Here is a 144,179-nt window from a genome sequence, read left to right on the forward strand (position 1 = left end):
GCTTTTTCAGGAAAGGAGGGTTGTACCAGAAAACAAGTTAGCGGTGGTTCAAACCATATGTGAGGGAGAAAGAAATTCCAGGGGTGGGGGTGGGGGCTGGGAGGAGAGAAAGATGGAGGGAGGGAGGGGAGGAGAGGGAAGCATGAGGGAGAGAGAATGAGAATGTGTATGTCTTAAGCTGGACTAGAACTAAAACCAACTTGAGACCATGCATGGATTCTTCCCACATCCTGTTTCTGCCCCCGCATGGAGCACTGCCCCCGACAGGGCGCCGAGATGAGGAGAGAGCAAGAGCGACCACCGAGGGCCCATTCAGAACAATCTACCTTGTTGTCCCTCCTGCAAAGTTTAAAAAGGCAGAAAACTAGTTTTATCTGTAAGAAAATGTTTATTCTTTTGAACCCCACAGGGGGAAAAAAAAAAAAAAGAATGCAGCCAAGACCACATGTTTAACGAAATAGTGTCCCAAAAGGCAGCAAAACGGGGGGAACCTCAACACAAAGTCAGGGACAATTTTCCATGTTTTTGCACAAAGATGAAAAAAAAAAAACCTATGACAATTCTGAGTAACACTTCCATGGCGACAATTACACAAGATGATTCAAAAATGCAAAATGGCAGCAACATGCACACCTGGCTAAAGCTAGAAGTTTTTTTAACCCCAAAATAAGATCTGTGATTAAAAGGATGATTCTTTTTAATACTTCTATTCTGCTGACTCGCTTGTCCTACCTTAATCTGCTTTAAATATGACACATGCCAATTAACAGGAAATTTGAGAAGAACTATGTCCTTCCAGAATCCATGGCAAGGAAGCAAAACCCATCTATTTGGTTTCTTAAATTTTCCTCAGTTTCCCAATACAATTTTGCTTTGCCCCTCCCTCTCCCAGCCCCTCCCCCCACCCCACCCTGGTTCTTAAACACTTCCAAAAGTTGCCAAAACACTTTTCTACAAGTGTCTAATATACACTTGAAACTGAGATCTTTGTGCAGTTTTGAGTTTAAAACTCTTAAAAAAAAAAACACAACAAAAAAGAACTCCTTGGCACAAGAGCTGAGAAATAGTCAAGTTTCTTTTAAATCATCAAACACAAGATGATGAAGAGAGGAAAGCACAGTTAAATGAAATGAAATTAAAAAAAAAAAACAAAAAAAACAAAAAAAACAACCCAAACCTAGAACGGCAGCTTTTTGTTCGCTGTCCTTGTAGTCTCTGGCACACAAACACCGCCTGGCTCCCTGTCCCAAGGTGTTGGCCTCGAGACGAGTCCAGAACACCGTGGTGCTTTCTCTGAAAGGACATGGGCTGGAGCGGCAGTGGTCATGAGCCCCCGCTACCTGCCAGTTTCCAGCAGGATCCGCAGTGAGCTCGACACAGAAGACAGATGATGGTAAAGGGGGCAAATAGTTTAAAATCATCAAGTTTCCTCTTGAAATGTCTTTTCCCAAGGCACTGCTAGCAGTTTTCTAGGACTGAACACCCGAGGGGAATAGGAACGTTTCAGACACAACCCCGGGGACACGCTCATAGCTAGTCTCATCGCCTCACTCCCCTCGGCTTAAACGACACTCCCGGAATTTGTTTGGTCCTTGGAGGGGTAATCAGCTTTTGTTTTCTGTAATATCAAGAATCATCTTCTGGAATGCAGCTATAAAATCAAAGCCGTGTGAGGTTATTAACCCTTCCACTCTAGAAAGGAAACGTTTTCATTAGCATCCCATGTGAATCCAAAATGCAGGTTTTGCTTGCTTATTTAAGAACAAAACCAAAAGAAAGGATGGAGAAGCAAAAACCTTGCTTTTTTTTTTTTCCTTCTTCAAGAGGAAACTGTAAGAATACATAAAAGGCAAAATTGGCTATTTGAAATCCAAGAGTGGTTTTAATGTATTGGCCGAGAAAAATAAACTGCAAAGTTCTGTGAGGTCTTCTAAAAATTTACAAGAAAAACTGATGGGCAGTTCTAATCAGACTCGGATGTTATCTTCCCCCCCCTTTTTAAAAACGACAACATATACAGTCCCACAAAATACAATATAAACTTTTTTTTTTTTTTTTTTTTTATCTTGACTGCCAGAGATGCTCCTTTGTGACGCCTTCTGGTAACCAAATGGTTGGGCAAAACCCACAGCTGGTCTTCATTTCTTCAGGGGCTGGTAAACAGAGGCATTGGGATCGAGTCCAGAGGGGCTGGTCTCCACAAATTTGGAAGAGTAGTGGGGGGAAACGGGGCTCAGGGGGCTGGTGGCAGCACTGTACGTTATGCTGGGCATGACGGCCATGACTTCGGCTATCTTCTGTTTAAGGTCCTTGATTTCCTGGTCTTTCTGAAGAATTTGTCCTGGAAGATCAAAGACCCACCATTAGTGAGAAAGGAGGGTGCCTAACACAGTGCCCTTGTCTCGGGCCCATCCCAAGTGCATTTTGCTCCAACTCTGACTGGCTTTGACGGTCTGTAAGGGTAGGAACTTTTCTCTTAAGGACCAAATAGTAAATATTTAAGGCAATGTGAGCCACAGACCGTCTTTGTCATTTTCTTTTCTTTCTTCTTTCTTTTTTTTAGCCTGGAGAAATATAAAGAACATTCTTAGCCCACACATGGTGCAAGGACGGGCAGCAGGCCACATCTGGCCTGTGGGCCATGGTTTTGCAGGTTCCTGGAAGGGGGACTCTGTCGGTGCAACAAGCAAAGAGATCACTTTAGGAGCCACGTTCTGAACATGGCGGTGGCCATGGCAGCCAGAGGCGCTGCGGGTTTTACACTAAGGCTGCACCTCTCGAGCTGGACTGTTTTCCTGGGAGGCAGGTATCTGGGTGTCAGCCCCAGGCACACAGGACAACTGAGGCCGCAGTGTCAGTCCCCGCACCTCCACCCGCAAGGGCTCTGCCGGCCGATACAGGCAGACACACCGAGCTCTGCAGCAGCTGCCCCCGGGGGGCTCCTATGTGGCTGCCCCTAGGGGACTCCTATGTGACTCAGCGTGCTGGCCCCTCCCTCTTGGCCTCGTGCCCATCAGCCTGCTGGCCCGCTCTGCCCCTGGCCAGATGCTCTCACAACACGGCAGCACATCCCACCCTCGCTCACCTGGCTTAGCTTCTAGATCCCACCAACCCTTGCGGGCCTTGGACCGCTTCCCTTTCCATGCTTTCCCTGCACTGTGTTCACTCTGAGGTTTCCACTTCCTCACAAGGCTTTCCCTGACCCTCCCTTCTAAATCAGACCCGACCCTACCCCCCAATTCCTAGATTCTCAACACACCCTACACTTGCCTTTTTGTCACTTTCTTCTAATAAGATAATAAGTACAGTGGCTAACGCACATGTGCCAGGCACCATTCTAAGTACTTAGACTCATTTATTTAGCACAATGACCCTACGACATGGAAATTATCATCTTCATCTGTTTTACGGATGAGGAAACTGAGGCAGAGAGAGGCTGAATGACAGAGCCAGGACCCAAGTCTACGCAGTCTTGCTCCAGAATCTTTACTCCTATGGCCTTCTTCCGTGTCTTGTAACTATTCATATGGGGATGACTGGAGTCCGTCATCTCTCTGGTGGCCTATGAGCTCCATGAGGGCGGGAACTGTGTTTACATCTTTACTCACTGCTAGATCCCTAGTGCCCAGCCCAGTAGAAAGCTGAGGCTCTGCAAGTTCCATATCTTGCCAAGAGCCAGTTATTAAGAGGCAGAGCAAGATTTAAACCCCACACCCATATTCCAAAGCCCATGTAATTTCCATCACGCTTTGAAGTTCCCTGGTCTACTCAGGGAAGGACACTTAGGAGTAGCCCCTTGGAAATTTAAATGCTTAAAAAAAAAAAAAAGAGAGGTTGCATTTGAGTTGCACTCATTTTGAGTCCTACGGAAGATGACAACGGATCTGAAATGGTAAGAGAGCACGGTGGCATGTTTTTAAAAAGGATGTAGGGGAGATGAAAGTCATTTTGGAACTGGGGTGAAGCAAATGATATTGAAGGAAGGAAGCAGAAAAGCAACAAGGGGTTTGATTTGAATTACAAAGTTGGGTCCTTATTAGAATACTCTGAGCTTGACAGTGGAGGGAAGTAGTAGGGGAAGCAGCAGAGCCCTAGAAAGGAGCTGCTCCCTCTGAGGCCCTTCATGTCCCCTCGGCTTCAAGTTCGCATCAGACAGCCTCCCTCCCTTTGAACAAAGTAAGCCTCAGATGAATAAAATACCTAATAGCATCTGATACGTGATTACGTGAGCCACTCTTTTTTTTTTTTCCAGGCAGATTTAAGTTTGATTTTTTAAAATCAGCAACATGCAAACATTCCCAGAGCTTTTGGAAAAGGCAATTCTCTTTGCTTTTTTGTCGCTTTAGAGAATTCCTGGGCTGACAAGGAAGCGCGGGCTGTGCTGGTGAGCCGGACTCCCGGCGGCTAGAAAGGAGACCAGGTGCTCCTTCCCTCCAGGGGCCAGGACAAAGCCAAGTTAGAGAGGGGTGGCTACTTCACAGCAAGCCGAGCCAGGAGGGCAAAAAAGCCAGTGTATGGTCAGAAGTTCAGCTTGAAAGCAGAATTCCCAGACACCTTCTTTTTAAATGCTTCTTTTAGAATACTTTCTCCGCCAGCCCCTCAGCCTGCTTTCTTCTTGCTCTGCCCCCTGCACTGTCCCAAGCCACTCCTATGGCTCCGTTTGCTTCTCACAACTTCTATATTCCTCCCCCCTTCCTGGGGTTTGGACCTCTCTCTGGGGTTTAGATGGCAAATTCCCACTTCCACCAGGCAGTCAGGAAGCCACTGCCAATCAGAACATCTCCAACCAAACTCATTCTCTCTTCTCATCCTTCAAATCTGTCCTGCTCTTTTTCCTTCGCTCCGGGGAACTTTATCCTCCCCTACCCCTTGGGCACCTCCACTTTCCTTCGCTCCCTGCCTGAACCATCCTCCCCGCCCCCTCCCACATCCCTCACCTCTTAGACAAAAGTGCCCGCTTCCTCACAGAACCCTCTGCGTCCACGCAATCTCACCTTCCAATCTACCTTTCGCGTTGCCATGCCAAAATGATGGCAGAACACACCACTCCCTTCCTCCTGAGGATCTCGGGAATATAATCTCCAGGACGGCTTCATTTATGGTTCTCCCACTCTCCCATGTCCTCCAGCTGGGGCCACTGGACTGCTCACCTGGACATTCTCAGCTTTTCTTGCCTTGGCTTACATGATTCCCTCGGTAGCAACGTTCTTCCCTGCTACTCTCTGTTCTCAGAACTCATCCTTCAAGGCCCATTCCATGTCCCCTCCCTTATGAAGCCACCCCTGATCTCTGCTCTGGCCTTTCAAGCCCTCTACCTCTACCTAAAGGCAGCAGGCCTTTCTGCTTGGCTTGCCCAAGTGCAGTAATTCTCCCAGGGTTCGCAGGGTCCAAACCATCTTTGTGAAAATACTAACACATCATTTGACTTCTTCACACACATTCCCTCCTGGGGGTAAGTGGAGTCTTCCAAAATAACATGCAAGTAAAATTACAACAGACTGAACACAGAAACAGAGATGAGAACTGAAGTATCTTCTATTGAGCCAGAAATTAAAGAGGTCTGCTCAATGTAAAACAATGCCATTTTTCTCAAATTTTTTTTTGGTTTTAGAAAATAGTTATTTTTTATAAAAATATGTTAACAAGTTATATGTTTATTATGTTATTTTAAAGATTAATACTCGTTTTAAAGTTTCAATTTCTAATAGGTAAATACCGATAGATATAACCCACTTGAAAAAAAATCTCCTTAGGGCATTCGATAACTTTAAGAGTAAAGGGGTCCCTAAGACCAAAAAGTTTGAGCACCACTGCCCTATTAGATCCTTCCACTAGACCGCGTCTTGTTCATCTCTGTCTCCCCTTTAGCTTCTAGTACAATGCTTCAAATGCTCTTTTTTTAAAAATTTTTTAGATTTTATTTATTCACTTGACAGACAGAGATCACAAGTAGGCAGAGAGGCAGGCAGAGAGAAAGGAAGGGAAGCAGGCTCCCCACTGACCAGAGAGCCTGATGCAGGGCTCGATCCTAGGACCCTGGGATCATGACCTGAGCCGAAGGCAGAGGCTTAACCCACTGAGCCACCCAGGCGCCCCTGAAATACTCTTTAAGTACCTGCTGAAATATTCTTTTCCTAAGTCCAATTGTTCAAAAATCTGTTTCAGTAATTTATTACTGGCTAATCAATTTCTTGGACAAAATTGAAATTGCTTTTCACCAGACTCTGTCATGCCTCTGTTCAGAAACTTTCCAAAGCTTTCTGTGCCACTCAGAGTAAAGTCCAAAGTTCCTCCCATGGGTTACAAAGTCTGGCAGAACGTGGTTCTTGCCAGTCTTGGCTTGTTGACTCCAACAACTCCGCCCATCCCTCCGGCGGCAGCCAGTCCATGCTCCTTCCCCCTGCAGACTGACCGGGCTCACTCACTCTTGCTTTGGGCTCACTCACTCTTGCTTTGAGCCTCTGCTCAGATGCTCCCTATTCAAAGGATCTTCCACGACCACCACGTGGAACCCACGTCCCCACGGGGACACACCCGCGCATCCTGCCTGACACCGCTTCGGTCCTTCCCTGCCCGCACCAGCATCTGCTCAGCTCTGTGCTTGCTTGTGGCTGCCTGCCCCTCGGGGAGCCTCGGGGCACCTGGCATACAGGAGGCCTCAGGAAATACCTGCTGAGTGAACAGCCAGCTCCCCAGAAGCTGCTGCCACAGCTCCCTGCTTTGTAACCACGTAGAACCCGCTGCGACTCGAACACATCAGGCCCTCCTGGCTTCCCTGGCCTGGTCCAAGCTGTTTCTTCTGTCTCCATGGTTCTCTGCCCCTCACTCCTCTACACTGCATCTTCACTGGGCTGACCCCTGCTCATCAGTCAAAACCTGGCTCAGACATCGGTTCCGCTGAGAAGCAGCCCTCTCGAACATCCACCCAGGCTCGGTCCCTGCCTCCCTGTTCCCACAGCCTTATACCTATCACTGCATCAACACCTTTCGATGGCTCTGCAGCTCTCTGTCTCTTCAACAGCACCGTGAGCTTCTTGAGCTCATACTGCTCTCTGAATGCCCCACACTTGACATATTCTCACCTCAAAATATGTCTGCAGAATGAATTAATGTGATGATTCCTAGATGTCAATATTGGGCACCTCTCAAACCGCTCAAGAAGAAAACTGAATGCCCCCAAGCTCTAAGGGACCTCTGCTCTCTGCGTCCCTGTGTGTGCGTAGCCGTCTCACTTCACCGGGGCCAGGGGCTCTCCTACCTTGCGCGATCTCGAGCTGTCGCTTCGCGTCCCCCAGTGCAGAGAACAGGTCCAGCTTGATTCTCGTCTCTGCACTCAGACTGTTCTCCAGGTGTTGTGTTTTATCTTGCATGGCCGAGAGGGCTGACATTAACACCTCAGTATCCTTCTCGTTTTCCTTATACTTCCGAAGCTCCTATCAACATCATCAAAGCAGCAAGATGTTACAAGATAGTTTTGGCATCGATGTCTACAAATTAGCCTGAAATCACAAATAAAATCCCGCTATTACTGACCTGGCCCCTAGAATACAGAATCCTGATGTTTCATGGGTTAAGACCTCACCACTCGGAGTGCAAGATGTATTTATATGATGATATGACATACGAAAATATTTTAGTAGATGAATTTGACTATATTGGGCTGTTTCTAATAACAATAGACTGTCTCCAAACGAAATACCTTCTTATAAGCCTAATTCAGAAGAACCACAAAGAACTTTTTCCTTGCTGCCAGTTGCAAATGTTGCTGTAGTGCTGCAATCCAATTTGCCAAAACTCTACTCTCAACCTGCACTAAAAATTATAAAAGTGTTCATTATTTTGGCAGGACATACTGCAGAATAAGCCCACTTAAAACATCTGGTAATGAAGCCCATACACACACACACACACACACACGTGTGTGTGTGTGTGTGTGTGTGTGTGTGTGATATAATATATATTATATATTAATGTATATTTAATATACATTTTATATATTTATTTCATATATATTATATATAACAGCTAACATATATTTACTAAGTAATGTATTTAATAATATTTAATATAGAATATGTATTTTAATATATAACATACTTAATATATATTAAAATACATGTGTATCTATATAGGTATTTTAATTTTTTCATTTTAAGACAGAAATCCAAACATACTCCAGAGAATTTAGAAATATACTAAAGTTCAAGGAAGAAAATGAAAATGACTTAATGTTCAGACACTGTGAAAAACTTGGTATTTATTTCCCTTTAGTATTTTATAAGCATATGTGTATCTATTAGCATAAATGAAATCATACTATATGTAGTTTTGTATACAGTTTTTAAAAAACTTATATAATCTCAACTCTTCTTTGGAAATGTAATTTTTAATTACTGTATAATATTCCTACTTATATGTATCATAATTTCTGAAACAAATCTCCCTTTGTTAAGGTTGGGTTTTTTTCACTTACATACCACTATGATGAACATCTTTGTGTATCAATCATTGATGAGATTTTTAAATATTTATCTTAAGCAGGAGTTGTAAAGCAGGAAACACTTAAAAAGTTTATGAACTTTTCCGGAAAGTTATACCTCCTCCAGCGATTATGAGGCCTGTTTCATTCATCCTCACTCAGGCTGATGTTATTATTTAAAAAGTCTTTGCTAATTTCACAAAAGATAAGGGAAACAAAAGCAAAAGAAACTACTGGGACAACACCAAAATAAAAAAGCTTTTGCAAAACAGAAAGGTAACCTACTAAATGGAAGAAGATATTTGCAAATGATATATTCTGCAAGGGGTTAATATCCAAAATATATAAAGAACTTCTACAACCCAACACCAAAAAAATCAAATAATCTTATTAAAAATGGGCAGAGGATCTGAACAGACATTTTCCCAAAGAAGACATAAACTGGCCAACACATGAAAAGATATTCAATAACAATAATCCAGAAAAATGCAAATCAAAACCACAAAATCATCTCACTCCTGTTAGGATAGCAATTATCAAAAAGACAAGAAAAAAAAAAAGACAAGAAATAACAAGTGTTGGCGAGGATGTGGAGGAAAGGGAAGCCTTGTGTACTACTGGTGGGAACGCAAACTCGGTGCAGCCATGGAGGCTCCTCAAAAAATTAAAAGTAGAAATACTGTATGATCCGGTAATTCCACTACTGGGTATTTACCCAAAGAAAACAAAAACACTAATTCCAAAAGAGATATGCTCCCCTATGTTTACTGCAACATTATTTACCATAACTGAGATATGGAAGCAACCTAACTGCCCACTGAGAGATGAATGGATAAACAAGATGCGCACATGCACACACACAAAGAATATTACTCAGCCATAAAAAAGAGTAAGATCTTGCCATTTGTGACAACATGGAAGGACCTGGAAGATACTATGCTAACTGAAATAAGCCAGACAGAGAAAAACAAATACCTGATTTCACTGATACGAGGAATCTACAAAACAAAACAAAGGAACAAACAAAAGCAGAAACAGACCCATAGATAAGAGAACTGGTGGGGTGGGCGAGGTGGGTGAGGGGGTGTGGGAGGTACAGGCTTCCAGTTACGGAATAAGTAAGTCAAGGGAATACAAGGTACAGGATAGGGCACAGAGTCAATGGTGCTGTAACATCATAGTGGTGACAGATGGCAGCTAGTAGCTACATTTGCATGGGGCACGGCATGACATACAGAGTTGTGGAATTACTATGTCTTACACTTGCAACTAATGTAACATTGTGTGCCAAATATATTGCGATTAAAAAAGAGGAAACAAATTTCACAGGAGATAAATGATACCTACTGTTAATCTACAGGTCTTTGGCAATTGAGGAGAATATATTCTTATATTCTTCTCAGCCATTTATTTTTCCTCTGTGAATTATTCATTCATATCCTTTACCCATTTTTCCAAATATCAGAGTTTTACTCGACAAATTTTGTGAGTTACCTACATATCAAGAGTACTAATTCCTTATATTTGTTGTAATATCTATACTCTCCGCAACGGATTTTCTCTCTCTCTCTTTTTTTTTTGGCTTTATGATTTTTTCCATTTTTTTGTTTAGAAAATCTTTCCCGGTTTCAAGATCAAATTCTAGTTTAAAACAAAATGCTTCTCTTTTCTGCCTGTATTCAACTCCATCTGAAATTTCTTTTTGTATAGTATGAGATGAGCTTTTTTTTTTTTTTTAAGATTTACTTATTTATTTTGAGAGAGAGAGAGAGAAGGATAGCGAGAGAGCATGAGCAGGAAGGAGAGGGAGAAGCAGACACCCTGCTGAGCAAGGAGCCCGACATGGGGCTCAATCCCAGGACCCCAGGATCATGACCTGAGCTGAAGGCAGACACTTAACTGACTGAGCCACCCAGGTGCCCCAAGAGACGAGCTTCTAATTTTATTTTTTTTTTCTAGTTATCTAACTGTTCCGAAGCCTTTTTCTGACTAGTCCACACTGTTTCCAACCATTTGTGCTGTTTTTACTGGAGACTTTATGCTCTGTCTCTAGGGTATCTATTCTATGCCACCAACTTGCCCACAATTTCGTACCAGTTCCACGTGATTCAAATTACTGTAACTTCACGGTATATGATATTACTTTCCAGGGTCCCTTTGGAAAACCAAGTCCAAATACCTGGCTAAGGTACACGCTGCCCAGAAAACTGGTTGTGTCCACAGCACTGGCAGCTTTCCCCATCATGCACTGCTCAGAACTGCAATCTACAAGGCTGAGAGCCATTCAGAATGGTCAATTCCCTGGCAATGCACAGAGGGTTAGGGCTAAGAAGCGGTGCAAAAGCTCCAAAGTACACTAATCTAGCCTATAACCTGAAAAAGGGAAACGAATCTACAGTAGGTCAAATTCTGGTATAAACTGTGCCAAAAGACAGTCAATATTTCTAGTTGTATTAGAATCTGGCTAATTAAATATGACTTGAATGAGCTGGACAAGGCTAGAGCTTCTTTCTGTCATAGAGATTTTGAGATGCAGTGGGATTTGGCCAATTATCAAAAGGCACCATGTTGAGGTGCCTGGGTGGCTCAGTGGGCTAAGCATCTGCCTTTAGCTCAGGTCATGATCCTGGGGTCCTGGGATCGAGCCCCATGTCTGGCTCCCTGCTCAGCAGGGAGTCTGCTTCTCCCTCTCCCTCTGACACTCATGCTCACTCTCTCAAATAAATAAAATAAAATCTTCAAAAAACAAAAAGGCACCATCTCCACATTGCAACACTGGGTACACAAATAACATAGAAGAACCCAAGTAGGAGAAAGTCTTTCATGCTCCCCATACCTGAACTTTCAGTTCTAGTTCTCTGATCTGGTCTTCTTTCACTTTCATGTCCATCGTGAGCTTCTTGCCCTCTGCTTCTAATTCTCTGATCCGATTCCGTAAGGTTTCGGTGCACTCCCCCCTTTTAGAAAAGAAGAGAAGGAAAGAAAGGGATTTAAAAGACTAGCGGTTTACTTATGCTGCAAGAGTGATATTTCTCTTATACTCCAGAGTCTGTCAGGTTTTAGGTTTTGGCTCAGTCTGCTCATTCTCTGTTCCTTGAGAATTTCAATAATGATCTAAAATAATTAAATGGTATCTACTACGAACCAGGCACCAAATGAAGCACTTTACCATTTCTGCCTTCTTTGCAAGCGTAGGGTGTATTGTCCCATTTTCCAGATAAGAAAACTAAGACCACGCATTTATAACACCAGTCCAACCTCACCTAGCTGCTAGGTCACAGCACTCCAGGGATAAGAACTGAGCCTTTCCAGCTTCGCAATGCCAGAAGCTTTCCCCCAGGCTACATGACCTGAGACAGTGCCCCCTGAGGTGAACAAGCAAGAACTGGATGTGGACTATCTCCAGCAGGGGGCAGTGAGCTAAAAGAATTCCCCTTTCAAGGGTCTACGCCTTGAAAAGTTTACCCTTCTTGAGTCATGAAGTTGCCAGAGCATTGGGTTGCTTCTCAGGCCTGTAGGAAGAACACACTGAAAAACGTGACGGCAACAGCCAGTCCAGAGCTGACTAACCACTTAGGTTTCAGCAACAGCCAGAGGGAGAAAGGAGGTGTCCTCCGCCTACCAAAAAGGAAGGTCCAGTGAGAGACCTACACCTTGAGATTTGCTTGAGAATAAAAACAGCCTCTACCTAAGTGAAGGTAAACCAAGACCATCGACAGATAAGACCAAAGCAAGTAAGCCTGACTGGAAGCGAAAGGGAGTCAGGGAAGAGACTGAAACCCATGTACTGATGATCAGGCGTAAAATACTGAACAATACGGCTAAGGAGCTGTCATAACCTCCTCAGTGGACTTTTTGTCAGGGTAGGAGGTGCTGGATGAATGAAAGACAGTACAGGCTGCATCAGGTGACTGTTCAGAAAAAACTCCCACAAGTGTAAGTGCTTCAGAAACATCTGCTTTGTACAGAGGCCTGCTTACGAACAAACCAAACCCCCACATCCTAGGCAGGCTAGTGGCGTGTCCTGTGAGTACGTCTGGATGCTGATTGGCCAAGTGAGCTCAGCCATGTGCACTACAGTTGGCGGGGGTAGCAGGAGCACAGGGAAGGAAAGGGTTCTTTCAGGCTGTTCTCTCCTTAAACGTGGAATGACGATGCAACGGTTCTTCTACAAATGCCAGAACCCAAAAGAAGGCTTCTGACATGCCACATACAAAAAAGGAAAACTTAAGGAAGAATTACAGTATAATTCTATTGATACAAATTATGATAAAAATTTAAAATGAGGGGCGCTTGGGTGGCTCAGTGGGTTAAGCCTCTGCCTTTGGTCATGATCTTAGGGTCTGGGATCGAGGCCCACATCCGACTCTCTGCTCAGCAGGGAGCCTGCTTCCCCCCTACCTCTGCCTGCCTCTCTGCTGCTTCGTGATCTCGGTCTGTCAAATAAATTAAAAAAAAATTTTTTAAATGAAATCAACAGGGCGCCTGGGTGGCTCAGTGGGTTAAGCCTTTGCCTTCAGCTCAGGTCATGATCTCAGGGTCCTGGGATCAAGCCCCGCATCGGGCTCTCTGCTCAGCCAGAAACCTGCTTCCCCCTCTTTCTCTGCCTGCCTCTCTGCCTACTTGTGATCTCTCTCTCTGTCAAATAAATGAATAAAATCTTTTTTACAAAATGAGATCAATAATAATGTACCCTCACTCGCCAACTGTAAGCCCATAACTGACCCCCCACCACACGGATGGACTTCACTAGTCAAAAAAAAAGAAAAAAATCCCTAAAGTGAAATAGAAGCGCCCCTACCCCCACAATGCCAAAAGGCTCTTAAGGATCTTCCCTCCTTGCTGGAATTCAGTTTCTGGAAATACTTGCATACTTTTCAATAGTACAGAAGTAATGCCCAGTTCCCAACACTCCACAAATTCAATGGCATCTAACAGTGACTTATGTTTTGGGGTTTTTTCCCATCTTTTCCAGCTCATGTGAGTTTGCTGATACCCAACCAAGATGGGAGCAGTCAGTCAGTAAAAAGGACTTAGGCAACCAAGATTTTCCTTTCTTCTATTTTAAGATTAAAAACTTCAGAAACACATACACCTGAGAGTAGAGAGTAATGACACAGAAAGGGAATGACATTCCAGACTGGTCTCTCCAGTGTTTAGAAGTTGTTGGCCACACAGAAAGTGACCAGAAACCCTTTGATGAGCAGCACTTTGCCTCCTGGGTGTGAGAGGCATGGTGTCGCCCTCATCCCACTTCCTAGATGAGGTCGCTGAGAGATGAAGCTGTTATAAGACCACGCAAGTTGCACAGATGGGGCTTAGCTAGTCAGGAAATAACACTTGGTGGCAACCTCTCATTGCCTGATGGTTCTATTTCAACCCTGCCTGAGGCCTCATACTCTCATGCCGGTCTTGGTGCAAGGCAGATGCAGAGCACCTCATCCACCTTGGATGCAGAGCAGGGAGGTGTGGGGTGGGAGGGGGGGTGGGGGGGTAGGGGTGTTGGTTGTGGAGGGAGCGGGACGAAGGGTGGGGGTGGGGAGGGGGGCATCATGGACATACCTAGACGCGGCAGCAAATGCAACGGCCCGGGCAGCAGTAGCTTCTTCCAACTTCTTCCTTTTTTTCTCCTCCATTAATTGTTTTTCTACAAAACTTCGGGCTTCCTGCTCAGCTTTTAGCTTTTTCTCCAACTGGCTGATATTTTGTTTGTCTTTTTGCTTCATTTGCACAGCGTTATGTAATCTATATGGAAACGATTATCATACAGAGTTTCATCATTAGAAATGCCCACTAGAAACTCTGGGGAAACGTGGCTCCTCTTTTGAACAGCAAATCATAAAAGTCAGCTTCCAGAGTGCCCGGGGAAAAACATTGTCGTTATTCTTTAACAAGAGCAGCCTAACAAGATACAGAATAAGACCCAGCCTTTGCCCTGCTATGGGAAGAGATCTACAGAAGGCAATCCAGAAAAAGGGATAAAACAAGTTTCTATCAGAGGGAAAGACAGCTGTACCACTAATTCTAGTTGTGCCCCAAAGCACCTTGAGAGAACTTTCATTGATCAAAGAACTACCAACGGAACCAGCCCCATGAAAGCCGAGGTAAAGGGTGGAAGAGGGAAGGTTTTTTGGTTTTTTTTGCCCGAATCTAGTTATGCTGCGGCCCTGCTGCAGCCTTTCCTTTTCCAGCTGTGAGCTGTTTTCTCCAAGTATCCCAAAACAGACCCTGGAGTTAGTCAGAGGGTGCTTAATTTCACAAAGAGATTTCAGCCGTATTCCCTTCCCTGCCTACTCCCACCCCCAGCATTCCGCATCAGTACAGGGTGAGTTCATCTCAGTGTATCAGCGTCAGGCGAGAGCCTTCGTATATGGGTCAGAAGCAATGGAGAAGTTACGTGCTTATAAGCCTCTGGCTTTGAGTTATGTTCCTCCAGAATGTCGAAGGACTCCTCTTTCAATGGGGGAAGCCCAGAGCCTATGATAGTAATCATTACCCCTGGCACACACTGCCGAGAGATTTAAAAAAAAAAAGGGGGGGGGGACAGATCAATACTGAGTCAAGAAGTAATTCCAGGATGAATCAATGGGAAGTATAAACAAATTCACATAGAAGAGCTGGTTTTTTGCTTGCCTCTTCAAATAAAATCAAAATTCAGGGTCATTTTTTTTTGGTTCCAGATATCAAAGTAAATAAGAGTCTGTTCCTCTGGAAACTTTGATTCAAAGGAGCAGGATTTTCAAATCGTGGCAGAACAACTTCTGTCAATTTTACTTATAGTATCACAGAAGCTCAATTACTATTTTAAACTAAGAGAAGAACTTATTAAATGAAAGGAAAGAATAACATTAGTAAACTGTGCTGTTGGGATGAAACAAGTTTTCATAGGTTTTGTAACATGCTGAGTATCTGGTACTACATTAAATATTTTAAACATTTCATTTAACATCCCTGCTGCCAGGTCCCCTTGTCATCACACCTCTTTTACTCCAACCCCTGGAACCACAGGGACAGTGAGGCCGCCTGGCTGGCGACCGAGGCCCCTGGGTGCACGTACTTGTTCTGCAGCAGCTCGTTCTCCTGCCGGAGCTGGCCCATTTCGGAGCGGATCCCCCGCTCGGTGCTGGACAGGGAGCTGATCTGACTGCGGAGCTCCTGTTCCACTTGTCTGCTGGCCTGCAGGTCAGCCTTTAACTTTTTAATGTCTTGTTCCAGCCTAGGAGAAGGAGAAATGGGGCATTTTCATCAGGGAAAGGGCACCCACAGGGCTCTGTGGGAGACCCTGGCTGACGTCCCAGACTTCCTGGGATTGGGTTGGGGGGTGGTGGGCAGCGGCAGAAGACCCCCTGGGCAGCTCCTGCCAACAGCCAGACTCCTGTCTGCGACTGGCTTTTCACTGTGTGCTTCCTTCTGCCTGGGCCCCCACCCCTTCCCACAGCCAGAGAGTAACCTGTTTCCTCCGCATGCTGTGAGCATGGACACCCAGGTGCTTGTGGATTCCTGAGCTGCCAATAAAGGAGGAAGGGAAGGCAGAGAGAGGGTGGCCAAAGGCTTGGGTCCCCCAACACACACACACACACACACACACACACACACTCTCTCTCTCTCTCTCTCTCTCTGAATTTCCTATGCCACCCTGCTCCCTCCAACCCCCGGAAGAGAGATGTATCAGTAATGGTCAGCTCATGCCCCACCGGCTCTGAGATGATTCTGATACACCAGAATTTACCCTCTCAAGATTCCCTTCCACCTTGGGCCCAGAGAAGAAGAGTGTCTCAGGCAACCTCTGAAATTGCTAGCATCCTTGCTACGTGATGTTCACACCTCCAGTGACTGTGACGGAGGAGCTCATTTGGCTCAACAACAGTGCGAACAGGAACAAATGACGTGCTCTGAGAATTGTAAGACAATTCCACCTGTGAGCTGAAGCCCATCTTTTCTCTCTAGTTCCTTAACCTCTGTTCCATCTGTTTTCTCTTAGTATAGTAACAGCTTTATTTTAAGTGACACGTTTTGGGGAGCTATCACATGCGCAGGTGGGCCTGAAGAGAGTCAACAGAAAGTATAAAACCCAGACTCTCTTCATCAGAAGGCTTTGTAATGTCACTAGAGGCCAACAAGTGACGATTTTTAGTGGTGAGACAGCAGCACAAGGAAGGCTGGATTAAATACACATGAGAAAGAGTAACAACTGGTACTTAATGAGAACTTAGGTGCTACACACTGTTTGTTCCACAGGCTTTACTGGTATGAACTCATTTAGTCAGCACAACCATAGGCTAAAAAGTTTGTTATTCCCACTCTTACAGATGAAGAGGTCTAGACTGGGGAAAGGCTCCAGCCCCAGGTGACACGGGCCCCAGAGCCCACCCTCTTCTCCAGCAGGCTGAGCCGTGGCCATGTCATCCATAGCCGGGGATGGACGAGAAGTGCCACAGGAGTTCTGACAAGAGAAGGTGGGAATTAGGTTGGGCCTGGAAGGCTGGGCAGGATTTGAAGAAGAAGGGGAGGAGGGGCCATTCTAAACAAGGGGAAAACATGCTCAAAAGCTCAAAAGCCATAGATATTTGGAGACGGAACAATCAGTCTGGCCTCTGAGGAAACCGTGTACTCTGGGAACAGAGTGAGAAAGGGTAGAATGGGTCTGGAGGATGGGACTGTGGAGAACACTGAAGGTCAGGCCAAGGATGGCGGCTGGTGGGCCTGAGGAGTTATGCTTTCTGACAAACGAAAACGCAGGCAAAAGTCAGTCTGCTCTGAAGAGACCCTTATGCATGTCGCGAATCCAATATACCAACAGAACCGAGACTTCTGGCGGGCAGTGGTGACCTCTCCTTGGAACTGCCAGCGCCACAGACTTAAGCCCTTACAGACATGTTTTATTAAGCACCAAGTCCCCAGGGCCCACCACAGTGAACAACACTTACTAAATATATGTTGCCTGGCCTCCCTTGGAAAACCAAAGAGTGGATTTATTTACCCATCTACCTTTAGTCAACTGAAACAAGATCTCAAAAACAGAAAGTCATAACACATTGATGGTCCTTTCCCAGGCATCGTAGCCTGTCCCCCTGTCCAATGTCCAGGAACAGATGAGAGACCTGGTTTTCCAGAAGCATGGCCTCGTCTCCTGACATAGCTCACTCCCCAGGGAAGGGTCATAAGTCAACATCACGCCACACTTTCCCTTTAGCCAGGGTTATCCCAGTTGAATGTGCTCCCAGCAGTGCTCTGAACAATTACGGACTGGCATTTATATCATCCCCACACCATCCCTCATTCACCTGAAGTAACCCAAGGGCTATCTTCCAAAACAGGTCGATGCTGTCAGGTTATCCCCATTAAGCAGATGGGTTGAAAAACGTGTTAGGCTATTCATCTTTCTGGAGAAGTCGGTTTCAGTCTGAGGATTGCATTTCTAGTAGAAAGGGTGAGTTTCAAGAAGAGAATAGGGGCTTAGCATGGGGTTTAGGACCAGGATTCTAGATTCAGTCCTGATGCCAAGTCCGTGACCCTGGGCAAGGCATGTAACCTTCCAGGACTCAGTTTCCCCACTGTAGGCTAATGACCTCTAGAGTTCCTCCCGGCTCAGTCTAGGGTTTCTAGGCCTGACACACTTACGGCCGGCTGCTGATCTGCTTCTTCAGATTAGCAACCTAAGCTGTATCATACGCAGAGGCCCAGGAATCAAGTTCCACACAACCAGCCGACTGGGGCAAAGCGCTGTCGCAGATGGGAATGAGATCTGCAGAGCCTGGATGGCAATAATTTTGCAGTTATTATTTTGTACCTTTAATCTCTAAAGGCCCATTTTCCTACCCTGAACTAAGGATAATGACAATATTCTGCAGTCAAATGCTCTACCACTGAGCTATACCCCCAATGACAATATTCTGAATGAAAATTTAGAGCTCCTTGAAAAAGGTAAAAACTCAAAGACTTAATGCACTTACGAGAACAAAAAAATACAAAATACTTTGAGTGTAACTTCTGGAGACCACAGAACCCTAAACAAGAATATATTTTCTGGGGTACCTGGGTGGCTCAGTGGGTTAAAGCCTCTGCCTTCAGCTCAGGTCATGATCCCAGAGTCCTGGGATCAAGCCCCACATCTGGCTCACTGCTCCACGGGGAGCCTGCTTCCTCCTCTCTCTCTCTGCCTGCCTCTCTGCCTACTTGTAATCTCTGTCAAATAAATAAATAAAAATCTAAAATATATATATACATATATTTTCTTACATAGAATTGTGAGATTTTGTCAAAGACAATACAGCAAAAATGGAACGATGTGGTTACCAGGGTTACGAAAATTCCTAAGGTGTGTGCCCTTTGGTGAATGTGTGTTATACTTCAACAAAAAGTTTATTTTTAAAATAAAATAACTTAATTTCACAAAACAGAGAAGTAAAATCAAAACGCTTCAGGATTTTCAAAACTGCCACCAATTTTGTAAGACTCGGAATTATTGTTCTCCAAACAGCTGCGGCAGACCTGTGAGCGAACACCAGCATTCCCAGTTGAAGAGACTGGGGGAAACACTGCATGGTGACACACAAGATAACTTCGAGTGCTAAATGGAAAACTCTCAAGAATTTTTAAAACGTAAAAGGGGCCATTATGTATTGTCTCTCAGAAAAAGCATTAATTTAACCTTGCATGTTAATTTAACCCATTTTAAATCTTAACTGAGGTAGGTGGTAAAATGATTTATAATCCCTTATTAGATCTATTTTTTTATTGCAAAAGTGACACGGAGTCCAGGTTAAACACTGCATACAACAACAGAAAAGTAAAAATACAGAATAAAAATGTCAGTAATTCTTAATCCTCTCAACCAGACAGAAGCACTTTGGTATGCTTCTGTCCTGCACGTGTCTTCTTTCTCTTTCTTCATACATGTCAATATTTTTTTATATTGATGAGACAGTACCATATATGCAGTCTGCATCTCGCCTGCACCTTTCCACATCATCAGAAATTGATCTGTTCTGTTTTTTGTTTTGTTTTGTTTTCTTAAGTAGGTTCCATGCCCAATGTGGGGCTTGAACTCAGGACTCAGATCAAGAGCCGCTTGCTCTACTACTGACTGAGCCAACAAGGCGTCCCCCAGAAAATTTTCATAAGCGATTTAATTGCTGCATAATATTCCACTGTATGGATGCACTATACAATCCTATTTTCTAAGATATATTCAATTTTTGCATATGCTCAACAGAAAAATGTACGCAAGTTTTTTTTTTTTTTTTTTTAAGATTTTATGTATTTGAGAGAGAGAGGGAGAGAGAGAGCACAAAAGGGGCGAGGGGCAGAGGGAGAAGCCAGCTCCCTGATGAGCAGAGGGCCTGATGTGGGACTTGATCCTGGGACTCCAGGATCATGACCTGAGCCGAAGGCAGTTGCTTAACCAACTGAGCCACCCAGGTGCCCAAATGTATGCAAGTTTTAAAAGAGAATTATGTGAATTAGGAACTTGAACTGAACCAAGCCAAAGTGCCAGGGACATTTATTAGACCAATAACTACTACTTGTCTTAATGGTATACTTAACCCTTTGGTGCTGAAGGTCAATACTTCCTAGATAAAATGTGGCTATATAATTTATTGGTGTGAAGCACCAAGAAGTACTGATTAAATGGTGTTAGAGGTTAATGCAAAATCTTCAAATGTATTCATGTGATTTTATTAAAGTGTCAATAGCTGTAATCTGAATGAGAAGCGAGTGGTCAGGAAGAAAATGAGGCAGACGTGTAACAGTTTATAACCCTTAGAACCTATTTCTGTAAATAAAAAAGGAAGGAGGAAAGCAAATGCATCCACAAGCTGAGACCATTTTTATCAGACCTGAATCCTACTCTCTTCCCTACACAAAAGATTAAGATATAAAAGGGAACTTTACTCCAAAAGAAGTGTAATCTCATCCCCCAAAAAAGAAAAGGAAAGAAAAGAAATTGGGCCAGAGAGATCTTAACAAACTTTGGTAAGGCCCAGGCAGGAAGTCAATGCACTTCCTGCTTGCCCAACTCCCGTGGCCCCAGTTTGCACCTTCGCCAAATTTGCCCAATGCTGTTACCGCTTGGGATGCAGGCAGGCCCCTGGCAAAGCTGGAGTCCAAGTGCCTAACAAACATGCCCACTGGTGCCCAATTAGACAACCCAAGGTTCTAACCAACCCAAAATGTTACCTATTAGGTCCAGACACCTTTCCAAGCCACTTTTATTAATAATTTTAAAAGACAGCACCCAGGGGCACCTGGGTGGCTCAGTGGGTTAAAGCCTCTGCCTTTGGTTCGGGTCATGATCTCAGGGTCCTGGGATGGAGCCCCGCATCGGGCTCTCTGCTCAGCAGGGAGCCTGCTTCCTCCTCTCTCTCTGCCTGCCTCTCTGCCTACTTATGATCTCTGTCTGTCAAATAAATAAATAAAATCTAAAAAAAAAAAAAGACAGCACCCAACTTGTAACCTGTGAAGTGACCTCTGACCCCCAGACTGCCTCACTCACAGCAGGAGGTGGGCTAGCGGAGCAGCCCTTATTCAGGGTGGCGCTCCTATGGGCAGGCAGCCTTCAAAGCCCTCTTACCTGCTCCAAACCCGAACTCTAGTCCCTCAACCCACTCAAAGAGGGTAAGCTGTCATATGACTGCCTGATAATTATTTTACATTTACATTAAATTTACATCACTTTACATTTTAATAAGGGGTGATCTCCTAGCTGACCAGAAGAATGAGGCTCAAACAGTAGCCTTCCAGGCGGGCTAAGGAGGAAAAATATCCTTGAGTATCTTGAAGTACATACGCCTGTAGTAAAACAAAGTACAGTATTCAAGCGTCAGCTTTTAGTTGAAAGGGGTATTGTTTTAAGTATCTGAAAAGGTAGGGAGATATTTGTGTCTAAATGTCTGTAATCCTTATCTTCTGTGAATTACTGGAATTACAGCCCACGGTACTGTGACTTCACTGAAGGTGTAAAAGTCTCCAATGGGTATTGCCAATAACTTCAGGGTTTTAGAAATCCTGAGGCTTTATGAGCTCAGAGAACTATAAGGCTTTGGGGGCAGTAAATTTCCCTAGGAAGTAAGTCCTGCAGAAAAGGAGAGCTTTTTTTCAGCCAGGACTCCACCTAGGGATGACTAGGTTCCCCAGATCCGCAATGAGTCACACTCTATACCCACTCCAGAAAACCACCGAAGTGTATGTCTCTAGGGCTGCTGGTCTGACCCCATCAGAAAGGCAAGGAGGGGGGCGCCTGGGTGGCTCAGTGGGTTAAGCCGCTGCCTTCGGCTCAGGTCATGATCCCAGGTCCTGGGTTCAAGCCCCACATCGGGCTTTCTGCTCGGCGGGGAGCCTGTTTCCTCCTCTCTGCCTGCCTCTCTGCCTACTTGTGATTTCTCTCTGTCAAATAAATAAATAAAATCTTTAAAAAAAAAAAAAAAAAAAAAGAAAGGCAAGGAGGCTCGGCTCTGCTGGTTATCTCTGAACCCTAAAGAGCTAGTGACAGAGAGGCTAGGGCTCTGTAAGACAACACAGAACTGGAAGTAACAAGCGTCAGCAAGGATGTGGAGAACAGGGAACGCATAGGCACCATGGCTGGGAGCGTGAACTGGTGCAGCCGCTCTGGAAAACAGGATGGAGGCTCCTCAAAACACTAACCACAGAAGTACCATAGGATCCAGTAATTCCACTTCGAGTATTTATCCGAACAAAACGAAAACACTAATTTGAAAAGATATATGCACCCTATGTTTACTGCAGTGCTATTTACAATAGCCAAGATATGGAAGCAACCTAAACGTCTACCGAGAGATAAAACTTAAAGGTATAGGGTGTATATATACACAATGGAACACCGACTGGCCATTTAAAAAAAAAAAAGAATGAAATCTTGCCATTCGCAACAACATGGATAGACCCAGAAGGTATTACGCTAAGTGAAATAAGCCAGACAAAGACAAATACTATATTATTGCACTTATATGTGGAATCTAAAAAAAACAAATGAACAAACAAAACAGAGAGAAACAGACTCTTAATATAGAGAACAAACTGATGGTTGCCAAAGGGGAGAGGGAGGGTGAAACAGGTGAAGGGGATTAAGAGGTATACGCTTCCAGTCATAAAATAAGTAAGTCCCAGGGATAAAAAGTATAGCATAAGGGATAGAGTCAATAGTATCACAATACGATTACCACAGTGAGCATTTCATAATGTATGTAATTGTTGAATTACTATGTAGTACATAGTGATTCAGCTCTACTTCAATTAAAAAAAAAAATACAACCTGGGACACCTGGGTGGTTCAGTTGGTTAAGCGTCTGCCTTTGGCTCAGGTCAAGATGCCAGGGTCCTGGGATCGAGTCCTACATCGGGTTCTCTGCTCAGTGATGAGTCTGCTTCTCCCTCTTACTCTTCCTCTGTTCTCTCTCTCTCTCTCTCTCTCTCAAATAAGTAAATAAATAAAATCTTGAAAAAAAAATACAACTTACAACCCTGCTTGCTCTATAAGAAAAGGGGCTTCAGAGATCATCTCCAAATTATACAGCCAAATGACTGAAAGATGGATGCTTCTAACAAACCCGTCGCACCAGCCAAAATTACCTACTCCTTGTTTCCAGACATCTTCTGCCTTTAATTAGACCACCCTGTGGGGGAAGAATGGCCTCCAATTTTCGAATTGCACTCTTCAAGGCCCAGTTAAAACAGAAAAACAAAAACTAAACAAACTCTCCACCATCAGGTGCTGATCTCCAGGGCTCAAAGTTTTTTCTCCCTCTGAAATCTGAAAGCCCTTACTATTGGTGCTTCTTGTTTGGCACTAAACCACTGCCCTGGGCGGTTTTTAAATTTGTTTTGGTTTTTAATCTTTTCCTGAGTATGTATCTTATTTCTATAAACACTATACATTCTTTGAAGCCAGGGACTGACTGTGCTACAAAATTAGAAGCTGGGACTGTACTTCTGAAGTTTCTTCCAATCCTTATAGGCCTCTGTCTCTAACCCTCACTCTTTGTCCATCTCCCCAGTGCTAAGAACAGGGTCAGGTCTACCTAGAGCAGACCACCAGATTCTTAGTTTAATAGTGGCTACAGGAGACAGGGGCAAATGGATGTCTGCTTATCAAGAAGGCAGGTGAACATGAAAAGAATGAATGAAGAGCAACTGCTTCATCTTGGTAAGGCCCTAATTCCATTAGGAGATCCCCTGGTATACATTAATCATACAAGACAAGACTTGTTTAGGACCACACAGTTGTCTATGCAGAACACTGAGCTCATGCATTAAAGCTCTGTCCCCAGAAGAAATACTATTTACCCTCTCCACCAACTCCCTCCCCTCCCCTTTCCAGGGCATTCTCACTGGCAGGAAGGGCAGCATGGGACATGAACATAAAAACCCAAATGCATTTCATCTCCAATAAGGCATACACTAACCTAAAGCTATTCCAGCATGTCCTACAGACCACATCTTTGGAAACAGTGAAACGAAGCTGCCTCAGGTCTCACTGTGGTCACTACAATTGCTTACTAGGCACAAATATCAAAAAATAAGCAAAAGCTTGATGATTACTAAGTAAAACCATATGACAAAGTACTTTATGTCAGACACAAATGGTAAACACATTCATTTTCATCAAGAATGCAACAAGAGGAAAGGAATCCTAGAGGCATTCACATAACTGGTCATATAGGGAAATAGGGAAACTGACATCTTCAAATCCTTCAAAAATAAAGCTATGAGTGCTATGACTAGTATTTTTAATAAGGTCCTTAAAGGATGTGGTCAGATTTGATCATTTGTATCAAAAGTCTTTAAAATGTTTATATCTGTTGATGCAGTGTCCCACTCCCTGACACTCATTAGGGACCTGGAGACACACACAAAGACTTATGTAACAGTGTGCTTGTTGCTGCATTATTTCTAGTAAGAAAGAAATCAGGGACACTTAAATATTCAACAGAAGACTGGCTAATTGTATATTCGTGTGTCTGACTGACAGACAACCATTAAGAAACCAATAAGGAAGAATATTTGATGACATAGAATGCTCATGATATAGTCAGTGAAAAAGACAAGTTACAAAACATTATACATATGGATAAAAAAATGTGGTGTGCATATATATATATATATATATATATATATATAATGGAATACTACACAGCCATCAAAAAATGAAATCTTGCCATTTGCAACGACATGGAAGGAACTAGAGGGTATTACACTGAGCAAAATAAGTCAATCAGAGAAAGACAATTATCATATGATCTCTCTGATATGAGGAATTTGAGAGGCAGGGCAGGGGGTCGTGGGGGGAAGGGAAGGGAAAAAAATGAAACGAGATAGGACCAGGGAGGGAGACAAACTGTAAGAGACTCTTAATCTTAGGAAACGAACAGGGTTGCTGGGAGGTGGGGGAGGAAGGATAGGCTGGTTGGGTGATGTACATTGGGAAGGGTATGTACTATGGTGAGTGGTGTGAACTGTGTAAGACTAATGATTCACAGACCTGTACCTCTAAAGCAAATAATGTATGTTAATAAATTTAAAATAAATAAAATAAATAAAACATTATACATAGTATGAGCTCCATTTGTAAAAAGAATGTGCAAGAGAAAAAAGACTGGCAGGATATATAATAAGATAGTGACTATCTCTTCTTGATCTTCAAAATTGGATATAATCCTTCTCCTAATACCCTCCATGTTAGGAGAAGGAAAGGAAAAGTGAATGGGGGTAAATCAGAGGGGGAGACAAACCATGAGAGACTGTGGACTCTGAGAAACAAAGTGAGGGTTATGGAGGGGAGGAGGGGGCTGGGGGTTGGGTGAGCCTAGTGGTGGGTATTAAGGAGGGCACGTATTTCATGGAGCACTGGGTGTGGCGCATAAACAATGAATCTTGGAACAATGAAAAGAATAAAATTAAGATGTTAAAAAATTGGATATAATCAACATATAGAACTTTTTTAAACCTTTTATTATTTTATAATTGGGAGAAAAGTTATTTTAAAAGACGAGGCTATAATGACATATCACCTCCTACCTGTCAGAATGCTAAAATCAATAATACAAGAAACAACCGGGAGTTGGCAAGGAGGTAGAGAAAGGAGAACCCTTTTGCACTGTTGGTGGGAAGACAAACTGGTGTAGCCACTCTGGAGTACAGTATGGAGGTTCTCAAAAGTTAAATTTGGAACTACCCTATGACCCAGCAACTGCACTACTAGGTATTCACCCAAAGAACAAAAAAATACTAATTCAAAGGGATACACGCATCCTGATGTTTACAGCAGCATCATCTACAATAGCCAAATTATGGAAACACCCCATGTGTCCACTGATTGACGAATGGATTGATGAATGTGATTATAATATCCCCAATGGAATATTACTCAGCCACAAAAAGAATGAAATCTTGCGGGGCGCCTGGGTGGCTCAGTGGGTTAAGCCTCTGCCTTCAGCTCAGGTCATGATCTCAGGGTCCTGGGATCGAGCCCCGCATTGGGCTCTCTGTTCGGCGGTGAGCCTGCTTCCCCCTCTGTCTGCCTGCCTCTCTGCCTACTTGTGATCTCTCTCTCTGTCAAATGAATAAAAATAAAATCTTAAAAAAAAAAAAAAAAGAATGAAATCTTGCCATTTGCAACCACATGGATGGAGTCAGAAAATACTATGCTAAGCAAAATAAATCAGAGGACATATACCAAATGATTTCACTCATATGTGAAATTTAAGAAACAACACAAATGAGCAAAGTTGGGGGATGAGAAAGGGACAAACCAAGAATCAGACTCTTAACTAAAGAGAACTGCTGGTTACCAGGGGGAAGGGGGTTGGGGGGATGGGCTGAATAGGTGATGGGGACAAGGAGTGCACTAGTCATGATGAGTACCGGGTCCTGCATGGATGTGTTTAATCGCTTTGCCGTACACCTGAAACTAATACTACACTGTATGTTAACTAACTGGAATTTAAATAAAAACTTTCAAAAAAAAAAAAAAAAACCAAAAGAGAAGGCTGTTAATCTGCTTTCTATGGCTTTTCAATGTTCACTGTTACTCTTGGATTTGTTCATGTCATTGGTTAGTTTCAGAATAACCTGAAAGCTTTAGGGAAAGTCCAACTCTTTTACTTTATAAACTTTTTAGGTCACTCCAGAAAAGGGGGAATTTAACCTTCTGGAATAGAGAATGTCTCACTTCCTGAATCTATATCAACTACTTCCTATTCATCAGTTCCTATCAAAATAATAGTTTTTCGGGACCTGGGTGGCTCAGTGGGTTAAGCCTCTGCCTTCAGCTCGGGTCATGGTCCCAGGGTTCTGGGATCGAGCCCCACATCGGGCTCTCTGCTCAGCAGCGAGCCTGCTTCCCCCTCTTTCTCTGCCTGCCTCTCTGCCTACTTGTGATCGCTGTCAAATAAATAAACAAAATCTTTAAAAAAAAAAAAAAAAACAATAGTTTTTCTAAATCTAGACTCCAGAGCTACCATTTATTGCCCTGGTTCGGCTCCCTCTGCAAAGGGGAGAGCAGGCATCGTTCTGACATCAGGCTTCATGACATATACACATCATAAGGGATGGTGCTGGGAGGTCAGATTCTAACCAGCTGGCCTGTGAAGTCGGAATAACCAGCATCTAGGTCCCGAACTTTGGTGTATTTTATGCTCCAAGAACACAGCAGAGGAACATCTTGGTGTGGAAGAAGTCACCAGTCCTAGGCACAGGAGGGCTAAGCAGCTCTCCATACTGTATGGCTTGAGGAATACCAGACACCCAAACCACCCTTCTCATCACACGGCTTGCTGTCCTTTCTCCTTCTATGTGCTCTGAAAGCCTCACAGTCAGGTGTGAGCATTCAACTAGATAGGGAGTGGTTTCTGACCGGGGTAGGGGACATCATCCACAGGTGCATGTTTTCCAGGAATGCCACGAACTGAAGGAAAGGAGAAGGCAAAAAGGTCCCATTAATAATACACAGCAGATTAGTTCATGGGATTTACCAGATATTTCCTAATAGAAATAGTCCTATTAGAAATAGTCCTAATAGAAAAGTCCTTCCTCTAGGAGTCAAGTTTTGATTGGTGGGGCCGGGGGTAAGAGGGAACAAAATACAAGAATAACAGGAAGGGTCAGGTGCAGAGCTTCCAAAACTGGTCAGTCAGTCTGGCCCAGAAACATGTTTTGTTTGACCCTCCTCGACTTTATAACTGGGAGATATGACATAGATACCTATCTTTGGCATCTCTTCAAAATCTCAGAAGATTTAGCACCACTAGGCCAGCCATTCCCCATGGTGATGACTGGCTGTCCCACTGGAAGGGTATGTGCTCCCAGACTCCCAGGGGCCACGTGCAGAAGTGACTGGAAATGATGGCACCCCTGGCCTGCCCCCCCTCGTGCCTGTGCCCTGTCCTGCTCCTGCAGGAGTCAGTCTCTAACACCAGCTCTAGGGTGGGGGTTTGAGAGGAGGGAGTAATAAGGGCAACAGTCTTTTCCAGTTCATTATTCTGTGTTTCTTTGTCCAACCTGTTAACAATGCTCTACCCAGAGAGGCGATATGTACCTTAGGAGACAGAAGAGCTGTCATTCTTCCCATAAAAGAGAAACTAAAACTTGTTCTAGTCCTGAGAGTCCTGGTTGGCTAGGAAAAAGGTCTCAGAGATTTGCAAAGACTGAATGCCCACGCTAGCTGTCAAAGGATCAAAACGGCTAGTTTCTAAATGATAGCGTGAGTAACATTTAAAGAATATAGTTCCTTTTCCTCAGAGCACATCCCCTTCAGGGAATCCACCCCTAATCCCCTTAGCTGGAAATCTCAATTCATCATGTGCCAGCAGGGGCACTGACTCAGAATCTGACACAGAGTTTTACAGTAGTTCCTTCTGAATTCTAGGGAGGAAACTTTCCAACTGCCTAACTAGAAATCCCTGTTTTGTTAGAATAAACGCTCAGTACTCAACATAAAAGTGTTTCTAATGTGGACTCCCTGACCCAAATAATTTGTATACTTTATAATTTATTTATCCATACAATATAATTATCTTCTTTGATCACCTGGATATGAAGATATTAGGTAAACCACTGCCTTAAATTCATTGATACCTTGTTTCTCAAAAACTGGTTTTCAAGTCACAAACTTGACCCCAAGTCAACATGGTTTTCAAGTCACAACCTAGCCTGGTTTAAGTATAAAATTATCATGCTTCTATTACCACATTTATATCTCAGAATATTATAGTTTTAAATCACTGTAATGGTTAATATAAACTCAGACTATATTATGAATTAACATAAACAAAGCCAACCAAGTAAAACCTAGAGGTTCCGTAAATACTGGGAGCATGGCAGAAATGGTGATAAATCATGCCTGCTTGGAGGCAATGCTACACAAACATGAATCAAAAACATTTTTCCACAGAGACAGAAAACAAAGACGCTAAACTTACTAAATAGAACGATGGCTCTACCACTTCATTTTTCCACTTAATAACTTCCAGATAATTTGACAGCAGCTATTTCCAACATGTTTAATTTAGTTAGAACCTCTCACTGTCCGGTTTTCACAATCTGCACTCTAAAATTTCAGCTCAGAGTAAGACCACTCCATGTCAGTTTCTCCATGCACCTGCAGCAGTCCCCGAGGCAGCCCCGGCAGCCAGCACTCCCTGGGGAAGCGGCCAGGGTAAACCCCCAAAGCCCAATCCCTGGCCCCCAAGATCAGATTTTCTAGCGCAAACTATTCCTGACACAAGCAAAGTGTATTCAAAGGCAAAAGAGAACAACCAAATGCACCATTCTCCCTCTCGCACCAGAAATGATACATAAGCAGTCAACACCCTTTCTAACCTGGGGACTGCCTTGGAGCAGAACTGTGGGATCTGAGCTCCCTCTCCAACTACCAGGGGGACAAGGAGAATGGCCAGGGCTGTGGGGTGGGGAGAGAGGGGGCGAGACTCACCAGGAGAGATGAGTAAGACAAGCAAACTGAGATGTCCTCCAAATTCTTGGCCGAGGTGTGTGTTGTGCTAAGACTCCCTGGCCTCGAAGCACAACCAACCCAATGCCAGAGCAAATGGCTTTTTTCTGAGAGCAGTTCCTTGGAGGAGTTTTCTCTCTTTGTCCCTTGTAAGTTCCAGACATTCTTGGACCTTCTGCACAGCCTTAGAAAACGGTACTGGGTGCCTGGGTGGCTCAGTCGGGTAAGAGTCTGACTCTTGATTTTGGCTCAGATCATGATCTCAGAGCCTGTGTAGGGCTCTGTGGTCAGTGGGGAGCCTGCTTGAGATTCCCGCTCTCACTCTCCTTCTGCCCTCCCAACATCCCGCCATAATAAAACACTCAAAAATAATAAAAATAAGTTTTTAAAAAAGAGAAGAGTATTGATAGAGTACTAAATTTCAAAACTTCCTAGGAAATACCAGGGAAAGGGGCTTAGAGTAGAAAGCATTCTATTTTTTAGAAATAAGACTGTTTACAACCTAGTCCAGAGCAACAAATACTGGGACACTGGATGTTTGTGCTTGACCTGGTCTGATGGAACATTTAGCTTTTCTCACGTCAAAAGCCTCTCTGAGCTGCACGGCAACTCCACTTTGAACCACACTGCACCGTACTTACTGACGCTCATCGTTTTCTCCCCCTCTTTCTAATATCTTCCCTGAACAAAGCTAATACTCACTCAACAAGTATTTATTGACTATCTGCTCTGTCTACCATGGTAGATAAGAGAAAAGGAGGTCCCTGACCTCACTGAGCTTACACTCTATTATGGATATAACAAGTCTGTGTAAAAATTCACACTACATAGAAATGGACCATATAGGAAGTAAATATCCCCTATCATCAACTACAACTGACCATCTGGTACACACTATTTCAAATAATTTTCTGTGTACCTGAGAACTACGTCCACCCGTATTTTTTAATATATAATGTTTTGCTACTTCCTCCCCTTTAATAATCAATCTTGGAGTCTTTCCATTATCTTCTTTTAAGATGGGTTTCCGTCTTTCAAGAGAATCCCTTGTACACTTTCCCCTTCACACCACTGTGATTCCCCACTTAGGACTCTTCAGGGCTTGGGGGAGGGCTGGAATAGTCCATAAAAATGCCATCTCCCGGGGTGCCTGGGTGGCTCAGTGGGTTAAGCCTCTGCCTTCGGCTTGGGTCATGGTCCTGGGGTCCTGGGATGGAGCCCCGCACTGGGCTCTCTGCTCAGCAGGGAGCCTGCTTCCCTTCCTCTCTCTCTGCCTGCCTCTGCCTACTTGTGATCTCTCTCTGTCAAATAAATAAATAAAAATCTTTATAAAAAAAAAAAATGCCATCTCCCCTGGGGCACCTGTCTCATGGACTGCTCGTAGGCTCTACCTCCTGAACTGACTGCTCTGTCTGTTTCTTCCCCATAGTCAGGTCAGCCTGTATTCTCGCTTTGTGCCAACAATCTTGGGTTCCATGTACTGAATCTCTTCCGCCCCTTCTGCTTCAGCTTGGCACCAGCAAGTTCCTTGCCCTTCTTTGCCTCTGGAGCTAGGAGCCAGCCCTGCTTACTCCTAACCCTGAGATGGGCAAGTACCTGCATAGCTTCCTGCAAGGGACAGGAAAGATGGACAGTTGTAAGAACTGATGTCTTTTTGTTCTTCTGGTGTATAACATCTGCGCCTAATTTTCCTTATTGCTTTGAAAAGCTTTTCTAAGACGAAAAAAATAAGAGTTTCTTGGATTCTCTCTTTACATGGGTCTTTTTTAGTTATTTACACCAAGTCCTACTAAATACATGGACTTTATATTACATATCAGTATCCAAAAATATGGCCCTTTCTTTTCAAAGGATATATAATTTTTAGTTGTGATGGACATCTTGAAATGTGGGGAAATGAAAAATAAGAAGTACTGTACATTGTCTCTTATTGTCAGTGCACCTGGGTGGCTCAGTTGGTTAAGCCTCTGCCTTGGGCTCAGGTTGTGATACCAGAATCCTGGGATCGAGTCTCGAGTTGAGCTCCCTGCTTGCTGGGGAGTCTGCCTCTCACTCTGCCCCTCTCCGCCCGCTCCTGCTCTCTCTATCTCTCAAACAAATAAAATCTTAAAAAAAACCAAAAAACTGTTTTCTGTTGTTTTTCCCCAAAGAGCAAGACCACGCCCCAGAGATTTATATAAGTCAGAGGCTATACAACAATCTCAAATGATAGTATTTGGAAGAGAAGATTAAATTCAGAAATACAAAAGATTGTGAACTGCTAGTCAAACCACACTTGGGCAGTCTGTGCCACCAGCAAGTCCAGTCAAAGGGGAAAACTGGCTTTTTTAGCTTTGGCTATTTTCCTCTCCTTTTTTAAGCTAAACCTAAAAATCATAAATGCAAACAGAAGGTTTATTTGGGCTAGAAAGGGGAATGAAGAGCATTGACATTGTGCTCACCCACCAGCTTAAACTAGACAGGAGCCACAAACACATGACAGCCTGCTAAAACACAATACTAATCAATATACTCATTGATGGCCTAGAACATTATATAGCCCATTTAACAAAATATGTTGTCATCAATCTATATGCTCCAAAAAGATTTCTCTAAGATGCAGATATGATAATATAAGTTAGTCCCTGGGCATGAATGTTCAACGCTCCTCAGGGTAAGTGTTTCTGTATCCCTCTGAGGCAGGGCCACCACTGGCTAAAAGATTATCTAAAAAATCCTGATAAACATTTTCTCCTCTATCGCCCTATTTCAAGTCTCCAAATAAGCAGAATAAAACAACAAACTAAGGTATAAATGACTATGTTTTGGTGTGCTTAAAATAACCAAATACAGGGGCGCCTGGGTGGCTCAGTGGGTTGAAGCCTCTGCCTTTGGCTCGAGTCATGGTCCTGGGATCCTGAGATCGAGCCCCATATCGGGCTCTCTGCCCGGCAGGGAGCCTTGCTTCCCTTCCTCTCTCTCTGCCTGCCTCTCTGCCTACTTGTGATCTCTGTCAAATAAATAAATAAATAAATAATCTTAAAAAAAAAAAAAACCAAATACATTTAGAGGAAAGAAAGAGTGAGTACTCAATATAGTATAGCTTTCCCCAGATTTCCATGTTTCCCTGAAGAGAGGGCTCTCCCCAGCTCTCTTGCTTCAGACTTTCTCCAGAACTTACTGTCATGGCAATGTCCAAACCCCAGGATCCCAGGCCTTCCAAGCTGTCACTGGTGGCCTCTCCTCAGGGGAAGCTGATGGTTCCATCCCTGGTCTCAAATCTTCCAGTTCAGGGCTCTCAGGTCTGCAGGTGACAAGTTAGCCTACTCCAGAATTATCCCTCCCGAATGGGCAAATTCCATGCTGGGTGGGCCCCCGCTGTCTGAACCAGAGTAACTCCCAAGCTAGCCCTAATCAGAACTGAGTTCTCAGAGACTCTGTAAGCATTCAAGGGTATGAGTGGATGGCCCCTTTATGTTCTGAGATTAAGTACGCCCTTGTGTCTTTGGGTAAGAGCGAGAATTTTAAAAACACTTAGAACAGCATCTCTCTATAAAAAAGGAAATGAATGAATTCTGAATAATTCATGAATTAATAATATATGAATTCTGAAGTTCTAAGCATTTCTTCTATAGATCTTAGCCATGAGAGCTTAAAATCTAGGTCTGGTGCCAATCCTTGAGCCAGCTTTAGTTGTATGTACACTTAAAACAAACAAAAACACAAAAACAAAAATATAAAGCAGAAAAATAAAGCAGGTTGATAAACCTCTTTAAAGCAGCATGATTAGAACAAAGGAGGCAGAAGTCAAGAAGAAACTCCAGTCTGGTCCCAGCACTCCGACCACAGCTTGGTCCCCTGGACTAGCCATTTAAACTTCCAGGGCTCATTAACTTCATTGAAACAAAGACAGGACGCTGGTCTAGATGCCTCTGATAACTCTTCCAGCTCCAAAAAAAATAATCACCATTCTAAATTCCACTCAGTTTTGTTAAATGCATCTCCGCTAGGCAAACTGTGGATCACTTTTCCTTTGTGAATCTTCATACCAGATACTATTCAACTATATTAAAGTCAGAGGTGATCTCTTATTAAGAACAAGCACTAAGGGGCGCCTGAGTGGCTCAGTGGGTTAAAGCCTCTGCCTTCGGCTGAGGTCATGGTCCCAGTGTCCTGGGATCGAGCCCCACATCGGGCTCTCTGCCCAGCAGGGAACCTGCCTCCTCCTCTCTCTCTCTGCCTGCCTCTCTGCCTACTTGTGATCTCTGTCTGTCAAATAAATAAATAAAATATTAAAAAAAAAAAAAAAAAAGAAAAAAACAAGCACTAAAAATAAAAAAGATGAATCTTCTGTCTTGGGGACCAAAAAAAAAAAAGGGGGGGGAGACTAGAAAAGAACCAAAAAGAGACTTTTGTTTCAACATTTCTACAGAATATGGATCACTTTACAACTTGTAGTCAGTTTTAAATTCTCTTCCTTGACCAGGAAAGTAAAACAAGTAACAGTCAGCAAGAAGAATCCCTCCAAGGGGCACTGGGTGGCTCAGTGGGTTAAAGCCTCTGCCTTCGGCTCAGGTCATGATCTAGGGTCCTGGGATCGAGCCCTGTATCAGGCTCTCCATTCAGCAGGAAGCCTGCTTCCCCCTCTCTCTCTGCCTACTTGTGATGTCTGTCTGTCAAATAAATAAATAAAATCTTAAAAAAAAAAAAAAAAAAAAGAATCCCTCCAGTCTCGGGCTGTATTTGAGAGGGAGCTTAATGCCAAGTGCACACAAAACTGTCATCTCTTTTGCTTGCGGGCCCTGAAACTGCAGGAAAGTGGCTCAAGTGACACCCTGACCCAGCCCATCTTCAAGTGACTGCTAAAGGATCTCACAGACCTGCCATGGACTATTCCACATCAAGGGAAAAGAGGGTGATACTAAGCTGGCAAAATGAGCTTGATATAATTTTTTTTAAAGATTTTATTTATTTCTGGGATGCCTGGGTGGCTCAGTTGGTTAAGCGTCTGCCTTCGGCTCAGGTCATGGTCCTGGGGTCCTGGTATCGAGTCCTGCATCGGGCTCCTTGCTCCATGCGGAGCCTGTTTCTCCCTCTGCCTGCTGCTCTCCCTGCTACTTGTACTCTCTCTCTCTCTGACAAATGAATAAATTAAAATCTTTAAAAAGAAAAAAGATTTTATTTCTTTGAGAGAGAGCGTGCGAGCAGGGAGGGGCTGGGGAAGGGAGAAAAGAATTTGAAGCAGACGCCACCATGAGCACGGAGCCTTACTCGCTGCAAATTCGGACCTGATCCAAAACCAAGAGTCAGATGCTTAACCAACTGTGCCATCCAGGCACCCCTCAAATATAATTTCAGTGAAAAAAGTTGGATACAAAAACTATACAAATGCTATGGCCGCAGCTATATAAGTGTAGTTGATGAAAAGAACATACAGTGATTCGTGTCATGTGGTGGGACCATTCCCCCTTTTCCCTGCCTAAATTTTATTTTCTTTCTTTTTTTTTTTTTTTAAAGATTTTATTTGTTTACTCGACAGAGAGAGATCACAAGTAGGCAGAGAGGCAGGCAGAGAGAGAGAGAGAGGGAAGCAGGCTCCCTGATGAGCAGAGAGCCCGATGTAGGACTCGATCCCAGGACCCTGAGATCAAGACCTGAGCCGAAGGCAGAGGCTTAAACCACTGAGCCACCCAGGCGCCCATCTGCCTAAATTTTCTGTAATTTTTTTGATATTTACAATGTTTTAAAATTGACCACTGAAGAGAAAAATGTAAACAAATCTCATTCTAATTTACATTATTCCCAGCACTTAGTAAAATAAGTGAACTTCTTCATTGCTTTTTCTGTTTTTATCTAGAATTTTTCTCAGGTCAGAATTAAAAATATTTTGGCTACCTACATTACACATCTGTTTCTAAACATCTTGGGTAAAGAGCTCAAAAATCAAGCTGGCAGAAATCAGGTCATCTTGTAAGATGTATTTTTCAAACATAAAGGGGACTTTGGACTGGCTTTCACAGGTTCCCAATCTCTTCCTGGGTAGGATCCTAAAGGAAACACTTACTCCCAATGTCCCACCTTCCCCCACCATCCCTAAACTTAGCGGGCTATCAGCATCCTTTTTCCATGCAGGGCTAGACAGTGACTATCTTCACCTTTATAGCCCATACCGTCTCTGTGGCTGCTACTCAACAACCACCGTAACACAAAAGCAGCCACAGATGTGGTGCGCCTGGTGGGGGGGTAAGCCTCCACCTCTTGGTTTCAGCTCAGGTCATGCTCTCAGCATCAGGAGATCCAGCCCCACTTCGGGCTCGTAGCTCAGTGGGGAGTCGGCTTGACATTCTCTCTCTCCCTCTCCCATGGCACCTCCCCACCCTGCCCTGCACGCATGTGTTTTCTCTCTTTCAAATAAATAAATAGATCTTAAAAAAAAAAAAAAAAAGGCTGCCACAGACGCTACATAAATGAATGAGCGTGGTTGTATTCCAGTAAAACTATTTTTTACAAAAACAGGCAGTGAGCCAGATTTGGCCTGTGAGCAGTAGCTTGCCAGCCTGTGGTCTACACACCCTGGAGAGCATGGATGGGGCTCAGAGGGATGGAGAAAAGACCTGAATGTCTACTTGCTCCTCTTAAGGAATGGCTGTCAAACCTTTTTACAGCCACACTGATCTAAAAGAATTCTCTTTGAAAGTGTTACTGATGAATTTTTCCACCAAAAGTCACAGAATGGGTACCTTGAATGTAGCAGTTCCCAGCCACATTACCCGTAGAATGCTACCTACAGAATGTTTTGCAATTAATTTACTATTAATAATACAGGACTGGTTTTTCAAATGATTTTTTAAAAAAACATTTATAAAACAAGAAGCAGGAGATCAGTCTTCTCCCAATAGCCAGCCTGGCCAGCACACAATCCTGGGCGTGTCTGCGGTAGCGAAGGGCTCACGGCTCACGTACACACTGTATGTTTGCATCAGGAGCCTTCCGGGGTGCTGCATCCAGCCCCTCTCCATCTTAAAATAACAACCCCTTTCTCTAGCTAACAACTCAACCTGTCAGGTTTGGATCAGTTATAGTCTTACTAATATCCATCAAAGCACGCATGAAGTCAAACAGGAGGAAATGGGAGATAGCCAAGAAGGGCAAGAGGAACTGATAAGGCCTCCTACAACCACGCTGAATAATTTGCTCACATACTCTTCTTTTTATAAACATGCACTGTCGTTCATCTTAGAAAAACTGGAAAATGCATGAAAGTAAAAAGAAAAATTAAAGCCCCAATACTATCATGAGGCAATAACTATTGTTATCATTTTAGTTCCATTCCCTCCAAGTTATTTTTCTGTGTCTATGAGGGGAAAAAAAAGATGTTTTTGATAAAATTGCTTTCTACTTTCTTCATTATTACGTCATGAGCCCTTCCCTGTATTGTTCAATATGGCTCAAAAATGTGATTTGGTAATGTCTATATTAAAAGTCCATCAAATGGTTGGACCATATTTTATTTAAAATTTTCCCCTATTGTCAGATATTTATATCATCTCTTTATTTTTTTGAATATGTTAGAAATTGAATATAATCCTATGCAAGCCATAAAACTATTTAAATATAATACTTTCTATTTATGTATTTGACAGCAGGTATTCCCAAAACAGAGTAATTTCTGGGGTCCTCCAATCAAGGCACATCAGAGTGCACGTTAGTGACCACAAGAAGAGGCCTACAACCCAGAATGAGCATGGGGGCACTTGACCCGTGCATGGGAAAACTGGCCATCTGAGTCCTTGAACTTCTTTACTAAAGGCAGATCGGGCAGAGTCAACCAATGTTGCAACTGTGGCCCACGTGAGATGCTGTCACAAGACTGAGCCTTGTCTGCCCTCTCTGTAAAACCCAGCAGAGGAAAACTGTTTTGCCTTGACTGCTATTATTAAAACTGTGTAGGAGAAAGGATGTTAAAAAGTTTGGGGCACATGTTTTGTTTATAGTATATAGTAAATTTGTGGGATATTTCCTTTGAAATAGAAGGTCAACTAATTGGTCTTTTTCCCATGGATGCCTGGAGAGGGTCCGCTGCTGAGTGTTTTCTCTGCAGGCCATCATGCGCAGAATGTCGTAACGAACACATGTGGATGTTGGCCTGGCAGCGTCAACTGCATGGGACGCTTCTGCAAGTGGCCGGGGGCCCAGAAACCTCCAGAGCCTTTAGCGGTAGAACCCAAATATATTTCCCTTAATCTAGCCGCCAGTCAGAAAATTAAGACAAATTAATAATCTAGCTCATATAATTTATAATGCTGGAAACCTTGCCTCCTAGGATAAATTGTCTGCTCTTAATTAAGCCAAAGGAAAAGGGATAGAAGATAACTTAGCAGAGGGAGGGAGTTATAATTGTCCTCTTGAATTACACATAAAAAAAGCTCCAGTTCAGATCCCAGTCTCCAGATTGAAAGATACGAAGTAAAAGGAACATATGTGTATTTTAGAAAACATAAAAAACAGAGAAAAATTAAGGCTGGGCCAGTCAAGGTAATACAACAATGTTATTCTTTTACTTAAAGAGGGAAAGGAACACATCTGATTAAAATTTAAGTCTAATGTTGTATTTACCTACTGGATTTTTAGAAATTACTTTTCAAACCTAATTTTCCCAATTACCTGGAGGATAATCCACAGTTTAAGTGGAGTTAACAAAAAACAAGCACAAGGTGGTAAGGACAACTTTCTCGACACCCCCCCCACCCCACCTTCTGTACCTTTCTGACAAAGAGCCGTGCATGCACGGGACATGGACTCTTCACTGTGTGTCTGTGCCACAGGAACTTTGGATATGCAAACAGAAAAGGACCAGGACTACAGGTATGTCTCTCAACACCACAGGAGGAATCAAGTTACATGTAAATTGGTCCAACATGCAATGAAATCACTGTCACCTCTTACTTCCAACATTGGAAAGAGCTGGAGTCAATGCCTCAGGACAGTGGCACTAGGGGACCAACAAAGCCATGTGAAATGAACATGAAACGAACACTAAAAAGTCAAATCCCACAGAGTTAACAGTCACAGTATCTGATCACAAACAAGGCCTACAGGCCCATATGGAAGTATCTACTTTTCAAGACCTAAGTCAGCTTTACTGGAAAGTGGCAGTCAAGACACAGCACACACTTACCTTACCAGTGCATCTGGTTTGCTTAGCTGGTTATTAGGAATACAGTTTTCCATTAAGTCCTTGTGTGTACTTGGGCTCTTGCTCGTGCATTTTTGCTTCTTCTCGTTTTTACTAGATGAGGAAGGAATGCTCCCATTTGTGGCGCTATGACTGCGAGGTGATGAGTTCACAACTCCGCTGGCATTTTTGTAATTTTTTGAGGAAGCAGTGCATGAGTCCTCTTTCAAGAGATTTTCTGTACTTCCCACAAGATCATTATTCAATCTTTTACTATTGATATGGTTTTCCATATACTCAATTTCTTGTATTTTCGAGTCTACAGGTTGTAGAATATTGTTGTTATTTATTCCAAGGTTGTGTTTTTTGGCATCCTTGTCCTTTTCTTTCCCTTTTTCTCGGTATTCTATCTCTGGCAAAGTTGTGGAGAGTTTTTTGTTGGCTGGGATACCTCCGTTGTGGTGTATAAGGATCGAGGAATCCATATCAGGCAATCCTTTGGCTGCTACAATACCAAAAACAAACCAACAAACAAAAAACCCACACCGGAATATTTAGTTGTATAAAACCACAGCACAGACTGAGTCAAGAAACTGCATTATCTATGGTTAGAAACTCACTATATCAATTTGCAAACTCATTGAGAAGCAATAACCACACCACATCTCGCTAACTTCAAGAAGCAAATCCAGATAAATTTGAGAAGCTGCACATTCAGAAAATCACCATCGCTTATAAACACCAAGCTGTTACAGTTCTGGCCTTGAAAAGAAGATGAGGATTTTATAATTAAATCATACTTATCAGTCAGATCCAACTTGCTTATCACTGGAATGAAGAGGACACAAGCCGGTCACTCTTAAGAGGCCTTATTTTAAGAGATGCTAACCAAACTGTTAATAACTTTACTGAAAAGACAGCGATTACATAAAAGAAGAGGTGCGATGTTAGGATATAGGGCATTATCCTTTTCTTGATCGAGCATCAAGGTAATAAGAAGTCTGTGTCATTTATTAGACCACTCAACGAGAATTTTCTGTATGAGGTCTACACACTCCAGTTTGTCCAAGTCTACCTGAAGAGATATTTTTGCACCATACAGAGAATAAGAGTTTGGTATATATCAACTAAAAACATGACTCTAAACTTCCAACCCTCAAATCAAAGAAAACCAATCCTGCTGTCAATCCATCTGCTGAATTGGATCTATGCCCATTAGAGATCCTGTTAGAAAAAGCTCTCTTTAAGATCCACCTTGCATCATATGAACCACTTAGAATGGGACCTACCCACCTCTGCTCCATTCAGAAGAATTTTAACTTATAAAACAATTGTTTCTACCTCTCGATCTTGCTTCTACTTTGGTTCTTGGCCTGCCTCAATTACAAGCTCACAGAGTTATACATATACATTGCTACCGCGAATAAATGTTTTTAAATATTTATAACAGATAAAATATTAAAATATAAAATAAGCTTTAAAAATAAAATAAAATAAGCATAGTTAAAGCACATGGTCTTTGGGCACTAGGTAGTTAACCCCCACACCCTGTTACTTCATGATCAAACAAAGCAATGGCCCTGAAAGGGAACACTAGAAAACAGGAAAATCCTTGGTCATTTTCCAAAGTCCTACCCACTTTGCCAGGGGAAAAAAAATTCTACTGATAGACAAAATAATGACTCATCTACTGAGCCAACACAACTTCAGGGTAAAGACCTACCTTCCTCGGCCTCTTTTTCCTGCTTCTGTAGCATCTGTTGCTCTGGGGGGAGAGCTTGTTGAAGAAGCTGCATGTAAAATTCGTTCTCTTTTTGCACTTCCTTCTGCTTCCTTAATCGCATTTTGTAGCTTACATAACTTTTGAAGCCAAAGCCCAAAGTCACCACAGGGTACCCAATACTAGAAAGAAGAAAATCTAGCCAGTTATCGCCAGTAAAAAACAAACAACACATGCATCAAACACATGAGGACACCTAGGACTGAAATAAAGAAATAAATTCTAGATGACGAAGGTATTAGAGCACTTAGTAAACACAGACGTATATGGGATGTCTGCTGTGGAAATGAGAGGCAGCTGGCACACAGAACACACCCGTCGGGAGCAGAAGGACTGCTAGACCATTAGAGGCTGCTCACCAGACTCTGGCATTCTTCAAACCAGCTCAAGAACTTAACCCAGTGACTGCTGGATATAGTGGCTAATGCCTTTGATGAACAGCAAACTCCCTCGTGCACTATTAGAACTTGGGATCTGTATGCTTTTAAGAACAGGGCAGAGATTCTATGATTGGGCATAAGTGAACACTGTAAGTGTTAGAAAATCAAAAGGGACACGTGTTCATTTTTAATACCACAGCCAGGGTCAAATTCAGGTGACTACTTTATTCTTGCTGCCTGAGGAGTATTGTCAATGAGCTGTTCCTGAAAAATCAGTTCATAAATCCTGTCATACATAAATTCAAGAGTTGTTTAAATAAGTATTGATATTATCAGTGCCAATATTTGTTTTATACTCTCAAGTTAAACCAGCTGCACTTATAACTCTAACCTCTGGGATAAAAAGTTGAAATATTTTCATTCAACTCATCAGTCTGTCTAATACCATTTCAAAGCCTCTGCAACCCTGTCAAAACTCACAGTAAGCTTCAGTAACATTCAAACTTATAAATTATAATTAGCCCAAATGTGATCCCACTACAAATTTAATGTGACAAGTTTTATTGACCAAGTTATTGAATTCACTTGCCTGTGAAAAGACTTTAAAATAATAGAAACTGAAAAAAAAAAATAATAGAAACTGTATCTTTTTAGTTGATTCTGTTTATTTTGGTTTCTGCCATAAATATTAGCAAAAATTAAGTCAGTTCATTTAAGCGTCATGAAATAGCCATACATTTCATCGAGGCATTTTAGAATCGCTATCTGATTATAATAAAAATAGATAACATTATCAGACACCTTTGTGCTTGAAATTAAGTTACATATTTTACATATATCCCCTCATTTCCTCTTTCCCATGACCCCACAAGACAGGTTCCTAATACGTGGGTGAGAGGGCTAAGGCTTAGAGAGGATGACAGGTTTGAGGCAACAATTCTGTGAGGGGAAGGAGCCGGGGTTCTCATCTGCCTGAAAAGAGGGCTCACGGCTCTTTACCACTATGTTACGTTGTCTTCTTGTAAAAGCTCTAAGAAAAAACTTATAATTGAACTTACCATTCTACACTGAACGCACTGAACTGACTTACAGATTAAGAACACACATAATACTTACCAGTGAGCAGCAAATGGACGACAAAGGTCTACATGAAAATTTTTGAGATCTTTAAATCTAATTGCTGCTTCAATATAAACAAAGAGTATCCAGAGGGACACTGTGGGCAAACACACTCCCCTTTCTGTGGGAAAGCAGTAGAGAGACAAGCATCAGTGATACGTTAAACTAACATAACAGATGGGTTGTTTCGGAGACAAGTTCAACTACGGTAGCTTTCTTATTTTTTGAGTAGAGTTGACACACGATGTTACATCAGTTACATGTGTACAACATAGTGATTCAACTTCTCTATATGTTATGTTGTGCTCACCACAAGTGTACTTACCATCTGTCATCACATAAGCCTATTACAATATCATTGGCTATATTCCCTATGCTGTGCCTTCTACTCCTGCAACATTCATTCCATCACTGGAATCCTGTACCTCCCACTCCCCTTCACCCATGTGGCCCCTCCCCCTATACTCCTTCCCTCTGGCAACCATCACTTTGTTCTCTCAACTAGAGTAACTTTCATTAAGACTTTCAAACTAATTAAAAAACAGTATGATCCAGGGGCACCTGGGTGGCTCAGTCAGTTAAGTGTCCGATGCTGAGTTTGGCTCAGGTCATGATCTCAGGGCGAGAGATCAAACCCCATGTCAGGCTCTGCGCTCAGCACAGAGTCTGATTGAGATTGTCTCTCCCTCTCCCTCTATCCTGCTCCCCACACTCTAGCTCGTTCTCCAAAAATAAATAAACACATTTAAAAAAAAAAAAAAGGAACATGATCCAAACTGAAAACTTCTATCTGACAAAAGAAGTGATGGAGGGGCGCCTGGGTGGCTCAGTGGGTTAAGCCTCTGCCTTCTGCTCAGGTCATGATCCCAAGGTCCAGGGATTAAGCCCCGCATCGGGCTCTCTGCTCAGCAGGGAGCCTGCTTCCTCTTCTCTCTCTGCCTGCCTCTCTGCCTACTTGTGATCTCTGTCTATCAAATAAATAAATAAAATCTTAAAAAAATTAAAAAAAAAAAAAGAAGAAGCGATGGAATCACAGACAAAAATAAAAGACAAACATCTGGCAAAAAATATTTACAGTATGTAAAAGAAAGGAGTCATAGCCCAACCATACAAAGAGCTCCTACAAATCAATAAAAAGGCAACTGAAAAAAAGAATTTGAAAATTATAAAAGAAAAATATAGATGGCTAAAAACATATGAAAAGATGTCCAACTTCACTACTGATTAGGGAGATACAAATGTTTCAAAAAAGAGATTCCATTTTTTTAGCCTATCAGATAAAGCAAAAATTTAAAAGACAGGTAATATAGGGAGTAAGGCAAAGGGCTCATTCTCATACTTGGCAAAAATATAAAGTGGGGCAACATTTTTAAGAAGACAGTTTGTCAGTATAATTAAATTTAAAATCTTATACATCTGACCCAGAAATTCCAATTCTGGGAATCTACTCTACAGGAAAAAAAAAAAAAAAGCCCTGGAATAAATGTATAAGAGTACTCACTATATTATTATTTCTTTTTTTTTTTTAAAGATTTTATTTATTTATTTGACAGACAGAGATCACAGGTAGGCAGAGGCAGACAGAGAGAGAGAGAGGGAGAAGCAGACTCCCTGCTGAGCAGAGAGCCCGATGCGGGGCTCGATCCCAGGACCCTGAGATCATGACCTGAGCCGAAGGCAGAGGCTTAACCCACTGAGCCACCCAGGCACCCCACTATATTATTATTTCTAATAGCAAAAAAATGTAGAATCATTTTAAATGTGTATCAACAGAGAACTGTTTGATAAGTCTGTATACTGAAATATGATGCAGCTTTTCAAAGAATGATCTGCACTAACATGATATGTAAAAAAAATAAATTCTGGAGAATAAGTTATTGCACAAAGAAATGTTTCTGACATTTAATTTCTGTTCTACAACTTTTTTTTTTTAAAGATTTTATTTATTCATTTGAGTAAGAGAGAGAGAGCACAAGCAGAGGGAGAGGCATTGGGAGAAGGAGAAGCAGCCTCCCCACTGAGCTGGGAGCCAGACAGATGGACAGACAGGGGCTCAATGCCAGGACCTGGAGATCATGACCAGAGCCAAAGGCAGATGCTTAACCATCTGAGCTACCCAGGCACCCCGTTCTAGAAATTTTTTATTCTTAACTGTAAGCTTACATTTCTTTTATAATTAAAAACAATTTTTGTGAGTGCCTAGGTGGCTTAGTTGATTAAGTGTCTGCCTTCCGCTCAGGTCATGATCTCAGGGTCCTGGGATCCAGCCCTCCATCAGGCTCCGGGCTCATCAAGGAGCCTGCTTCTCTCTCTGCCTGCCACTCCCCCTGCTTGTGCATGTTCTCTGTCTCTTTCTCTCTGACAAATAAATAAAATCTTAAAAAAATAAAAATAAAAACAATTTTCAAGGGAGGAAAATGCAACTTGCAATATAGAATAAATAAGATAAAAATAATGAGGTAATTTCCATTAATTTTTAGAATCAAAATCTGTAGGCTAGGTCTATCTGTGTCAGGACATGATTAATAATGGGATTTTTTTTTTTTTAAATGAAGATGGACTACATAAGCATGAGGTCCAGTAACTGTGGAAAGAGATCCTCTGAGACTATTTAAGGCAAGCGAGTTATAAAGGAGAGAACAGGGAGTTAGGGGAGGGAAATCAGTAATCTGAAGAACTAAATGGCTTTTTACTAAGGATCTTTGGGATAAAACAAAAGAAAAACCATAGTATCTTGGAACTACAAAGAAGAACTACAAAGAAGAACTCCTTATCATAGTGAAGAGTAAAGTAAGGCCCAGAGTTTACGCAAATTGGGTCCAAGTTCACAGAGATAATACTGGGTCTGCTCCTAAGGAGAACTTAAGTCCCCTTAGGCCTAATCCCTGCAGTATAGAAAATGGTAAAAGCTCTGTGAAGGCAGCAAATGGCCTCAACCATTCTTACAGATTTAACATACAAAAAAAAAGGGGCATTTTCACAGTATACAAAGACAAACAGCAACCCCTAGGATAAGACATTTTCAAATTCATTTCAAAATGCATTTTCAAAAATTTATATTCTCTAACTCCCTATATTAATTTCTAAAGTTATCATATACATAATAAGCACATTACAGAAAAAAAATTTTTAGACAAAATACCTATTTCTACATTTATCAAATAATCAAATCATGTAGAAAATATTTTTGAGCAAGTGAATCATGTTGTACATCCGGTTTCATATTCTGTTTTTTTCCCTCTTCATAGCAAGGAAGTTTATGATATAATCATTCTTTTGTTGTAATAAATAATTTCATCAGCAATTCCTAATTAACTTATGAATTTTAAATTTTAACAAGTGGTAAGAGAAATTAATACCAAATTATATAAAATGTACTTATATTTGTCTGGCCCAATAAGAACACAAAGTTTGCTTTGTTTTGTTTGAGCGCTAATCGTTTATTTGAGCACTAATCATTCCAAATTAAAACATACTTCACAGGGGCACCTGGGTGGCTCAGTGGGTTAAAGCCTCTGCCTTCGGCTCAGGTCATGATCCCAGGGTCCTGGGATCGAGCCCCGCATCGGGCTCTCTGCTCAGCAGGGAGCCTGCTTCCTCCTCTCTCTCTCTCTCTCTCTCTCTCTCTCTCTCTGCCTGCCTCTCTGCCTACTTGTAATCTCTGCCTGTCAAATAAAACAAAACAAAACAAAACAAAAAAAACATACTTCACAACTTAGCTATTCCAACATTTCTGAGCCTAGGGCTAAAGAGAGGCCAGTATCACTCATGATATTAGCTTCACTGCTGCCCTGTGGGTCACCCACTGCACTCGTTCCCAATAGGTTCTGTTAATAGTTATAGGAGTTGTTTTTTCCAAACTACTAAGACATTATTAAAGTAATTTAGGAAATCATTATAGGTCATCAGAGTCATGGATTGTTGAGCTGGAAGGTTCCCCTAGACATTATCTAGATTATTCCACCTTCTTATGACAAAGAAGAAACTGATGGGGTGACTGCGTGGCTTAGAAGGTTAGGTGGTGACTCTCGATTTGGGCTCAGGTCATAATCTCAGGGTCGAGTCTCCTAGAGATTCTTTCTCTCCCTCTTGCCCCCCCTCCCAATAAATAAATAAATCTTAAAAAGAAGAAGAAGAAGAAGAAGAAGGAGAAGAAGAAACTAAGACCTACACAGAATGACAAGTGTAGATGGCAACTCACTTGAAACGAAGACCCAGGACAAGAAAATACAAGGAAAAACTAAAGTATAAAAAAAATCACTTTAATTAGAGGAAAGCAGACTTAGAAACTGTTGTGTTAGCTTATAAATCAAGTCAGATATGAGAGCATGCTAAGAGGGAGAAACCCATGCTCACAGTGGGTACTTCAAATAACAGAGCTGACCTGTGCCTTCTACATGGGCCAACATCAGCCTCTCAGCACCTTTGAGAAGAGAAGGAATGCTGCTCCAGAGAGCTTTTATGAGCTGGTACTCCCTCAGTGGTCAATCCTACAGGCTGCATCCGGGCCTAAGCATCAAGTTTCATGCAGCTTTGCAAAGAAGCATAACACTCTGAGAGCCAGTCCGCACGTCCCCATGCGTCCCACTCAGGCTTTCACAGTGGACTGGAGCTATGAAAACATCTCATCTCATCTTGGTTTGAGACAGTAGAAGTGCAGCTTTAGGAAGAATGGAGAGTACTGTGTGGCTCTACTCCAGTCAGAACATACCAGAAACAGTGCATTTGGTGAAGAGAACCATTAAGAACTAGAGAGATCAGGATGCTGAAAGTCTTTCAAATAACATACAAGTCAAAGCTGATGAAACCAGAGATGTTGTGCCTACAGACAAGAGGGCCTGAGAGGATAGGACAGTGCTTTAAATCCCTACAGAAATGTTAACCATGGTTTCCACACTCCTTTGGTGTGGCTCTAATGTAGGGATGCAGTGTTGGAGCTTGAGGGGATGATCTGGAGACCCCTTGAATCTGAAGGAAAAGCTCTGTATACTTCCCTATACTTGTGGGGGAAAGCCTCCTTACATCCTCTACGAGATAAACAAGCCCCCCCAAAACAGTCAAGAGGTACTGGGTCAAAAGTGTTAAGGAAGAAAATTCTGGCTCAGTATGAGGAAGAACTTTCTATTACAGTGGCCCCGAAAACTGAGTTCCCTGTCACTGTAGCCTTTCTTTTTTTTTTTTTTTTTTTTTGTCAGAGAGAGAGCAAGCACAGGCAGACAGAATGGCAGGCAGAGACAGAGGGAGAAGCAGGCTCCCCGCCAAGCAAGGAGCCCGATGTGGGACTCGATCCCAGGATGCTGGGATCATGACCTGAGCCGAAGGCAGCTGCTCAACCAACTGAGCCACCCAGGCGTCCCCACTGTAGCCTTTCAATCAGAGACTAAACCACTATGTGTCAGGGATGCTGTGGGGATTCTTATACCAAATAAGGGTTCAACTAAATGACCTCAAACATTCCTTTCAAAGCTGAAACTCCAGGAACATTTTTTTCTATGTGGAACATGGCTGTCTCGGAGTCTACCTAAATAGAAATCACTTCAACTTAAAAAAAAAAAAAAAGAGTATTTTCATAATGAGAATTGGTTATCGAAATGTCTACAATCGAGATGTCAAATCAAAAAGGCTTAAACTTTTCATTCAGTAATGAAAAAATATAAAATATATTTTAGAGGCATCATCTATTAGGAAAAGACCACTTAAAAATGTCCACATCGTCACCTGGGTGGCTCAGTCAGTTAAGCATCTGCCTTCAGCTCAGGTCATGATCCCAGGGTCCTGGGATCAAGTCCTGCATTGGGCTCCCTGCTCAGCAGGGAGCCTGCTTCTCCCTCAGTCCCTTCCCTGGTCAACTGCGCACGTGCGCTTTCTCTCTCTCTCTCTCTCTCTCTCTCGTGCACACACATACAAAAATAAATAAATAAATAAATAAATCTTAAAAAAAAAAGTCCATATTAAACTCAACTCTAAATAATGTATTCAATGAAATCACTACATTAAAAAAGTTTGAATCTAAGATTTCTATCCGTCTAAGAAGCCATTAAGACTTACCTGTGTGCCATACGTACTGAACCCATACATATGTGCTAGCAGCAAAAAAAAGCCATTGTATGGGGATGAACAGCAGACATATTATATTTGACGTGAATGCTACACAAACAAAAAATACTGAGAAGGCCTAAAGGAAAAAACAAAACAAAATTAAAAACACATCTTAGAACTTGTTATTTCAAACAGATTATTAAAAGCATGTTGGACAAAATCTCTGAAACTGCCATGCAAGAACTATAGAGCAAGTTTAAACATTTAAAAGCCGCCATGTAAAAAACAGAGGTTAATTCAATATTAAAAAGTAATCCTATTTATGTCCTCAGTCATGAAGAACTGGACCAGGACAGGCTGACGTTGGGTCGCAGTGAGTTCATTTGGACTCCCCAGGTGGGTTACCTAGAACAACTAGAACTTTAACACAGAAAAGCCTCCTCTCTCCTCCTAAAACATTCCTAAAGAGCCTCATTCTTAAAGAACAGGCTGTTGGAGCACAAGTGAATCATGATAGTAAGAATTAGGCTGATGTTAAGGATTTTAATAATGCAGCCTTTCTCTGGACACACCACTGGGTATTCCCCAAGAAGCCATGAGCCTGAAGCTATCTTTTTGAGGATCTGGATTTCTGAGTAGAAGAGTTCCAGGTTTAAGGTGTCGCCATGGAACATAAGAGAACTGCACGTCAACCAGGGGAACAAGCCTAGGCCTGTGCTCTTGCTCTAACCCAGTAGTTTTCAAAACATAGTCTGGGGATTCCCAGGGGCAGCAGGGGAGTCTCTGAGATCCTTTCAGTGAGTCTTCCAGGTCAACACCATTTTCATAACAACATTAAGATGTTATATGCCTTTTTCATGTTCATTCACTCAGGAGTAAGGTGGCTTTTTTGAGAAGCTACATGATATGTGATTTTGCAATCCACCAAGTTCAGAGGCAGATATGAAAATGCAGCTGCCTTCCATTAAACCAGACATTAAAGACATTTGCAAAAATGTGGTCAAATCTTCTAATTTTTTTGTTTTGAAAAACAGTTATTTTTCATAAAAATGTAATTTTCATTAACATGCAATAGGCTTATTATTTTTAAGTGAATTAACAAACATTTAAATTTGTTTTCAGTTTTGATTTCTAATACAGTTAATATGGAGAGATCAAACCCAGATAAATAAAAGCTCCTTGAAATCTTCAGTAGTTTTTAAGACTTTAACGGGGCTCTGAGACCACAAAGTTTGAGAACCACTGCTCTAACTCTAACCCAATCACTGACACAGTGATAAGGCTCCAGAAATACTTCAGAGTAGGACTGGGTAATTATTGCTTCCTTCACTACTCTGTTTCCCTCCTAAGGTCTTTGGCCCTCCCCTTCTTTTCACTGGAATGGTAGAGATGGGGAGGGGGTGTATAATGATTTGATCGCAGTTTGTTTTTTATTTTTAATCATCAGCTACTGAAGATTTTCTTAGAAAATTAAACCCCTTATACTTGAAAAATGTATTAATAAACATACCAGTCCCTGGTATCTGAAGGAATCATAGACGCTCCTGATGAAAAGCCAAAACGGCCACAGGTATTCAAATCTGAACTCCAGGACAAAATCTGCCAGGAGGACAAGCGCCCACACTACCAGGAATTTCAGGTATAAAAATGTACTGCAATGCATAAAAATAAAGAATTAATTCAAGGTCACTGGCGAAGGACTAGAAAAAGAAAACGCACTGTTTTCGTTAAGAGACCAAAAATATCTTCATATACCATGAAAACAGGTAGAGATGTTTCCGTAAGCCACCTAAATTTTAGAAGCTCTGGCTTTCACTCTGAGACCCACAACTATCAAAGTAAGATGATGACCACAAATGCTTAATTCTATTTAAGATGGAAAGAAATTTTACATTTCACCACTATTTTAAAATGTACTAAGTGTCTGATTTAAAATACTGCAACACTCTCAAAATTACAGCTTTCCAGCTCTTCTTCATTAGAAGAAAATGTCATGGTTGAAAAGCTTCGAATTTGCTGTTTCCCTCCCCCCTACATCTGTGTGAAGAGTCTTTGAAATTCTTGATGCACATCCCTACATGCTTGAAGGATTCTGTTTTTTTTCCTCTTTTCTCCCCTTGCCTTTCCATGTAGTATTCACCTGCATTAACCAAACAAAAACCAAATGACTTCCGCAAATAGAAACTAACTTAGGGAGCAGTTGCCAATTACTACCATGGGTTGTGTGCATTAAAGGAAACAATCCTAAGTACCCCAGCCTTGCTCTAGCTAAGATGTAAATGTGTGCTTCCAGCTCCCTCTGGATTTACGTTAAGTAGAAGCAGACTTTGATACGCCAAACAGGTAGCTCAAAACAAGGTAAGGACATGGATTAAAATCTCGAAGTCCATATTTCTAGTTCATGAGTTATACAATAGATAAATAGAAGACTTCAGATTAATAAGCCCCTTACTAATAAGCCCCTAATTCTATGTCCTTAACCCAGTCAATTCTGGAGCAGATTAAGTTTAGGCATTAAAAAATAAAAAAAGGTTTTCTTAGATATAGATTGGAAATACCTAAAATTCACTTTGATCTGGGCCAGAGCCTTGTATGCTGCTTTGTAATACAAACATTCCAATACTGATGTGTTTATATTAGCTGTCTGAATATACACCACCGACAACAAAATCAAGATTTTAATAAATCATGATTAAGTATATTAAAATAAGCTACAAAAAAAATTGATAAACTTGGTGGGCGGCAGACAACAAAAGCAAGACCCAGCACTGAGGATTCTTTCTTTGCCCTCTAAAGCCACAGGGTAAAAAGATGTCAAGAACAGACCGGTATGACCCTCAATGATACAGTAGCATAATGAGACATTATTTGCAATTAGGGGTAGTTTCTAATACTAACACTTTTTTTTTTTTTTTTAAAGATTCCATTCACTTATTCGACAGAGAGAAAGATCACAAGTAGGCAGAGAGGCAGGCAGAGAGACGGGGGGGGGGAAGCAGGCTCCCCGCTGAGTACAGAGCCCGATTCGGGGCCCGATCCCATGACTCTGAGACCATGACCTAAGCCAAAGGCAGAGGCCCAACCCACTGAGCCACCCAGGTGCCCCTCTAATATTAACTCTTGATAGAACTTCTTAGGGCTTGACAATAAGTTTCGATTAAGAGGTTTGCTATACAGTCAAGGCACCCAAGGCAAACCAGAAGAAAACAGGTTTGCATTCCAAGTCCCACCTCACTAGACTCATTAGTCAGACGAAGACGGAGCCCTCATTCTCCCCATTAAGAATCCATCACTGATCCAGTGGAGAGCAAGGCGTATCTTACTAGAAGGAAGAACTGAGTCACATAGGCATTCAGGAACACAAATCTAATTTCAAACTAGATTTCCAAGCTGCTTAGCTTTCAAACTGAGAGGTTTGTCCTTGTCTCTAGAACTGTTTCTAGGTTTTAAAGAAGTGATAATAGCCTCTAATCCCTGTTTCTGAGGCATTTAAGAAATGGCACACATGGAAATGTTTTTACTTCTCCAACTGAATACTTTTACCCACGGGGCTGCCCCTGAGGAGGTAACTGAGATACGCTGAGGACATCATCTTGTGTGGTCATCCCCACTCCCCAGGTGGACAAAGGAGAGTCCTACCAACTGTTCCCAGCGCTCCCAAGGCACGGCAGGATCCCAGGCTAGCAGGCAACATTCTGTTGCACTGTTTAGAGAGCATTATCCAAAGAATGCCAGCCTATTGAATACTTTTTAGTAACCTAGTCATTTAAACTGAAGGCAATACAGAAATGATCATCTTTGTAACAATGACTATTCTTTTTCAAGTATGTGACTTCAAGAGAGTTCCTTTTTCTGTATTTCATTTCTTAAAAAAAAAACAAAAAACAAAAAAACAAAACCCAAAACTGCTTTCATACTTTCATGTTCCTTGACACCCAGATCTTACTGAGTCACAGTTTAGAAGCACAGATATCTAAGGAAACTTGACCTTTCACAGCCATATGCCATAGCCTCAACTTTCCTCAGACTCCCCTTTTAGGTGGGCCTGCCTCTAAAAATCAAGAGGCAATCTAATGAACAAATTAGATTTTACAATTTTCCAAAAAGAGTTCTAGAGCTTAGCTGCACATTCATGTGAATATACGTATTATTACTGAGCTGTACACTTAAAAGTGGTTAAGACGCTGAATTTTTACATTATATGTTTCACCACACTTTTAAATATATATAAAACAAATAATCCTTTACTCACGTTTAAAAAAAGTTGATTTTACTTTAGGACTAGTACTGAATTCTACTGATTTCATTTCTGCCTTCAAGGTTTTAGAAAGTTTAAGACAGTTGCCTGGGGGCTCCTGGGTGGGTCAGTGGGTTAAAGCCTCTGCCTTAGGCTCAGGTCACGATCCCGGGGTCCTGGGATCAAGCCCTCCATTGGGCTCCCTGCTTAGCAGGGAGCCTGCTTCCTCCTCTCTCTCTCTGCCTGCCTCTCTGCCTACTTGTGATCTCTGTCTGTCAAATAAATAAAATCTTAAAAAAAAAAAAAAAAAGACAGTTGCCTAATTCTGTATTCACTTAGTCCCCTGCATCAGTAAGTTATGCTTATTATCCTTCTATAGGTACATGCAAAAAAAGTTAAAAGACAAGTAATCTAAAATGACTGCTTAACAGTGTAGAAACCTAATTCCTTTCCTTCCATGTTCTGACGGTCATAAGATTTAACCAAATCCAAAAAGATATTCTAGCGGAAAGAGAAAGTTAGGTTTTAAGCCATTATAGCATTCTAAAATACTTCTTTTAAACCATGAAGAGAATGTGATTAAATATAAAGTATTTTTAGACATACCATTCACAACATGGTTCATAACTTGATGTTACTTTCTTTGACCCAAATGCATTTATGAATAACTATAAAATATCTTGAACAAAAACTTAAAGCATAACTACAATGAAAAGATATTTTCCATAATAATATAATGAAACAAGGGCAGACCAATAAGGTCTCTTGATGGTCTTACAAGGTTCTGTTTTGGATGCCCATGAAATTAAGAAGAGACACATGCAATGATTAGTCTTAATGGTGGTGATTCCTTCAAAGTGGCTATTAACTATAAGATTCTTTCCCCTCCCTCATTCTATTCCTACCCTTGCCATTTACAACCACTTTTAACCTGAATCTATTTGGCAATATTCTTCAGCTATGGATTAGTCATCTACGATTAATGAGAAGAGGTACTGAACATTTTTCTTTCTCCGAGTAAAGTGCACCTTCTCTTTAGTACCACTAGCTGCTGTCATTTAGATCATTTTCTGGAGCCCACATAATTACCATGGTGTGGCCATCAATCCTCAGTACCTGACCTTTTCCCTAGGCAGACTAATGGCCATTTAGTTCACTTGGTCCTCACCACAGAAATGACTCTGTAGAAGATTTCACTGGCTGTGCTGGTGGCCATCTATCTCCATCCCCAGCTTTCCTGTCTTCTCTGTAAGAGCAGCTGTGAAGTGCTTTTGGCTTTCAGTATGTAGCATGATACTTCTCACACCAAACTGCTATCTTCTCTGTTATCAAATACCTCTCCCGACTCCACCCCACTTCTAGAATATTCATCCAGCCTCTTGTCCAGCCGATATTCCTACTGAAATCTGATTATGTGTAATCATCGTCCTGCTACTCCAAGTGTGGTCCATGGACCAGTATCATCCTTGTCACTGGGAGCTTTTCAGAACAGCAACAGCTATTTCAGGACCCATCCCAGACCTATTTCATCTAAGCCTCCATTTTCACCAGACCCTTAGCCCATTTGTGTGTACTTTAAAACTTGAGAAGTACTGGCTCGTGGTATAAGCTTCTCATTGTCATGGAACTTCCACTGAATTCCACAATGTCTCAGAAAGAAGATAATCAGTACTTATCTCCAAACCCTCAGCGCTCCTCCCCTCAACTGAGATCACTGTTCAGGGATGATTCTTCCATTTTCTTACTTTTCTTTCTGAGTCACAGACAAGATGACAAGATCCCCACCTAAGTACAATTTAACCAAACGAAGCACTTCTATTACTGCACTCATCCTTTAGCACAGAACACCCAAACATGACTTCATTTTAAAAAGCCTCCCTGAGTAAAGACTGATTAGTAAAGACTGTTACCCCACTATATGCTCATAACATCCTGTACCATAAGAACTTTTAATCACAGTTATAAATAAATAGTATTTTATTTAATTAACTGTTTAAATGTACAGTCCACAAGAACAAAAGAGCTACCTACTTTGTTCCCTACTTTATCCTCAGTGCCCAGCAGAACACCCTGCATACTACAAAAACTCAACAAATATTTGTTGAATGAATGACCTGCAATGCACAAGAGTGCTTAGGATCGACAGCAAGGCCTTTCCCAAACTACACACTTGAAATGAAGGTAGACGGAAAGATCATGCACAGATGACTGGGAAGGGTATCTGAACAATGCAACAATGACAAAGGAAACAAACACAGGTTCTGCTCCAAAGATCACCATGAACCTGCTCCCAGTCTGTTCGGGTCTTCCATAGGAAGAAATGAATATAATCAGCCCTGCTCTGCGTACCAAACTATCACTCCATTTGGCCTGCCTGCCACTGGCTCGGCCTACAGTGAGGGTTCTCGAAGTGTCTTCTAGTAAGCCTAACATTAAAGAAATGTGCAAAAATGTAAAGCCACACCACTCTTCTCATGAATTTATTATTTTTACATCAGCTTGTAATTATTTAAAATGTGTCCACCTTAATTTTGAATACAGCAAATGTTGATAGATATAACCCATATAAACCAAGAGCGGAAAGAGGTCGAGACAAAACTAACTTGAGAGATGGAGGACTAGAGAAGGCTGTGCACGGCAGCGGGGTAAAATGGCCTCATCCTGCTGCACCTGCCTCCCGGTGTGCAACCAGACAGGAGGATGCCTGAGAAGACCCAAGCTACACCTTATTTCTCTTTTCTGCTCTAGCCTCTTGCAGACTGCCAAGAGAATCTTTCGAGAGTCAATTACACACGCACACACCGCCACTGCAATGACAAATCTAGTGTAAAAAATGCCCAATTTAGAAAGAATAAAGAAAACCTAGAATAGAAATCTCTTTAAAAAGCTTTTAAGAAGGGGCGCCTGGGTGGTTCAGTGGGTTAAGCCGCTGCCTTCGGCTCAGGTCATGATCTCAGAGTCCTGGGATCAAGTCCCACATCGGGCTCTCTGCTCAGCCAAGAGCCTGCTTCTCTCTCTCTCTCTCTCTCTCTCTTTCTCTCTGTCTGCCTCTCTGCCTACTTGTGATCTCTGTCAAATAAATAAATAAAATATTAAAAAAAAAAAAAAGCTTTTAAGAATTGTGTGGTGGGGTGCCTGGGTGGCGCAGTCGGTGGAGCGACTGACCCGTGATTTCCGCAAGGGTTGTGAGCCGGTGGTTGTGAGATCAAGCCTCTTGTTGGTCACAGTGCGAAGACTGTTTGGGATTCTCTCTCCCTCTAACCTTCCCAACCACCCCCTCTCCCACGCGCATGCTCTCTCTCTAATATAAATAAATAGGGACGCCTGGGTGGCTCAATGGGTTAAGCCTCTGCCTTCGGCTCGAGTCATGATCTCAGGGTCCTGGGATCGAGCCCTGAATACGGCTCTCTGCTCTGCAGGGAACCTGCTTCCCCCTCCCTCTCTGCGTGCCTCTCTGCCCCGTGATCTCTCTCTGTCAAATAAATAAATAAAATCTTTTGAAAATAAGTAAAAATAAAACATAAATAAATAAATATTATAAAAAAGAATTATGTGCTTTAGTGTTTTTGCAAAGGACTAGACAGGCTGCACACAAACCAGGTACTGTAACTTAACACAATCGGAGAACTTAAGAGTTTTAGAAATTCTGCTTCAAAAACACTTCCATCTAAAAAAAAAAAAAAAAAAAAACCAGGGGCACCTGGGTGGCTCAGTAGGTTAAGCCTCTGCCTTCACCTCAGGTCATGATCTCAGGGTCCTGGGATCGAGCCCCGCATCGGGCTCCTCTGCTCATTCGGGAGCCTGCTTCCCCCTCTCTCTCTGCCTGCCTGCCTCTCTGCCTACTTGTGATCTCTGTCTCTGTCAAATAAATAAATAAAAATCTTGAAAATATTTTAAAAATATTAAAAAAAAATAAAAACCATACCACTTTTGACAGTATGGACTCTGTGAGGTTCAGAGGCTAGTGCTGGAAGCGCGTGAGGAGAGAGGGAACAACCCACAGGATTACACCTCTTACCTTCAGCAGTAATAATCATCTACCTAATCACACCTTACGCTTACATCACATGTGTAATTTTCCCAAATGCTTTCATATTAATTATCTCATTTTAGTCTTACAACTGTGAAATAGGCAGGGTAGTTATTACCCTTTCATAGGAAAGAAACCTGAGGAACCAGGAACTCAGAGGCTGCGGGGCACTGTTGAAAGAGCACAGGAACGGGAGTCTGGAGACCACAGAGAAGTGAATTCTACGTGGAATGCTGTGCTGCTGCTAACAAACATAAATGAATATATTTCCATGGGAAAAAAAGGAAAAGAGATTAAGTGAGGAGAAAAGCCAAGAAACTTGTATGTGAAATGGAACCCTATTTTTGTTAAGAAATACACATTTGCTTATATAGAAAAAAAAATGATACTTAAAAATTATATAACAGTCATCACCCCAGAGCAGGAGTACTAAGGTCTGTGTTGCATTATGCGCTAATATACTATTGTGTTAATTCGTTCATAACAAGTATGTGTTACTTTTATTTTTTTTAACTCTTCATTTTGAAATAACTTGGACTTAAAGTTGCAGGAATAGTACAAAGGGTTCCTTTATAGGTTTCAGAATACACAAATGATAAAACATTTTACCATGTTCTTATTATCATTATCCCCCTATATATGTTTTATTGGTTTTTTTTTAATCGAAGTCAGGAAATTAACATTGATATGTTACTACTATCTGATCTAGACACCTTATTCAAATTTCAGTAATTATTTCACTAACGTCCTTTATTTTTTTTTAAGATTTATTTATTTTAAGAAGGGGAAGGGCAGAGGGGGAGGGAGAGAGAGAGACTCTCAAGCAGACTCCTCACTGAGCGTGGAGACTGACACAGGGCTCGATCCCATTACTGCGAGATCATGACCTGAGCCAAAACCAAGAGTCAGATGTTCAAATGACTGAGCCACCCGGGCGCCCCTCACTAATGTCCCTTAAAGCAAGAGATAAACAGAGCTCGATCAATCAATAAATCCTGGTTCTATCACATTTTGCACTGTTGTCACAGCCATACTGTGTGTGTGTTTTTTTTTTAATTTATTTAATAGAGTTTCTCTTTTTGAGAAAGAAAAAAGGTTCCTGGTACCTGTCGCTCCGCCTGCAAAATGAAGATAATGATTCTTGCTCTCCATGTAGCAGAGTCTGAGAGTATCATATGAATTCTTACACATAAATTCTTACACCAGTCAGAAACAATTAAGTGACAGAATACTGTACAACAGAAACGGGACAGACTTTGAGGTTAGACAGATATGGGCCTCTATCAAGTAACTAAACCTGGGGCAATCATGGTTTCCTCACATATGAAACAAGCTAATACCCTTACTGGAACAAAATAAGACAACGAAGAAAAAACAACATTAGTAGTAACAGCAAATAACATTATGAGCAATTATCTGTGTGGGGCATGATGCTAAGTTTTTTACGTGACTTATCTCAATTATCCTTCTAGCAGTCCTCTAAAGTAGGTGGTATTATTTACCATCCTCATTTTACAGATGAGAAAACTGAGGGCTAAAGCAAGTAAGTGACTTGTTCAGGGTCACATAACTAGTGTCAGGGACATTCTTTGAAATCAAGTTCAGAAAAAAAAAAATTTAAAGCAAATATTCTTTTTTTTTTTAAGATTTTATTTACTTGAGAGAGAGAAAGAGACAGAGGAGCGGAGTATAGGGAAAGGTAGAAGGAGAAGCAGACTTGACACAGGACCCTGGGATCATGACCTGAGCTAAAGGCAGAAGCTTAACCAACTTGAGCCACCCAGATGTCCCCTAAAGTCAAATATTCTTTAAAGTAATAACTACTGCACAAAAGATGGGACAACTCGAGAGTGCTTTCTAGCAAAACTGTAATGATCATTGTACTAGACGATCACTGTAATAGAGAAACATGATCACTGTAATAGAGAATCATCATTGTAATAGAGAAACATGTAATTCAAAAATAAGAAGATAATTCATTTTTTTAGAAGTCATAATTACCATAAACCATGAGGTATAGCTTGTCAAGCCTAGAGCAAGACAAGAAAATAATGCTTATTACATCTGAGAAAGAAGACTCTAGCCTTAGTATTTCTCACCTCTGAGACAGGACTTTTTGTTTGACTATGAACATGGCACTCACTCTCTCTATAACTCAAGTGCCCTCACTACAAGATAGGCAAAATATTGACTTTAGTACTGAGCAATTATTTGGTTTTTAGAAGTGCTTTAAAGATGAACGAAGTAATAATGTAATTTAAAAACAGAGCTAGAGGGGCGCCTGGGTGGCTCAGTGGGTTAGGCCGCTGCCTTCGGCTCAGGTCATGATCTCAGGGTCCTGGGATCGAGCCCCGCATCGGGCTCTCTGCTCAGCGGGGAGCCTGCTTCCTCCTCTCTCTCTGCCTGCCTCTCTGCCTGCTTGTGATCTCTCTCTGTCAAATAAATAAATAAAATCTTTAAAAAAAAAAAAAAAAAAAAAACAGAGCTAGACTGTTTCTAGCCACCTCCCCTGTGCTAGGTAAGGAAAGAGATCTCAAACAGTATAAATGCATTAGTGAGTCTACAGATATCCCTCAAGTGGACTAGCTGCACTATCTCAATCCACTAAATGCAAAGCCTCTAAAAAAGAAAACGCAACAGAAGAGATGGATGAGGGAAAATTATTTCTGATGTCACAATCCCGTCACTCAATGTGAGTACACTGTCCTTAAAACCAGCAGAGGAAAACAAAGGAATGAAGGTTGGTGCTATGAACGGGCTTCAAAGTGTGGGGATGGTAGGCATTGTGGAAAGTTGATGAGCCAAGGCCAATTTGGTATCAGTTAAGTAAAATGTCGAAGTGAAGATATAAAGCCTCAAAGAATACATTCAAACAGTTGATTATGTTTTTTAAAGTTTCCATTACCAAGATCCATGTGCCTAAAGGTGAGAGACCTTGAGGAAATGGTCAGTCCTTGGGTATTTCAAGAAATTCATGATGGGGAAAAAAAAAATCTAGCAAAGGATATGTGTTTCTACTGTTGGTCTGTACCATTATACTTACATAGCTTGTTGAGCAAAAAACTTTATTCTTCTGGGCCTATTTCTTAAAAATGATCCAAGGAAAATAATTACATCCAAATCTAGTAAGCCTAGAGAATAAAAGTAATCAGTATCTTTTTGAAGAGCACACTAAATTTCATCAAGAAAAGTAACCCAGGACGGGCGCCTGGGTGGCTCAGTGGGTTAAAGCCTCTGCCTTCAGCTCAGGTCATGATCTCAGGGTCCTGGGATGGAGCCCCACATCAGGATCTCTGCTCAGCAGGGAGCCTGCTTCCCCCCCCTCTCTCTGTCTGCCTCTCTGCCTACTTGTGGCCTCTCTGCCTACTTGTGATCGCTCTGTCAAATAAATAAATAAAATCTTAAAAAAAAAAAAAAAGTAACCCAGGAGCATCTGGTGGGCTCAGTTGGTACAGCATGTGACTCTTGATCTCAGGGTTATGAGTTTGAGCCCCATGAAAGGAAGGAAAGGAAGGGAGGAAGGAAGGAATAAAGGAAAGTAACCTAATTACAGTATTTCACTTTGAGGTCTTAACCATATTGAAAATTTCTATCTGACCCTCCAGACTCCACAAGGTATATGTTATATTTTATTACATCCCCTTAAGTATCACCTGGATGGTAGCCTAGAACATGACAAAACAAAACACATTTATTTACACATACAAACCCCCAAAGGGTTAATATCGGCGGGAAGATCTGGGAGAAACGGCCAAAGAAAAAGACCCTGGAAACATAAGTGCCTAAAGAACAGGAACTGGCTCCAGAATGTTTGGCAAATAACTAAGAAGAAAGTGAAAATAGTTAAGTTACTAAGTCTACCATTAAAATCAATCTCCAGATCTAGTGACGTTCAAGAAAGGCCACGAGGAATCAAAGAAAAAGGAGAATGTCACTAATAAAACAGGAAGCTTTAAAGCAAATAAGCATGTTCCCTCCTTCCCCTGCCTCAACTGGTAGCAGAAATTGAAAGGGATTTTCAAAACATCTAATGAAACTAAACTGCCAAAAGTACTCAGATGAGAAGACTCAGATGAAAGCTGGAGGAAAGTACCTTTCTTTTAAGGTAATACACTACTGGCAAAAACTAAGTACAAAACTCCAGGGTGGCAGATTTCTTTAAATGCACTCCACGGAAACTGCAAATACAAGGATTAGGTAAACAGCTCCCTGGGAAGGTTAGTCAATACTTATGCCCTTCCCCAACACCCCACTAAAACAATACAGAATCTAGCACTTTCCTGTCGGGTCCAGTGTGGCTGAAGTCAAAGCCTCCCAAGATTACCAAAGTGCTTTTAGGCTGTGAGGTTGCAACACTGGCGTCTGGGGTTTCGGTGGCAAGAACACGAGTACAATCAAGGCTGCCAAGGGTCATGCCAGCCTCTAGTGGCTTTAAGAAGCATAGCCCAGAGGAGGCTAAAATGAGGCTTAGGAAACATCATTAATTAAAGAGGCAGGAAAAGCCGGCAAGTGAAATCTCTGGAGGTGAGATTAGCTAGACTAGGGTCTGAATAAGGAAATTAGGAAGCTGAGAGGGATGCAAACTTTGATCACTTCAGAAGTCAAAGGCCAGGAAACGCTCTCCTAAAACAAAGATGGGACAAGGTATTCCATCTATCAGGGATGTCCTGAGTCCTCAGCTCTAGCGGGAAGGCGTGAAGTTGTCAGAAGCTAAGAGTCAGGGCCAGCCCCACACCCCCTAAGCCACAGGTGGCAGGCAGAACACTCCCCCCCACACACATGGCGACAGGAAGTATTTGTAAATTCATGAGTGAAGGGGCGCTTCCTTCAACCACCTAAAACAAAGATATAAAATAGTTTCCTGAAGCTTAACACATGTGCCTTACTTAAAATGCTTACTGTGCCTACTTGGGCAAGAAACAATTTTAACTGCAGAGGCTTTCAACATAAACATCTCTGCCCCTGTCTGCTACTTACCACACCTCATCTCCTCATCTTCCCATTATAAAGTCAGTAATTCTCAGGGGGAAGGAAGTGGGGGAACACTTGTTCCAGTGTTCCAAAGTGACAGATGGGTAAACCACAGAGGATCCCCCTAAGGCTTTTAAAAAACTACAGAGCACTCCAACCCCACCTCACCTGGAGAATCACTGCTTGTAATTAGATGTTACTGTTGGGAGTGTCTGGTTCATGTGTGAAGGCAGAGACATGGACAGAGAATTACTGCCATAAAACCCGAGGACCTCAGAAATGTCACAGTTAAGTGCAGTTATTTATTTTACTTTCTCTTATTAATAACTGTTCCTTATCGGGGCGCCTGGGTTGCTCAGTGGGTTAAAACCTCTGCCTTCAGCTCAGGACATGATCCTAGGGTCCTGGGATCAAGCCCCAAATTGGGCTCTCTGCTCAGCAGGGAGCCTGCTTCCTCCTCTCTCTCTGCCTGCCTCTCTGCCTACTTGTGACCTCTGTCTGTCAAATAAATAAATAAAATCTTAAAAAGAAATTAAATAACTGTTCCTTATCATTTCCAAAGTACTTTCACATCTATCTCATTTGAGTTAGAAAACATTCCCTCACTTAGTGGCGACCGTCTACTTCATCGTAAAATAGCACAGGGCAAAATAAAGTTGTTAATGCATCAGGCGAATAACTAAAACAGCCAGCTAAAATGTAATTCGACAAACATACTTTTCCTTGAACAGAATGCAAAGTTTCCTGGAACCTCAAAAGCACTGTGTAAATTTAAGAGGGCATTATGATGATCGACTAGACTGTAAACTCCTTGAAGACAAGAAATCATATCCTATCCTGTATCCTTCACAATTCCCTGAACAATGGAGGTTCTTAACCAAGTAAGAGGAACTAATTTATATTCATTTATTTATTAACTCACACACACAGCATTTATTGAATACTGAATTCCCACTCTAGATCTGTGCTGGCACGAATGATTTTTAAATGTGTTTTGAATTTTAGTCCTTAATAACATAAAAGACAATCATCACCATTCCTGTTTCTCTTTTCTTATTCTTGATTATTAATTTGACTGGAATAAGATATCTGTACCTTTCAGTTTTCAAACAATGGGCACACATATAAACGTAGATAATGCTGATATGTCTAAAATCCGTTTTCCTTCTACCTTGCCCCAAAAACGATTCTATCACAGTCATTATACTGACAATAACCATATCATTTGACAATCACCTCAGTCACAGTTGCTGGATTGGAGCCCAAGATTTAAAACGTCTCAGCAATAGGATTTTTTCCAGCAAGACCAAGCAGCAACTGACCCTTTGTTTTGACTACTCAACTTCTGTTTATAGCTGTAGCAAATCTCATAGTCTCTCTTGCCTCCTTAAAGAATAAACCAAACATGTTAAACTGTGATAACAACAACATGGTAAATAATATTTGTATAGCCCTCTAGAATTTACAGAGTTTCGCAAACTGAACACCAGCTCCTTTAGACCTCAAGACTCATCTGACAGATGAGAGAATGGGGCTTAAAGTGGCAGAGCTGGGATTCTGAGTCCAAACCCAGGTCTCCTGATGCCCGAGGTCCAGTGCTCTTTTCACCACAGCTGCCTCCTTGCTATGCCCAGACTCAAAAAGTTGTGCAGACTGAGAACATGAAAATAACATTCATGAAACGTTATGCTGTGAAACAGTAGATAGTGGTTATCAAAACTGTCAACAGGGTCTCAGAAAAAAAGCCAAGCTCTCTGTTTAATGGGACCAAAATTGGCCAGATGTTGAAAAACAAAATGGGCAATAGATGGTATGAAGAACGATTTAATACAGAGTTAAATTCAATGATCACAGAAATTCAATATTCACAAATCCTCAAACACCATAATTTATAACTAGCCCACTCATTCTGTTTGCTTTAGAAATAAAGGAAAAATTTCTAAACATTTTTTCAAAACAGAATTTGAAAAAAACAAAACTATGATCTTATTCTTTAGTCCAATACTCCATATTATAAACTAAGAAACAGGTATGTGAATTAAAACATTCATTTGATATATGATGCTCCAAAAGGAAAGACAGCTAGAAATATATGTAGGTCTTTGATTAACATCTAACTTAAAGAATGCCAAACAGAGAAGGGTAAACAGATTTGAGAGCTGTTGGGTTTTAATATTTTACAGCAAGGGGCGCATGGGTGGCTCAGTTCTTAAGCGTCTGCCTTCAGCTCAGGTCACGATCCCAGGGTCCTGGGATTGAGCCCCAAATCAGGCTCCCTCCCCAGCAGGAAGCCTGCTTCTCCCACTCCCATTCCCCCTGCTTGTGTTTCCTCTCTCGCTGAGTCTCTCTCTGTCAAATAAATAAATAAGATCTTTAAAAAATAAAATAAAATATTACAGCAAAACTCTGAATAACTTGTATAGCATATTTACTTTAGAGTAAGAACATTTGAATTCCAAAAGTTCATCACTAAAATAACAGATCTTCACTAGACAATGAATTCACATTGTTCATGTTGATTGAGTGGTTACTATCAAGCAGGTATTAAATTGGGCATCATTTGTCCAAATATAAAGAGATGTCAAAATATAACACATGTAAACAATATGGGATCCCCAGTCTTCTTTGTATAAAAGTATATCATCATATGTTACTGTGACTAGCAGCCATTCAAAGTCCTTGGTCTACAATTCTGTTTAATATGCTTTTTCTATTCTTGTGTCACTATTAAGTTGTTCAAATTGTTTTCAATGGGCAGAAAAAAAATCCTTCCTACAGGACCATAGTGTCTTCAATTTGAAGAGACATTCCCCCCCCCATTAAATCTGTAGGAAAATGTTTTTGCTTTTTCACTTTTAGTTTAAATGATCAGGTTTGATTGATTCAGCATGGACTTTGGCCTGTTTTACTGACTGCTGTACCCTCAGAGCTAGAACAGAGCCTGGCACATAGCACATACATTTGTTGAATGAATGAATGAATGAATGATTCCTATGATCTATGGCTCATTACATAAGAATATACTTATACAGAAGGATAAATATACATAAGAACTTTATACTTTGACTTCTTAATGCTTTTGAACTTGAAATAAAGAAACCCCTGATGTTTACATCACTCAGCTGCTTTGTGAAAAGCAATCTTCCATATATGTAAACAAGAGCATGTGCAAGGTGTACAGTTATGCAAAGATTTGGTCATTAGCTTAGTGACAACTTGAGTGTTATCAACTACCTCACATATTTCTCTAAATCGTACAGCTCTAAGAGCTAAACTGTAAAATACCACGAAGGCTCAATTAAGCCAAAATGCACATGCTGAGAATTCTCCTTTGTAAATTAATTATTTCTCCACCGAAATCATTTATCAAGGCAAGTCCCATTCAGAATTAACATTCTAAGAAGAACCAGAAAATAACAGGTCGTACACAAGTTCTGCTTAGGAAGCTGTGATTGTCACTAAATTGCCCCATAGACCTGTTGTCCTTCTCCCCCTCAGAGCAGTGAATTCAGTTTCTATTTAAAGGGATGCTGTCTTTTTTTTTTTTTTTTTCCGTCAGAAAAAGAAAATTTTGAGTTTGGAAAAAAATCCCTTTTAAAAGGTTCGATGAAAACTATCTGCTTAGAATGGTCAAAATAATGTTTGCTGAGAAAATGATCATCCGCTCCTTCTGAGTCTGGAGCGGGGCCACAGGGCATGATTAGGGGGTATCGGCTTTAGCCCGCGGTGCCAAGCCTGAGATCCCGCAAGAGAAGTAGAGGTAGAAAGAAGGGGCAACGTGGCCACCTGCCCAGTCCGCTGGGGACCGTGGGGCCACTGTCTGCTCCCAACTTTGTCAGCCTTTCCTCCTAGTGCATATGGTCCACGCGCCTCCCGACTCAGGCCGGCGACTCTCAGGCCAGAGCGGAACTGGGGGGCCAGCGGAGGCCCGGCGTTCCCCGGAACGGCCCTCGGGGCCCCGCGGCGCGGACCAGGGTTGCGGGAGGGGAGGGGGCTCGTCGCCCCTCCCCCCCCGCCCCGGCGGGGCCAGGGAGCGCCCAACGGCGGCTCGGCTGCTTCCTCGGCCAGCGCCCGCCGCGCCCTCTCCACCCAGCCGGCGGCCCTCGCCACGCCCCGCGCCCCCGGAGCGCACCCCTGCGGGCCGGCCGGAGCCCCCCGGGCTGCGCTCCTCCGGAGAGCCCCCGGCGCGGGAGTGCGGCCTAGTCGGGGTTACATAACGGGGCCGGGCCCCTCCGGAGCCGACCGGGGGCCGCGGGGCCCGCGCGGGCGGAGGCGGGGGCGCCGCCGCTCACCTGCCGTAGATGCCCTCGGTGATCCGATTCCGCTTTAGGGGGCGGCGGAGCTTACTGCAGTCGGCGTTCCGCCGCTTCATCCTCCCGCTGGGGGGCCGGGTGCCCGCGCCGCCTCCGCTGCCGTCTCTCACCTCGGCCGCCGCCGCCGCCGCCGGCCCGCCCCGCGTCGGGCCTGGACTCTACCCCTGGGGCCGGTCACACAGACATGGAGCCAGCACCCGGGGGGAGGGGGTGGGACGGGGAGGGGGGGCTCAGAGCCTCCTCCGCCTTCGGAAACAAAGAAATGACAATTCCGGGGCCCGCCCGCCCCAGCACCAGCCAGCCGCCTGCCCGCCTCCTCGGCTCCGACGGACGGCCCCCGGGGCCAATGGAAGGCGCCGCTACGCCGCTGCTGGCCAATCCAAGGGCCAGCTGAGGCAAAACGGACTCGAGAACCCGCCTCTTTGAAGGACAGAAGAATGCGCCAATCATTATAGTGTCTGTGTGCGTGCCTGGGCCTATCAGAAAAGATTTAAATAGAGGCTTATAAATAGGCCCTATAAATATAACATTCTATATTATGCTTTATTGCGAAGGTACACTTCATGACTGTTGAATTGCGTTTCATTGTATGATAATCCATGCTAGAGCATACCGTGCTATATTCAGTGCCCGCTATCACTAGCACCGTATGAAATAGGGAGGCCTGGGTTTGCGGCATGTGCTGTTTCTGCGCTGACATGTGCTCCAGTCAGTCGCTTCATTATGTAAGGGGCTCGCAGCATCCTCCCCCTCCGGGAGCCTCCGGGGTCAGCGCCGGGGGCCCTTCCTGCGGATCCTGGAGCGTTTGACCAGGCCAGCCGCGTCAGCGCGCGACGGGGATACGAATGACAAAGCAAACCCCACACACACATAGACACACACACACCCTGCCAGCTCCCCGCGACGTGGTGACAGGGCGGCGGCCAATCGGAGGAGGTGCGGGGCGGGGCTGCTGCGGTCCCGCCCCCTGGAGTATGCGTCACAGGGGGCGGGGCCGTGGGTGCGCGCGACGTCGCGCTGGGCTGCCGGGTGTGTGTGGGGAGGTGCGACCCTCGCTCCACGTCCGCAGGGCGGGCTGCGTGGCTGGCTCCGCTGGCATAGCGCCTGCTGGACACGGCGAGCGTCAGCGTCGGGGACGTGTCGTGCTGCGCGAGGGGCCCATGCCGCGGGGACTAAGAGCGGCTGCTCCGCGGCGAGGGCCGGGCTTCTCAGATGTTGGGACACCGGCCAGCGACCCCTCACCCAACCTTCCTAGAGCTCCGATTTTGTGCCAGGCACCGTGCTAAGTGCTTTACATATACTTACTTATTTACTCCTCATTATTCCCTTGCAACGTAGGTATGAAAAAAATCACATTAGAAAAGACAGCAAAGATTCTTTTAAAAAGAATGTCATTAAAGAGAACTGGGCAGCTGTCAAAAAGTAGCTGAAGGGAGAAGAAACACTCATGAATCTCTTCACCTTATCACGACCACTATCAGCATTCTAAATTTTTTCTTTTTTTCCTATTTGCCCCCATAGGTGATATTCTTATTCCTATTGCTGCTATTATTACTGAACAGAGTAGTGATCATACTAGATATTCAACTTTGTGTTCTGTTCTGTGTGTATGTGTGTGTGTGTGTGTGTAGAACAAAAGAAGTTTATTAAGTGAACATACAGAAAAAGCTCTCAAAAGTGCGAGGGGTCCCAACAGGGTTGCCACTGAGGGCCTTTAAGGTCCGTCTTTTTGTATTCTGTACCTTAATGTAAACATAGGCCCATGTTACTATGCATTCTCCCTAAATATTTCTGATGGCTGCTGAATCTCCCATCAAGTGGCTGTACCAACTTAACCACACACCAGCAGTGGGACTGTGAGGTGGTCTTCCAGCACATTTTAAAAACTTCCAGGAAGTAGATGGTATCTGGTTTTGTCCTGAGGTGTGTGGACCTCTTCCTACCCTATAATTACCCCCAAGGAGGAACTTGTAATTTGTATCAAATTCATCATTCTCATCTGCTGTTCTTCTTTGTTTTACCCTGCTCACAAATCTCTAAAGATCCTCCAAACCTGAAAACCATTCTCTTTGTTATGGCATCCAGAGCTGTCGCAAGGGAGACCCAGTCTCCTTTTCCAGGCCTACCCAGGCCAGCAAGCCTTATCTACTCACTGTCCTCAAACCCATTGCAGCCTTATCTTCCCTTCTTCCTGCCTTTGCTCCCACACAGAGCATCTCCCCAGTGCTGCTCCTAAGTCAGTTTCCTGGGTAGGCTTGTTCATCCACCAAGGACAAAAGCTTCTTGGGAGATTGGATCCATATTCCGAAGAGATGCAATTTTGAAAAATCACAAGAGTACCTGCCTTTTCAGACCAGCTTAGCCACTTACTAGCTTGGGCACGTTACAGAATTTTAGAACCTCTGTTTCCACTTGGGCATGCAGTAGGTAACAGCAAACTATTACTATTAATAGTATACTTGTTTTTCATCCCTCACTTCTCTCCAGCATGTTGATAAAGTGGCCCTGCGTGGCCAAGGATAACAAACTCTGTGAGCTCAAACTTCCACCAAGGCTGCCCATCATTGTGTAAGGGTCTGAATGGAACACTCTGCTTGGAGCAGCAGGGAAAGGCTTCAGCTGCCAAGGTGAATTTGTTCATGGAGGAGGATACAGACAGGACCTAAAAATCAATATGCTGGTGGCTTGAATGCATTAGGAAGTTTTCATGGTAAGATCCTGGCTCCAGACTCCATGGGACCCTAGATCTGAATAGCCATCAGCTCCAGAACCTCAAAGTTCCAGATTACCCAGGCCAGAGACAAACAGCCAACTCAGTAAGGTTATAACAGGGCCATATCCATGGTCTTTTCCACTCCCCCTTATGTCCCTGTTATCTAGGACAGTGCCATGACACACTCTGAAATGAAGAGGTGAGTAATCCTGGAAAAGATGACAGAGGCGCTGAAGCTCACTGTCTAGCCTACCATCCTGATAAAGACATTCCATGCCATGGGAGAAGCATGGAGTTACTGGGAGTTACTCTCAAGCATAGGGCTACATGGGAGAAAGAGAGAACAGAGAAAATCTGGAGTTCTGGGTTCCAGTCTTAACTCCCTGGTGTTGAGTTACCTGCGTACAGCTGTGCCAAGATCCCCTCTGGAGACCCTTCAAGCCCTATGTTTAGAAGCAGGTCATATTAGCTCCATTTTACAGATGAGAAAACTGAGGCTCAGAGAAAATAAAATTATGCAGTTGGCTTGGCAGAGCAGTTTAGCTCAAGGAACAGCTGAGTGAGATCAAGCTGTGATGCTATAGGTTGTATCTGGTGTTAGTCGGGTGATTGGCTTGAGTGGGATGATGAGAACAGTCCTCTTGCCAAGAGCCCACAGGACAACTGCCCTTCTCCATTTCGTTCTTTCACTCCTTCTGCCCCAGCCAGACCATCTCTTTTTCTGGCCCACCCTAGCCCACACCCCCTTTGGCTCCAATCAAGTGCCAGCCTTTCCCCTCTGAGCCCTCAAATAGCTCTTTGGGATCCTAAGGGCACAGACCTGGGCAGAAATGAGGCAGACCTCCCGCCTGCCACAGAGCACCCCCAACTCCCCATACCTCCACTACCAGTCAGGAACCAGGGGAGATCAGTGGCCATTTTACAGATGAGTAAGACAGGGAAGGGAAATCATTTGTTCTCACTCAAAAGACCAAGACCCAGTCAAGAATTCAGGGCTGGGGTGCCTGGGTGGCTCAGTGGGTTAAGCCACTGCCTTCAGCTCAGGTCATGATCTCAGGGTCCTGGGATCGAGTGCCGCATCGGGCTCTCTGCTCAGCAGGGAGACTGTTTCTCTCTCTCTGCCTGCCTCTCTGCCTACTTATGATCTCTCTCTCTGTCAAATAAATAAATAAAATCTTAAAAAAAAAAAAAAGAATTCAGGGCTGTCCCTCCTCTTCTCCTGGGACATTTGATGAGCAAGGGATTGAGATTTGCACTTGAGCTTCACCTGAGCTCAGAATGGCTCAGAATAGCCTGGAGAGTGATCATCACACCCTGTTTCACAAATAAGAAAACTACATTCCGGGGCACCTGGGTGGCTCAGTGGGTTAAAGCCTCTGCCTTCGGCTCAGGTCGTGATCCCAGCATCCTGGGATCGAGCCCCGCAACGGGCTCTCTGCTCAGCAGGGAGCCTGCTCCTTAATAAAATCTTTAAAAAGAAAAGAAAAGAAAACTACATTCCCCCCCTCAAGCCCACCAGGCAGGGCTGGGCCAGCTGCCTTGAATTTGGTTCCCATGCCTCAGGAGTCACAGAAAAGTCCAGACATTGGGATGGCCACCTCTCATACATGTATCTGTGTCCCCTAGAGAACCCTGTTAATGGAGGATATTCATTGTAGTGTTTAGAACAGGAACAGTTTAGAAATAACCCAGATAATCCTACAAAGGGGGCTAGTCAAACAGGGTCACATATTCTTACCACAGAAGTCCTGTGGCATGGAGAATGGTGACGCACAGCACTTAACCACATACAGTCACTGCTCTAAGCACCATATCCACTTTGATCTCATCCTCACAACAACACCACGAGGTAGGGATGATTACTGATGCCATATTACAGAGGAGAAAACTGGCACAGAGCAATTCAGTTCTTTGCCTAAGGTCACACAATAAGTGACAGAACCCAGATTCAAACTCAGAAATTCTGGCATCAGAGCCTGGGTTCTTAACCACCTTGATAGAGTGTAGTAGAAAGATTGTCCTGGCTTGGAAATGATTTATGATATACTGTTCATGGAAAAAGCAATTACCCAACAGTATGTGCTGTATAATCCCATTTTTGTAGGGGAGAAAACAAGGCATAAATTCACATGAATAGAAAAAAAAATCTGAAAAATATACAAAAAGAAGTAGAACTGGTTTTTGGAGATGTTGAAATCATGGGTGCTTTATGTAAACTTTTTGCATGTCTGCATTTTCAGAGTTTTCTACAGTAAATATGCCAACCCTGTGCAATTATAATAATTACGAACATTTATGGAAGATTTTCTACACATCTGACACGAACACGCTCTTCCTCACATACTCTTCATGACTGGGGTTCCCTGGGTGGCTCAGCCGGTTAGGCGTCCGGCTCTTGGTTTCAACTCAGATCATGATCTTCTGGGTCATGGGATCAAGCCCCACATTAAGCTCCACACCTGTGAGGAGTCTACTTGAAGATTCTCCCTGTCTGCCCCTCCCCCCCGTCGCATGCGCGCACTCTCTCTCGAATAAACAAACCTTTAAAAAAAAATCTTCACAACCACCCTATGAGATTGACACTGATTTTCTCTACTTTAAAGATGAGGAAACAGGGCACCTGGGTGGCTCAGTGGGTTAAGCCTCTGCCTTTGGCTCAGGTCATGATCTCAGGGTCTTGGGATTGAGGCCCGCATCGGGCTCTCTGCTCAGCAGGGAGCCTGCTTCCTCCTCTCTCTGCTTGCCTCTCTGCCTACTTGTGATCTCTGTCAAATAAATAAATAAAACCTTTAAAAAAAATGAGGAAACAGAGATATTGATCATCCCGCCCAAGTTCACACAGCTAATAATTTGTGGAGTCAGGATTTAAATGCAAATTGCCTGACTCCGAAGCTCATATTGAGTGAATGAATGATTGAGCCACACTTTAACCAGGCAGGCCCAGAGCAGGATCACACACCCTTGGTAGAGGGAATGGAGGACCTCCCTACGTGCTTGCTCACTGCCCATAACCGAGCTTTACAATGTTTGACTCAGATGAGGATGACACGGTGAGTATGCTGATGGAGTCCTGTTTTTACAGAAAATGCATGATTACATGTGAATTCCGCAGTCTCTCAGACTTGATTCGTCATACCTGGAGGAAACTGGTCTCTTAGATCAGAATGCCACAGGCATGGTACCACTTGCCCACCTTCCTTTCTATAACCCAGCCACCACTCAGGCTTACTCTTCCCAGGTTTGTGAGAACTCTGTGAGGAAAGTAGAGCAGGTCACCTTATTTGACTCATAAGGAAATTGAGACTGTGAGTGGTTTACTAAATGAAAGGCAGAATTGCAAAGTAGTTGACAGCATAAGCGGTTGGTGTAGATGGAGGTGGGTTGGGTCCCACCCCTAGCATTTATGAGCTGTGTGACGTTGAGCACTCACATCACCTCTCTGAGCAGCAGCTTCCCCATCTGTAAGACGGGATGACTGTGCCTGTTCTCACAGGCTTGAGGGGAAAAGTAGATGGAATAATGTATGCAAAATGCTTGGTCCAGTGCTTGGCATTCCAAAAATGGCAGTTGTTATTTATTCAACAAATATTTAGGGGAGTCTGGGTGGCTCCATTGGTTAAGCATCTGCCTTAGGCTCAGGTCATGATCTCATGGGTCCTGGGTTCGAGCCCCGCCTCAGGCTCTGGCTCAAGCGGGGCATCTGCTTCTCCCTCTCCCTCTGTGTGCTTTCTCTCTCTCTCTCTCTCTCAAATAAATAAAGAAAATCTTTTTGAAAAACCAAATATTTATTGATCACCTATTAGGACAGAGCACTAGGTATTGAGATACAACAATAAAAATCCCTGTTCTGGGGCTGCTGGGTGGCTCAGTGGGTTAAGCCGCTGCCTTCGGCTCAGGTCATGATCTCAGGGTCCCAGGATCGAGTCCTGCATCGGGCTCTCTGCTCAGCAGGGAGCCTGCTGCCCTCTCTCTCTCTCTGCTTGCCTCTCTATCTACTTGTGATCTCTCTCTGTCAAATAAATAAATAAAATCTTTAAAAAAAAATCCCTGTTCTTTCAGTGCTTGGCTGGGAGATGGAGAGTGCGGGGGTGGTCGTCTGACAGGAGGAGGCTTTCGGGCAGAGGGAGCAGCAGGTGCACAAAGCGCTTTCCCCAATATTTTGTTATGAAAAGTTTCTAACAGAAGCCAAAGAAGTTGGAAGAATGATACAGTGAAAAGCCATTTACCTCCCACCTAGATTTGACAATGAACATTTAACTATATTTGTTTTGCGACATATCTGCCCTCCATCCCCTGTGCTTTCTTGTACCCGGTGAGCTGCCATGAGGATTTGGAGACAGAATGTCTGGAGCCGGAGTCTGAAAACAGGGACCTTTTGCAAGAGTCGGAGGGGAAGAGAGAACATTCCCCTTTGGACAAATCTGTTGGGAGAGGCCAACTGAGGGGGACACCTCCCTTTATTAAAGAAAGCCTGTTTGGCAAGGAGCTTGGCCCTCTTGTCAAGCCATCAGTCCCTGACTGGGGCAGGAGCAGTCTGCATAGGGGTTTCCAGGGGTGTGGAACCAGCTGCCACCCACACTCTGCTGGCCAGAGAATAAACACAACCATCAGGGGGGCTCCAGGCACAGGGGCCAGCAGTGACTGAAAATCTTCATGTTCATCTGGCTGACCTTTGGTGTCCCTGGGCAGGTGAGTCCAGCTGCCTGGTTTACAAGGTGCTGGTACAGGACCCACCAACTAAGGTCATGTTTGTTTATCCCCCACACAGGGGAGCCCCCTCCTTATGGAAACCCAGTTCACAGGAAGTGCTGAGGGCCAGAAATCAGAATCATGGGGTGACCATGAGGGAATGGAAACTTCTATCTCTAATCTCTAGGGGTCAGGCTACCTTCTGTCTATTGCTACTGTTGAGGGGGGCAGAGGACTGGGAATCCCATGTTCCTAGATTTTGAAGAGGACTTAGAAGTCGTCTGGGCCACAGTTACATGGCTAAACGTCCAGTTGCTCAATCTGGGCTTTGGGTCTGGGTTAAATCCCAGTTCTCCTACTTACTAGTCCTGTCACCTTGAACAAGTCACATGACCCTTCTGGACCTTTATAGTATAAGGCTAATAGGACCCCCCTCCCAGGGTTTAACTGGGTTCATACATGTGCCCAGAACAGTACCTACCAAGGGTAAGTACTTGGTGAGTGTTAGCTCCAGGAAACATCTAGAGCAAAAGGAACTGGTGTGGGTGGTTTGCAGCCATTTTTCCCCCATGCATGCACTAACATATGGTTTAATATTGTTATTTTTTACAAAAGTGGGAACATATTGTACACACTGTACCATAACTCGCTTTTCCACCCAATAGTATATTCTCTGTGTCACTTTTGATGAACGTGAAAAGCATTTTCCTCTGGATTTTCCACGTATGTTCAGGACCATGATGTGTGTCCTGTAGCTTATTTGCCAGTCCCCTACTACTGGACATTTAGGTTACTTTCAATTTTTTTTCCTTCTGCAAATAAAGCTGCACTAAGCAAGAAAAGAGTGATGTCAGCTGACTGTATTACCTTGGGTATGACCTTCTGGTGTGAGTTTCTTCATCTAAAAACAGAATGACAAGATTCTTCTGGGTGATTAAAATCTCTTGCACACTGCATATGAATCACTTCCAAGACTTCGCTGACATGTAACCATCAGCTTCTGTTTGCATTCCTCTAGGGACAGGGTGCTCACTACCGCAGGAATAGCCTGTTTCTCCGGACAGCCGTAATGGTCAATAAAGAATCCACCCATGGTGGGCCAAAATCTGCCTCCCTGCAATTCCTAGTCTGGTTTTATTACTTGAGGCTCCATAAATTCAGTCTACACTCAAAGGCCAGAAGCTGAGGCCAGTGTAGAAGGTAAGAAAATTTCAATCCTTCCCTTCCTTTCTCCCTCCCTCCCTTTCTTTCTTTATGCTTATTATAGATCAGACCATCTGCTAGGCACATGGATGGGGGCTACAAAAGTTAGCTGCAGGGTCAGAACTGGATCCCAGGCACCCTAAAGCGCATTTCAGGGGACTGCCTGCCCCCTGCTTTGGGACAGGGGTCCTGAAGCTGGTGACCCGCCTCAGATACTGTAAGTACATATGCCCCAGGCAGAGTCCTGGGCTGCTTTGTGAAGAGGTGACCAGAGTTGGAGACAACTACAGCCTAGGGCTTGGGCAGGTTTTTACTAGAGCTGGACCCAAGCCTCCTTTCTTCTCCCCCACCTACCCTTAAAAGATTTACAAACAAGTAGATTTAAATACAGATCCAAGTATAAATAATTCCAACCATGTAACTCTGCAGAGTTAGCTCCCCAGAGGTTCTGTCTGGATCTTCCTCAGGGCTTAGTGTTTTTCTTTGCTTTCACTTCATTCATTCTCATTCGATACATTCTTACTAAGAGCTCACTGGATAAGGTTTTAAAAGAGAAATTTTGTTCAATCCAAAGCTCCCCCTGAGGTTTCGTTTCCCCATTTGTAAATTAGGAGTGCTGATCCACTCTCCACCTTGTAAGGAGATGGGGAGGTTAAACTGAAGTCACAAGCAAAGGAGGGTTCTCTTGTGTGGGTGCCCAGTAAATGGACGCCCTCTTGGAAACCGCACACAGTGCCTGCCCTAGAGTAGGAATGTAGCAACTGCTTGTTGAATGAACAAATAAGTGAGTGATTCGATGAATGGGGTCGCGTTGGAATAAATGCATTTCTTCCCCTGCCCGTCATAGTCCCTCTGCTTCTGTCTTAACTCCCTCAACAGGCCAACAAAGCCAGCCTTGCGGCCGGAGATAAGGTTTTTGGCGGGTATCTCCGGTATCGCTCCCTGGAGTGGGGGTGGGGGCAGAGGGGTGATGCCTGGAGCGGGTGCAGGTGCCACACGGACACGGACACAGGATGGGCTCTAAGTACCCACCGTCTATGCGGCGCTGCCTGCCCCCATGGACCCTAATGCTCGAGGCGGCTCTCGTTGTCATCTTCTTCTTTTTCACCTCCTATGACACTTTGTCACAGGATCCGCCGAAGCAGCTCATGAGGACTTTTCGAGGTGAGTGTCCAGAGGGGAGGTGGTCACAGAGGCAAATAGCAGGAACAGGGGAAGTGAGAAGATCCGTGGTCCTCCAGGGGCCTACATGTTCCTCTCCACAAAGTCTCCGAATAAATGGGTTCCCACACCTTCTCCTATAGGTTGCGCGGAGACCAGCCAACAACTTAGGCTCCCCCTTTAAGGACCAGCGTGGACATCTTCTCTTCCATGAAGCCTTCCTTGATTTGTCAGGGCAGTGAGGGGTCTCCTATTCTGTTTTTCTAGAATTTCCTTTGCCAGTGGTCTTCGTAAGTCTCTGCTTTTCTGTCCCTTCCTCCCCTTTCTCCCGAGCAGCAAAAAATTTCACATTGTTCGGCTTTTAGTTTTTGTTTCCTTTTTTTTGGTGTCTCTTGCTCATTTCTGTACCACCCTCCTTTTGGTAGCATGACTCTGTTGCCCCTTCCCCATCCCCAGGCTTCTCCTTCTCACTCATTGGCTGGGAAGTCTACATTCTGTCTGCAAATCCAGGGCCATAAGGTATGGCTGAAGAGGAGTGTAGGATGGTTGTGATTTTATATGCAGCTAAAAATCTTCACAGACTGTGATGAGAACAACGGTAAACAAGACATATATTCCCAGTGGTGTGGCTTTTGCTTTAAAAAAAAAAAAAAACCGAGATGCGTTTCAAGCATCTCACTGAGCCAATCTCTTATCTATGATAATGGATGGGCCTTGTTGAGTGTCCTCCCTGAGACAAAGCTGAAGCCCTAGTCTGGTTGAGTGCCCACTTCTTCCTGAGTGACATTAACTGGCTAGTTAGCTGGAAGCAGAGGAAAAGCCTCGCTGGGCTCTCTGCAGCAGTAAGCAGGACAAAGAGGTGACCTGGGGAGAGAAGCCTCTGCACCAGCTCAGTAGCCGACCCAGAGAGGGGCCCTTAGCGCCTGACCAACAAGGCTGAGGCAAATTGAAGTTCATTTCACTTCACTTTCATTCTTTCCAGTCCAACACAATGTAATTCAATGCATGCCATTCATTCACGCATGTATTCATTCAACCCTGTATTACAACCAGTGGGGGATCTAGACATGGGCTAATCAGTTAATATTTATTGAACTCTTACTATGTACCAGGCACAGTTTCAATGCTTTAGATTGAACCCTGACAACAATCCCATGAGGCAGTACGATTATGATCTCTGTTTTTCATATAAGGAAATGAGGAACATGGACGTTGAATAATTTGCACAAAGTCACTCAACTAGGACAGCACAGCAAATTGAAATTTGCACAGCCTGGTTTTAGTTTCCATGCCTTTAACCATTATGCTTCACTGCCCCATTTTCCAGTGAGCTTGAGTCACTTTTCACATAACCAGTGGGAGTAGGAGCCAGTATTTCAACTCTGTATGTTGGCACCAGGGTGCACGTTCTTCATCCCCTCTGCTCTGCCGCTAACACAGAAATAAAGTGTCCTCAGGGCACCTGGGTGCCTCAGATGGTTGAGCATCTGCCTACGGCTCAGGTCATGATCTTCAGGTCCTGGTATCGAGCCCCGCTTTGGGCTCCCTGCTCAGCGGGGAGTCTGCTTCTCCCTCTCCCTCTGTCTCTCTTCTACTTGTGCTCTGTCTGTCCCTCTGTCTCTCTCAAATAAATAAAAATTTAAAATCTTAAAAGAAAGAAAGAAAGAAAGAAAGAAAGAAAGAAAGAAAGAAAGAAAGAAAGAAAGAAAGAAAGTGTCTTCGGACACTCACTTTACATGGAAGCACAGAGAAGAGCTCACAACCCAGGCAGAGGAGTTGATGGTGTCAGGGAAGGCTTCTAGAAGGAAGTAACTGACCAGCCATGTCTTGGAGGCTTGGTAGGAGTTAACCATGTGAAAATGGATCATCATCCAGAGTGAGAGGACAGCAAGAGTTGGTGTGTGCACTCCTTGGAGCGGACTAGGTTAGGGCTTAACACTGCAACATTGGAGCCCAAAAAAGGCAGTAGGGCATCGTGGACCCACTGGGTTGAGTAAGGAGCTTGACCATCTTGCTGCTGAGCTGATAGGAAGCAGGGGTGTGGTGAGTTTGGGTTCAGGTTATGGAGAAAGCCATTCCAGGGCTAATGGGGGGTGGTAAGGGAAAGGGCCATGACTTGAGGTGGGAGACCAGCATGTGGCTTGTGTGTAGTATGGACCAGAGGGCTTCAAATACTTCTGATGATGCACACCATCTTTCAAGCATGTACCATACTTACATGTCATCACCCAAGACTGCTGCATGAATATGTTTTGTACATCGTAAGAATACACACAAATTAGAAAATTTGGAAGAGGTTGAATGAAATATACAATGTTTTCAAATTACTGATGATTGATGGCACCAGTCAATCTCAAGGCAAGGTCCGTTGTTCCCGTTACTGAGAGTGGCTGTAAATCCATTCCTAGAGTCTTCTTGATAACTGCAAATTCTCCTTTTTGACTTCTTGTCAGATCTAATTAGACTGACTTTTTTTAACCTTGAATGTGACGGATGAAGGGTTTGCACAAGAAACATCGCTCTGCCCTTTTTTTCATACACTTGGCTGCCATTATGGTTTTGTCTTCATTCTGTGGTTTTAGGCAGGTGTTGTTAGTCCATTATGTGAAGGTTAGTTGAGCTAAAACTAGGTTGCCTAATGTGTCAATTCACTTGATCTAATCCAGTCAATGTGAACTCAATGTTATTCAAAGCAGCCAATTCCAAAAAGACATTTTTGAGGCAATCAGCATGCATCCCGTATGGTATACAGGAATTGTTGTTAGTTTTGTTAAGTCTGATAATAGCATGGTGGGGCTTTTTTTAAAGACCCTATCTGCTTAGAGAGGTGTATTGAAATGAAGCAATGGCCCGGGCTTGCTTTATGCCAGAAAGAAAAAAAAAAAAAAGGAAAGAAGTGGAAAAGATAATAAAAACCAGATCGGCCCTGTGTGACAGTCATCAAAGCTGGGAATGGGTACATGACATTCACCATGCAACTCTGTTTTTGAATATGCTTAATGTTTTCCATAATAAAAAATCAAATTTAAAACAAAAAGCCAAACAAAACCCTGCCATTCATTGCAACCTGATGAATATAGAGAAACACATCACCCTCTTCCCTGGGGGCCCAACATTCCCTCGGGACCCCTTCCAAAGCTAGGAGACTAGAAACTGTCTGACATCCTAAGCGAGCAGGGAAGGCTCCTGGGTCAGTGTGGGTCTTAAATACTTACAGAGCTGCAAACTTCATCAAGGCCCTCTGGAGGTAGGATAGCCCAGATCAGTGATTCCCAGAGTGTGGTCCCCAGACTACCCCCCTCAGTCACTAACAGCTCAAGAATGTGTTAGAAATGCAGATTCCTGGGCCCTGATCCATATCTCCTGATCAGAAATGTTCAGGGTGGGCCCCAGCACACCGTGTTTTACCAAGCCCTCTAAGCAATTCTTACCCACACAAGAGTTTGAGAAACGTGGGAGCCAGACTGATTTAACTTCTGCCTCTGCCCCTTAGCTGCGAGACCTTGGGCAAATTATTCCATCTCCCTTGGCCTCTATTTCAACCTGGGTCACGCGACAACAGTACTTTTTCAATTTATTGTTGGAAGGTTTGAATGAATGAGCACACATAAGGACAGATTAAGAGTATTCATTCTCACTATGAATAGACTTCAATTTCTTATAGTTTTATAAAAACTGGAAGGACTCGTATCTTCTTCCAGGAGCCCCTGGGGATTGTCTGGAGCACCTTCTGAGGTGTGTGCTCCCTACGCTGATGACCACTGGTCTGCACAGCCAGTGATGAGGCCAAATGAGGAGGGATACCGAAAAGGCAAGGTATCAAAATATTCAAGAGACATCTAGGAGATCAAAAGAGTTGTACCTGATGGATGTGAAGAAGGGGTTTAAGGATGGCTTCAGACATGTGCTTTGGTATATGGAAGAGCTAGTTCCTGAGAACAGAAGCAGAAGTGGATGAACAGGTTGGACAGTAAATGAACAATGATATATTCATTCTGGGCTTCGGGTTGAGGTGACTTACGAGATGCTTAGGAGAAGTAGAGTGCAGCAGCTAGCTATTGCTGCGTAACAAATCACACCCAAACTTAATGGTTGAAAAAAGCAACCATTTAGTTTGCTCATGATCGTGATTAAATGCTTCAGCAGAAGAGTTATAGCAGTAAAAGAGGATAAGCCCTCATGAGTGGGTGCTTTTCAAAACTCTGTCACATGTTGACTAATGTTGCATTGACCCAAGCAAATCACAAGGCCCAACCTAGGAGGGAGAGGTCTATACTGGAAGGCATGATTCACTGGGAGCCATTACTATAACCATCTACACACAGAGCCTGCTCTTGGACTGCCACATTGGGGAAACATACTGGACCTTGCACTGTGGATACTACCCAGGTCCCCCTTCCCTCTGCTCCCCAAAGGGAGGAGAGCTACCAAAAGACAAGAGGGGCTTTTCCACTGACACGTAAACACAGTACCCCCAAATCCTACAATGTTCCACATCTTAGCCTTGGCTGCCCCCTTGACTGGGACATCTTTTTTCCTATTCCAGGATACTGTAGGGGTGAAGGTAGAGTGGGAGTAGAGGCCACTGGGAAACAGAAGTCAGCCTAGGGCTCTATGGATGGTCCCAGTTTGGGGCAGCAGAGGTCTTCCCAGTCAGCTGTGGATAGAAGAGTGTGGAAGTTGAGCCTAGACCCTAAGGGCCAGAAGCTGGTTCTGGCTTCCGAGTTGTTGGTGCTTAAGTGTCTACAGGCCAGAGGAAGGAGCAGAGGTGGGTGGAAACACAGAACTAGAACCACAGGGGCAGCTAGGCCAGAGGAGGGGGGAGCAGTCTTGCCCAAAGTCATATAACCAACAAGTGGCAGGCACAGTATAATAGTGACTAACTCTGCGTATCCAGTGCCAGACTAAGTGATATGCATGAGCCAGTGAAAGTATTCACAGCAATCCTCTGAGCAGATGCCATTGTTTCATACCCATTTTACAGATTAGGAAGCTGGGACACAGAGGTAGAGGCAGGCTCTGAGCCCTGACAACCTGACTTGGAGTCTTCACTGTTATACCCGTGTGCTATGTGGGGAGGCATGACGCATCGTGGTTAAACCCAGATGGTCTGCATTCCGATCGCTCACCATGTGCTAGCTGTGTGACCTGGGCTAGTTACAGCGCCTCTCTGGGCCTCCCTTTCCTCCCTGTAAGAGGTGGGTAATAAATAGTACCTACTGCATGAAGCTGTAGTAGGTGAAAGCCAGAAGGCTTCTAGAATGGTGCCTGGTGTGTGGAGGGCACCATACTCGTGCCTGCTCCTACAATGCTGGTCATCATCGCCTCCTCTCACACCACCAGGCCCTCAGCTTAGACTCTTCCTGCAAGTCATGGGGCTTCCATAACATTCTCCTGAACGACTGTCTTCAACCGTAGTATTCCCCTCTGGGACCCGCTCTTTGGGGCCCCGTAGCACTTCCACACCTTATCACCAGCCAACACCTTAGAGTCCATGTGCCTATCAGCCCAGCAGCTGATCTGGGGTGCAGCGCAGAATCTGAGAGGGGAGGCTTGCACCACTGGGGATGCCCTGAGCTGGGACCCAGCCCTGAAGTGGGGCTCCCGTGCTGAGACTGAGGAGGAGTCGGGGGGGGGGCGGTGCTAGAGCTCTGGGAGGCTGAGTGAGGGAGTGGAAGGGTACAGAGAGTAAAGAGAGGCCTGAAATCTCATGTTATTGACTCACCCATTTGGGGTGAATGGGCTCTGTCTGTCAATAGCTCCCAGAAACTGCCCCTGACTTCGTCCCGCAGGTGGAGTACAGCTCCTCCCTCAGGGACAGTGTGGGGCCTTGGGGAGGAAGGCCCTGAGCTCCTACGCCCGGCAGCAGCGACAGGGATGGCAGCTGTGCCTGATAAATCCCCCAGCCCAGGTCCTCGGACTCTCTAATCTTTAGGGCCCCACCTCTGCCCTATCCTGGTTACCCTCTTCCCCCCACCCATTGATTCTCTCCTCAGAATATGCCAGAGCTGTGAAGGCCATGGAGAGTACCAAGGCACTCCCATGTTTACAAAGAGAGAAATTGAAGCCCCAAGAGGGGAGGGGACCTGCATGGGGTCCCTCGGGGGCAAACAAGAGCACTGTACCTGGAGTTCAGAGCATGGCTCTGCTCCTAGCATGCTGTGTGGTCTTGAGGAAGTCACAGGCTCTCTCTGGTCTGCTTCTGTGAAATGGGAGGAAAATGAAAGTGTTGCCCCACACATGTGGCGGACCCCACGCATACGGCGTTGCTGCTGTTGGGCAGATGTGTTTGCTTTAACAGCAGGACTTAATACAAGATGGCTGGGTGTGCAGTCTCTAGTTGGCCACGGGCCTTACCGCTCCCAAATATGCATTGCGCCTTTCATACACAGAGTTTCCTGCTTGGCTCCTGAAGGAATCTGAGCAATCCCAAGAGGAACTCCCTATACAAAACATGTCCTGTCACCCCCACTCTTAAGAGGATGTAAGCAGGAGACAGAAACATTGCCTGCACCTCCCTCTCCCCCACGGCACAGAAGAAGGGGCAAGAAGTGGAATCAATGCTGTTTCTCACCCACTCCCCAAGTTCCCAGGACCTTTGGAGGTCCTCAGGGGTGAGGGTTCTCAGGACCACCTCAGGAGGTCCTGGTGTGACCAGACGGTTTGGGGAGCGTCAGTCTCCACCCATGTCTCACACACAAGACCCTGTGCATTTCTCAGTGAAGGTAAATTTAAACATGACTTGAAGGGGCTTTCTGAGACTTTGAAAAGTTCTGGAAATGAGTGTTTCCTTGTCATTATCAGAGCCAGGGCTGGAAGCCAGTGGAGACCAGGTGGGTTCTTATTACTGTGATGGTGTGGATGGTGGTGGCGGGAGGGGGGACAGCCACCATTTCCTGAGCATCCTCCTTGCACCAGGTGCTATGCCAAGCCCTGGAACAAAACATCACCTCCTTCAGCTCTCAGCTCCCTCTGAGGGGGGCATAATTGCCCTTATTTAGCGGATGAAGAAAGTAAGCTACCTACAGGGCCACGCAGCTATGAGGTTGAAGCATGTAAAGTGCCATTTTTGTAGGTCAAAAATGGTCAAATGTTGGCAATTTTAATATGGTTTAACCTAACAGGGAAGGATAGAGCTGGGATCAAACAGAATTGTCTAAACTTGAAGTATGCGGTTTTTCATCTGTGTGTGTGTTTTGTTTTGTTTGTTTTTATTGTCTGCATGCTGGTTGTAGAAAATTTAAACATCAAGAAAAAAACAAGGAAAACCCTCCCAAACTCAGAGATAATAACCCATGGGGGGACAAATTCTATCAAGTTCTCTCTCCAGGCAGCTGTACATGGGAAATAGTTGGTGTTTGTTGCTAAAACAGTGAGCAATTGGGTGCATTGTAATCATTGAATTCTGGCCCCCAGACGAAGAGTGTGATTATTTTTCCCATTCAACAGAGAGAAGACAAAGAACAGATAGTGTAGGTAAAGGCACAGGCTTCGGAGCAGATCCTCTGGGTTTTAATCTGGCTGGGAGAGTTTGGGCAGGTTACTTAACTCCTCTGTGGCTCAGTTTTCACATCTGTGAAATGGTGATAATAGCACCGACCTTGAAGGGTGGCTGGGAGAAGGAAGCAGGCTGGTCTGTATGATGTGATTAAAACCAGGGTGGGGGTGGGGCAGGGGCCGCTGGCTGGAAAGCACGTGACTCTTGATCTCAGGGTGGTGAGTTCAAGCCTCGCATTGGGCGTAGAGATTACTTTAAAAAACAACAACAACAGTGTTGCTACACGGGAAACACTTAATAAATATAGGCTTTAGTTCAGAGACTTTAAATAACTAGATGAAGCCACACATCTAGAAAGTTCCAGATTCCTGATTTCAAACCCAAGTTTGTCAAGCCGCTACCCATTTTTCAAACTTGGAATTGAATTAAAGCATCTACCTTTTCCCTTTCGCACGACCTCTCCCGGCTGTTAGGCAGGTCTCTCGCACTCACCTGCCGAAGCAGCCCCTGAACAGGGTCCAAGGCTGGAAAAGGGGAGGGTCCCTCAGATGGCCCTGGTGCTTTCTGCCGGCCCACTGGATCCCCCTCAGCAAGGGACAAAGGGAGAGAACTGCTTTCTGCAAAGGTAATTTGGTTCTTACCAAAGAACCTCTGAGTCTCCTTCTGCCCCTCTTTTCTGGGCTGAGTCATCGGCTTCCATAATCTTACTTTCTCATGCACACGATCAGGTTAAAATCTGCTCCCCAAGAGCCACAGTGATAATATTTACTTGATGTCAACTGTGTGCCAAGCACTGCTTCAGATGTTTTATCCATGTTCGTATTGTTAAGTTTGATGATAACGGTAATTGCCACAATTACTGAACACTCACTATGGGCCAGGCCCTGCCTTTGTGTTTCACCGGCATTAGCTCATTGTATCCTTACCTCAACCCTGCCTGGTATGCACTGCCCCCATTATTCAGATGAGAAGACTCAGGCTCATAGACGCAAACTAACTTGCCCAAGCACTCTTTAATGATCCCTTCCAGCTGCCGTCCCGTAAATTCCTACAGAATGTATGTAAATTCTAATTCTGTAAGCTCTATAAATTCTGATTTCTGATTTCTAACTTTCTATCTTGTCTGCTTCTCTTGCTCCTTCTCCATATTTGCTCCTGGGCAGTCTTCCAGGATGTGACCATCATGGCGGCCCTTGGCTTTGGCTTCCTCAACTTGTCTTTGCGGAGATATGGCTGGAGCAGCGTGGCCTTCAACCTCTTTTTGCTGGCCCTAGGGGTGCAGTGGGCAGTCTTGATGGATGGCTTCTTGGATCAGCACTTCCAGAACAAGGTGGTCATCAAACTGTCCAGGTAACCAGATGACAGCTATATCATCTCTTGGGTCCTTGAGGGTATGGGCCCCAAGAGGGCTGGTTCTAGAAGAGCTGGGAAGTCCCCTCGAAACCATGCAATATTGAGGATATCTGCTAACAAATTATTCACTGTTTATCTAAAATTCAAATTGCATTGGGAATCCTATATTTTATCTGACAACCCTGGGCCCCGATCTCCAGCCCTCTCTAAGTTCTTTCTTTATTATTGAGTATGATATTATAAAGTTACACAAGCAATATGGGTTCAAAGAAAAATTAATAGAGATTACAGAAAAGAAATAGAAATGTCACAGTCTCTTGAAAACAAAGAAGTACTCTTAGTCCTCAAATGTCAGTGAACAAGAAATAGCCATGCCTTTAAATGACCTTTGATCCATTTAAATGCATACATATGAAATTCTAAAAACTAATAACATTAACCATGTTGCTAGTGGAAGGTGATGGCTATTGATTAGGAAGGAGCACAAAAGAACCTTATGAGGCACAGTAAATGTTCTCTGTGTTATCCTCGGTAATGGTTACACAAGGGGATAGATATCTATATCCATCAAGCTGTACACTTTTTTTTAAAAAAGGCATTAGCATGGGGCACCTGGCTGGCTGAGTTGGTAGAGTGTGCAGTCCTTGATCTCAGGGGTGTGAGTTCAAGCCGCATGTTGGGCATGGAACCTACCTAAAAAAAAAAAAAAAAAAAAGACAAAAAATTTTTAAAAAATAATAAAAAAGCATTGGCATTTGACAGGAGAAACTCGGTAAAAGTTACCTTGTACAGTGTTTTTGCTCTTATCCAACTCCGAATCTCTGTCCTGCCCAGATGATGGTAAATCCCATCTTAGGCATCTGGGGGAACGGTCACCTCTCCAGGTCACTCCATCCATCCCTCTGAAACCTGCTAAACCTCTGGGCACTGCTGTTGACCATCTCCCCACAAGCCAGGCACAGTGCCAGGCAGTGCACAAACATTATTTTGTTTAACGCTTCCAGTAGGGGTCTGACTAGTGGACAGGCAAGGAAGTAGAGGCTCAGAGAACATAAAGCATTTGCCAAGGGTCACACGGCTAAGTGGTGGCAATGGTTTTAGCATTTTACTATCTGAAACCCCTTCCCACACCCTCCAGGGTGGTTATGACATGAACCATAGACAAATCAGTTCCCTATTGGCCCTGAAAAAAACCCGCCACATTTTTTCTTCTAACAAGTTTTAGAGCTAATCCCCATGGGGATTCGATACCCACTCCTCCACCCCCACAGCCAAAAAACAGCTGGGAAGAGGCAAAGGTTACTGTCTGAAAGAATTCTGACAGTGGTGGCCCCGGTCCGGCCTTTCTGCTGCCTTGGCTTAATGTCTCACAAACCTTCAGCCTCTTGCCCCTTAATGTGCAGGCCTAACTGGGCTGTTCCTTCTAAGGTACCTCGCCCACAGCAGCCAACTTGTTTTTGACTCAGTCCAGGAAGACAAGAAGAGGCCATTGGCAGCCTGAGTGAGCTCCCCTGCCCCACCCTTGACAGCCTGGATCCTCCCAGCTGTGACCCCCACTGGGACTGGCTTCTCAGATTTGAACAATGAGCTCCTTCCTGACCTTTCCAAGGACCTGGCTGGTTCAGGGGGCGGTGCCCAGGCCTGCCTCCCGACAGGGTCCTCCCCTTCTCCCTTGGCCTCACCCACACTGTGCTGCCTGACTTGGCACGGAATTGCCTTGAGTCACTGATGACCAGTCCCTTTGGGGCAGGGGCCTGTCCTGCTCAGCTTTGTCCTTCATTTGCCTCCTGCAGTAATGACTTCCTAAATGGTTATTGGAACCAAAATGAAAATAAAAGGAACCCTGAAAGTTGTGATATTTTTAACACTGTATTTTGAGAGGTTCAGGAGGGCTCCCTTGGAGGATAAGTAGCCATAAGCAACCCTCTTACTGTGCCTGACACATATTAACTCACTTTACCCTTATGACAGCTTCACAGGCCTGGCCTCCACCTTACAAATGAGGATACTGAGGCACAGAGTGGTTCAGTAATTTGCCCAAGATCACACAGCCAGGAAGGGTGTCCAACCTAGGCTGGCTGGATTGGAGACTGCACTCCTGAACACTGCACTTCACAGTCTCAACAACTCCCCAGCGCCGACCGGCCCCTAGGGTCTGACATCCTACCACAGCACGCATCTCTTGAATTAGACCCTTGCCAATTAAGTGAACACTCACCAAAAGACATAACGTGGCCAGTCCCAATGAAATTTTGTCTAACTCCTGTTCTAAATAACTCCCGATCCCTAAGAGACTCTTTCTCCAGGCCCTTGGCCCTCTGCTGATTGTCCCTCTGAAGTCCTTGGGCCTTAAGCAAGGTACTACGTTGGCAGCAAATGCTGGGGAGGCTGTGTCCAGACTCCAGAACACAAGCTTTAGATCCAGGCTGACTGGGTTTGGACCTCACATTTGTCATTAGCTAATGTTAAGGCCAAAAGAGTTGCCTCTTCTAGTCTCAGTGTCCTTTTCTGTAATGTAGAGGTACTGAACGGTACCCTCCATTTCTAGAGGGCCACTTAGAAGATTAAAACTTAAATGAGGTGGTGTAGTTGTAAGTCTGTTATACATAATGCTGAACAAATTATCATTATTTTGTAGTGGTGGTTGTAGCATCAGGGAGGGGAGTTGGTCTCAGAGCAAGGTGCCTGGAGAGAGTGGGTTGGTTTAACCACCAAGATTATTCTGCTCATCGCCACCTCCCCCAGGAAGCCCTCCCTGATGAGTCCAGTACACACTGCTCTCTCCCTCCACGGAACCCCTCTAGCCATGTAATATCATGGATAGTCTTAGCAGACAGACTCACAATGTCAGCCCCATCTCCACAGCTGGATCATAAGTGCCTTGAAAACGAACTGTTTTCTCCTAAATCCCCATACTGAGCTAGCTCATTTGTCAAGGGAAGGAAGGAATCAGCAGTAGTGGTAATAATGTGGGCTTCTACTCCTGAATTAGTTCTTTGTGCCAATCACAGAGCTGGACACACAAGCACAGATATTCCTTCTAATCCCCACAGCACTACCATGAGATAAATATTATCATCACTCCTATTTTACAGATGAAGAAACAGGCTCAGTGAGATTAAATAGTTGCTCAAGTGAAAAAGCTGGGACTGGAAGCAGGCTTGTCCTACTTCTAAACTGTCTCTTTCCATGACCAAGGAGACCGAGGCGGGTGGCTGAATGTCTGGCAGGCCAGCAGGTGAAGAGCGCCCTCTATTGAGCATCTTTGTGAGATGCAGACAGAAGAGAAGCCGTGGGCAGAACCCCAGTTGTCAGACACTAGAAGGGGGTCTTGAGGGTACAATCAGCCTCTGTAAGTGACCATGATATTCCTACGAGAAATTCAGAATGGCCTCAGTGTGAATGAGTATGTGAAGATCAATTTCTCGCCCTGATGCCACCCTGATGGGGGAAGAAGCCCATGGAGACCCCAGATGGGGCAGCATCAGTTCCCATGAGGGTGGAATCTTGTCTCCTTCTTCTCCTACCGTGTCCCTAGTTTTTTAGACAGTGCCAGGGTTGTTGAATGAGTGAATGAATGAATAATGAATGAGAGGATCCTTTTCGGTCATTCCTGTCTCTCTCTCCCCCAGAATTAAGCTAGCCACCATGAGTGCTATGTCTGTGCTCATCTCAGTGGGTGCCGTGCTGGGGAAGACCAACCTGTTGCAGCTGACATTGATGGCACTGGTGGAGGTGACAGTCTTTGTCACTATGATGATGATTGACAGGCACTACCTCAATGTGAGTCACGGTGCTGTGAGGAGGGGACTTTGGGGAGGAGGGGTGTGGAAGTGGATGGGTGTGGGTACTACCTCCATTTGGTGGAGTTTCTGGGATTTAAAAATTATGAAGACAGACCCAGATGGGGTTCCAAAATTGTGATCTATGCTAAGTGTTTAAATATAGCAACCTAATGGTTTTAACTGGTGGTGGTGCAGTCACTCGTGATGACAAGGTCTAAGGTTTGACAGGGCATATGGGTGGCAGAAGTCTAATGCTGGCAAGTTATTAGAAGAGACAGGGTCAAGGAACAGAGAGAGAGAGTTGGATGGATCAAGATGATGACCTGGAGGAGTGATGGAGAGAAAGATGGTAAGGCAGGTGCTGAAATCCTTAGAGACCAAGAGGCAGGTGGATAATCAGCAAGGAGTGTAGTCTGCCAGTGCATCCTTCAAGGGTGCTGGAGATATTTGGGGAGGGAAAAGGAACAATGGTCTAGGGGCGCCTGGGTGGCTCAGTCGTTAAACATTTGCCTTCGGCTCAGGTCATGATCCCAGGATCCTGGGATTGAGCCCTGCATCAGGCTCCCTGCTCAGCGGGAAGCCTGCTTCTCCCCTTTCTCTCTCTCCTCTGGCTTGTGTACCCTCTCTCACTGTCTCTCTGTCAAATAAATAAATGTCTCTCTGTCAAATCTTTTTAAAAAAAGGAACAATGGTCTAGAAGCTTAGATTTGAAGTTCTTATAATTTACTAATTTTTGGTTCTTTTCATCTGTCTATATGACTTTATTTTAACCCCTAACTACTTCAGTGTATATTTCCTATAAACAAGGGCATTCTTGGAGCACCTGGGTCATTCAGTTGGTGAGGCATCTGCATTCCACTTGGGTCATGATCCTGGGGTCCTGGGATTGAGCTCCATGTAGGGAATTCCTGCTCAGCGGGGAGCCTGCTTCTCCCTCTCCCTTTGTCTGCCGTTCCCCCTGCTTGTGCTCTCTCTCCCTCTCTCTCTGTCAAATGATTAAATAAAACCTTAAAAAAAAAACAAAACCAAGGGCATTCTTTTACATAATCATCATTTAATTAACAAACCTTGGAAATTAATATTGACATAATATTATTACCTTATTCAAATTTCACCAATTTTCCCAATAATATCCTCTTACAGCAATATATATATACACATATGTATATATATATATATATACATACACACACATATGTGTATATATATATATATATCTTTTTGGTCCATCACACTTTGCATTCAGTTCTCATGCCTCCTTAAACTTTTTAAATCTGGAAGTTTCTTTGTTTTTCTTGATATTTCATGAACTTGATGTGTTTTGAGGTTACAAGCCAGTTATTTTGTAGGATGTGGGTTTGTCTACTGTTTCCTCATGATTAGTTGGAAGGTGTGCATTTTTTGGCAGGAATTACACAGAAGAAGTGATGTTGTGTCCTTCTCAGTGCATGTATCAAGAGACACATGTTGTCCATTGGGCCCATTACTGAGGATGTTAATTCTGGTCACCTGTTAAGATGTCCAGGCTTTTCCATTGTAAAGTTACTATTTTCCCCTTTGTAATTAATAAGCATTGTGTGAGGGAGACAATTGTCTGTCAAATCCTGTTTCTTATCAAACTTTCACCCACTGACTTTAGCATCTGTTGTTTTTTGTTTTTTTGCCTGAATCAATTAGATGATTGTCAATATTGGTTTTCTTTCTTTTTTTTGGTGGTGGTGGTGGGGGGTACCTGGGTGGCTCAGTTGGTTAGGCATCTGACTTTGGCTCAATCATGATCTCAGGGTGCCCGGGAAAAATCCCCACATTGGGCTCCCAACTAAGCAGGGAGTCAGCTTTTCCCTCTTTCTCCGTCCCTCCCCCTGCTCATGCTCTCTCTCTCTCTCTCAAACAAAGAAAGAAAATCTTTAAAAAAAAAAAAAAAAAGAAAGAAAAAGATGTTATTTTTAATTAGTCTCTACAACCAACATAGGGCTCAAACCTACAACTACCAGAACAATAGTCGCATGCTCTAGGGACTGAGCCAACCAGGCGCAGAAAACCAACCAGGTTTTCTAATTCCATCTTCCCCTCCACAACCATTAGTTAGCATTCCGCTGTAAGAAAGAACTTACTTTTCTTCTCCATTCAGGCATGCATGCACTAATTCTTTCATTCATTCCTTCATTCATTCATTTCACTATGGGCTCACGGAGTCACCCAGACATACTTTCATTTTTTGCTTTTTCTCTCTGCTTACCATAAGGGCTAACTGCAACTCCTTGGTTTCAAGGAAGAAAACTGCACTGCAGCTTTTTTTAGGCAGAGAGCGGGCAGGAATAGCAGCCAGCAATCGCAGCCAGACTCAGGACTGGAATTGCTTATGAGAAGTCTTTAAAATCCCAGGTAGTTCAAGCTCTCCATCTTTTGTTCTATTCCTCTCCCTATATCTAACTTCTGTGCACATCAGCATTCTCTTCAGTGGAGAACATGTTCTCTCCCATCCCTTTCGTTTCTGGGATTCTAACTCCCAGATCCTGCGGGAAACAACGCTCTTCCCTATCAGCTGGTCCCAGTTCTACGGTCCAGTAAGAAAGAACCTGATTGGCTCACGCCGCCACGTGTCTGCTTTGGTCCAATCAGCTGCAGCAAGCGTGGGGGAGGGGTCATGCGGTGAACACGTGGCAAGAGGTAAATTCCCAGAGTTGAACCTGTCGCTGCAGGCTGTGCATGGTAAACGTTTTCCTACTTTAAAAGGCCGCAGTGATGCAAAGCCATCTATCTCCTCTCTTTGCGGCTTTGACTTTCTAGTTTAGTTGGTGCAGGGGAGCGTTCAACCCTGATTTTGAGGGTTGGCTGCTTCACTTCAAGACGTCAGTTCAGCCGGGGTTTATTGAGTGGAAAGGCTCGGGGGGCAACAGTAGACAGCAGTCAGAGCTCTTTCAGTGGTGGCAACTCCAGAAATGAGTTCAGGGCTCCACGTCAATCGTCCCCACGTGTGTTTCCTGGATTCCGGGAGGGGACCTCGAACATGAAAAATGCAAGACTACAGGCAACTTCATTTTCATGTATGCCTGAAATGTGTGAATGTATCCTTCCCATTCATTCATTCCTTTCACAGGTATTTATCCCGTGCCTATTATGTACCGGGCATCTTTTCTGCAGTGGAAAAATCCAACAGTGATGGACCTTCCATTCCAGAGGGAAAGCTTGCCAATAAGCAATCACATGTTAGATAGTGATAAGTATCATAGGGAAAAAATAAAATGAGAAAGGGACTAAGAAGAGTTGGGGGGGGGGGTAAAATGTTAGATAAGGTGGCCAAGGAAGGCTTCCCCTAGTAAATAATTTTGAGTTGAGACATGAAGGCAAAGAGTGCACAAGCCAAGTGGTTGTCTGAGCACAGTGGCAGGTCAAGGGCAGCGGGGTGGGAATGGCCTGCCTCTTCCAGGAGTATTTTATCACCCACACTGCTTAGAATTGTTGGCGCGTGGTGATAATAAAAAGCAGACAGACTTCTAATAGCTTTTATTATTGCTTTAAATTCTCTCCAGACAATGCATATCCTTACTGCCTGCACCCCTGGTGGGCCACACCTCCACCTTGCATTCCAGGCATTGGAAAGGCCAAAGTGAAGTGAGACTGATGTGGGAGCATGCCGATGGGTTTGAGAAAGAGCGAGGAGTGTGTGTCAGGAGTGGAGCAGGAAATGAAGTCAGGGAGGTTAGGGGATAGCAGGTCACACAGGGTTTACCGGTCATAGCCAGAACACAGACTTTGAATTGAGCGAGAGAGGAACCATTGGAAAATTCTGAGCAGAGATGGCCGTGAACTGACATAGATGTTGGTAGGGTCACTCTGGTTACTGTGTGGAAAGTAGTTGTACAGGGACAAGGGTGGAAATGGGGAGACCAGTTAGAAGGTTACTGCAATAATTTGGGGGTAGTGATGGTGGGGCTTAAATCAAGGTGGGGTCAGTGAAACCTGATGGTAACAATTCTGCCAATTCTGGATATCTTTTGAAGGCAGAGTTGACAGGACTTGCTAATAGTCCAATAAGTTGTTATTTGGTACTAACTTTGATATTCATAAAGCAAAATTAGCCTATGTCAAGAATTTACTAAAGGCGCAAATTTGGTATTATAACAAGTCTGGCTGCTTCCTGCCACCACGTTTATATCCCTCATCGCTCCATAATTTCTGCTGAAAGGTAGGAAGCAGTGGGGGTGCACATCCGTGTGACTTTTTGTCTCCCCTAAATAGATCTCAGCCAAAAACGGTGAATAGCTACCGATAAGGCCAACCAGCAACTTCTCTGGAATAAATACATGGCTGCTCCTAGGTCCCCTCTGGAAAGGGAACTGCTAGGCAGGGGAAGCTCCAAACACCAGTGCCATGATTCCAAGACACACCTCCTGAGCTTAGGTGAAGCTCCGAATTGTCTCCAAGGTACAGGCGGTTGGCGCATGCGCGAAGGCTGCTGGCGCTCACCGCCCTGCTGGCTTTGTTGCAGGTGGACGCCCACGTAAGCATGATGCACATCCACGTGTTTGCGACCTATTTTGGGCTGATGGTAGCCTGGTTTCTCTCGAGGTCTCTGAATGAGAGAGTGGAGAAGGAGAAGACTCAGACAGAAAAGAGGTCCAGTTTGTTTACCATGCTGGGTGAGGACAAGTTGGGGTTGTGGGGGGGTGGTGGTGGGGGGGTCCCACCCGGGGAGTGAGTGGGAGGCTCTCCAGTGGCTCTGTGGGAAAATCTTCCTCTTTACCAACCTGCCTGGGGTGCTTGGAGCCACTCCGTGATGACTTAGCTCCCCAAGTAGTGTTGGATGGATTTACAATCCCTTCTAGGGCAAGGCTCTTCACTAATATCCACAGGAGATGGGCCACTCCTTACCCTTGAGTTTAAATCAATTTCATCTTTTTGTCTTCATGTGAAGGGAGGGAACTGGACGACTGGAGAAAGCAGAGGCCAGCTGTGGAGAGAGGGACAGCACGGGGAAGAGAACAGTAGTATAGGCGTTATCAGGCAGAGCAGAAAGGCAGAAGCTAGACTGTGGGAGAGGCCAAGAGGAAATCGGGCAGTGAGCTGGACTGTAGGTGACCCAACAACCAGCCATGAGACCAAATCAAAGTGGCACATCACGTTTTCAGAATAAGCATTTGGCCATCATAGGCTGGGCTCGGGAGGCCTAGGGGTTGATGATTTCAACTCTCTGGGCCTTCGTGGTTTTGCCTGTAAAATATGTTAGCTGGGCCCTATCAACTTGGGAATTCAGAGGAGACATGATTTGCCCCAAAAGTCACAGAGCTAAAAAGGGACAAAGCCGAGACTTGCCTGTTCTAGGAAGCCCCTGTAGGCTCAGGGTTTGGGGTAGCAGTGCTGGCTGTGGCCAATGACCCTCTCTGACCCCCAGGAACCCTCTTCTTGTGGATATTCTGGCCGAGTTTCAACTCTGCTCTGTTGGATTCTCCAATAGAAAGGAAGAATGCCGTGTTCAGCACCTACTATGCTCTCGCGGCCAGCACGGTGACAGCCATCTCTGTGTCAGTCTTGGCTCACTCCCAAAGGAAGATCAACATGGTGAGGATGGCCCTGCCCCTCGGGCAACACTCAGGTCTTCTAGGCTGGACAAATATCCATGCCCCCTGTCCCAGAACCAGCCCTGCAGGGTGGGAAACATTACTGTGGGTGACAGAGCTTTTTCTGCAGTGTCTTGGGGTATCAGAAAGGGCACTGGCTTATCAAAATGGGAACTGGAATTTGGAGACTAGGAAATGATCCAAGGCTCTCTGAGGGAAGTGATTAAGTCTATCAGTGTTGACACCAAACAGACCCATGTTTGAACCCTGTTTCTGCTGGTTACCAGCCACCATGAGCAAGAGTCAGCAGAGAAAAGCTAGAATAGAGTCAGTCAGGCTCTCTCCTTCCCCTAAGAAATTTCAAGAATGGGATGAATAGAATTGGAGGTAAAGAAGGATGTTATCACCCTAGCTGTGTGACCCTGGTCAAGTGCCTTAAACTTTGGGAGCCGCAACTAGCTCATGTGTAAAGTGGGAATTAAGAGACAACGCACATGACATGCTCTATGAGGGATATAGCGCTGAGCAAACATTAGCCATGTTATCAATGTAGCCAGGAGACTGTGTGAGTTTCGGGGAGAGCGAGAGAGATGGGTGAAAGGATAGAGCTAAAGATGAAAGAAGTTTCCATGATGATCAGCTATGAGGCCAGCCAGCCAGAGGTGGTAGGGAAAAGTCTAGAGAGACAACAGGGCTGAGAGTGGACAGAACATGGCCATGAGCGACAGGTTAAGCACTAGGGGGAGTGGGTGTCTTTCTGGGGGAGCTCCATGGTGGCAGGGAGTCGGATCAGAAAAGGTGGGGACTTCTATGGAGGCAGGTGTGGCCCGAAGGTCAGGGAAGCCCAGAAGCTGGTCCCAGGCCCCAGAGCCCAGACCTGGTTGGAGTTGAGAGGGCAGAGGGAAGTAGCATGAGAGCAAAGCAAGGCCCCAGTTCTGGAGGAAAAAAGGACACAGTGGAGATGTGACCCAGGAACAAGAGCTAGCTGGTTAAAGCTGGGTAGTAGGACAGGGGGGCATAAGCACCAAATAGTCAATAACAATGATAAAAATAATAAAAATAATAATAATGGTTTATATTTATTTTTTTAAAAGATTTTATTTATTTATTTGACAGAGATCACAAGTAGGCAGAGAGGCAGGCGTGGGGTGGGGAGCAGGCTCCCCGCTGAGCAGAGAGCCCGATGTGGGGTTCGATCCCAGGACCCTGGGATCATGACCCAAGCGGAAGGCAGAGGTTTTACCCCTCTGAGCCACCCAGGTGCCCTGGCTTATATTTCTTGAGCCCTTGAGCCAGAGTCTTCCATGTGGTAACTCATTGAGTCTTACAATAGTGATATTAAGCAGGTACAATCAAAACCCTGTTCTTCTAGTGGAAAAGTTGAAGCATGAATGGCTCAATGCCCAAGGACACATCGCTAACAGGTGTGAGGGTGGCTAGGATACACTTTCAAGTTCAATGCCTCCTCATCAGGGTGACTGCTCCCTGAGCCTGAGAAGTGGCATAAGATAAGACCACTGATGAAGGTCATGTGGTCTCAGCAGAGAGGAGGGGATGGTTTCAGGGTAAGTGAAGGAGGGAAGACATCACAGTGTCGCTGGTTACCAGCTTACGGAGTGACCCTGGGCAAGATGCTGTCCTCTCGGGGCTCCTGGGTGGCTCAGTGAGTTAAAGCCTCTGCCTTCAGCTCGGGTCATGATCCCAGGGTTCTGGGATTGAGCCCCGCATCGGGCTCTCTGCTTAGCGGGGAGCCTGCTTCCTCTTCTCTCTCTGCCTGCCTCTCTGCCTACTTGTGATCTCTATCAAATAAATAAATAAAATCTTAAAAAACAAAAGAATAAAAAAAAAAGATGCTGTCCTCTCTGGACCTCGCTTCATTTGCCCACAAGGTGTTTCTCTGCAGACTCATATCCACAATGCGGTACTGGCTGGAGGTGTGGCTGTGGGCGCCTCATGTCATCTGATCGCTTCGCCTTGGCTTGCCATGGTGCTGGGCTTTATGGCTGGACTGATCTCCATCGGGGGAGCCCTGTGCCTGCCGGTAAGGAGCTGGGCATCTGATACCTGATTTGGCTTAGACCTGCAGGGCCCTGGGAGCATGGTGGGCCGTCATGTGGTGCCACGCGCTGCAGTAGGCCGGCATTGGCACCTTCTCAGGCAGGTTTCGGAGATTGGGTGAGGGGCCCCCCTCCCAGGCCATACTGTGTATTTGTTAGGATCTTGGGAGCAAGGAGCAGAACCTGTTCAACTTTGCTCAGGCACAGGCGGGAATATTATAAGGCTGCTGGGGTGTGACAGAACCCAAGGACAGGGATGCTGCTGGGAACCCAGGAATGGTTGACACCAGGGACAGGAATGTGTGGGGAGCCCAAGCCGTCCCTGCTCTTCTTTCTTTGCTTTTCCTGAGTATCTGCTTTATTCCCATTCTGTAGACTTCCTTCCCCTTCTCCTCATGCTCTACATGGTGGAATGTAGTCTTGCTCTTTAGGAGAGCAGTTAGATGGAATTTCTTGGCTCCATTCCCAAGTGTTCTGGAGAAGGGACTCATGGGTTTAGTTTGGACAGGGTGTTTATCTTTGGCTGGGAGTGTTGGGGACGGGACATAATGTACATATATGGCTGCTGTCCATGAGCCACGTGAATGAGGGTGGGAGGGGCAGCAGCCAGAAAGGGATGCTGGGCTAACCGAGGTCATGCCCACTTCTGATTGTTTGGTTCTTCTGAGTGGATGGACTTTTCCTCCTTCAACATCCAGCAAGTACTGATAATACCAGCATACCCCACAATAACCAATTTGTTATAAAACACTTAGAAGAGAAATAATTTCAGAGCAGCAACTCTTTGTTTGAAGCCTTGGTAGAAGAGAAAGGAGGAGACTTTTGGATGGCTCAAGAAACTGAATTTGGATGAATAATGGGTATTCAAGGAGGCAATTGCAATCCAGAATAGGGGAAACTGTACTAACAGTCTCATCTGACCAGTGATGGGGCAGTCTGCTTTTCATCTTTGGAATTGCAATGAATGTTTCTTATCTCCTTTGCTTTGAGACCCTATGGTGAAAGGCGGAAGTGTGCAGGGAAACCTGCATAAATTCTCATCAGGCTGGATGTCCATTGCTTTCTTTGTGCCTGTTTCCTTGACTCCATCACTGGGGGAACGGTTCAGAGATGATTCACTCATTAATTCATCTGTCCCTTCATTCATTCATTCACGGATGTTTTAACACGTATCGTGCTTCCCAAGCTATGGTGTAGTGAGGGCAACAGACCAATAAACATAACACAGCTCATCTAAGCCAGCCTGAGTTGGATCAGGAAATGCTTCCTGGAGCAGAGGCTGTCTCAGCCGAGTGTTGACAGATGACTGATATCAGGCAGGCAAAGTAAAGGGAAATGTATCCCAGACGGAAGGAGCAGTGTGTTCCAAGGCTCAGTGGTGAGAAGAACAGAATGCCCAGGCAGGAAACAGATGCTGCAGCACTGGGCTCACCTGGGAGTGTGGTGGGACCACAGTCCTGAAAGCTGGGAGATACTCAGGTGTGGCTCCTGGGCAGCATGAGGAGTCTGGGTGTTTATTCTGAAGACAGTGGGGGACACCAAGGGGGAAACTCACATGTCCTATTTGCATTCGTATCCAAATATGTTGGCTCATGGTCCCCCAGGGAGGCTAAGTGGTGAAGGGAAAGGGTGCTGAAGGTGAGTCCAGAGCGGGGTCAGATTCTTTTCTTCTCGTTAGCCATGGTGTCTTTGGGATGGCAGTTACGTTTAGGCTGGACCAGCGGGTCTCAGTCACCCTCCGGGGACATTTGACAATATCTGCAGACACATTTTGGTTAACACACGGTGCGGGGGCTGCTCCTGGCATATTGAGAGTAGGGCCCAGGCGTGCTGCTGAACATCCTACAGCCTTTTCACAACACAGAAGTATCAGCCCCGCGTGTGAGTAGGGCCCGGGCTAGACACAGGTGTGGTCAGGGGGCCAGCAGCATTGGCATCACCTGGAACTTTGTGAGAAATGCAGAATCTCGGGCCCCAGGCCCACTAAACCTGACCCTGCAGTTTCACACGCTCCCCACGTGGTGCAAGTGCACATTCAGGTCTGAGGAGCCATGCTGGAGGGGATCCCCAAAGCCTGACCCCCGTGGGTGGCCGTGGAGGCCAAGGATCCGTGGAAAGGCTGGAGAGGGGCTATCATTCTTCCATGTACAGCTGCTTATTGGATGTTTGTTCCAGGGATATTTTAACCAGGTGCTGGGGACCCACGACACCTGTGGCGTGCACTACACCTTTGGCTTGCCAGGTCTGCTCGGCGGGATCACCTACATTCTGCTGATCATCTATGAGGTCAACTGGACCACGAAGTCCATGTAGGTGACTTGGTTTATCCCCTTCATACGCAATCCAGCTCAGGAAGAAATGTGCCCCAAGCCATGCTTGCGTTCGGAGCCAGGCACTCAGCAGGCCTCGGCAAATATTTCTCGGCACGTTTAGCGATACGTTCTGCCTAGCCTCTGCCTCTCCAGGCCATGTCTTCTTTCCAAAGAGGACAGCTTGGGTGCTGGTCAAAGGCAGACAGTTGTGAGTCCTGCCCCTCAAACGCAGACAGAGCAAGTTGATGGGGCCCAAGCCAGCTGGGTCTGTGGTTTAACCCCCGGTGGTTTATTTAGGTCATGGTGAAGAGCATGTCATGGAGTCAGACTCATCTTGACCTCTTGCTAGCTGGGCGTGCTACCTAACCTCTGTGAGCCGCATGGCCTGGTGTGAACGCAGGTCATAACAGGGCCTCCCCTCATAGGGTAGTTGGAGGCTGCTTGAGGCCAGGCCCCTTGTGGTTAAAAGTATTTAATACTTCAATGTAGACGAATGCTAAGCACAGACCATCTTTGAGGCCCAGAGAGAGAAGGAGCTTGGCGAAGGTCTCGTTGTGAGGCAGGAATGTGGGCCTCGGGACTAGGATCAGATCCTGTGTCCTCCAGAGAGTGGACTCCAGTGACTGGTTTGATATACCTTAGCCCCGGCCATCACCTCCCAGAGGTTGTGTGAATATCTTCCAGGTGTGGCTCACATAAAATGAAAGAGTGACTTGAGCATGATACAGGGATGGATTTTTCCAGATGACCTGTTACAGTGATAACAATAATAATAGTACTGGTAATAATCACCACTGTTTATTGGCTGCTTTCTAGGTGCTAGGCCCTAGGCTAAATGCGCCACACGCATCATTTCATTTAATCCTCGCCACCACCCTGAGAGGTATTATTACCATACTCTAAGAGATGGTACATGTGGGGAGTTACCTGTCCTAAGTCCCTTGGCTGGAACATGGCTGTCCGGGTGATGAGCACCAGAGTTTGGTGGTGAGGAGCTCACTGTGTTTGGAGGCGTCTCGGAGCAATCATGGAGGGCTGGGTCCCTTGTAGCTCTGACAGCAGAGATGGCCACAGCCCCACATTATAGGAATCACATACGGCATGGGAGACATCATTCCTTGAACTGCTTGGGGTAAGAGGGATCCCACCTCCAGGTGGGGAGAAGATGGTCTATGTGAAGCAAGACGCCTCCGTGATGGGTTCCAATGGTGTTTCTGCCACTGTTTTCATAGCTGTGCAAATCAGCAAATCCTTTCCTCTCTCGGAGCCCCCAGATCCTTCTCTGTAAAGCTCAGGTGCTTGCAGGGGCCAGGCAGGTAAGGTTACAAAATGAGAGCAGTGAGAAGAGGCTGGGAAGTCATGGGTGACTGGTCTGAAATCAGTCAGCACCAGGTAGCCATGACTGTGCCAGGACCCAGGCTCAGTGTCCCCAGATCTAATGACTTTTTAAGAGAAGCCAGAAATCCAGAGTTACGCACTTGCGCTCCCAAGCACTGGCAGGAGATTCAGAATCATTAGAAACATCCTGTGGGTCAAATTCTGCTCATGGGCAGCCAACCTGTGCCTTCTGAACCACCAATCCTTCTAGCTCCCCAGTTCTGTGCTTCTGTGGCTCTCCTAGGGCGGTGGTTCTCCACAGCACTAACATCACCTAGAACTTGCTAGAAATGCAAATCCTACCCTAACTAGACCTGCACTGTTAGAAACCTAGTGGTGTGGACCCAGCAACCTGTGGGTCAACCAGCCCTCTATGGGATTCTCCTACAAACTAGTTTGAGACTACTAGCCTAGAGCAAACAACAAACAAAGAACAAAATAAAAACAAAGGCCAGCCAACCAAAGGTGTGCTGCTTACAAGGACTAACAAACTACTCTCCAGGAAGACAAAGCCCCCATTGCAGATAGTGGCCAAGTGCAGGCCATCCAGGGACTATCCCTGAACTGGGAGTTGGGAAGGGTTGAGAACAGGGGCCAGGATGGGACTGTGGAGGACCAAGTAGTTGTCCCCTCTCCTCCGCAGGAATCCAGACAAGGGAAGGGCATAGCGACAGAAATGACACCTCTTAGGGAGGCCTCTGGTCAGCTGGAAGTCAAGGGCAGAAGCTTCAGGGAGGGATGGACCTGTGGTCCCCTTTACCAGCCGTGTGACCTTAGGCACAGTATACTCAAACTCCTCAAGTTTCAGTTTTGGTCTACATGATGGGAGGATAAGATCTGCGTCGGGGGGGTGGGTGCTGCTCTGAGGATTCAGCAGGGAGTGAACACCCTCTTATCTTCATGATGATTCTTGCTACTGTGGTTTCTACAGGAAAGAGAGACAAAGGACTAGCTGGGAGTCAGACCACTCAGTGTGACACGTGGAGCAACTGTTTATGGGCGTGGCGTCATTGAGCCAAGGGTCTGGCTTTTCATTCACTCCGCCTACAGGGTGTTTGTTGAGCTCCAATGAGGGAAGCAGATGGGAGCGGGTCACGTGCTGTGCTTGCGCTGGGAGGGGGTGGGGTTTCCCCCGAACTGTGGCATTTAAGTGGTGCAAAGACACACTTAGCTAACCTTGAATCATGCAGACCAGACACTGTGCTTTAATTATTCAGTCTTTTGGTTGCATCAGAGAGAAAGGCTGCACTCAGGTGCTAAGTGTCCTTGCGCTTGTGCCAATGCCAGGTTGGCCGGCCGCCGAGGCAGCCTTCAGCTGAGATCTAAGCACTCAGGCTGCGTCTGCGGGAGACTTTAGCCACACTTTGTTTGCACTGCATCTTTTTATAGTTACCTCCCATTTCTCTAACATATTGACTCAAAGTTTCCTTTTAAAGATATTTATTTAAAAGTAAAAATAAGTCCACTCGAAGAAATTAAAAAAAAAATAGTATCCTTGGAATGTCAATATGGCCAAATATGTGAAGGTAACCCACAAATGCCAAAATTTGGGAGAGATCTGCCTGGTCTTCGTGGGTAGAAAGGGTTTGAGTCCCAGGAGCCACTCATGCCAAGCCATGTGACGTTGGAGGCCCTGGTTCACTTTTCCAAGCTGGATCTCCCCATTTGTGAATCAGGGACACCAACAGCTTGCCCAGAGGGCTGCTCCAGCATCATGTGAAATCACATAGTAAACACGGGGAGCAGAGGGCATGGTGCAGGGCTGGCTCTGTGCCATCCATTGCTGCTTTCAGGTGACATCAGGATAGAGTGAACTGGGAGGTTGGCAGTTAGCAGATTCAGGGTCAGCTTCCATGCTACCATTTAATGTCACTTAAAACAACAACAACAACAACACATTTTTGTAGTATAATCTACAGCCAGAGAAGTACAACTATCATCAGGGCTCCACTTGGTAAATTTTCTGACACGCCCAGGTAATCAGCCCCCAGAACTCCTTCATGTCCCATCCCAGGGTACCCATGAACCTGACTTCCACCACCATCCATCAGTTTTGCCTGCTTTTGTCCTTCATGTTCATGGACTCCTAAAGGAAGTCTGTGGCTGTCGTGTGCCTGGCTTTGACTCTATTCTGTAGTTGTGAGACTCTCCCACATTGTTCATTTTTATTGGGGTAGTGGGGTAGAGTGTAGAATTGTGCTTGGGTTTACTTCATAAGGGTGACTGAGTGATGACATGGAGAGGTCAATGTCATTGATGGAAAAGTTTAATGTTACAGTTCTCCTGGAAATGAGAGGCACAGCACACCATATAGGGCCCCACAAAACCTTATCAACCCAGGGACCAGGCAGCCTAGAGAGAGGGGAACTGAGACTATGCCTTCAGGTGGATGGCAGTGGGGGAATGGGGGAATGGGGGAGTCCCCTGTTGGGCAGGAACTGAGAGCATATGTTAGAGTTTGTGGTTGGGGGTTTATAATATGAATTTTGCACTCCCAGGAAATCTGACTTGCTGGAGAGACAGCAGTAAACAATTTCAGCCATTAGTTGGGCCTTTTGATAAATGAGTGCCATGTAGACAAATACAGAATCTACGAAACACAGTTAAAGTAAGTGTTCCATTGTGTGAATACGAAACAATTTATCCATTACTGACAAGCATTTGGGTTCTTTCCAGTTTGGAGCTATTACGAACATTCTAGTATTTCTGTTATGAACATTCTAGCACTTCTTTTTAGAACATACAAATGCTCTTCTGTTGAGTAAATGCCTAATAGCAGAATTTTTGGATCACAGCATTCATATAATCCATTTTAGAGGCTATTACCCATTTCCCACTGTAGTTTGTGCCAGTCCAATCACCCTTGGCACCCAAGAGTTCCCTTTCCCTCATATATTCTCCAAACCCCATATTTTCCTTCATTTTAAGTTTATCCAATTAGGCATCAAACATCACTTTAATTTTAATTTCTCTGATGACCGATTAAGTGCAACAATTTTCATATGCTTTCTGGACATTTGAACAACTCTTGTGAATTGTGAAATGTCTGTCCAGGTTCTTTTGCCCATTTTTCTCTTGTGTTCTGCCTTTTTCATATAGATTTGTAGGAATTCTGGATATAGAGTCTGTGTCATATAAATGTATTGTGAATATCTTCTCCCATTTTGTGGGTTATATTTCACCTTCTTAATAGTATCTTTCGATGAACAGAAGTTCTTAATTTTAACACAGTGCAATTCATCATTGTTCCCCTCAAGTTTGTGGGTCCTGTTTAAGAAATCTTTGCCTACTGCAAGGTCAAGTAGATGTCCTCCCAGGCCACTTCATAGTTTAAAGTGAGGTCTTGGGATCGCCTAGGAGAGAGGACAGGGAAGTATGTTCAACAGGGGTGGGCTGGGGAGGTGAGCCTGACAGCCATGCTCTGCTCCATCTTGTCCTGATGGAAATAGAACTTTCATCTTTCATCTTTAATTGCCTCATGAGGGAACAGAGAGGTTAGGTGACTTGCCCAGGATCCGGCAGCTAGTGACAGTCCTTGGACTTGAACTTGGGTTTTCTGCCTCCTGGTCGGGTTGATCATCTGTTGTTTCTGAGAATTGAAGTCAGCCAAAGAGAATCTTGGAATCCGCTCTTTCCCTCCTTCATGTCTGTGGAGCTTTGCAGGAACACGACAGGGAACTGTGTTACCTGGGGAGAGGAATTGTTCTTCTGGTAGCCCTTCCTGACAGCGTCACTGCTGTTGCAGACAGTCCTTCTTGACCCCAATGAGCTCTGCAGTCTTGATTCCTGAATGTGACCACGTCCTACTTTGTCAGTTCTAGGATCGACATCCAGTTGTTCTTTGGTGCTGGGACACTCAGCTTGGCCATGGCTTCAGGTCTGATAGCTGGGGTTTTGACAGGTGAGTATGAGACCACCCTTCTAACCCCATGGCCCAGGGCACAGGACTTGAGGCCAGAGGGCATTTGGCCCATGGCCACATGTGTCTGTGCCCTCCCCTTCCCTGGTGAACCCCCGCAGCTCAAGCCAAATGATGCAAAGGGGCTCAGACCTTGATTAACAACAAAAACGGAATCACATCATTTCAGAATTAGAAAGGCCCTCAGAGGTTACCTGCTGGAGGTGTGGACTCTGAGGATCAGAGAAAGTAAGAGGCTTTCTGGAGCTTACAAGTAGCAGGGAGTGGCAACAGTGCAGCCTCTTGAGCCCAGGGCTGGTGATTTCACCCAATTTTGTACAGTGAGCCAAGGAAACCCTTATGCCAAAAAGTTTACCTTCATTCCCTGAGAATACCCATACTATTATTTTGTTCAGCAAGTATTTATTCAATAGCTACTATGAGCCAGGGCACTATTCTTAGGCACTAGGGACGCAACAGTGAACAAAACACATTCCCTGATCTCATGGAGCTGATATTTTAGTGGAGGGGGAGGGGACAATAAATAAACAGGTAAGTAGAATGTTTACTATGTCAGAGATGGTAAGTGCTATAAAAAGAAATAACTCAGGGTAGAGTTTCATTTCATTTCATTTCATTTCATGGGATGCTCTTTTAGAAGATTGGGAAGGGAAGACCTATCTAAATAAGTTGACCTTTAAGCAGAAACCTGAAAAGGAAAGAGGAAAGGAGACATACCATGTGTTTATTTGGCAGAAGAGCATTCCTTGAAAAGGAAGAGCAAGTGCAAAGGCCCTGAGGCAGGAGCAAAGCATGCTTAGTATGGTGGATATGGATAGAGTGAAAAGGAGAGTGGCAGGGCTTGAGGACAGAGTGGTAACAAGGAGCCAGATCATTCTGAGAGATGGGAAACCACTGGAAATCTTTAAACAGAGGATTGAAGTATACTTTTGCTCCTGCAATATGACAGAATGGCAAAGATCCTTAGAGAGTTACTAATTTGCCAGTCTTATTTATATGCTAGGAGAAAATGTGATTTCTGTCCAGAAGTGCTCACCTTTATTCTACAAACAAATAGCCTTATTGGTTAGACACTCATATACTGTGTCCCTAAGAGGGAATGAATACAAAAGAAGAGACAAAATAGCATAATCAGACATAAAGGAGTTGTGTGGCACTGGGCACATTAGTTTAGTCTCTCTGGGCCTTGGGTGGCTTCTCTGTAAAATGAAAGGATGATGGCTTCTTTTCTGCTCCAAAACATGTAGAAAGGTCTTTTTTGGAATTGCCTGGGCGACTTTAGAGAGCAAGACTGACTAGAATTGCTCTAATGTACCCACTGGCCTCAACTTTCTGCAGTCAGGGTGATTGATTAAATACAGATGAGACGAATACCTCCCTCCATAAGTTCACATTCTCTTCATGGTGGCACTGTAATCCTGAGTAGGGTGACCAGATTTAGCAAGTGAAAATACAAGATGCCCATTTTTTAAGTTCCACATTAACTGAGCATCCTGTATTTTATCTGGATATTTTATCACCTCCTCTGGACTGTGACACCATTCACCATTGTCACTAGTATTCACAAAGTGAAACTGACTTGCACTGTTTGGTAAAACCCCTCAGAGGGTTTTGGATTTTTTTTTTGTCTTTTTTTTTTTTTTTAATTTTTTTATGCTTGCCTGGAGTTAAAAAAGAGAATAGAATATTGTTTCTTTGAGAGTTAAGACCAGGAGCATCTGGGTAGCTCAGTGGATTAAAGCCTCTGCCTTCGGCTTGGGTCATGATCCCAGGGTCCTGGGATCGAGCCCCGCATTGGGCTTTCTGCTCAGTGGGGAGCCTGCTTCCCTTCCTCTCTCTCTGCCTGCTTCTCGGCCTGCTGTAATCTCTGTCTGTCAAATAAATAAATCAAAATCTTTAAAAAAAAAGTTAAGCCCAATGAGCATTCCTCTTTACATGTGGCTTTGAATGTAAGAACACTGGTGAATAAAAAGAACATGAACAATGGAAGGGGAAAGGAGACCACCAGGCAGCCCAGATAGCATCAAGTTGACCCCCTAAAGCTGAGCATTTTGCTTGCCAGGAGGTTCCTCCGATTTGGGACCTGTCTACACTGACATAGGAAACAATCCCCCCCAAGCATGGTTATTGGGTTTCCCAGCTGCGACCGATTAGAAATGGCAGGTTAGAAGTGGGACAGGTTTCTAGAGGTAAGGCCCATTGGGAGAAGTGAGAGGTGAAAGGAGACAGCCTAACAGAAGAAAAGAAATTCTTAAAGCCCGACACTAGAACATGAAAGCTTGAGCTGCTAAACACCAACCACCCTCAACAGCTACATATTTCCTCTGCATTAGATAGCGCATTTCATAAATGGACGTTCCTAGCAATTGTTCTGATTAAAAAAAAAACAACAACAGTCTAAATGTGTTTAGTGTTATGTCATAAGACAAGAAAATATATTTTGGATGCATTTTCATCAGTGGTGAGTAAGCCTCTGCTATCTGGAAAGTTTGTGGAGGTGTTTGAGATTATTTCTGAATAATCCCAGCTAAACGAGGTGTGCTGGTTACACCCTACATGTCAATATTGGTTAAAGGTGTACATTAAAAGAGGAAAATGTGAATAAGTACACGCCTACTCTTGTTAATCTTACTACTTAATACTTGGGGACCGATCACCATTAAAAATACACAGATACATCTATCAACGGCATTTCCCTGGTTCATATAGAAGTTGAGCAATCCCTTCGTGTATCCTGGGAAGTTCGGCCAACTTTGCACCGCTGCAGGAATACGCAGGGCCAAGCTCTCTGGGCAGAGGCTGGATGGGTGAAAAGAAGAATAGGCACAAAAGCAAGCTGTTATAAACTACTTTCCCAACTACACTAGTGGCGTCTTGAGTGGAGGTCACAGAGTTTACAGGAGCCAGCAACGCCGCACTGACAGGAACGTGGAATTGGAGTTGCTGTCCATGGTAGCTCTTGTGTCAAGTACACATCAGCTTTTCAGCGGGAGCGCTGTCTGACAGGGCTCTTATATTCCAACTTGGGAAGCATGTCAGATTGGTAGCTACTGTACATCTCTCAATATCATCTAAATCCTTTGGAGATAATTGCTCTCGCCAGTTTTCTTTTAAGAGATGTCTATAGAATTAATAAGGCTGGTCCAGGAAGGCCAGCGCTTTAATTTGTCCGTCTTCTGGCTATAGAAGAAGGGATTTTTGTTGAGCTAACCATAGCTGGCCTATGATATTTTGATTAATTTTGAGGTAACAGATGCTGTGCTCTAAAGATTTAACATGCAATATTGAATTTTAACAGGTTTGGTCTTAAGCCTCAAAATATTTAAGGCACCTCCTGCAGCCAAACATTTTGATGACCAGGCTTTCTGGGAGGTAAGATTTTGAACGTAATGTCATTGATGCTGAGTGAATGAACTTAAAAAGATATCTGTTACATCTATATATAGGTTGACTTCGTGTTTGTGAGAACAAACTAGAAATAAAATTGTGTGTGTGTGTGTGTGTGTGTGTGTTGGTGAGGGCTGGGGGAGTGGTAAAGGTTACCATTCCCCTGACACCTCAGTCATTGAGGGTCAGAGATGTGAGAATGGCCACTGGCCTTACTTCCCCCATCTGGGGTCATCAGTGTGGGTAGGTGGTTTGCCCTAAAGGCCATCGAGTCATGCAGTGCCTGAGCCAGCAGGTCCAATCTCATTCGACAGACGCATTGACCGGAGCCATGACCGTCTGTGTTTTCTCAGCGAGTGTGCGGCAGAGCTGGATCTAGAACACAACTCTTAACACTCAGTAGCCAGTGGACACAAGACCACTTGTACTGTAGGAGTCCAGGATCATTTAGCCAAAGGACAGAGAGCTCGAACAACGCGGCTGCTGCCAAGGGTCTCTGTGTCCTGTGTAGCATTTGTTGTCATGACTAGTCTAGAAAGAGGCTCTATTGAGAGGTTCCGTGTCATCCCACTGCACACCTCCCTTTAACCAACACTCATGGTTCACCAAGTACTCTGATGTGTCACCTTACATAACTCCCATTTGATGCTGAGGTTGGCTGGGCAAACATTGCAAAATTATAAATTGGAAGTGGAGGCTGACTGAGGTCAGACTAATGCCCAGCATCATCCCTTTGTGAGCGGCAGAGATAAGACCAGGAACTAGACCTCCCACGTCCCAAGCCAATCCTTTTTCCACCTGGCATGCCTAGATACTGATCACTAGAGGGACAGAGAACCAGCCTCATTATGGGCCTTGGCATTAGTGTTTGTAGAGAGAACCTGCCCTTTCTTCTCCTCTGTCTCTTCCTTTGTCTCTTCTTTTTCCTCTGCTTCCTCCTTTTCATGTCAAAGAGCTTTACGGAGGTCTAACTGATTATGACATACATATTTAAAATATACAATTTGATATATTTAAACATATTTATATGCCCATGAAACTATCATATCAGTCTTTTATCAGTCAAGATAATGAACATGTCCATTGCCACCATGTTTCCTTGCACCTCTTTGTAACTATCCTTCCCTATCCACCCTATTCCATCCCAAGCAACTGCTGAACTGCCTTCTGTCCAATAGATTAATTTACATTTTCTATAATTTTATATAAATGAATCACACAGTACATTCTTTTTCTGGCTTCTTTTACTCAGCATAATTATTCTGAGAGTCATCCACGTTGTTGCTAATAAGCGGGCTCATCCTGTACCAGCATCTCCCTATAGCCAGTCTCTCTCAGTCCCTGCAAGCGTGCTTGCCCCTTTGGTGGTAGCAGGGTTAAATCTAGTGAAAGGACGCAGAGAACTGGTTTAATTCATCCGTTCATTCCACAAGTATTTATTGAGTAACCCCTCTCTACCAAGCATGCTGCTAATTAACCAGGGATGCCACAAACGGGACCAATATCCAGCTCAATTATTTGAGTTGCAATAAATATTTGCTGAATAAATGAAGGGAACTTGAGGAACCTAGCCTAACGCTGGGCACTGCAGCAGCAGGTGAAATGGAACCCTGGGTATGGACCTAGAATGGGAAGACGTGAATTCCAGTCCCCATTCTGCAAGGTCTCATGGAGGCAAGTACCGTGACCTTTCTTACTGGTAAAATAACGGTAATCTTTGTTCTACCTCACTGGGTTGTTTGAAAGACCAAATGAGGTAATAATGGCTGTAACTACATTTTGTAAACTATAAAATGCAAAGCACTACACGAACAGGAAAGCTTATTACTGGGAATTTAGCCAACCACGAAGGAATACGTAAGCATGACAGTTATCATCTATCGTAATCCGATGGGTTCCAATTTTGTGTTAGATGCTTTTTGGCATTATCTGATTTTATCCTTACAATAACCCTGCACAAGAGTAAGCATCCCTGTCTTAAAGATGAAGAATGGGGTGCCTGAGTGGCACAGTCAGTGAAGCATCTGATTCTTGGTTTCGGCTCACGTCATGATCTTGGGGTTGTGAGATCAAGCCCCACGTTGGCTCTGGGCTCAGCACTGAGTCTGCGTTAAGACTCTCTCTCCCTCTCCTTGTGCCCCTCTCCCCACCACACTCTTTCTCTTTCTAACATGAATGAGTCTTTAAAAAATAAAAAAAAAGAGTCACGTGTCCAAAATGACAAAGCTAGTAAATGGAAAAGGAGGAATTTGAACCGATATCTGTTTGGCTCCAAAGAAACAGCTGCTGCTCCTGGAGGACAGTTACTTCTCCCCTCTTTCCCCCACTATTCTGATTAATCCTTTCACAGCTGAGCAGAACATTTATTTAGCAGTAGAACACAGCTTTCATTGGAAAAGCCGGATATCCATTAAGAGGCAAGAATTCAAACTTCCAAAGCTGATAAATCCAGGGGTAATTTTTTTTTCTTTTTTTGGTAAACCATCTGAAAAGACATTTTAATCATTATCGAATGTCCTAATGCATTTCAGAGAACCAAAGACCTGGGGATTGGAAAGGATATTCCTTCCCTTGTTGCCCAAACCATGCCTGGCAGTTCACCACTCCCCAAAGGTACCCCTGTCATCCTTGGATGATTCTATTACTAATTAATCATTCATTCACTAATTAATTCCATTTAATGACTTACCTAATATATGACAGAGCTCTTGTGTAAAGAGTTGGAGAGATAAATCTAAATGAAATGCAGTTTTAGCTCTCAAGGAACCACATACCCTAATGCTCTGTCTTCCTTTAGATTACAATATCTGATTACAAATTTGTAATAGATTACAAATATCTGCCTTCTGCAGATACTGATTTATAAAAATTCAGTTCCTGACACAATTTTTCATAAACTCCCTCCTTCAACTTTTTATTTCAATTTAATAACCCATGGATTTTATTTCATGCTTTCCAAAGCACAAGGACTCCCCGACATGCACTCATTAAAATTAATTCCACAGTTAACCTTTCTGAAAATAGGTTTTTGGTGAGTCTATTGTAGACAAGCCCCTGTCCTGGGTACTGTGTGGGGGATCCGAGAAACTAGGGCTTTCACTATATAGGACTGGATCTTTCTCTGTGCACAGCTCTGTTAAGCACTGAATGAGTAATCTGGCAGCAGCTGCTGGACAAATGAAAGAAGGGAAAGACCATGAGTTTGGGGAGGTCAGGGAATGTGGAACTTGGGAGTTGTGTTGGACTTGGCTAAGTGGCAGGAAGTGAAAGACATTCCAAGCAAGGGGCAGGTTGTGAGCAAAAACCAGAGAAGCAGGAGGCAACCTGGCTCAGCAGCCTGGCTGGCGAAGGGAAGGATGAAAGGTAGGCATGGCTCAGCAGCATGGTTGGCGAAGAGAAGGATGAAAGGTAGGCACGAGCCACTTGACTCAGCCTCCAGGCATTTGGAGGCTCCTGAAAGTTTAAGTGGGGAAATTACAGGATAAGGTTTTTAGAGCTGAGTAAAGACTGAGCTCGTGGGATGGATTCTGAAATGAGCACAACACGCTGAAGTTCATCCATTGGCTTCTGAACGAGTATTTGCAGTTTATTTTTAAAATGATTTTATTGCCAAGAAACATAAACCCCACCACTGTTTTAGCACATAAATACCCCGGAATGTGTTGAGTCCCTCCTGCTGTGTTAGGCAAAATTCTCAAGAGCTAGCTTCGCCACACTGGCATCACCCCTGCTTCTGATTTCAGATACATGTTCCAGACACACAGTAAAGATCCAACAAATGCTTGTTCAACAGAAATGAGGAGAGCAGGTTTCTAAAGCAGAGTAGGAAAACAGATTAGGAGCCTGTCAACAGACTCCTCCCCTCTTGGAGAGGTCCCTGAACACAGCCTTGTTCTGGAAGGCAGTGCCTTCAGGGATGTCACTTTACTTCTCTGGGGCTCAGTTTCTTCATTTGTAAAATGAGATCAAATTCCACATTGTGGAGTCAGACGGATCTGGGTTCTACCACCCCTTGTTCTGTGATCGTCAGAGCCCCATTGTTCTCATCCCTGTGGAGATAGGAACAGTAATATCTCACCAGGTTGTTTTAAGGGTTAAAGGGAGATGTATGTGAGATGATAGCACACGGATCCTCAAAAAACACCCCGTAAGTGTTAGTCACTCTGATTTCCACTTCTACAACTCTGTGGCCCATGGTACTAGATGCAGTGATTTATGGCACGGTGGGACGTGGCACCCCCTAAGAACTTAGGAGATGCTCAGCTTGCAGAAGAGAAGACCCAAAGGAGATCTAAGAACAATCTTCAGATACTTCAAAGATTATCATGTAGAAAAGGACAAATATTTGTTTCCTATAGGCTTCTCCAAAGAATTTAACTAGGCCCAGTGGACAATGCTGTATAAATTGCTAACAATTTGAACTTGTCTGCAAAATGGAATGAATTACTTCATATGGTAGTGCATCCTCTATCACTGGGGACATTCAAACAAAGCCAGATCACGATTTACCAATGACTCATGTAAAGAGCTGTAAGGTATGAGATCTAAGAGTTCTTCCTATTCAGATTTTGCGGAAGACCCTCTAAGACCTTTGTGATGACATATTTTTGTCAACATGTCAGTTTCCAGAGATTAAGCCAGAATCAATATGTGTGTAAATTTTAAGACTATAAGGGTTCATCTGTAATAAAAATGTTTGCTTTGCTTTCAGTTTCCTCATTTGGCTACTGGATTTTAAGCAAAACCATCCAACAAAAACAAGGCCTGTCTGAAAATGAGACAACTTCTTTTCACTGTTGCCTCCCCTTTTTTGTGGATGACACTCATTACAGCCAAGTCTCCTTATATACAATGAAACAAGGTCAAAGAGATGAATTTGATATTAAAAAATAAATTAAAAATGTATTTGAATGGTAATCTCATAATAGTTTAAAATAAATGTTTGGTTTCATTAAAGATGATGCTATCAGGATTTTCTTGGGTGCAGACATGCAGTTAAGGTATTGGTTCAATTTTATTGACAATTCTTAGATTCTTTCTCATGCTTAACAAAGCACGCTATGCCACCCAGTGAACTCTTGTCTATATCAGCAGAACACAGAATATTAAATAGGGAAAAATTAAGAATTCACTTATATTTAGTCCTATAATATGGACATTGTGTTTCTACTCCAGCAGTTTCACAAAGTAGTTCTTATACCCTGGGTATATTCTGAATTTGACTGCAGGGAAAGATGTGGTCAGTTGTGGAAATACAGTGTCTCAAGATTACAAAACTAATTCTGTGACCTTGAGAAAATCATTTATGGTTCCATGGCCTGGGTTCCCCCATCTGTAAAAAGAGGTCAACCTTCAACCTCTCAGATGTCCTTGGACTCTCTGAAAACCCACCATGGGTGATTGGCTACGGGATGGCAGCAACGTGGCCATTTCTCTGAGTGTGTCTGGATGCCTAGGCGATATTCCAGATGTACAAGGTGAAAGATCACGTGGCTGGTGTGGACAAGAGCACCACAATTTAAACCATCTAGGAGATCTTCTGTGTTTCAGGAAGGGTTAACTGTAGCAAGTTTTATGAAAGAAAACATTTCAAGCTGCATTTCTAAAGAACATGTATCCCATAGTTAACTAGCTCATTTTAAAAAAGATTCCCATTTTGCCAAGAGGGGAGGGAGCCTGAGAGAAAGCAGGGTTCCAAAAGGAACAGACTGTGAGAGTTCTCAGTAGTAAATGTTTGTAACTTTAACTGACCTTGCTGGTCTATTTTGAGGTTAGTGGTTCAATACAGAGACACAAGGAAACTTGGAATTCAATTTATTGTCAAATCAACAACAAAAAAAATTGTCGCCTGAGTAAAGACTAGTGTCCAGTCTCTATCTTTTTCCTCTTTCCTTCAATGGTAGACGGGGAGTGACTGTCAGCATCCCACCACGACCACATGCCTGGGCTGAGTGACTGTCAGGCCTCAGCCCCGATCAAGGGCACCGAAGGGACACTGTTGAGCAGCCTCGTGGCTGAATCAGGAGCTTTTCTCTTCCAACATGGTCACTCACCCCTTGGGACACCCTCAATGGCTACTAACACTGAAATGTTTGCAGACAGACCAAACACAACGTATAGCAAGAAAGAATTCTGACCACTGCATAGATTTAAAAACAAGAAAATGTTTATATTTCATTTAACATTTGACACAGAAGAGGCCACATTTAGACACATTAAATCTTCAGAGCACTTTAATTTGTAGTTTTGGACCTTGGCTATGACAAATGCTCGTATAAGATGCATCCATAATTCTTTTTGTAATTTATGTTTACAAATTACACCATGATAAAACTTAATAAAAATTACTCATGTGGCGTATTTTCAACATTTTATAAGTTAGTCCAATACACACAATAAATTTTTGCTGTTGTTTACATAGGAAGTTCTCATGATTTCACTATTACACAAATTGAAGCTGAAGACTACACTCAAAAATGAGTTTAGAAAATGGCATTACAAAAAACTGGGAGTGAGTAGTAAAAAACCCACACGGGGCTGCTGTGCAGAAGCAAACTGGATGCTCTTACTGCCATAAGTCTTCAGTGCGGCCAAACTTAAACACCAGTCCTCTGCAAATAAAATAAGAAACATCACATCTAGTTGAGTTTGGCGGAGAAAAAAGAGTATGTGAGATTGGGAGGATGGTGGGAAACTAGCAACAAGGGATTGATGAGTTGTATTACAGAAAAACACCGGGAATGTATCAGAACAGAAAATGAACGTGTGCTTCCCACATCCTCGACTTCTGAGTACTGAAGCCTTCTGCCACTCTTAAAAAGTTAACCAATGTTTAGTATAGAATGACTATATGTCTAATTTTATCATATTCATTCAACAAACCTTTTTTGAATGTGCTAGATGGTTGGGCTATAAAAATACATAAGCTATGGTGTCCCTGCCCTCAAGCTGCTCACATCTCACATTCTTGGTGACACAATGTGCTAACAGCAGAGGAGGGGTGTGGGGGGGGGGGAGACGTGTATTTACCAAATGTTGAGAGAACACAGAAACACATAGAATTTATTCTGTCTGAATGTGTTAGGAAAGAAGTTACAGAGGTGGTAATATTTGGAATGGGCTTTGGAGGATAAGCAGGAGTTTCAATGGGAGACTGGTAGGAACAGGAGCTAGTGTGACAAAGGAAGCGGAAACAACGTATCAAGAGGCAAAGGGAATAAAAGACCACAGGGCCTCAGGGAAAGCCCAAGTGACATTTGTGTCAGGAATATGCCTACAAAGAACTTGCCATCCAGGGTTTAGGTGGGGAACGGTCTACAACTGTCCTCCAAGTTTCAACTTAAGAGTGGCAAGATGGCAATTATAGGCATAAGGAGATACAGGTCTCCATCTAGATCTCTGGATACACGTGGATACCTGAAGTGCATTAGAGCAGGAAGGAGTCCAATATGGCTGGATTATAGCTTAAGAGACAAGGAAGATAGGGAATGGCAGTGGCCAGGATTTGGTAAACCAACTGACCAGGGTGGCTAATTGCCCACAGGGGCCTTACATGCCTTAAATGAGTCAAGAGGGCAGGTGTCAGCCTGTACGTTCTGCTACGGGGGCTACTGATACTCAGCATGAAATGGGATTATACGGAGATGTGCCCCGACTTAAAGAAACAACTATCCATCTCCAGCTGATTGTTGTTATTCAAGGCTCAGGATTGTCAGATCTTCCACTTTTTGAGGAAAAGCCCAAACTTCAGATTTTAATGTAAAAGTCTCTGGAGTTTTAAATGTTGGCTCAATAAAACAGAAAATACTGTATTGAATAAATAAAACAGAGCCGTGGACAGAATTTGGCTGCAGGGCCACTAGTGTTGAGTTCTTCTGTAGACAGCTCCAAGTTTTGAAAAATTTTAAGATGAGAAGTGACAGAATTAGAGCCATGTTTTAGAAGAGAAAGTGACACAGGAAAACTGGATCCAAAGGAAGAACCATCAGGGATGTGAAGTGCTCAGGAAGGGATGATGGTGACCCAACAGAAAGTGAACAAGTCTGAGACCCTTCCGAGGCCGTTTGAGAGGCCCTGGATGTGTGGGCAAGGGGGAGGGAGAAACTGAAGAGGGGGGTAGAGAGTGGCATGGGCTGCTCTGCATTTGTTTTCTCATGTTTTCCAGGCCCCAGTGTCTACTCAAGGTTAAGTGTATAATCGTAATGATCAATTTAAAATGGCTTTCATAAGCCTTTCAGGAGGTAAATACTTCAGTGTTTTTTGATGAAAACAAAAATGCAACTAGGAAATTGTACCCTCTCTTGCAAGAATGTTAACTTCTCTTTATAAAGGATTTCACAAAGCTCTAAAAGGTGTTCTGATCTCTGATCTTCTGGTTAATAGCAGGCTTCTACCCTCCAGATAGCTTGGATGAGACATCCTTCAAAATACTAGTCAACAGATGTAAACTGTAATCTGAAGTTTCTTGGACAAAAGCCAGTCCCTCCTACACTGTCAGATGGTCACCTTTGGAACTGACATCTGTGTCTGATTTCTGAAACAGTAATTTCTCAGGGGCTGCTGAGTATTGTCCTGTTACAAATCAGAATGGTAGGCAATCTGCTACAACTATTCCACTAGCAGTGCTTAGTTGAATTTCATTTCAATTTGCTTATAGTATTTTCAGAAACCATAGTTTTTAAGTCTGAAGAAGGACAACAGTACCAAATGAGAAACCAAACTTGCTCCATATAAAAGGAATTTATCATAAATAATTTGAGACAAGTCAATGATTGGTTTCCAAGGTTTTGTGCCATATGAAAACTGCTACGTGAACTCATGTGTTTCCCCCTCAATCCTCTGTTCCCCACTCCGGTGACACAGTGACTTCTCTGCTACAGCAGCGTCTTAAGGTGGAACTTGCTTTATTCTTTTTCTCTGCCAGGGTAAATGATAAAGAAGGCTGCTGTTTGCCCCTCCCTGGCTGGTTCTCAGTAGATCCCCCTCCCCACAACTCCATCCTGAAGCTTTTCTTACACACCCTCACACTACCTTCCCTTGGCTGAAGTTGTGGGGCCCTGAGTTCCCCATGCACCTCCCACGCTGTGGAGACACTGGAGTAGTGAGCTCAGGATGCTTGGGAGCCATCTGTACAGATGTCCAGGCCCTGGCACTGGCGCTTGAAAGGAAAAGAAATCCTACCTATCCACACCGACCTTCTAATAAACATGCTACATTACCCTACAAAATAACAAACGTACCCAGATTTTATTTCATAAGCTGAGAAATGAGGTTTACTCATGCTGTATTTTTGAAGTATTATACTCCCAAACTCCCGAACTCCCAGTGTTATACTCCCAAAAAAGGAAGAGGGAGGAGGGAAAGAGAACTCATGCTAAACAACCAGCTGAGGACAGCAAAAAGAGAAAACATCAACTGAATTCACCCCAAATCTCAAACGTCTTCATCCTTGTAGCTAGAACCTAAACTCTGGAGTCAGACAGCTTCCGTTTTAGCCACATGATCTCAAACAAGGAGACTGTTTTTTCTGTGCTTGCTTTCTCACATATAAAATGGGGATAATCATGGGGCCACCTTCAGAGTTGTTACAGGAATTCACTGAGCATATAGGTAAAATACTAAGAATGGTGCCTCACAGATAGTAATTACTCAATAAACTCTAGTCATTATTGTTTTCTGCATAATAACAGTAGCTGAATTTTTTATTCTTGTTGTTTAAAATCTTTGGGTTTTCTCCATTAGTTTCAGGACATAAGGAAAGACCCAAAGATGCTGTATACCTTGCCACATCTAAGTTCACATTTTTCTTACTTCCAAACTGATTTTATAAAACTGCAAGAATTCCTGGTGGAGGAAAAAGTTTGAATACCACTGCTGAATGTTACCGAAGGGTAACTGTCAGCATTTCATGAGTGGCTCAAGTAGATATGGGGCTTAGGTTTCGTTTTGGGGGGGGGTCAGTAGGAAGAGACAAAAAAGGAACAGTCCTACAATAGACTGTCCTAGAATAGAGTAGTTTTTTAACCTTTTTTTGGATTAGGGACTTCTTTGAAAATCATGAAAGCCATAGACTCTCCTCCTAGAAACAAGCAGAAACAGCAGTGTCTTGTCTACGGAAATGTCTGGTGCTTTCCCATCTTCAGAACCCTACCCACAGAATGACGGTTAAGAATCCCTGACACCGGGCGCCTGGCTGGCGCAGTGGGTTAGGCATCCTACTCCTGGTTTCAGCTCAAATCACGATCTCAGGGTCCATGCTCAAGGTCGAGTCTACTTGAGATTCTCTCTCCCTCTGCCCACCCTGCCCCACTCTATTTAAATAAATAAAATCTTTATTAAAAAAAAAAAAAAAAAAGAATCCCTGATGCAGAGCATAAAAAGAAGATTTTGGGGGGCGGGGCGTGGAGGGGGTGGTGGCAGTGGCAAGGGTGGAAGGCTAAGGGTAGGGAAAACAGCAGGCCCTTAGTACCCAGAAAGGAATGAACATTAGAAAAGATCATTAATAAAAATATTAAGGTTCTCAGGAGTTTTAGTAATCCCTTAATTTGTCACTGCAGCAGAAGGATAAAAAATGTTAGGGCTTCTCCTACATATCTCAAATATCATCATGCGTAAGTTCTAATAACACCAAGTTAGAAAGACCTATAAAATGCACTCAGAAACAAAATTTTAAGGAGAAAAGGTTTTAAGCAGGCTTTCACTGAAAGTAACTGTTAGAAATACAGATTTAAAATGAAACTATCAGTATTATGTAACTAAATCACTTGAATCATAGTTCATTAAAGGGGAGTTGGTGGCGGTTAAAAAAAAAAATCAGCATATGTTCCCAAGGTTGGTAACAACAAACGTGTTTGTTATTTTTCTCAGTCTCATTCTTCATATTTTATGACATAACATGGGGGAGGGGCACTGGACAGGGTAAGTTAATCAACTAAATATAGTAAGTAATATAAACAATTATAAAAAAAGAATTCAGGGGCACCTGGGTGGCTCAGTTAGTTAAGCGTCTGCCTTTGGCTCAGGTCATGATCCCAGGGTCCTGGGGATCACGCCCATCAAGCACCCTGCTCAGTGGGGAGTCTGCTTTTCCCTCTCCATCTGTCCCTCCCCTCCGCTCGTGTTCTCTTTCTTATTCCTTCTCAAGTAAGTAAAACCTTGAAATAAAAAATTAAAAATAATAGGATAAAGAATGTAAAAGAAACTTACCCAAAAAAGATAAAGGCATTTTGAAAAAATACAGCAATTCCAGGGTATACGATGGCTTTTTCTGTAAAAAATAGTTGTAATATTCAGAGGTTCATGGTCTCAAAACATTTAGTTTCTGATACACTGGTGAATAGCAAGTTTCCTGTCTTACATAATTGAATTTTCTGGTAAACATGGTTGGTTCGAGTATTAAATGACATAATACATGTGACAGAGTCTAGCACTGGTGTAGTAAGTGAAAGTTCCCTCCCTTCATTTCACAGATATTTAGCAAGTGCATACCATGTTCAGCACTGTAATGTGCTGAGAATATGGCAGTAAATAAAACAGGCAAAAATTTTTTCATCTTCATGAAGCTCAACAACGTAGAGAATAAGTAAGTGAGGAGAAAAAATAAAGCAAGAAAAGATAAGGGAAGTGCAGTGAATGATGACATTTTATCCAAGTGGCCAGGAAGACCTCATGAGAAGGTGACAGTGACGAAAGGATAGGCAGGAAGGGCGGGCAGCCCCACGCAGAAGCAGAAGAGCAAGGGCAGCAAGCCAGGGGTGGCGGTGGGCTGGCACAGAGAGGAATGGCCAAGTGGGCGACAGAGAGAAAGCAGGACACAGATCAGAGAAGAATGAGGGGTGGGTTAGTGCGGGGTGCGGCACGAAGATCACGTGGAGCCTTGCAGTCACAGGGAGGGCTTTGATTTTCACTCTAAGAGAGATGAGAAGCCACTGGAGAGTTCTGAGCAGGAGAGTAATGACATATTTTAATAGGATTCCCCTGGCTGCTGAGCTGAGTAGACAAAAGGAGGTAAGAGGAGAAACAGAAACCAGTGAGGGAGCTGTTCCTGGAAATCAGACAAGAGACTAACAGATTTAACAAGGGTGGTAGCAATGGAGATGGTAAAAAGTGGTGGGATTCAGGGGGCGCCTGGCTAGCTCAGTCGGTAAAGCATGTGACCCTTGATCTAGGGGTTGTAAGTTGGAGCCCCACACTGTGTGGAGAGATTATTTTAAAAAACAACAACAACAAAAAAAAACTGTATTTTAAAAAAAAGTGGTGATGGGTGGCTCAGTTGGTTAAGCATCCAACTCTTGATTTCAGCTCAGGTCATGATCTCAGGGTAGTGAGATCAAACCCCACATCGGGCTCTGTACTGAGTGTAGAGCCTGCTTAAGATTCTGTCCCGCGGCCCCTCCCCCTTCCCACCCCCATGGTTGTGCACAAGGACGTGCCTGTGGGCTCTCTCTCTTACAAAGAAAAAAAAAGTGGTGGGATTCAGGATATATTTTAGCAGCGGAATCAACAGGATTTGCTGATGGACTGAATGTGGGGTACAAGAGAAAGAGAAGTATCATCTCTGATAAGTTTTAATCCCCCAGTTTTTGACCTGAACATTTGGAGGGACAGAGAAACCATTAGCTAGGATGGGCAAGACTGCCAGAAGAACATTTTCTTCCAATTCATCCCAGATTGAAGTTGAAATCCTCATAAATTTCTACTACTGGAGCTATCAATGATTACTCATTAATTGACAACCAAGCATGATAAGTAGATGAATTTTCAACTATTTCTCAGAATAGTTTTAAATTAATCTGATTACTATAACAACTGGTTTGCAGAAACTTCACTACCTCAAGGCCAGATTAAATTATTCCACATTAGTGTAACTACTAGCACTAGAATGGCTCATAAGGATCCTATAGAAAGGCAACTTATAAAATTATAGATCTCCTGCTAATAATTCTTAAAGCATAACCTGGCTCCAGAAGTCTTTAGGAAAATACCAAAGTTTTGTGAGATAAACACATTTCTACAAAAAGGGGCTCTGTATTAATAGTTGCATCTGGGAGAGAAGAATTATCAATAATTTTATTTTCTTCTTTGAGCTTTTTTATATTTCCAGTATTCTACAATGAACAAGCACTATGGAATTCACATGATAGTAACATTTTTGCTTTTAAATATGATGTGATAAAGATTTTGTAGCAGCAAGAGAATTACTTAGGATATCATGTAAAATGCAAAAACCTAGGTTCAAAATCCTATTTATTCTATAACTATGCAAAAACATAAGAGACCAGAGGAAATATACCAAAACACTTAAAAGCAGTACATTATTATAGTTTCTTTCTTTTCTACATTTTTGGGAACATGGCTTTAGTAATAAATTATATAAGCAACAATAACAAAAATACATATTAAAGTGCCTATCATTCCTGTCTATAAGACTTAAATGATCTTAATAAAAATGCAGGAAACCCATAATTTTAATCCAAGAACTACATTCTGTTCAAAGAAATAAAGGGTTAAAATCTGGGCTAGAATAGATCTCTGCTGGTCTAGTTTTTGCAGATCATTAATACTATACTTTTACTGTAAGAAGCAGAGTCAATTTTACCTGGAACAGTAAGGGGTTTTCATATTTTTCTGGGGTCTGTAAAGGTGAGATTTCAAACAGGGATCTAAAAGCAGGCCTCTTCCTGCAGGCCTTGATTTACACCGGCCTTCCACAGCAGACGTACGTGAACTGTTAATTTACTTTCTATTTAAAAGGAGATGATGTCATAGTACAAGGGAGGCTTAGCTAAATACATTTTAATTCTAGGATGTTAGAACTTTCCATGGATATCATTCACCAAGTCAAAACTTGCCAAGTAGCTAGAGAACATATATATTCTGTTTCTGAGGTATTGGGAAGCCAAAGAGAAGCAAGGTTTGGAGCTGTGTCCCATTACTTCCAGGCTCTAGATCAGAAGAAAAAATACAGAAGAAAGGAATAGTAAAAACATACCAAATAAACAAAACAAAATACTGATAGGGTGAAGGGAGTTCCCAGGCACAAATGCTAGCAGCTAGTAGCTGACCCATCTGTATGAAAAAAAGCTTTGCTCTAAAATAACCAACCCTAATGCACAACTTCAGTATTCCATCAAAGTAAAACCTAAACTGTTTTCTCTTACCTTTAGCAACATAGCCTCCAAAGAGAATCCACATAGATGCAATCAGAGATCCAAATGCCAGCATGAATCCAATGAACAGCCAAATGCGAGCCCCTTAAAAGAAATAACATTTTACCAGCATTGTTTCTCATACGGCAGCAGCCAGTTCAATTAGCTTTTCAAAAGGAAAGCAAAAACCAAAACAGAAAAAATATGTAGTTGCCATTTAAAGTCTAAAATAAGAATGGAAGATGTGTTGAATATCTTTCATGAGTGCAGACGTTGGCCTTTTTCTTGTTGGCTGGGCTGTATATTCTAAGTGCCTATAATTAATCTCCTTAAATATGTATACTGAGAAAAATTCCTCAACCATCCTATAAAAAAATCTCACAAAATATGTTTCAACATATTTACAGGCTCATTCTCCATATATTTTTAGAAACTGTACTCCAAAACTTAAACTCCTCCAAGAGAATTTCCAAGCAATAACATAGGTATACTTAACTAAAAATTCATATTCAGTGATATGTGAATCTAAACATACTACCATACTTCACTTCCAGGTAAGTCAGGCAGTGAAATAAATTCAAACTAACGTGACTGGCACTTAGGAAAGCCTCATTAAAATTATGTTAACAGAGGAGGACAAATTTTAAATCACATTTATAAAATATTTATGACTTGCTATAAAATAAACAGTACTTATACTTCCTAAAATGAATTGAGATGAGTTTAATTAGCATAAATACATTTTAATAAAATAAAAGCACTGCCTTGTTCAATAAACCAAACAGAATGCTGTATTTAATTTCTGATTTCATCTCCAAAACATGAAACAAAAGAAGAGTTAAGAAATAATAAGCTGGGACGCCTGGGTGGCTCAGTGGGTTAAAGCCTCTGCCTAGGGCTCAGGTCATGATCCCAGGGTCCTGGGACCGAGCCCTGCATCGGGCTCTCTGCTCCTTGGGGAGCCTGCTTCCCCCCCTCTCTCTCTCTGCCTTGCCTCTCTGCCTACTTGTGATCTCTGTCTGTCAAATAAATAAATAAAATCTTTAAAAAAAAAAAAAAGAAAGAAAGAAAGAATAAGCTGACGGTCACAGATGTAGTCTTAAATACAACTGGCTCTCAATCCCCAAAGCTGTGTTAGCTAACAAATTTTAGTTACAGATGTGATGGCCATATTCTAGTCCTAGCCCTTGCTATTACTAGCTTATTATTATTAACACTAACAGCTACCATTCGTCTGTTTATAGTTTACGATCATGCCAGATTAGTGTTTCTGTATCTCTTCTACTTCAGTTCATCTACAGAGACCGTGAACCAAAGAAAGTATAGATCAGGGCTGACTACTGAAGTTTCTCCTGTTTCATTTAAAAAAAAAAAAAAAAAAAAAAAAAAAAAGACAGAAAAAGAAAAAAAAGTCACTTGAATTCTGCCTATTTTTTGTATGGATATAAGTTTATCACTTAAATTGTTGAATCAATGATCCCTCAAGTCCTTGTGTAAGCTGGACTCTCAAGGAAGCTGTGCCACACACATCCTGTACTCAGCCTACCTCACCCAGGTGCGTGGCAATGGAGGCCAGGGGACAGGAGCTGCTCAATTGAGGAGGAATGGACTCGGTGAACCTACGCACCGAAATTCTATTATTCTACTCAATTTTGCGAGATGAAAAGAATTCTGGAGGTTGGTTACACAGCAATGTGAATGTATTTAACACTACTGAACTCTACACTTAAAAATGGTTAAGAGGGTAAATTTTATGTTATATATTTCAAAACACACCCAAATTACTACGATTCTGAACTATTTCAAAATGCCAATCCAATCAAATAAAGCTGACAAAAAAGAGAAGAAAATAATTTATATGGTAAACCTTAAGGTACTATAAAGTCTATTTTGCACTTATACTCTTTATTGCATACTGTCCTTTGCTTTATACAATATACACTTATATCTACATTTTGTTGCACAAGCTATAAACTCAAGACTGCATACACTGTGCTCTACAGCCAACCTAGATTAAATGTGACTTGTACCTTATGCCTTGAAACCTATAACTTCTGCCCTAGATATATTTCCATCCTATCTCTGATCTGACGGAGTTAGAATGATGGCCCTGCCATGTATATTCTCACTTTTAAGGATGTATAGTAAGACGTTGTTTACGCCTATTTACCTGTTTGACCCAGGCAACCTTCACTGTAACTATCACCTCGGACTTGTCCATTTGATACTGCATTAATCCTGTATGAATAAAATAAAGCCAAGATATCACAGTCTTTGACCCCAAGAGAAAATACCCATGACATCAAATTACCAGATACAATAAACTAGAGTACCTCAAATTTAAGTTAGGCTTCCTGAGCCTTGAGTAATGGGTTCAAGTAAACTTAAACGAGTCCCTTCAACATGATCCCCCTAAGCAGCAGCGATAGTCCCCAGACCAGCAGAATCATCACCTGCGAACTGATTGGAAAGAAAATTCCCCAGCCCCAACCTAGACTTACTAAGGCAGAAACTCTGGGTATAGGGCGTAGCAACTGGACTTTTAGCAAGTCCTTCAGGTGATTCTGATGCTTGGTAACATTTGAGGGATAATTTTTCAAGATTATATCTTGCCTGTTAAAATTTGAGAGTGAAATTCTCAAAATTACACCTTGCTGAGATGGAACGATCCTCCCTAGCTTTCCATTTGTGCACAGGGGACATACTCAACACGTAATATGCATGCACGACAAAACACAGAGACAGAAAGGTCCCTAGACAATCCAAAAACTACTTAAAATTGGCTTTGGAATGCATTTTTTGTGATAATTGTGTACTAATGTCCAGTGTTTGGAGAAATTATATAGTAAGCAAAACAATAACTTTTTGCTCTGAAGATATTATCAGAGTGATTCAAGTGGTAAAATCTTGTTTTTTGATCTCCGATGCAGGTTCCAAACATAGGAAGTCTTTTGCTGACTCTCACAGAGTACCATTCTAAATTGAGACAGCCTTGCTTTCTTTAGAAGTATCCTTTCAAAAATCTAAATAGCATGGGAAAATGTTCACAATATATTTTGTTAAAAAGTTATAGAACTTTATACATATTTTATATATATATATGTCAAAATTCAATTGTGGGTGTATGTGCGTGTGTCTACCACTACAATGGAAGCTTCGTTGAGGGCAAGGGCTATGTCTATCTTGTTTCCTATTTTTATTTTCAGTGCCTAGCATATAGTAGTTGCCCAATAAACATGCTGACTACATGCACCCTGACTTTTTAAATAATAATATGAAGTCTTAATTTATTCATTCAAATCTAAGTTTTAGAATGATCAAATGATCAAATGATCTCTGTTATCAACCACATTATTTGGCAAACAAATACATTTAAAACAAGCTTTGTATTTAAAAAAAAAATGCAGATGTTCTTAGGTTAGTGTTTCTTTGCTCCTGTTTTTTCCTTGCTGAGCCATCTGCCAGTCCTTCTCTGCAAGCTGACCTTTAAACCATGTCCAGTACATTGATGACATTGAAAAATATGAACTCTACTCAACTATTGGGAAGACATTTTTATTTTGTGACAATCTATGTTAAGTAGTGTCATGAACAATAATGCTTACATCAGGAAGGCTATGGTTGCTATAACACCACAGGCATGGTATGAGTGGTTGAACTCTTCCATAGTGGGATAAATGACAGCTGCATCTATGATAATCCACCAGCCTGTAAAAAACTATGACATAAAAAAGTGACACTAATGAGAAATTACAGTAATTTCATATTATTAGCTAAAAAGAAAGCAAAGTATTAAAGTGAAGAGATCCCTTCTAATGATTTTTTTTAAGACTTTATTTTTAAGGGGTACCTCGGTGGCTCAGTCGGTAAGCATCTGCCTTGGGCTCAGGTCATGATCCCAGGGTCCTTGGATTGAGCCTTGCATTGGGCTCCCTGCTTGGTGGGAAGCCTGCTTCTCCCTCTCCCACTCCCCCTGCTTGTATTCCCTCTCTCACTGTGTCTCTCTCTGTCAAATAAATAAATAATAATCTTAAAAAAAAAAAAAAGAAAGAAAAGACTTTAAGTAACCTCTACATCCATCATGGGCCTTGAACTTAACAACCCAAAGATCAAGAGTTGCGTGGTCCATTGACTGAGCCAGCCAGCTGCCCCTAAACTTAGATTTTTGTTTTTTTATTTAAAACCCACTATTTAGAGCATATGACAACATAAAAGTATAAAACACAAGGATCAGATGCGTTGAGGGATTTGCAATGTAAATAAAAATTTTAACTACAAATTACTTCTAGGCAATACACTTTAGTGAGCTTCCTGTGTGGTTTTTTTCTTCTGTTTTTGCTTTTTAATGAGACTGAGAAGAAAACTAACTCTGGGTTATGAAAAAATACAATCATATCTCTCCACTGGTTTTGACCTGTTTCTTTCTTAAACACTTCCTGGTATCTTAAAAGACTCATAAAAAGGAGGCATTATCCATATAATGAATAAATGTATAAAGCATACTATCTTATATACCATTTTTAACATGCATTTAAAGAAAACCAATCACTCTACTAATCATTTTTCAAACCGTAATGTTAACTCTTAAAATGTAGTAACTCTAACTCCCTCATAAACAAAACATCAACGTTTATTAAAATAAATTTAGTAGTCAAAGATAAATAGTACATATTTAAAAACATCATACAGAATTCAAAACACATAAAAACAAACACAACAAAATAATGAAGCCCCAAATTATCAATGACACTTACTAGAACACCAGCAGCAATGGAAGCAATAGTATTGCGCTTTTCCCCCCAGTCAATGCATTCTGAGCATCTCAAGCCTTCTAGAAATCCAGACATTTTTTTCAGGTCACTTTAAAAAAAAAAAAAAAAAATCAACTCCATTAAAGTACTTCTATTTACTTGCTTCAAACATGAGTTATGTTCCCAGAAAATAATTAACAGTTCAGGAATAATTTAATGAAAGTCAAATACTTTATCTTGGCTACATATACTTTTTTAGAATATTTAATTTTTTATCAATTTCCACATTAAAACCTTGGAAAACAAAATTTGGACTCATTTAGCTTTTTTTAATTTAAAAGATAGTTTTGGTATATTTAAGAAATATGAACAAAGGTGGGTATCCAAATATGGAAAAATTTTATAATGGTTATTAATTTTAATTCCGATCTAAGTTATTATGTGATTTTAACATTTACAATCCAGGAGCACTAACATGGAGGAGAGAAAAAAAGATAAACTTTGGCTCTCGGTTAAAGCATGCACTCAGATGGAAAAATATTTGTCTTGGGAATTTACACTTTTATCACAGAACATGTGTTTCTTCACACTCAGATTAAGAAATTAGACACTGCACTGCAGGTCTTCTACTCACATCACTTCCTTTCACTTCATTATTTTTTCCAGAACCAATCCTGATTTTTGGTGTCATTTCTATATAAAGAACACCCATTTCATTTTAATATCTCTGTCTCTGATTCTAACAGATGGCTCCCATTCAAAAGAAAGCACAAAATTGAAGCTAATACTAATTCAGACAAAAAAAAAAAAAATCCACTACTGAATTACCATATATGAATTACCACAGCCGACCTAACAAATTACATAAAGCATTCCTAAGAGCCTGGCTATGCAGACCCGGCCTAAGACACTTCCGGAAACTATCTCTGTTTCAGAGTACTGAAAAAGCCTGAATTATGTATAACTTGCTAATTATCAAGACACACCCAAACTCCTACAAAGAACCTGAATCCTTCTGTTAAGCTACTCTATAGTCAGCAACCCTGATTGGCCAAAAACCATGATATTCTAAAAAAAGAGCAAGGAGTCCAATCGTAACATCCCTTTTAAGCATTAAATATTAACACCTGGGACTATAACCAGTGCTAATATGCTTTAGAACCAAGCTCAGTTTTGAAAATTCGCCTTTAATTTTCCCTGGAAGGAAGTGCAATCCAGGATGTGTTACTTTCGGTTCATCCCTATGCCCCCGCCCCAACCATCCGTGTCCATTTTTCTTGGGTTTATTACCCGCACCCTGCTGCGCAAAGCCCGCCCCCAGACCCGAGACCCCAGGTCTAGAGTGGACGCGGGCTGAGAGGATGTGGGAACTTGTTCTAGCTCGGCCATCCCCCTCCAAAAAGGAGCCCATGGGTGACAATCCCTCTCGGGGGCTGTTTCTCCAACCCTCAAGAACGGAACCTCGGTGATTTCCACGGATCCCGAGACGTTCCGGGGAGGGGCGCTATCCGGTAGCCCAGCGGGATCCGCACACGGCCATCCCGGAGGAAGCGGCCGGGAAGGGTCTAGAGAGACACAGCCCGAGCCCGCAGCCTCCCAGAGGGTGGAGATAACGACCCTATCAGCACCCGCCCGGCAGACAGCCCCGGGCCCGAGCACTCTCGAAAGGCTGTGGCGGCAACCCCCCCCCCCACTCCCGCCCGACACTTACGTCCAGCCCCGCCAGTGCAGTCGATCCCGAGCCCGGTGTCGTGCAGCGCGGGGCCGCCTCACTTTCTCCTAGTTTTCAGCCAAGAAAACAAAACAGCCACCGGCCACCGGGTACCCGGATGAAACAGGACCGCCCCCGGAGCTCGGTCGCGCATGCGGGGAGCAGGGCTGAGGAAGCAGCGCGGGGAGGGAGAAGAGCGGAGGGAGGGCCAAGAGCGGAGGGAGGGCCAGAGGGAGCCACGCCCACCGCGCCGAGGTCTGTGCGTGTTCCGGGCGCGGATGGGCGGCCGGGGCTGTCCACGGCGCTCTGTCCGCCTCTGCACGTCAGGAGTGGTAGGCTGAGTGCACCCGTCCAGGGGAGGCGTGGCAAGTCGCTCTTCCTTTGAAAGGAAAGTGTGTGTTGGGCCTTTGTATCCGTTCAGTGTGAGATGGTAAGTGTTCTAGTGCTGCGGTCGGCTCCTCAGTTATCTCAGGGTGACAGGAAGAGTGACGGGTCCCGCGTGGTTCGAAAAGTGAATGTTCGCGGAACCCCCCTCCGCTCTGTTTTTAAGTCTTGTTTATTTTCTAAGCGCCTGGCCCCGCCCTCGCTGTAGCTCCGCCTCCAGGAGGGGTGGAGTCACTCCAAGGAGGCGGGGAAGGTTCGGGGTGAGTGTCTGCGGTGCGGTGCAGTCCCAATCCCGGCGCGCTTCTGGGACTTGACTTTTTTTCCCCTTGGGGAAGGGCCAGATAATTTTCTTTATGAGGGCTTGTCCTGTTGTGCACTATAGGGTGTTTATTTGCATCCCCGGCCTCTGCCCCCTAGATGCCAGGGTCATTCTGGCTGTTGGGACGGCCACAAATGTCTCAAGAGGCCAAATACCCCCTTTGCGGGAAGGTCATCCAGGTTGGAGCCGCTGTGAAGGAGACAATCTGGGTTTTGGGGAAGTGACCCTTTTCAAAAGCCGGAAGCAATGAAGTCTTGCCTACATGAACGACTTGTGGACGGGCTTGCCCGCTCAGAACTCTCGGTCCCGCTCCAGCTGCTCGAGTCGGGCGTCGGAGTCGCAGCCGGCCTCCGAACCCGAAAGAAGGCAGCGGTTGAAGGAGGAGATCCAGGAAGAGATCGCAGAGCAGAACCCCGTTTTGCTTAAGTTAAAGGTTGCATGGGTCATTTGTCGTGAAGAGGGACGCAAGGTTCACCTTTTTTGCATATGAGGCTACAGTATTTGAGTAAGCTAGGAACCAAGATTATGTCGTTTAATTTCTTTGATTTCCTTTGATGCGTAACATCTGTAGCTTTGTGCTTTTGAAGGGGAGGCATTAGCTGATTAGTAGGCAAAACTGGACAATGCAATCCATATAGCCTATTTTTAAGTGGACATCGTTCTTACCCCTCAGGGTTAAAGATTAATTATGACTGTTAAAGGGCTCGGGGTGGGGGGTGGGTAATATACTGCAGGCAGTTCGTAGAACCTTTTTAATACTTTTTAACGACTAAAGGTTCGCTTAGCAGCTCTGAGCAGCCTATAACAAATCTTGCCTTTGGCTTTTTTTTTTTTTTTTTAAGATTTTATTTGTTTATTTGACAGAGGGAGAGAGTGAGAGAAGGAACACAAGCAGGGCGAACAGAAAAAAGAGAAGCAGGACCCTGGAATCATGACATGAGCCGAAGGCAGATGCTTAAGGTCTGAGCCACGCAGGTGCCCCTTGCCTTCAGCTTTTAGGTCAACTAATGATTAGGAGGAAAGGTATTAACTTTTCCTTTCTCTCTCTCTCTCACTTTTTTTTTCTCTGCACCCCCCCTTTTTTTTTACATTTACTGTAGTTAACAATGTATGTCAGGTATTTTATAAACATAAGTAATCACCTTTATGTTGCTTTTATAATAAAGTACATGCTTGATTTGTCATTCTTAGCCTTCTTGGAATATGTTGGAGTGTTTGTTTTCGTCTTTTCTACATACATTGGAGCTATTAGAAATAGCAAAAGCCAGCACAGCTGACTCTTTGGGAATAGCCAACCTTGACTTGCTACCTGGTCTCAGAACTGTTCTTGTAGTTAAAGAATGGAGTTTTGGAACAGGTATACCAAATAATGCAAAGTTCTAGATAAGCCAGATTTATCCAAACAGAACCTTCCCAAAAAACTATTGCCAGAAAGATCTGGTTAACTTATTTTATTTTATTTACCTTACACTACACTTCTTAGAAAGTCTAGCTAAATTTAGCTTGTTTATGTCAAAATAGCAGATCTGAAAATACTAAACAAGCTCTCACTGGTGGAAATGGGACGGTAATCAACTCTATTTTTCGTGACCAACCACACCAGATTGGGACTGGCCCTGAAAGTCCTATGTTACAAGAAACTCTTCCTGGATGTGAAGTCCTGGTTTTAGCAGTGAGTGCCATAGATTGGGGGTAGGGAAGAGGTACAAAACCCATATTATGCTCCCCCCTAAAAGGAAGACAACACCGTTTTTAGTGACAGATGAATCCAGTGATTATCTGCCTTCTATTAACCGTTGACACTGGCAGCTATGATTTGTGGTTCACAATCATGTATCAATTGTAGCATCCGTTCAGAGCAACTTAAATTCTAATCATGAGTGTTAACACTTGTGCTTTGGAGGGAGATAGCGCTGGTTTAACTTCTAACTTTGTGAATATTGTGCCATGTTTTCTAAGAATTGAGATACTGACCATGAGAGTGAGTACAATATCAACATCATGACCCAGACAATACCAAAAATAGAAGACTAAATGGCTGTATTATTTTAATGATAGATGGAAGGACACATACAACTGGATTAGGGAGGCAAATGATCCAAAGAGAGCATACTGTACAATCTGTGAGAAAAGAATTTGGGGTTGGGCATGGTGGAGAAGAGGATAGGAGAACGTGGACACTGAGCACCACAAGTCTGGAATGAGACAAGCAAGGACTTTTGAATCAAGGAAAGTCTTCATCTCTCAAAAAGACACCAGTGCTCAATCAAAAATAGCAGTTCACCTCAGGTCATGATGTCAGGACTAAGCCAAGGGTTGAGTTCTATGCTGGGCATGGAGCCTACTTAAGATTATCTCTTTGCCCACCCATGCCCCCACTTCACAGGCTCACGGGCTCTCTACCTCTTAAAAAAAAAAAAAAAAAAAAAAAAGCAGCTGCTGAATTAGCAGAGGCATACCACAGAAATGAACAGGCATTATCTTTTGGCTCCCTTGATTGCTCTTTGAAACTGGGTAAAGTTACATTTCCAGATTCAGAGGTTGTAACTAAAACGTCCTGTGGGTAGGTTCCTGGGTGGCTCAGTTGGTTAAGCAACTGCCTTCGGCTCAGGTCATGATCCCAGAATACTGGGATCGAGCTCCATGTTGGGCTCTCTGCTCTGTGGGAAGACTGCTTCTACCTTTCCCACTCCCCCTGCTTGTGTTCCTTCTCTCGATGTGTCTCTCTCTGTGAAATAAATAAATAAAATCTTTTTAAAAGGGGGAGGGGTGAATTTAATCACAGTTGTATTGGCCCCTTACAGCGTAGACCTGATTCTGTAAGATCTTACCAATAATCATGCCTTCTACAGTATATCAAATGATGTGTTACATCATGGCAATAAAACTGTTCCCTCTAGTTCTTAGGTACTTTGATTTTAAAAATTAAGTTTCAAATTGCCTTCTTGATGGCTATGAAGATTTTAATGAAACCTTAGAAAATAATAAACAAAAGATCAAGCAAACAATACAAAAGCAATACAAACTAGATTTGGCTCACCTATCCGCATATTCAGCAGATAGTATAGATGTAAATTTCAGCAAACTCCATTCAGTCTATAAACTTCTTACCAAAAAAAAGAAAACATCTCATCTGCTAAATGTTCTTATACACCACAGACTGCTAAAAAAGGGATGTGATTTGCTTTCTTGCGACACTGAGACTTTCATAATGAAAATTTTTGGTGACTTCAGTTTCCTGAAAACATGTAGAAGCACTGAATGAGACTTTTGACTTTTCGAAATGGGAGGAGAGAGACACCTCAAGACATATGCCTGTAAGATGGTTTTCACTGTTGCCAGCCATAGAAAAGATGTTAAAATGTTGGCCATCAGTAAAATCCTATTTTCAAAGTGAGGGAAAAGATGAATGTCCTTCTCTAATTTGGAAATCCATTGAAGGTGAGAATGGAGAAGAGGATTAGAATATGACAGAAATTTATATGCTGTTTCTCCAGACCTGCTTTTTGATCTTTGAAGAAGCTATCGGGAGCCTAGAAAAAGATAAACTGCCTGCACCTGAGTTATTTGATGTTTGATGTTGTGTATAAGTTGCAACAAAAATTCATACAGTGAAAAAATGATTCATTTTTTGGAAAGAAGACTGCTTCAGAACTGAATTAAATGTTGCCAGAAAAGGGCAACCAAATTAAATTAGACTTTCTCCTTTTCTTTCCTAGAATGATAACTTATTTGGAATCCAATTTAAATTTCCCAATTGAAATATGTCTGTGTTTGAAAACCACTTTCCCTGAGGAAGAGAGGTTGAACTTAACAGTGACATCCAGTGTGTTTCCATTTGAGACACAGACAACCTCTCTGATGAATTTATAGATGCAAAGGACCTGATTCACAAACAGCTCGTCTACCAAAAGAAGCCTATAGACAAAAAATGGATGGACATTTTTGGAGAGTTGGAAACAAATTCCTACAAATCTAAAAGCCTGCTATTGCTCGTAAGTGAAAATCCAAAGTATTCTATGCTCGAATGTTTGTGCTGAGAGGCTGTTTGAGTTGATGTTATCGCATTGGACTGACACCAGCAGTCGATGTAATGTGGGCTTGGTAAGAGCACAGCTGCAAGTCAAAGAGAACTTTATATTTGACTGGATTCAGTTTTACTGCTACATGAAAGAAAAGAAGGATGTCCTAAAGGCTGCAAGCAGTTCACAGTAGTATTATTGGAAAAGAAAACAGAAAGTAAAAATATCCTGTATTATAAGACAGAAAGAAACATGCCATTGTCATTTTAAATAAATATAGCAACATCTGTTTAGTTCATCTTATTGTATTTATGTTCTCCTTTTATTTATTTTTTTTAAAAGATTTTATTTATTTATTTGACAGAGCAAGAGAGATCACAAGTAGGCAGAGAGGCAGGCTGAGAAAGAGAGAGGGAAGCAGGCTCCCTGCTGAGCAGAGAGCCCAATGTGGGGCTTGATCCCAGGACCCTGAGATCATGACCTGAGTGGAAGGGAGAGGCTTTAAACCATTGAGCCACCCAGGCGCCCTGTGTTCTCCTTTTAAAAAGTCACACTTTTGGGGGGTGCCTGGGTCACTCAGTTGGTTAACTGTCCAACTCTTGGTTTCAGCTATGGTCATGATCTCATGGTTTGTAGGATCAAGCCCAGAGTCGGGCTCCATGCTCAGTGCAGAGTCTGCTTGGGATTTTCTCTCTCTCTCCTCTCCATCTACCCCTTCCCCTCACTCGCTCTCTCTCTCTTTCTCTCTAGGATAAAGGAATAAATAAATCTTTAAAAAAAAGGCACATAGGGGCACCTATTCCAACAACGGAATGTATTCCTTGATTGGTACAGAGGCCTCCAAAAGACAAAACAACTCTAAAATAGACTCTCTAGAAGAATCATTACAACAAACCAATGAAAAACTTAAGACCAACGCTCTAACACGAGTGACTTGAGCAACCTCCAAGGAATCCCTCTGCTCCTCTTCATCCTCCCCTACCTGATTATTCTGAATCCACTAACCACTTTGATCTTGCCCTTTCCCTCCAAACCCTCTAAATTTCAGCTGTCCTTTAGGATAAGACCTTCTAATGAACCAGGGATCCTAGCCTCAGCAGAGTTTAAACTCTGGTCTCAAGCCAAACTTTGAGCTATTGTAAGTGATATTCCAGACCCTAGAAAGGACCAAATTAAAATGATAGAAGAACTTAAAATTTTTTCTTGGTGCCTATGTTCCTAGACTACCTGATTTTTACCAGTCTGTTAATATGATAGTGAGTCCAGAAGTTGCTCAAAAATGGCCCCAGGGGGTGCCTGGGTGTCTCGGTTGGGCATCTGACTTCAGCTCAGGTCATAATGTCAGAGTCCTGGGATTGGCCCCGCCTTGAGCTCTGTGCTCAGAGGGGAGTCTACTTATCCCTCTCCCTCTACCACTGCCCCTCCCCCCTCTTGTGCACATACTCTGTCTCTCAAATAAATAAATAAATACCTTTTTTAAAAAATGGCTTCAAGAAATATATTGGAGAGTCCCTACCTAAGATTTTTGGGAGCCCACCAAACATGCTTCTAGAGATAAATAAAAAGAGCAAAATAATAAATAAGTCAACAGCTTCTTGAAGCAATTCCCAGAGTTTTTCCTATGAAAATATACTGGGCTATAATATAAACCTGTAAACAAAAACTGGTGAGCCAGTGACAGATTTCTGAATTCATTTAGATTTAATATTTAGACAACACACTGGCCATAAAAACCTGGGACTAGTTTTGCCCTGTGTGCCCATTTTGTTAATGACCAGTACTCCTCAAACCTGCCCATCAAAAACAAGGGAAGTCTGAAAAACTGTCACAGCTACTATATGTCAACCTTATTCTGGGTGCCTGGGTGGCTCACTCAGTTAAGCGTCTGCCTTCAGCTGAGGTCATGACTCCAGGGTCCTGGGATCAAGCCCTGCATCAGGCTCCCTGCTTAGCAAGAAGCCTGCTTCTCCCTCTCCTGCTCCCCCTGCTTGTGTTCCCTCTCTCACTGTATCTTTCTCCATCAAATAAAATAAAATCTTTAAAATAAAACAAAAGAAAAACAAAAAACCTTATTCTTAGAGCATTTTTAACTGCGGTGAACTCTGTGAAGAGCACTTAAGCTTTCTCTTCTAACTCCACCAAGAGTCAGTGCTACTCAAAGTCAGTTTGTTAAAAACTTAGAGACCTAGAGCTTGAAGAAAACTGAGCTGTCATGGTCATCCTCTGAGGGAACAGGCTCCAAGTTTTATGTAATTTGCTTTTGGATGTAGGAAAATAAATTGAGAAATGGATTCACCCGTATCCAGCTTCCATTTCAATTCTCATTCCATTATCCACATGGATTGAACTTTCCTTTTTTAAAGATTTTATTTATTTATTTGACAGAGATCACAAGTAGGCAGAGAGGCAGGCAGAGAGAAAGGAAGGGAAGCAGACTCCCTGCTGAGCAGAGAGCCTGATGCAGGGCTCGATCCCAGGATGCTGAGATCATGACCTGAGCTGAAGGCAGAGGCTTAACCCACTGAGCGACCCAGGCACCCCAGCACATGGAATGAACTTTAAAACATTGCACACTTAAACTTCAGTAACATATTAAGAATTTTCTGGATAGCATTGTTGCAAAAGTTGGCTTTGGTATCCCGCTGGCATGGGTGATAACCATAGTGTAACTACAGAGTTGGAAACTTAAACTTCAGCACGTTACTAGACATTTTCTGGATAAAGGTGCAGGGTTTTGTTGGCTTTGCTCTCCCGTAGGCACTGGTTAACTGGTATATGGCTAAGCCTTTTTGCATGTGGTTTCTTTCTACTCCCTCTCCCTCAGCTCTTCCTCTCTCCCATGCATATGCTCTCTCTCTCTGAAAAAATGATGATACTAATCCAGTCAGAAAGACAATTGGATATGTGTATAGATAAAAAGAGATTGACCAAGTGTTGATAGTTGTTGAGGTTACATGATGAGTAGATGAGGGTCTCTTATCCTGCCATATTTACTCGTGTATATGCTTGAAGTTTTCCATTATCAAAAATTAAAAATTATTATATTATAAAAGATGAGACTGATGGGTGATAGGAGCTAGCTAGCAATAAAATAATGATGTGAAGGGCAGGTGGCACACCTGGTAAATTTTACTTTCTTCTACAGTGTCTTTCTCCTATTTTAGGGTATAGAGACATAGCTGAACTCACTACACTACCACTGTGAATTTTCAGTATCATGGTCTTATGGCTCTAAAGTCTTATACAAATCTCCATCTCCATCTATGGGGTTTCTTCATAGTCAAGGCAGGAGTATTGCAAGGACTGGTTCAGGGAATAAGCCTCTGACTTATTAAATCTTCTATTACAGGGGTGAGCTCTTTCTGGCCTCAGGTTTTTTTTTTTTTATATTTTATTTATTTATTTGATAGAGAGAGTGCACAAGTAGGCAGAGCAGCAGGCAGAGAGAGAGGGAGAAGCAGGCTCTCCACTGAGCAGGGAGCCCAATGTGGGATTCAATCCCAGGACCCTGGGATCATGACCTGAGCCAAAAGCAGATGCTTAACCAACACCAGCACCCTGCCCTCAGGTTTTAAGGGGTAGGGGGGAAGCAGTTTAAGGGGTAGGGGGGAAGCAGTCTGAATTTTAATGGGTTTGGTACTTCTGATTTTTTTCCCCACATCTGTGGAAGAGGCCCATAGAGTATCAAGGATTTCAAAGACATCTATTGCTCTACACTTCCATCAGATTTAATAGTCTCCTCAGGACAATCAATTTGGCCTTGGAGAACACATAATGCTTCAGTGTCTGATGAGTCTGAAAACTCTATTTCTCCTGAGAAAAATTTTATGTGGCCTTCTAATATAGAAAGCAGGTTTTTACCTAGGAAATTCACAAGGGCAATATCACATAATAGAAAGGTATGACTTTCAGAGAAAGGGCCAAGGGTAATAACAGTTATAGATTCCAGTAAAGGAATTCTTTGACCTTGACTAGAAACTTCCACTGCTAAAATATTTTTATTACTCCAAGTTCTTCATGTATAATGGTGTGGTTTCATGTATAATGATGGGCTGTAAAGTAAATAGAGTTGCTCTGATATCTACCAACACGGTAGAAATTTCCCCCTATAAGTGTAGTTTAATTTTCCTTGTTGATTTAAGGAACTATTGGAAGTTGCTTACCAGGCAAATTCTCGGAGCCCTGTCACTGTTGAAGGTGATCGTCAGAGTTTGGGAGCAGAGGGCTCTCTTACACGGCAACTGGATTGTTTAATGGGCCCTCCATTTAAAAGTGGGCAATTCTTGGGGCGCCTGGGTGGCTCAGCCATTAAGTGTCTGCCTTCAGCTCAGGTCATGATCCCAGCATCTGGGATCAAGTCCCATATAGGGCTCCCTGCTCAGCAGGGAGGCTGCTTCTCCCTCTCCAGCTCCCCTGTGCTTGTTGTTCCCTCTCTTGCTATATCTTTGTCATAAATAAATTAAAAAAAACTTAAAAAAAAAAAGTGGGCAATTCTTTTTCCAGTGTCTCTTTTGAGTACAGTATTTATACGCATCTCTGTCAACTGGGGCAAAACTTGGGGCAGGAGTGGATCTCTTGAAATTGGGTCAAGGTCCATGGAATTGTTGCAGCTCTAAGACTATGACTTTATTCATTTGATAGCCTTTTTGCTGTTCTATTATTCTTTCAAAATGTTCAGCAGAAGGGACATCTGGGTGGCTCAGTCTGTTAAGTGTCTGCCTTCAGCTCAGGTCCTGATCTCTGGATCCTGGGATAGAGCCCCGTGTCAGACTCCCGTCTCAGTGGGGAGTCTTTTCTCTCTCCCTCTGCCTCTGCCCCTGCTCATGCACATTCTCTCTCTGTCTCTCAAATAAATAAAATCTTTTTTTAAAAATGTTGAAGGATGCCTGGGTGATTCAGTCGGTTAAGCGTCTGCCTTTGGCTCAGGTCATGATCCCAGGGTCCTGGGATTGAGTCCCATATAGGGCTCCTTGCTCAGCAGGGAGTCCGCTTCTCCTTCTGCCCCACCCCCTGCTTGTGCTCTCTTTCTCTCTCTCTCTCACTCATCCTCTCTCAAATAAAAAACTTTAAAAAAAATTACTCATCAGTTGTGATAATAACAGCTGTTGGGGCATACCTTAAAACGCACACCCCCCCCACACACAGAACACCACCATGCTATCATTTCAGTGCCATCCAGCCCCGTTTCTCGTTCTAATCACTGCAATTGTCTCCCTGCTTCATCTTAGGCCTCTACTCCCCCATCTTTTCTCCACACAGCAGCCAGAGAGGCTTTAAAATATAAAGCAGATTCTATTACTTCTGTTCTCCAAATGCCTCAATGTCTTCTCATCTTGTAGAACAAAATCCTACAAAAGCCTTCATGCTCTAGTTCCTGGCTACCTTTTCAGAACTGTTGCTTGCGGGCTGGCTCTGCTCTGTCACAGACCCTGAAACATGCCAGACTCCTGCCCTGGAGTCTTTGAACTTGGCCTCTCCGCTGGAAGTGTTCATCCTCCATACACCCACATGGTGAGCTCTTTCGCTCCTTTCAAGTCTCTGCTAGATGTTACCTTTTGAGAGGCTTTCCCTCACACCCTGTCTTGCGTAACAGCCTCTGCCACAAGTTGTCTTTTCTCCTTAGCCTTGTTTTAATTCAAAGCAGTTATCACTACCTGACATAATCTTTGTTGTTTTGCCTATTGTCTGTCGCTTCCATGAAAACACAAGTTCCATGAGACCAGGCACTTTATTCAATTTATTGCTGTATCTTGGGTCCAAAGGTAACGCTCAATAAATACTGGTTGAATAAGTGAATTAATGCATAAAATACATTTTTTTTTCCTTTTAATGAGCAGGTTGAATTGTTAAGTAAGGTGGTTCACAATCTAGGACTCCCAAACTCCTAGATGTCTCTGAAGGTAGCAATTTTCTGAATTTCTAAAGGTCTGGTCAGATATGGGTTAAGAACAGGGGCGATGGTTCTTTCCTGGTTGTGTCCCCAGAATCTGGGACAGTTCCTGGAATACACCGAGCACTCAATAGATCTATCTTTATTATAATAACCTGGGAAGAAATGGCAACGTGGGAAATAAGGAATCACATTTTCTCCAAGCAAAGTTTTTGTGATAGAACCATATTTGAAAGGCCGAGAAATACCAAGAAAGTTTATGTACAAGGACAGTAACCACAGAATAAAATTATCTTTATGTAAAGTCTTCTATTTCTTTTTTTTTTTTTTTTTAAGATTTTGTTTATTTGAGATAGAGAGGGGTGAGGGACAGAAGGAGAAGCTGACCCCTTGCTGAGCAGGGAGCCCGATGCGGGGCTTACTCCCAGGACCCTGGGATCACAAAGGCAGATGCCCAACCAACTGAGCCACCCAGGCATCCCAGTTTACATAAAGTCTGTTAATAAGTACTGGTATGGACTGAAATGTATCCCCCTTCCCCAGTTCATATGTTGAAGCCCTAACCTCAAATGTGATTATATTTGAAGATAGGATCTTCAAAGAAGTCATTAAGGTTAAATGAGGTCATACGTGTGGGGCCCCAGTCCATTAAGACTTTGTGTCCTTATAAGAAGAGGAGGAGACACCAGGAGCACACACGCACACAGAAAAGGCTATGTGAGTACACGGTGACAAGGTAACTATCTGCAAGTTAGGAAGAGGCCTTACCAGAAACCGAGCCTGCCAGCACCTTGCTCTTGAACTTCAAGCCTCCAGATGAAAAAAAATAAATTTATGTGTTTAAGCAACCTAGTCTGATAGCATTCCCTATGGGTGAAGATATTAATCACCTTAGAATGTGAAGTTACTAAGGAAGGTACACACCCTCTCCCCTGTGTTTCAGGAGTGGCATCAAATTCATTGTTTTCTGTACTCTACGAGAAAAAAATATGTGAAATATATTTTAGTTTTAAATAATGAATAGGTTGGTTCTCTTTCATTCAAATAATACTCCTGATTTAAAAGTCCTGGAAACCAGGGAGGGCGCCTGGGTGGCTCAGTGGTTTAAAGCGTCTGCCTTCAGCTCGGGTCATGATCTCAGGGTCCTGGGATTGAGCCCCTAGCATCGGGCTCTCTCCTCAGCGGGAAGCCTGCTTCCCTTCCTCTCTCTGCCTGCCTCTCTGACTACTTGTGTCTCTATCTGTCAAATAAATAAATAAAGTCTTTTTAAAAAAAAGTCCTGGAAAAATAAATTCACTGTCAAATTTTTTATCTGTAATTACAGTTATATAAGTGAAACCTTGATAATTTGATAGCTTATCTTTTGTTTTTATTTTTGAAGTATTATGGAACCAAAAAAGAGCTTGATCTTTCAGAATTTTCAATGAAAATACTCCTTTGACCAAACTAAGGTTCCCCACAGTAACAACCTACAGACAGCCATGTTCAGGGACTAAATTGTGTTTATTCCTTTCTTCAGCAATGGAGTTCCTTTTGACCATTTTTTAAGAATTGTGCAAGAAAACTGCCTATTAGTTTCCCATATTCTGTTTGGCAAGCAAATTGTGACAGAGCAATAGAAAAATATAACCCTGGGATGTACTTGCAATCAGTGAATGTGTAGAAGTGTGGCAACAGCATTGAAACACTGCCACACACTGTCCATCTGTGTGTCCTGCAGCCAAAGAACTCGGCTTCTGCCCCTGGACTTGATGGTGGCCTGAAACACAAGCACTGCCAGGTTCACAAAACTGTCAGTTCTTTGAAAGACTTTTCAAAAAGGAAAGTATAAAAATCTGAAGACTCTAATAGCATATTCTCATTAAGATCCCATGAAGCACATGATTGACTAAAGTTGTGACAAGCATTCTTCAAGAGCGCACAGTTCACTGTTAAAAAACCAGGGGATGGGGGCACCTGGGTGACTCAGTGGGTTAAAGCCTCTGCCTTCAGCTTGGGTCATGATCTCAGGGTCCTGGAATTGAGTCCTGCATCGGGCTCTCTGCTCAGCAGGGAGCCTGCTTCCCCCTCTCTCTCTCTGCCTGCCTCTCTGCCTACTTGTGATCTCTCTCTGTCAAATAAATAAATAAAATCTTTAAAAACAACAACAAAAACCAGAGAATCTGCCAGAAAGATTTTATATGTAATATATGAAACTTATTAACATATTCTAACTTTTTATTTTCCAAATTTCATAACATTCTCTCTTTATCAGTGTTAATGTTATATGATACTACTAGAACCAATTTCTCTTAAAAGAATTGGTTCAAATAAAAGTTTATCTGCCTTTTCTAAAAACAGTGTAATAACCAGATGCCCATGATGTATTTCAAGGTGGGAAACATATTTATGTTAGTTTTGTTTTTCCTATAACTGGTAGAAGAGGAAATACTGAGAAAATGCTTGTTGACTAACTGAATGGATGACTAAGCATAATTCTGAATTCCTAAAGTTTCTAAAGGATAACAGATCCTTAAAGAAGTTACCATTTACTTCTAGTCTCCCCCTTTTCTGAAAATAATATGTAGATGGAAAGATTCAAAACTAGTCGGTTTCACATCCTTCTTTATTCAGCAACATTATCTTCAAGAGAAATAATAGTGCTAAAATAAAATCCTTGTTTATTCTAATTACCTTGGACAGAAAAACTGAACCAAGATGTGTTAGTCTTTGCTGTTATCTAAATTCCTTAACTTTAATAAATTCTAGCATGAAGTCCAATTAACATAGAAATAGCAAATTGAAAAATGTCTTTTGTATATGTAATGTCAACTCAGTATTAACTCCATTCATTGAAAGCTGAAAACTTCTAATGTGGTAAGAGAAGATCAGACGCTGGAAAAAAGTAATACTGACTGGCCTCATTTTATTTTATTTTTAGAGACTTATTTATTTGTCAGAAAGAAAGAGTGAGCACAAGCAGGGGGAACAGCAGGCAAAGGGAGAAGCAGGCTCCCTCCCGAGCAAGGAGCCCGATAAGGACTTGACCCCTGGTTTCTGGGATCATGACCTGAACTGAAGGCAGATGTTTAACCGACTGAGCTACCCAGGCATCCCATGATTGGCCTCATTTTAGACTCATGATCACAACCTCAAGTGGCTCTGAGTGATGCCTCGCTGTCCTACTCTGTGTAGTCACTGTCACCCTAGACGACTGTATTGGACTTTCTTCTTTCTCTTCAGACCTCCAATAACTCCTGCCTCTCTTCAATCTCAGCTGCTTATTTCACTGGGGGAAAAAAAAAATCACAAGAGGACTTCCACAAATGCTCACCACCAAGCTGTCCTACCTCCACCTGGACTCACACTCTGTCTTCCCACTTGTCCTAGTCCATTTGGGCCGCTATAACAAAAGTACCACAGATCCGATGGGTGATAACAACAAAAATACCTTTCTCATGGTTCTGAAGGCTACCAGTCCAAGATCAGTGACATTATGTTTGGGTTCTGGTGAAGACCTTGTAATGGGTTGCAGACTGCTGACTTCTCACTGGGTCTTCACATGGTGGAGAGGTTGAGGGAACTCTCTAGGGTCTCTTTCAGAAGGGCACTAACCCCAAACATGAGGGCTTCACTCTCATGACCTAATAGCCTCCCAAAGGCCCCACCCCCTAACCCAATCACTTTGGGGGTCAGATCTCAGCACATGAATGGAGGGGGCACAAACATTCAGACCCTAGTACCACCTGTTGTGCTGTAGAAACTATCTGTGCTCACATGTAAGGCCAGCTCCTCCTCTTGTTCCCTAGACCTGTCCTCACTCATACTCCACTACATGGACCCCACAACTGTCTAACAACTCTCCCACATCATCCATTTTCCCCTTTCTATGAGATTATTTCCATCAGTCTATGAATATGCTATCTTCAAACAAACAAAAAACAACAAAAAATCTTGATCCAACCACCTTCTCTAGCCACCAGCCCAATTCTTCATTTTTCTTTACACCAAAATGCCTCTAAATTCTTATGCAGTGTCATTAAAAATTAAGAGAGAGATAAAATAAGGTGTTGGCAAGGATGTAAAGAAGTGGGAACCCTCGTACATGTAAAATGGGGGATGTAAAATGGTGCAGCCACTGTGGAAAACAGTCTGACAATCCTACAAAAAGTTAAACACAACATTATCAAATGACCCAGCAATTCCACTCTTAGGTATGTATGTACCCATGAGAACTGAAGACATATATTCATACAAAAACCTGTACATGGGTGCTCATAGCAGCAGTATCATTCATAATAGCCAAAAAGTAGAAACAACCTAACGTCCATCAGCTGATGAGCAGATAAACAAATGTTGTATATCCATACAATGGAATATTATTCAGCCATAAAAAGGAATGAAATATGGATATATGTCACAACATGGATGAACCCTGAAAACATGCTAAGTGACAGAAGCCAGACACAAAAGACCACATATCATATTATTCCTTTTATATGAAATATCCATAATAGGCAAATCCACACAAACAGAAAGTAGATTTGTAGCTGCAGGGAGCTGGATAGGGAGGGAATGAGACATGATTGCCAATAGGTAAGGGGTTTCTTTTTGGGGTGATGAAAAAGTTCTGGAATTAGTGAATATCTGGAATCCACAACACTGTAGATACACTAAAAATTGTAGGATTGTGTACTTTAAAAGGACGAATGTTCTGGGAAGTACATTGTATTTCAATTTTTCAAGATTTTCTTTAGTTTTTTGAGGGGGAGGAGCAGAGAGACTCTCAAGCACACTCTGCAATGCGTAGAGAGCCAGAGGCGGGGCTTAATCTCAAGACCCCCGAGATCATGACCTGAGCTGAAATCAAGATTCAGATGCTTAACTGACTGAGCCACCCAGGCGCTGGATACATTGTATTTCAATTTTAAGACTATTCTAATTGGTCTAAACTTGTCTTGACTCCTGTTTTCCTACTGTTTTCTTGAGCCTACTGCTTTTCCTTCCCGGTACCCCATAGAAACTACTATTTTCAGTGTCATCTATGCCCTGTTGTTTCCTGTAGTTTTAATCTACAGGATTAATCTACAGCATTCTTTTCAACAGAATTTCAAGGAAAAATAAAGAGTTTAAAATTCTTTTAGTAAATCCTCATGACAGAGGATTCTGGAAGTCAGAAAGGAAGCTAAATATGTTCATTAAGGACAGTATTTTATTGTATTCTACAGTGTGTGATAAGGTGTGAGATTATGTATTTTTGTAGTATAGGTATTTTAGGTGTCTGTTCAAGGAGAGCATATATTAAAATTAAAAGCCTTTTGAATTTTATCCCCCAAATCCTGCAAATATTTTCTTCTTTCCAATCCCATTAAGTAAAGCTGTTTACCGTCTCGTGTATCTAGTTAGCTTTGGAAGGACAGTCCAGTATTTCTGACAAACTAGGACTCTGCTGCTTGAGAGAAGATGTTCACATTTATGGCTCATCATAAGCTACCCTAATTCTGCATGTCCAGCTTCATCTTCCCCAGATTCTCCACCATACACCCTTTGCTCTAGCCAAGCTCATTTATTTTCTGTCCCCAAATAATGGGCATTTCCATTTCCAAGATTTTGCTAAGACCTTTGTCCTTCTCTAGAATGTTTTCTTTCTTTCCCTCTGCCCATCCTTCAAGACTTATTTGTGATTCTCTTTCATTTATATATTCATAAACATTGAGTGTGTACTATATGCAGTGCACTGACTAGAATGCTGGGGTTCAATAAAAACAAGGCTGTCCTTATGTAATTTATGTTCTAGCAGGAAGATGATACAAAATGAATTCAAACTAATTACAGTTATGATAAATGCTCATAATATGAGGCACAGGAAAATAAGATAACCTATAATGGGGGACATGAACTGGTCTGTGATATCAGAAAGGCTTTCTCTCCTATATTGTTACAACCTCTTTGGAAATAATATGGCAATATATTCAATCACACACACATGCCCCCTTTCTTTTTTTTAAGATTTTATTTATTTATTTGTCAGAGAGAGAGAGAGAGTACAAGTAGAGGGAGCGGCAGGCAGAGGGAAAAACAAGCTCCTCGCTGGGCAAGGAACCCGATGTGGGACTTGATGCCAGGAGCCTGGGATCATGACCTGAGCTGAAGGCAGACGCTTAGCTGACTGAGCCACCCAGGCATCCCAATCATATAGACCCTTTAATCCATAAATTCATTCTTTTTCCTTATTCAAGTATAATTACCATATATATTCAAGTGTTATACTAGTTTCAGGTGTATAACATAATGATTCAACAATTCTATGCGTTTCTCAGTGCCAGCAATTCCACTTTTGAGACTTCATGATTTAACAATAAAAGTACCAGTACTAGAAGTGGCATGTGACTGGGGCACCTGGATGGCTCAGTTGGTGAAGCATCCAACTCTTGACTCTTGATTTTGACTCAGGTCATGATTTCAGGGTCTTGAGATAGAGCCCTACATCAGGC

The 144,179-nt window shown here is 43.3% G+C and overlaps 3 protein-coding genes across 5 annotated transcripts; 1 reads left to right on the forward strand and 2 right to left on the reverse strand.

The window, feature by feature from the left end:
* Positions 1–2,057: 2,057 nt before the first annotated feature.
* Positions 2,058–65,613, reverse strand: LOC111154705 (transmembrane protein 57). Of its 2 annotated transcripts, XM_022514555.1 has the most exons (11): positions 65,447–65,613; positions 49,427–49,568; positions 47,926–48,052; positions 41,875–41,998; positions 40,322–40,500; positions 38,602–39,103; positions 15,537–15,695; positions 14,042–14,224; positions 11,316–11,436; positions 7,259–7,433; positions 2,058–2,341 (listed from the first exon to the last, which is right to left on the reverse strand). In XM_022514555.1, exons 1-11 carry the CDS (start codon positions 65,524–65,526, stop codon positions 2,139–2,141), a joined length of 1,995 nt encoding a protein of 664 aa, XP_022370263.1. In that variant the 5' UTR covers positions 65,527–65,613; the 3' UTR covers positions 2,058–2,138. The 2 variants fall into 2 exon arrangements, with proteins under 2 accessions (XP_022370263.1, XP_022370264.1); XM_022514556.1 differs by lacking the exons at positions 38,602–39,103; positions 40,322–40,500 and having other exon boundaries at positions 65,447–65,589.
* Positions 65,614–75,085: 9,472 nt separating this feature from the next.
* LOC111154813 (RH-like protein) lies at positions 75,086–111,431 on the forward strand. 2 transcript variants are annotated; one of them, XM_022514735.1, is made up of 10 exons: positions 75,086–75,236; positions 83,895–84,081; positions 87,717–87,867; positions 92,362–92,512; positions 93,265–93,431; positions 95,334–95,471; positions 97,663–97,796; positions 102,992–103,077; positions 106,394–106,467; positions 111,194–111,431. In XM_022514735.1, the coding sequence occupies exons 1-10, from the start codon at positions 75,086–75,088 to the stop codon at positions 111,218–111,220; spliced, it is 1,266 nt and encodes a 421-aa protein (XP_022370443.1). In that variant the 3' UTR covers positions 111,221–111,431. The 2 variants fall into 2 exon arrangements, with proteins under 2 accessions (XP_022370443.1, XP_022370444.1); XM_022514736.1 differs by lacking the exons at positions 102,992–103,077; positions 106,394–106,467 and adding an exon at positions 100,255–100,277 and having other exon boundaries at positions 97,663–97,773; positions 111,194–111,254.
* Positions 111,432–112,626: 1,195 nt separating this feature from the next.
* LOC111154802 (transmembrane protein 50A) lies at positions 112,627–127,233 on the reverse strand. The gene is made up of 7 exons (XM_022514720.1): positions 127,092–127,233; positions 125,384–125,489; positions 124,235–124,347; positions 122,800–122,867; positions 120,642–120,734; positions 117,688–117,748; positions 112,627–113,093 (listed from the first exon to the last, which is right to left on the reverse strand). The coding sequence occupies exons 2-7, from the start codon at positions 125,474–125,476 to the stop codon at positions 113,048–113,050; spliced, it is 474 nt and encodes a 157-aa protein (XP_022370428.1). The 5' UTR covers positions 125,477–125,489; positions 127,092–127,233; the 3' UTR covers positions 112,627–113,047.
* Between the last annotated feature and the right edge of the window lie 16,946 nt (positions 127,234–144,179).

This window comes from Enhydra lutris, unplaced genomic scaffold (assembly GCF_002288905.1).
Source record: "Enhydra lutris kenyoni isolate GAN:26980312 unplaced genomic scaffold, ASM228890v2 scaffoldscaffold38, whole genome shotgun sequence".
Classification (NCBI taxonomy): Eukaryota; Metazoa; Chordata; class Mammalia; order Carnivora; family Mustelidae; genus Enhydra; species Enhydra lutris.

What these genes read in the sequence shown, in the direction of transcription:
- LOC111154802 (XM_022514720.1), bottom strand. Translation starts at nt 125,476, where the DNA reads ATGTCTGGATTTCTAGAAGGCTTGAGATGCTCAGAATGCATTGACTGG. An exon ending in CCATTGCTGCTGGTGTTCTA is followed by an intron (nt 124,348 to 125,383) that starts GTAAGTGTCATT and finishes TTTATGTCATAG; the next exon opens with TTTTTTACAGGCTGGTGGAT. An exon ending in GCAACCATAGCCTTCCTGAT is followed by an intron (nt 122,868 to 124,234) that starts GTAAGCATTATT and finishes TTATTCATACAG; the next exon opens with GATTAATGCAGTATCAAATG.
- LOC111154813 (XM_022514735.1), top strand. Translation starts at nt 75,086, where the DNA reads ATGGGCTCTAAGTACCCACCGTCTATGCGGCGCTGCCTGCCCCCATGG. An exon ending in GCTCATGAGGACTTTTCGAG is followed by an intron (nt 75,237 to 83,894) that starts GTGAGTGTCCAG and finishes GCTCCTGGGCAG; the next exon opens with TCTTCCAGGATGTGACCATC. An exon ending in ATGACCAGGCTTTCTGGGAG is followed by an intron (nt 106,468 to 111,193) that starts GTAAGATTTTGA and finishes CTTTGCTTTCAG; the next exon opens with TTTCCTCATTTGGCTACTGG.
- LOC111154705 (XM_022514555.1), bottom strand. Translation starts at nt 65,526, where the DNA reads ATGAAGCGGCGGAACGCCGACTGCAGTAAGCTCCGCCGCCCCCTAAAG. An exon ending in CGTCCATTTGCTGCTCACTG is followed by an intron (nt 40,501 to 41,874) that starts GTAAGTATTATG and finishes TCTTCTTTCTAG; the next exon opens with TATTGGGTACCCTGTGGTGA. An exon ending in GCATTTGCTGCCGCGTCTAG is followed by an intron (nt 11,437 to 14,041) that starts GTATGTCCATGA and finishes CTTTTCTAAAAG; the next exon opens with GGGGGAGTGCACCGAAACCT.